Source organism: Augochlora pura, chromosome 5 (assembly GCF_028453695.1).
Source record: "Augochlora pura isolate Apur16 chromosome 5, APUR_v2.2.1, whole genome shotgun sequence".
NCBI classification, from domain to species: Eukaryota; Metazoa; Arthropoda; class Insecta; order Hymenoptera; family Halictidae; genus Augochlora; species Augochlora pura.
The window spans coordinates 19,090,255-19,232,992 of NC_135776.1; the positions used below are offsets into that span (position 1 = coordinate 19,090,255).

The 142,738-nt window shown below is 36.8% G+C and overlaps 12 protein-coding genes and 1 long non-coding RNA gene across 33 annotated transcripts in view; 6 read left to right on the forward strand and 7 right to left on the reverse strand.

Moving 5' to 3' along the window:
* Cysu (peroxidase homolog) overlaps window positions 1–3,758 on the forward strand; it is a 52,474-nt gene extending 48,716 nt beyond the window's left edge. Inside the window, exon 17 of the mRNA XM_078180882.1 lies at window positions 2,993–3,758. Within this exon, the coding sequence (XP_078037008.1) occupies window positions 2,993–3,139 (147 nt within the window). The 3' untranslated portion in view covers window positions 3,140–3,758. The remainder of the gene's footprint in view (window positions 1–2,992) is intronic.
* Window positions 3,759–12,108: 8,350 nt separating this feature from the next.
* Window positions 12,109–17,916, forward strand: Eh (Eclosion hormone). Of its 7 annotated transcripts, XM_078180372.1 has the most exons (4): window positions 12,338–14,097; window positions 14,712–14,869; window positions 15,783–15,881; window positions 16,515–17,916. In XM_078180372.1, exons 3-4 carry the CDS (start codon window positions 15,785–15,787, stop codon window positions 16,682–16,684), a joined length of 267 nt encoding a protein of 88 aa, XP_078036498.1. In that variant the 5' UTR covers window positions 12,338–14,097; window positions 14,712–14,869; window positions 15,783–15,784; the 3' UTR covers window positions 16,685–17,916. The 7 variants fall into 7 exon arrangements, with proteins under 7 accessions (XP_078036500.1, XP_078036499.1, XP_078036501.1 ...); XM_078180374.1 differs by lacking the exons at window positions 12,338–14,097; window positions 14,712–14,869 and adding an exon at window positions 12,109–12,222; XM_078180373.1 differs by having other exon boundaries at window positions 12,323–14,943.
* Window positions 17,153–27,205, reverse strand: Cep290 (Centrosomal protein 290kDa). 3 transcript variants are annotated; one of them, XM_078180370.1, is made up of 24 exons: window positions 26,936–27,205; window positions 26,719–26,803; window positions 26,508–26,554; window positions 26,357–26,431; window positions 26,159–26,294; window positions 25,954–26,090; window positions 25,636–25,874; window positions 25,438–25,570; window positions 25,179–25,369; window positions 24,940–25,081; window positions 24,617–24,857; window positions 24,133–24,298; window positions 22,714–24,054; window positions 22,282–22,579; window positions 20,886–22,078; window positions 20,507–20,705; window positions 20,238–20,431; window positions 19,951–20,098; window positions 19,480–19,875; window positions 19,204–19,370; window positions 18,922–19,123; window positions 17,856–18,113; window positions 17,676–17,760; window positions 17,153–17,459 (listed from the first exon to the last, which is right to left on the reverse strand). In XM_078180370.1, exons 1-23 carry the CDS (start codon window positions 27,113–27,115, stop codon window positions 17,686–17,688), a joined length of 6,243 nt encoding a protein of 2,080 aa, XP_078036496.1. In that variant the 5' UTR covers window positions 27,116–27,205; the 3' UTR covers window positions 17,153–17,459; window positions 17,676–17,685. The 3 variants fall into 3 exon arrangements, 2 of the variants coding, with proteins under 2 accessions (XP_078036496.1, XP_078036495.1); XM_078180369.1 differs by lacking the exons at window positions 17,153–17,459; window positions 17,676–17,760; window positions 17,856–18,113; window positions 18,922–19,123; window positions 19,204–19,370 and having other exon boundaries at window positions 19,569–19,654; window positions 19,715–19,875; XR_013494047.1 differs by lacking the exons at window positions 17,153–17,459; window positions 17,676–17,760; window positions 17,856–18,113; window positions 18,922–19,123; window positions 19,204–19,370 and having other exon boundaries at window positions 19,736–19,875; window positions 20,225–20,431.
* A 1,239-nt stretch (window positions 27,206–28,444) lies between these two features.
* On the forward strand, window positions 28,445–32,785 carry LOC144470075 (uncharacterized). Its single transcript, XM_078180883.1, has 6 exons — window positions 28,445–28,881; window positions 29,431–29,583; window positions 29,904–30,168; window positions 30,521–30,589; window positions 32,263–32,358; window positions 32,697–32,785. The coding sequence occupies exons 1-6, from the start codon at window positions 28,445–28,447 to the stop codon at window positions 32,736–32,738; spliced, it is 1,062 nt and encodes a 353-aa protein (XP_078037009.1). The 3' UTR covers window positions 32,739–32,785.
* Window positions 32,786–34,791: 2,006 nt separating this feature from the next.
* LOC144469722 (RYamide receptor-like) lies at window positions 34,792–51,698 on the forward strand. Of its 4 annotated transcripts, none has more exons than XM_078180291.1 (9): window positions 34,792–35,277; window positions 36,929–37,268; window positions 40,163–40,305; window positions 41,593–41,765; window positions 43,026–43,239; window positions 44,094–44,197; window positions 44,704–44,827; window positions 45,516–45,688; window positions 48,621–51,698. In XM_078180291.1, exons 2-9 carry the CDS (start codon window positions 37,066–37,068, stop codon window positions 48,993–48,995), a joined length of 1,509 nt encoding a protein of 502 aa, XP_078036417.1. In that variant the 5' UTR covers window positions 34,792–35,277; window positions 36,929–37,065; the 3' UTR covers window positions 48,996–51,698. The 4 variants fall into 4 exon arrangements, with proteins under 4 accessions (XP_078036417.1, XP_078036418.1, XP_078036419.1 ...); XM_078180292.1 differs by having other exon boundaries at window positions 34,792–35,245; XM_078180293.1 differs by lacking the exon at window positions 34,792–35,277 and adding an exon at window positions 35,795–35,807 and having other exon boundaries at window positions 36,925–37,268.
* Window positions 44,169–45,699, reverse strand: LOC144469723 (uncharacterized). The gene is made up of 3 exons (XR_013494042.1): window positions 45,551–45,699; window positions 45,287–45,454; window positions 44,169–44,907 (listed from the first exon to the last, which is right to left on the reverse strand). It is a non-coding gene; the product is annotated as an uncharacterized LOC144469723 (long non-coding RNA).
* A 901-nt stretch (window positions 51,699–52,599) lies between the features above and the next one.
* On the reverse strand, window positions 52,600–57,184 carry LOC144469721 (extracellular signal-regulated kinase 2). Of its 4 annotated transcripts, none has more exons than XM_078180288.1 (12): window positions 56,927–57,184; window positions 56,058–56,277; window positions 55,829–55,959; window positions 55,556–55,731; window positions 55,340–55,479; window positions 55,066–55,258; window positions 54,829–54,969; window positions 54,583–54,761; window positions 54,352–54,492; window positions 54,128–54,282; window positions 53,991–54,017; window positions 53,713–53,852 (listed from the first exon to the last, which is right to left on the reverse strand). In XM_078180288.1, exons 1-11 carry the CDS (start codon window positions 57,014–57,016, stop codon window positions 53,991–53,993), a joined length of 1,593 nt encoding a protein of 530 aa, XP_078036414.1. In that variant the 5' UTR covers window positions 57,017–57,184; the 3' UTR covers window positions 53,713–53,852. The 4 variants fall into 4 exon arrangements, 3 of the variants coding, with proteins under 3 accessions (XP_078036412.1, XP_078036413.1, XP_078036414.1); XR_013494041.1 differs by having other exon boundaries at window positions 53,731–53,852; window positions 53,991–54,046; XM_078180286.1 differs by lacking the exon at window positions 53,991–54,017 and having other exon boundaries at window positions 52,600–53,852.
* Window positions 57,185–58,233: 1,049 nt separating this feature from the next.
* LOC144470096 (death-associated protein 1) lies at window positions 58,234–59,477 on the reverse strand. Its single transcript, XM_078180917.1, has 3 exons — window positions 59,304–59,477; window positions 59,038–59,137; window positions 58,234–58,688 (listed from the first exon to the last, which is right to left on the reverse strand). Exons 1-3 carry the CDS (start codon window positions 59,350–59,352, stop codon window positions 58,529–58,531), a joined length of 309 nt encoding a protein of 102 aa, XP_078037043.1. The 5' UTR covers window positions 59,353–59,477; the 3' UTR covers window positions 58,234–58,528.
* A 378-nt stretch (window positions 59,478–59,855) lies between these two features.
* Window positions 59,856–61,301, reverse strand: Prosbeta5 (Proteasome beta5 subunit). Its single transcript, XM_078180916.1, has 5 exons — window positions 61,113–61,301; window positions 60,690–60,846; window positions 60,411–60,623; window positions 60,094–60,327; window positions 59,856–60,023 (listed from the first exon to the last, which is right to left on the reverse strand). The coding sequence occupies exons 1-5, from the start codon at window positions 61,254–61,256 to the stop codon at window positions 59,923–59,925; spliced, it is 849 nt and encodes a 282-aa protein (XP_078037042.1). The 5' UTR covers window positions 61,257–61,301; the 3' UTR covers window positions 59,856–59,922.
* Window positions 61,302–61,863: 562 nt separating this feature from the next.
* Window positions 61,864–119,885, forward strand: LOC144470079 (uncharacterized). Of its 7 annotated transcripts, none has more exons than XR_013494071.1 (14): window positions 61,864–62,116; window positions 68,425–68,547; window positions 82,505–84,185; window positions 84,953–85,115; window positions 85,247–85,450; window positions 110,831–110,948; window positions 111,236–111,367; window positions 111,568–111,591; window positions 111,708–111,743; window positions 112,058–112,222; window positions 112,540–112,659; window positions 113,132–113,205; window positions 113,694–114,688; window positions 116,841–116,980. XR_013494071.1 is itself a non-coding variant. In XM_078180888.1 (14 exons), the coding sequence occupies exons 3-14, from the start codon at window positions 68,455–68,457 to the stop codon at window positions 117,010–117,012; spliced, it is 2,982 nt and encodes a 993-aa protein (XP_078037014.1). In that variant the 5' UTR covers window positions 61,864–62,116; window positions 64,300–64,355; window positions 68,425–68,454; the 3' UTR covers window positions 117,013–119,885. The 7 variants fall into 7 exon arrangements, 6 of the variants coding, with proteins under 6 accessions (XP_078037014.1, XP_078037013.1, XP_078037015.1 ...); XM_078180888.1 differs by lacking the exon at window positions 113,694–114,688 and adding an exon at window positions 64,300–64,355 and having other exon boundaries at window positions 116,841–119,885; XM_078180887.1 differs by lacking the exon at window positions 113,694–114,688 and having other exon boundaries at window positions 116,841–119,885.
* Window positions 119,886–123,327: 3,442 nt separating this feature from the next.
* On the reverse strand, window positions 123,328–132,539 carry LOC144470078 (cell division cycle and apoptosis regulator protein 1). The gene is made up of 14 exons (XM_078180886.1): window positions 132,392–132,539; window positions 131,708–131,835; window positions 130,512–130,783; window positions 130,151–130,426; window positions 129,803–130,066; window positions 129,492–129,717; window positions 129,118–129,395; window positions 128,180–128,435; window positions 127,184–127,249; window positions 126,896–127,099; window positions 126,409–126,588; window positions 125,611–126,331; window positions 125,166–125,509; window positions 123,328–124,980 (listed from the first exon to the last, which is right to left on the reverse strand). Exons 1-14 carry the CDS (start codon window positions 132,447–132,449, stop codon window positions 124,696–124,698), a joined length of 3,558 nt encoding a protein of 1,185 aa, XP_078037012.1. The 5' UTR covers window positions 132,450–132,539; the 3' UTR covers window positions 123,328–124,695.
* Window positions 132,540–134,212: 1,673 nt separating this feature from the next.
* LOC144470010 (peptidyl-prolyl cis-trans isomerase) lies at window positions 134,213–137,053 on the forward strand. Its single transcript, XM_078180774.1, has 3 exons — window positions 134,213–134,527; window positions 135,614–135,967; window positions 136,047–137,053. Exons 1-3 carry the CDS (start codon window positions 134,324–134,326, stop codon window positions 136,116–136,118), a joined length of 630 nt encoding a protein of 209 aa, XP_078036900.1. The 5' UTR covers window positions 134,213–134,323; the 3' UTR covers window positions 136,119–137,053.
* Window positions 137,054–138,197: 1,144 nt separating this feature from the next.
* Window positions 138,198–142,738, reverse strand: part of LOC144470076 (basic helix-loop-helix ARNT-like protein 1) — a 12,796-nt gene continuing 8,255 nt past the window's right edge. Inside the window, exons 7-8 of the mRNA XM_078180884.1 lie at window positions 142,661–142,738; window positions 138,198–141,167 (exon numbers count right to left, since the gene is read on the reverse strand). The exon at window positions 142,661–142,738 is cut by the window's right edge and continues 70 nt beyond it. Coding sequence (XP_078037010.1) covers window positions 140,983–141,167; window positions 142,661–142,738 — 263 coding nt within the window. The 3' untranslated portion in view covers window positions 138,198–140,982. The remainder of the gene's footprint in view (window positions 141,168–142,660) is intronic.

A 142,738-nucleotide genomic window follows, 5' to 3' on the forward strand; every position in this document is an offset into this window, starting at 1 on the left:
AATTACAAAATAAGAAGTCCTGGCATCGATTTCGAAAAACCATTAAATTTTACGGTCGCAATCGCCGATCGATAATTCTCAACGCGGGCAGCGAGCGGTGTCTATAAAATTCGAAATGACTCGAATTTCACCGTGTGAATTTGCTATACAGCAACTATATCGCGGAAATAGGAGGGAAACGTGGTGTAGGTTGCAATCGTGTCCATTGCGTAACCAGAATGCATTTACGTAAAACCAACTTTCCGCGTCGACTGCTTTTAATAATCGCTCTCGTACGTACAGTGTCGGCCAAAAGTGTGAGAGACCACGTGCGTGTGACAATCACAAAAAGAAATACACTATGGTCCAATGTATCTGGAAAAATTCCAGCGAATTATGTGCGAGCAGAATTTTTGCATGCGCGTTGAGCGGCTTCCGTTCAATGTGGGCGACGGTGACGCGCGTGGCGAACTTTATATGGCCATATATGGAACGATTACAGATACCGAACGACAAACACATTCATCAACGCAATGATTAACACGGCTTATAGCTGTTTCCCTAGTTTTCGTGGAAGTCGTTGATTTGATTCAAAAACTTTGTCGAATACATGTTACAAGTATATATTAATACATCTTAAATGGTTTATTAAATACCTTGGAGGAGACAATGGTACATAAGTGAGAATATTTTAGTATATTGTTTAGCAATTTAATATAATAATTTAATCATCCTGGAAGAATATTCTGTGAACTAACTGGGAAACGAAAGAGTTAACTCGAGAATTTAAGAGAATTTTTTAGTAGCTTTTTATTAATATCTGTAATCCTTATTCTATAAATCCTTATTCTATGATCCTTATTCTATGATCCTTTATTCTATAAATCCTTATTTAAGTCCTTATTCCACAATCTGCTCCATTTTCGTTGCCAGTCTCAAAATAATACAAGATAAACGACACAAGCACACGACCACGAGTTGACAGTAGATGTAAAGGTTGCGGGAGATGCACCTAGCGCCTAGACTAACCATGCCAGCGATTACACCAATAAGAAATGCACGAGACAATGGAATATGCCTGATACTTTTGGCTGACAATGTATTTTAGTCTCGATACAGTAGAACAGTTTAGTTGCCCGCCCGTGTGTCGCGGCGCAAGTTGGAACGCTGCGAGCGTCCGCATGGATTTAACAGGTTGCGAAACGATCGATACTCTTGCATACAGGATCGCTCCGTTATTGCTAGTTAGCGTTTAGCTAGTAGATAGGTACGCGTAGGTAAATGTGTGCCTACACTCGATGATAGAACGTTCATGCGTTAAATATCGATTACCTGACAAATACTCGAATATTTATATCGTCGGATAAACACACGTCCCCTCTTTGCTTGCTTATATCCTCGTGTCGATTCCGTTCTGCGATTCCCAATCGGAGAATGGAAAGAGATCTCTCGATAGTCGGGGGAGGGGGGACTATTATTTAACAACCCTCGGATTCGTCGGTAGCCACGATTCGAATCGATACAATTGATTTGCAGTCGATGAACGTGGAATTTGATTCGTGTCGGAGCTTTTCACGTTTCGTTGCGATCGTTGTACGCAGTGGACGATTTGTAGCGGACTGGTTTAGCATGTGTAATAGGTAAATTGATTTATTAAGTAATTCGAATGATCGAATTCCTTTTTCGTCGATTTTCTTCGCATAAGAAGAAAAATATCTCAGATCGTAAAATTCTTAAAAAAACTCGCATTTGCATTAAGTATTGGAAATAAAGCTTCTAAAAATCGTCAATGATGACATAATTCTTCTGATTAATCAAAATGTTTGAAAAATTATTCTACCTGCGAGGATATTAAATTTGATCTGTTATTAAATTTTAAATTCAGATATCTCTTATGCATCGAGCTATTATTTGTTGGAAATAACTCTTCTACTCAGAAATCATTTCTAATTCGACGCTATTCTTTTTCGAAAAAATGTTTCTGTGAACGTTGTTGGATACGTCAGAAGCTTGTCCACCTCCTTGCACGCTTTTATCTATCGAGTTCTTAACTTATTACTTCTAACAATTGTTGCAAACACGCACACGATGTACATAGTAATATGTAGTTAATGATAATTCCCTTTCGCCAAGTTCTCCCTCGAAGCAAGTCTGACGTCTAGTCTTCTCCTCTGTCGCAGCAAGCATCAAATGAATTCGCTGACACGTGCCTAGCACGCTTTGGATGACAATAATAATGATGATCTTTCGTTAGAAAAGAATATTTCGTTAGAAAAAAATATTTTCGTCAGAAAAGAATATTTCCTTCCTACCTGTTCTATTATACATGGTATAAGTAGAACAGGTAGATGATGATCAGACGCGGTAGTTGATTTCTATTCAGTATTATCATTTTTCAAACTTCCTTTTCTCGAAAACGAAAACTCAAATGACAAAAATATTTTTCTACATTTTCGTCTTATTTTATGATATATAGAATCACGCTCCTCTCATTTATATTATTATCTACTGACAATTCAATATAAACCTTAAATAACTTTCCTTTTCCTTTAAAAAAATAATTTCAATTTTCTTCTTATTTTCAAATTGTTCAATTGCCCTCGTTAGAAAAAAAATTAGAATATGAAGTCAGACTTATGTTGAAGATGTCAAATAGAATCTTTTAATACTTTTCCATAAACTTTTCATTCAATCATATATATTATATTATAGCTTATTAACGAAGCCTCGAAGAAAATTTTAAAGAAAAAAAGTTGCTTGAAATGACCTCAACTATTTCTCATTTCCGTATTATTAAACAGTTTTTGGTACCATTTTAGCAATCGATAAATTCATAGAACAAAGGGTTAAGAACAAAGTAATTACGAAGGAGGCGACGTAAATATGTTTCACGGTTTAGCGTTCCATGATCACGCAGAGACCATCGCGGCCACGAAAAAAAAAGTATATAGGATCCCGACACGGTACCGTGCATAAATTGTTCTCGTAACCGAAGTAATATTGTATACCATAGCAATTGGTGGAGGAGCACTTGCACGACGCGCGGATGCGTCCAACGAGACCGAAGACGGTGCGGAACAACTACAACAGAGAGGAGATCTTGCGCCTCTTCTTTGAGAGTATTAACGGCATTGCCTCGTATCTGGGATTGAGAAAGTAATCGCGTTCACCACGAACGATTATTTTGGAGCATCGATGCAGGGTGGAACCATTCCAGAGATTTGTCCCCTTTTACGATAGAGACAAGAGAAACCATCGCTCGAGCTCGAACACGACTATACGATACACCATAAGTCATTTATATCCACCGTTGAATAAACAGCGCAACGTAGTTTATTTTCGTCATTCTTCGATGACGTGAACGATACGCGTCGATTGTTGCAATGAAGTTAACGCGGCGACACGTGTTTTAGCACGACGGCGGCGTGGCCGAGGCATTGTACATCGAACGTTCGTGAGATTTGTGAAAAAGTACATTATTATAGTATTTTTACTAAAGCAAAAGAAAGTTATTCAAAAAATATCCGACACATAGTATTTTTATCGACCCCTCGTTCGCTTCTAATAAATGGAAACAACCCTTAAGCTCGTGGCTCGAAACCACATTTGATCCAATATTTAGAAAACTATTGAAGTTATAAGAATAATAGAGATTGCAAAATATAGTAATTTGCAGATGTAGATATCCCAAAAAATTAGTAAAATATATTTAACTTATACGTTTTTATATTTATATATTTTTATCATGAAATTTCAAAAATTACGACTAACAAAAATCGACGAACTCTGGATACCTGTATATACACACATAACCAATACGTAAAATCCCTAATTTATCGAAAGCACATAAAGGAAATTTTTCGTCCCGAATAATAATGTATTTTTCTACAAGTCCACTTACAATAATCATAACTCAACTTAAGAGAGAGAGAGAGAGTACATAATAGGATACATGAACCAATTGTGTTGTTCATCGTATCGCAATTTATGTCACAACTATAGAGAAGAATAATTCTAAAAATAACAACGAACAATTGTTTATTATATTATAAATAGATATATTATTATAAAGAAATAATTGTTTATTCGGTAGAGGCAACTGTGACATTATTAAATGTATCGAATACTACTGATCCGATTCCATGCATTTCTAAGTCTACCAAGTAAACAATTACATTAGCTAAGTGTCGCGAAGGAACCACGTTTAATGCCGGGATGGCTAAATATGTCATTTATCATAATTGACAAGTGACAAATGTCATTTGTCACATCCCTGTCAACTCGAGCCACGATGCTCAATTTTGGTATTGTAAAAAGAAATAACACGTTCTAATATTGAGCTGACAGTGTTGAGAGATCATCCCCGAGCCATAAGCTACCCTTTCACGAGCCCCGAAATATCACCGTGCCGAGTAACAATTAAACATAGTAGTAAACACGTGTAGTAATTTATGCATCATATCCGCGTACTTGCGTAGGATCATGTGACTACTCTTTGCCCTGTTACGCGTATCGAAACGGCACGCCATTCCGTCGTTTACGTAGTAGACACCACAGTATCCTCCCTCTTGAATCGAGACTACTGATTTGAAAGACGGGCCTAAAGGTGTGGAGTGTGTGTGAGTCTGGCATGCAGGAACAGCACTTTAGATCGCTTCGAGTATTACTGTATTGTATTATGTATATATGCGTGCACGGTGGCTCCGATCTTAAAATGGTTTAAGTTTCTAAATTTCGACGGGCGACGCTGAAAATAATTGGAGGACCATTTCTTAACTTGACATTATGTAATTTTAAGACTAGAACTGTAAGTGAATTTTAATTAATTTTTTTACAAAACTTCTGACCCCTTTGTAATGTTTTCATTGTATATTTCTTGGTGGCTATAGTACCACGAGATCATTTTTTTACAGAATCATTGGATCTGACGATGCAAAAATGATTCTTAATATTATGAAAACTTTTATTGGTTAATATTTAATATTTATAGAGCTAGACTTCGTTGCACTTTATCAAATCGGTTATTTATAATTTTTTATTTGATATATAACTTTTTAATATTTAATACTCAAAATAAATGTTACTATCGTCGCGCGTTTTCTAAGAAGGAAAATGCGAGCATAGCTGTTTAGTGGCAGGTAAGCAATGGTCGTCCAATTAGTTTCAGTGGCCCCGTAATTCCTTATAGAAGTCGCTGATGGAGTATTTCCCGAGCCACTGTACACCCAGTCCCTGTTTATATGTATGTTGTATTTTGTATATAAGTACCGTCAACGAATAAAGTCACATTAACAAGAGTGCCATTTTATGGAACCTCTATAACTTTTTGTAAATTCACCTTACCCCGCACCGATTCACTCCTTGGCAGTCGTGGTTGGCCACGAAAACTCTTTGCACTCTTTGCACTCGAAGCTATTTCAACATCAAATTTCAAATAATTTCTCTAACTCGTAGCATTTTCGTTCTGTATAAGAAAGTACATTTTACATGAAATTGAGTCTCATAATTCATGCAACAGTTACATTTTTAGATTTTAGCTTTGTTGAGATCTATAAAAATAATTTTAAAAAGTGATAGAACCATTTTAATGGCGCCTCAGGGGCGTTGCTCGAGTGCAAAGAGTTCAATTCCGGTGATTATATATATTAAGAAATTATTTCATCGCTAATAACTATATAAATAATGCGATGTTTAATCGTATTTGAAAAATGATAGAAATAGATTAATTCGAGAAAGAAAATAGAGGAAAAGAAAGAGAAGGGTTAATAGTGACGCGATCACGGCTGCCGCATGATTATTAGACGCACAAGTCGACTGTCTGAGGGATGGTCCACGCTACGGAATGGTAACGATAAATATTTCACCGTGGTTAGATATCTAGCCCGCGTGAAATTTACCGGCAATGTCGGAAAGTATGATTTACGAGGCAGTTGCGAGCCGCGTGAGTATATTTCTCCTTTGCTAGATCGTTAAATCGATATCACGCAACATTATGCGAATCTGACTTCGATCTAACGATTTAAGAATCTTTGGTCGCACAGCTCGCAAGATCTAATAAAGTGTTCTTTAATTTAACACGAAATATATCATTATTAGATTGTGGATCTTTATGCAAAATTACCGTCGATTATTACAAAAAGGAGTCAAGTAGAAATGTCTTGCTTGCGTTAGTAATTTAAGTTAATTAAAAATAATACTCAGATAAAATTATTAGTTTTCGTTGTTTCAAAATTTAATTACCTATTTTTTTCATAAATGCATCAAATTCACAATTTAATAAATACATATGTATAGTTATATTATACATGGTTTTCTGTTGGATCAAGAAGACAGCAATTAACAATAGTAATGTGATATTCTATAAAACATTACTAACAAATAAACATGTACTTTCTATACTAACGATTAAAAATTAAATTCTTCATTGATTTTATCGTATAATAGATACTTTCAACATTTAAACAATAACGTTGTATATTTATATGTTTAAGAATATTATACTCCCTCCTTTCTAACAGATATGTTAATCATACTTATCTCTGTAATAACTTCTATGTTATACAAAACTTTAACAGCACAGTTGTCCCGAATAGTCGGTGCACCTACGTCACCAATTGAAACGCGACCTTACGTAACAGCCTAACACCATTACAAGAGAAATTGACGATTTCCAGAATACCGAACTCGGTCGATCGAAAGCCAAATCGACCACCGACTCAAGAAACGCCGAATCAATTTCCACTGCGAACTTCCCGAACGAAGTCAAGAGAAAGCCGAAAGGAACAATGGAGGTTGAAACAAACTTCTGGAGAAAGTACAAAGAATCGCTATCCAACGTATATCCCCAAAAAGTGTCGCCCGCAGAGAATAAAACAATTCACTGGAACGCCGACGATTTTGCCACTAACGTATCTATCACTGCTGTCAACTCTAACTGTACAAATAATAATTTACTCGTAAGATTCTTGTCGGAAGACATTAAAAGTGGTCAGAAGGCTCAAGGACGCGGCAAAATATTTCAGACGAAGAAGACAGTTACTAAACGCTCATTGGACAAAAACTCGGACTTTCCGAGCTCGAAGGAACGAGTTCCACCCACAAGACTCTATCGTCATCCGAAGTTGAGCTACGAGGACCAGAAGAATTTGCGGGACAGGTTACAGCAGGAAGTGTCGAATCTGAATCTTGGGAATACAATAAGCGGACGTGTACTGTCCACTTTCTATCCGTCCGAGGAATTCTACAAATTTCCATTCAGTAACACCACTATCATTGTCGACCATAATAAATCCACTCCAAAAGATCTAATAAATTATAATAACTCTAAGAGCAACGAACGCGACGAGTACACGCGATCCGAGACAACAGAAACTTCCAAAAAGCAGAAGAATCCTGAAAAAGCAAAAACTGGTCAACAACTAGACAAAAAGGAGCAACAAAAGGAGAAGATATACATTAACATACAGGATCATCAAAGGAACATAGAAGCGACTACAACATCCTCCGACATCCTGGAATACGATCCGGCGAAAATCCCGTACGTCGACGTGCCCGATTATTCGGACATCATCGAGGAAAGTTTGGACGACGAGGATCGTCGTCTGAGCAGAAAAAAGATGGCGAAGACGGTTACCGTTGATCCGGAGACACCAGAAGCGGAAGCAAATTCGGCGAAGACGAACGGCGAAGAGGAGGCGTCCGATGAGAATGGTAGGATCGACGAAAATAGTCCGGCGAATCATGGTTCCATGGGGGAATTAAAAAGCGGCGACGACGGTGGATCGGCGGATGAGTCGACAGAAAATGAGAAGGGAACGGAGCGATCCGAGTCGGGGATTTTCGATGTGAACGAGTACAGAAAACCGTTCAATTTAGACGAATTTCTTAAGGACGATCCGATAATGAAAAAGCTGCAGCTGCTCGAAAAGGCGACGACGGCCATGTACGGAGAGAGCAGGAAACGCGTCGCGGGTTTCTTTAACGAACCCGCGAGTGATAATGATTCCAGGGAACGGGCTGGTTCGACGGAAGACGTGGAACGAGGCGGTTTCGATTATTTGCCGAAATTCGACGATTTCGTAGAGTCTGCGAAAGTTCGGCGAATCGGAGGATAGGATGGCGGAGACGGAAATAAGAAAATGGAAGGTCGTATAAGTTCCGATAGAGACGGCAACGAGCATTTGTCGAGTTACGAGGATTGAAAATACAGTGTACAGTCCGCGACAGAAGGGAAGTCCTACTCTGTCGGTTTTTGTTTATTGAAATGCAGAATTTCGAACGCATATGTGTAGATACATGTACTTGGATAATTTTACATTTGATTTTTTTCTTTTGGTAGAAATTAGTATGTCATGAGAATTTGGTACGACTGCCGCGTTGTCTTAAATAATAATATTAATAATTAAATAATTATGATATTGAAAATGTCTGCTTCAAAGTTGATTTGATAAATTATACTTCACTCTGTCTTCACTAGTTTCGTTAAATCCTAATACGATAAAATTATTTTATTTATCTACATTGTTAAAATGTTTTAGCAGAAACAATTCCAGTAGAATATTTATAGCAGAAAAATCATCTAACATCGCCACATGTCACTAACAATCATTCAAATTACTATTTTTCTTTTCTTATTCCAATGCGTATTATTCTGCAAAACGCAGTGTTTTATACACATCGTCGTATAAAATCGAAATCGTTTGCTTCGAAAATTATATTCCTTCTGTAATTATTTTCAATGTGGCTTACTCATTTTCGTAAAAAAACCCGCAAAGTCACAAATCAATATTATGCGTACCTTACGATATTGGAAAATACCGGATAAGAGTCTGAAAACAGATAAGACTCTACCCATACACATAACCTTAACTTCCGCTATGAGTATTTTGACATCAGTATTTATCAATAAACATTACCAATATTATATAATAATAATCTAATATCACGAAGATAACGTAAGAAACTAATGAAAAATAAAAATTAAATTTCAATTAATTTGTTACCTTAGTTTCAAAAATCGCGCAGAGAAAATACTTGATTCAGTTAACTATTTCAGCTATTTAAAGCAAAATAAAATCATTTTCGGTGATTAATTCTATGCCATTATGAGTTAAAAAATTTTCAAAATTCCAATTTACCAAGATGTCACTTCCGTAAAAAGTATATCAATCGTACCACAAATAAATCCAAGCTTTCAAGAATATTAAAAAATTTCCGAAATGTGCTACTCTTTTGTCGAAGACTGTAGGAGATTGATACATTTTCTTGAGGTAAGAAACGAAGAAGTTTTATCGCAGTATTTCAGTGACAATGCTAGGAATTCGCAGGATACGAACGTCGAAGAAAATGTTGAAGCAAAGAAGACGTACATACTTGCATTGTCCGGCATCTTGGACAAGAAAAGACGCGGTCCGCGGTTGAATAAGATCGCGAATGAAAGGATCAAAGATGAAGTTAGAGACAGCAAACTCGATTGCAAAAAGTCGCTGGTCCCGGAACGGTGCCTTCCTCGCCGCGAGAATGTTAACAACATAGCGGAAATACGAGGAAACTAACGGATGTAATTGGTATACACAATGGACGGATAATTATTATTAGCCGCCAACAATTATGTGGTCTAACAGGAAAGATCAATATCTTCGGGCGTCACATTCAAGGAAGATGCTTCAAAAAGATCCACGCGAATTAGTCAACCTAATCGTTTAATTGTATAACTTTAGTATTAGTCATTGTGATTAAAACGAAAAAAATGTAAATTTCAATTCTCGTTCGAATTATTCAAATTACGATGGTTAACAGTTTTCTGCTTTGTAATCTAATTTACAATAGTAACAATCCGTGAAACTGATGTAACGCAACGTCACCAGGAAAATTACTGCCTATTAAAGAGTTGATCGTTTGCACGCGTTGGGTATTTCCTACCGTAATGCATCAAAGATGAAGTGTTTTAAGAATTTCTTGATTATCACATTGTCGTGGGTACTTCAACGATTTCTAATGCAACGGAAGAATTTAACAAGGTGGCCGCCGATTACATAAATATTCATTGTACGAGATCGCTTCGTCTGCGAATTTGTGGCATGACGAATCCTCGAACTTGTAGTAAATGTGTAATGAACTAAGTATGTAAATTACAGGTTATCAGAAGACGTCGAAATAACGAGCTGATACTGCATTGCGGCTACTTATGCAAACTTATAAATTCGTACTTAAACTAAGTTATATAAATTGAAATTAGAAGAACTTTCCTTGTTTATCAAAGTTTTTAATTAATAGAAAAAGGAAGTAAAACACAGCAATCTTTTACTTAATACTGTTCTGCACACGTGTCAGAAAATAAATTAAAAACAATGTGTTAATTATCTAACTCTACGATCTTTAAACCAAATATATTTTCCCTTTTTAATTAGGAAATCTTTTTGTATTTTTCCCATAATTATTTTCTCTTTTATGTCATTTAAAATTTTTTATAAGTATAGAGTTTTTTCACAAGTTGTTAAAAATAATTCATGACCCAATATATTTTATTCAGTACACGGTAAATACATATCGCAGTTTATTTATTAGAAATTAGGTTTATTCGATAGATCTTCATTGGATTTAATACATTATTGTTTAATTCTAATCTCTGTAATCTTTTATAATGTATTCGTTAGGTATTTAATCCTTGAGTATTTAAAGCAGGTGAATGTTTCTTGTAAATCCCCTATTACTGTTTAGCTTAACTAGTTTGTAATCCTTCAGTATACCGCATTTAAATTGTGCGATTAAACATATACAGCGACTAGGTATTTCTAACCCAATGTTTAAGTTCCTTGTGTATGCAGCACCATGCATAAGCAAACGCAACATGTATTCTCCGATATGAAATTATCTTCTCGCATTTGAGAAGCGATTGTATTTTTTGAATATTATTTTTATAAGTCACAGAAATAATATTCCAAGATGAAATTCTGGTCGCTTTGAGAGATCTTTTACAAGACACTGTCCAACAATAAACGGAGTAATTAACAGAATGTCTAAAATGGCGGAGAAAGCGAGAGAATGTAAATGGTGAGAATAAATGGCGAGTTGAAAGTGTTAAGTACCCATATTATTACTTTTCCCATACAAGACATCACTGAACAACTTTTCTAGAACTTTGAAGAATACTTGTGATTTAAAATTTGTGGTCCATTAAATCGTGTCTCCAAATTTTTCAGTCATCAATCTTCTAATTCCAGTGTCATTTTCATAATTTTCAATATCACAATTAAATTGCCAATATTTGTGAAAAATCTCATTTCCATTAATTCTTTTATGGAAATCTGAAGAAGCAGAAGATTTAATGCTAGAAAATCCCTTGCTGTGAACGCAGGATAAAATGCAATAAATTTTTGTCGATGCAGCTACTCGCGTTCCAAAAACTTGCAACATCAGATGTAACATAAATGACTGACAAAAAGTAGATTATATTTCTATTCGGTGAATCGATCCAGAATTTAAAAATGACATAACCTCAAAAGAATCTATGAAATTGCGAATTCTTTATTTCTCTTCAGAACATTAACTTTCAAACATTATTCTATACTAGCATCGCTGGAAGAAAGAATACTAAACCTAAGATTCATCATTCTAAGAAGAACATATCTATCTCCATATCCATCCTAACCTCCAAAGAAGTAAAACGTTGGCCGTAATTTCCGATGATGGTGTTGCTCGAAATCGAGCAAAAATTCCGGGTATCCTCCACCAAGCATCTGGAAAAAACAATAGCATTCGCTCGACGTCAGACGACGGGAAGCTGCGCGCAATGAGTTCGCGTAAACCAAAAGATCTAATCGGTTAACTGACTAATAAAACCGTAGCCGGAAGTGAATTAAATTTCCACTACCATCGGGGCCCTGCGTCAGCGTAGAGTAGCAATAATGCCGTTGGCAAACGAACCAGGACCGATTCCTCCGCCCGCGAAGAAGACGCCCGGCTCTCCCCTTCAAGTAATTACGCGCCGGCTGGTGCCCCCCACATTTCGATCGATCAAAAAATTTCCTCGGTGAATCCTATCGGAGCGCCGGGGTCTCCGAGTGCAGGAAATCGAAGAAATCGAATTACGGGCAAGATAGGCCAGCGGGGTTTCCCTCGGACGAGGGATGAATCTGGCTCGAACGGATATATAAGGCCCGGCGTCGTGCCGGTGCTCAGTGTCACTCCGTCTGGTTTTATCAATTCCAACAGCCTCGACTCGACCCGATCGCAAACGACCAGGTAAACACCGCGAAGCGCACGAGCCTAAAGCAAAAAGGAGAGAGAGAGAGAGAGTGAGAGAGAGAGACGGGTGTGATATCGGTGTGCGTGTGCGGCCGCTCTCGCCGATCGTCGGCGAGACTCGCCGATCAGTTCGAGATCGTGCACGCCTGGTCACCCTGGATCCGGTGCGGCACGATCTCTCTCGTGCGGATCGGATCCGGCGCGGTTCACCAGGTCCATTGATCCGTCGATCATCGTTTCCGCGGTCCGAGAGCGCGCGCGCGGGCGCGCCAGCATCGGTAACGCGCTCTCCCCGCGGACACAACGATCGATCCTTGGTCTTGAATCTTCAAGTGCTTCCTGGAGAGACGAGAGAAAGAGACGGCCGGAGGACAGGATAAAGAGACACCTACCAATCCATATTTATTATCTTTATGTGCTCACAATGCAGGCCGTTAAGGAGAACGCGGAAGCGCGCGTCGTCGCGCGGGGATTCCGGTTATAAATGACGGTGTATTTAAGAAAAGAGGTGGAAGAGGAAAAAAAGAAAACGAACAGGCACGTATACCGACGGGACACGCACACCGGTGCGTGGACCAGAAAAGTCTGCGTGCGACGGAACACGCTCGGAACCAATCGAACGTGATATACGCACAGCCGCCCGTGGCCGGATAAATATCGACGCACGCGGGAACGAAAGGATAATTTGGACTCTCATTAAAGAACGGCGCGCACCTTCGCGGGCCGCGCGTTTCCCTCGCTGTCGATCACGTATGTGCGGTTTGGGTGCTGCGCGACGACACAACCCCTAGGCAAAAAAGTCTTTTCACCGGGTAAAAGTAGAGACAGTGAGAGTGTCGCGAATCGGTGGCATCGATCGCATCGACGAGCAAAAGTGATGCTGCACGCGAATAGGAAACGTATAGTGTCTGTTTCGCCTTATGTGAAATTATCGTTTCAAGGAGATTCGGTTCGGTACAGTGACCCGGAGATACGCTCGCGTAGAGATTCTTGCCGCGGATCGATACTGTATTACCGGATCTAATGTTTTCGATGGAATTTCGCTCGAATCGCAGAATTTTTTGGTGATTTGTTACAAGTGGTATTTGTTAATACGGACGTTACGAAGCAGAGATTTGTTCACTGTTAATTTGTGACTAGTTAAGTTGGAAGCCTTATAAGGGGAACGGAAAATCGGTTAAAATTTTGTGCCGCTTTGTTGCGTCATTATCTAGGATGAACGATAGTACTTCGGTCATAAGAATAATATTATTTTGTTCAAATATATTTTCCATTGATCTAGCAATTTGAATTCTAGCTTTGATAATTATAACTTTGATTTTTCTAGCTTTGATAATTATAACTTTGATTTTTCTAGCTTCGATAATTCTAGCTTTGATAATTATAACTTTGATTTTTCTAGCTTCGATAATTATAACTTTGATAATTCTAGCTTTCGTTTCTTGACTTTATCCAGGTTTTAAAAATTATAGCATCGGTATAAACGATCGTGCAGGATATAAAAATTCAAGCGTAGTTTCTTCAGAATGAACATTGACGTCACGTGCTCGATTTCGTTATATTATTCATTATGTTAAATACGTAATCTCAATTTACTGGTTCTCCTTGCAGTTTTTGCTATGATCTTCGTCATAGGACTGGATAAAATTCCAAGCCTTCCTTTTTCCTCTTATTATGCGACGCTATTAAATACTACTATTACCAGGCAACAGTGAACAAGTACCTTTTTCGACTACAAAATTTTCATACTAATTTTATTATTTCGAAAATTACATCCAAAAATTTTGAAATACTATTTCGATCTATTCTGCGCTGATGATTGATAATGTTGAGTTTTCGCGTTGAATCGATACAAGAAGATATATAATACAGGTGAATAGCAGCATTAATTGATTAAAGAGGAAATAATATTTGTTTTTAGTTTAGCTTCACGAATTAGTTTGCGAATATATTAAATTTATCTTAATTTGGAATGAAAGAGATAATCTACATTTAGATTGAAAGAATAATTATATTTTTAAATATCTGGCATTTTGAAAAATTCTTCATTTAATCCTTGTAAATTTATCTAACTTCTAATTTTCTAATAATAAGTTCAAATCATTGTTCAACATTGATCTCGAAGAAGTAGATCCAAAAATCTGTACAAAAATAGTGAAACGAGTTTAGCAATGGCTACATAAACTAAAAAGCATCTTTTTAACACTCGCGTGAACAATCTTAGATTTTTCTACAATTTAAGGTATTAATGAAGTTTTTATACATGTCTATTTTATTTTCAATATAACAAACTCTTTAATAAAAAAAAAATCACTATTTCTTTCATTCTAGTTGCTATATAATTCAATACTATAATATATCATTGACATTGACACGTGATTCGTTTAAAGTTACACAATTACTGCTGCTAAGCATTTTCAAAGGCTTCTCATTAAATCTCGCGTATCGTAAACTGGTTAATCGGTTTGAAGAATATTTCTTGCCAGGGGTTGTAACCGACACGAGCAGAAAGTATAATTAAAACGCGTATCGGAATCCGCCGGCTCGACGACTTCGACATCCGAGTTATCCCTGAAAGTTCATGGATTTCTCTCGCCGTCTCTTTCTTCGCCTCTCCGCCTGTATTATCTCCCGCACGAGACCGGTAATTAACCGAGGAAAGTGAATATGATATCGATGCGGCACTGAACCGTATACATCCTGCCGGAGGCTAGCCAGGTACACTTGTATCCTGTTAACGTTACCTACGCCGGGATTCGCCTGGTACTGGAAACGTACGAGCACATTCTTCCGAAAAGCCGACGAATGTTACGCTAATCAAAAGTGACTGTGTCGTCGGTAATAAATCCCGTGAGATCTATCGATCAAACTGGCGACGACACTGCAGGTTCTGACTTTGAATAAAAATGTATCGATATCTATCTTCACTTCTTAATATTTAATTAGAAAACGATCTATTTAACGTGAACGATTCGCGTTGATAATTGCTTGAACTTATAACTAGGCTGCGGACTTCATACGTTTATGGCAGATAGGAGTGTACGAAATACTATACAGTAAAAATATTTAATCTGTTATTTTTAACTTATTAAAAAGGTTACAGGAAAATATTCTACGTCAAAAATATGTCCTCAAATTAATACAGAACATTTTTTATTCTGCGTAAAAGTCCGTAGTTTACTCATATTATTGATACTACTATACAAAGATTTAAACACATACTTAATTATTATACGTTTATTTATCTTTAACTAGAAGCAGAATTCTTTTTTAAATCAGCACTCAATATGAATATTTCTTATCATATCCTGTGGCCGAAATTAATCAACTCTTTTCATTTTGCTGACTTTACGATTTTTTAATAATAAGGATATTCTATGAAATATTATTAATAATAATTGCAAATCAATTCCATGAAAGATGAACGGAGTATTAATGAAGAATATCGACTGTAGATGATCGGCAACAGAAATTCCTCAGAAAAACGATTGCGACAGATTCGACCGCAGACTCGAGTTATAAAATAATTAATTATCTCTGAACTCTATTATTTGCAGCCATGAACGCGAACACTCGCATCCTCTTGGTTCTCTTCGTAGCTTCTGCTATGGTATTCGTACTGTCCGCTGGAAATTCACCCTTCGATAGAGCTATTGGTAAGTTTATACTTTCGATAAATTAAATACTCCGGAATATCGTAAAACTCGGACGTATCCTATTGCACTAAATTGTACTAAAATTATGGACTTACTTGTTTTCCGCTTTCGGTATGGTCGAACATAAAATACGACAAATTTAAAAACCTACAAAAATCGGCTTGATCCATGGAATCTTTAGATATCGTTTCAATATCGACCGGATCATGAGATATTGTGTCAGTTACATAAGAAAATACGATTCCGAGAAAAACACGGCTAACGTTGCGTACGCATAATTACCGCAAACTATGCAGCCACGCACTTTGTCAACCTGCGATCTGAAAACGATCGATTGCTTTCAAATTTTACAGTGGTATACTTCGAAGCTTCCAAAATTATCAAAAACTAAACAATCTAAAGTTGCTTGATTTCTATCTTTTCCTTTAATAAAAAGATCAATTTAACACGCGAGAGTAACGCAGGGCCAAAAACGTAAAAATAACATTAAGTAAAAATAACGCTTTTTATAAAGCGTGCCGAATTATGATCGTCAGCGAGGTAAAAGGAAACGAGAACAAGTGAAAGTCAGGTGCGCCAGTGAATTTGTCTCGCTCTTCCGTCTTGATTAATTTTTTTCGTCACGATTTCTAGGCGTGTGCATACGAAACTGCGCCCAGTGCAAGAAGATGTTCGGCCCGTACTTCCTGGGTCAGAAGTGCGCCGACTCCTGCGTGAAATTCAAAGGAAAGCTGATCCCCGATTGCGAGGACGAGCGTTCGATACAGCCCTTCCTGCAGGCGCTGGACGACAGCGACTATTAATTCATAGGATCGCCTGCGTAAAGTTCCTAGTAATCGTCGATGTTTCGCGTCGAAGATACGTAAACGTCCGCTAATTTGTGTGTATTACCGCCCGGTGAAAATCTGTAAATGGAAATCTTCAACGAGGATCGAAGATCTGACGCGATTCGCCCGCAACTCCACAGTATTCTTTTTTTTATACAAAAACCTAGAGGCATATACTTAGTAGACGAGATATCGAATGCGATCGAACACTGTGCGATCGATGCTTGTGACTGTGACAGATCGAAGTAGCTCGTAAAACGCGTGCTAAATGTATGTGCGTGTATTTGCCTGTGTGTGTGTGCGCGTGTGTCACTAGATTACCGATTTATAGTTTTGGATGTTTTCCAATTGAGGCCCCGAGAACGTTTCATAGAACGCCTTTGTCTCGCATTCTCATTTTCACGTATTTATAAAACATAATCGATGCACGAACTTTTCAAAACATTGTCATATAAAATGGACAGAGAAGGATGGAAACGCAACGCAGAGAGGATTGGTGGTATAGAAATCTTGTTGGATTCGCTTCGGCTGAATATCAAAAGCTTACATAATCATAATATCGTACACATTATTATCACTGAATAAATGCATAGAGAATATGCTCACTAGCGTATCGTCAGAGTCGATCCCAGGTATATAATCATCAATGTTTCGAAATTACAGAGGTCTTTATACCTGAAACGTAAAAGAACCTCGAGAAACCGCTCGCCACGAGCACAATTTAGCTTCCAATTATAGTCCACACGTGAATCTAAAGAATAAACGGATACTGAGTTTGAAATTCTTCGAATACGATCATTGTTATAATTATAATGGTCTACGTGCAAAATATTTAGTGAATAGTTCGATAATATTGTACTGTTAAGTTATAGAGAATTGAAAGCTAGCAGCGTTTGTACTTTTATTGCGCCTATGTGCATCTCGCGAGGAGCTATCGTATAGACAAATGTACAAGCCTTTTACTCACCGGAACAGGATTATTCGGGAGAAGGAGGCGTTAAGTAGCACTCCGGTATTGTCGATAATGTCTGCCTCGATTCCAATTGTTGTACCTGAAAGAAGAGAGTCGCATGAATTTTGCTACATTGTTCCTTGAACTGCGTTCGTGTTATGATCCGTTTTGTTTTTTTTTTTAGCACATATTTACACGTTGCCGAAGAGTTTTTTCGTTGATGGCTGCTCTCGATAATAAATGTTTCACTTTGTCTAAAAGCTCCGACTTGTGATTCAATTGCTCCTTCAACGCCGTCAGTTCACCGTTCTCGTCCTCCTTTTGCACAGTTTGCAGCGCGGCTAATCTTTGCTCGGCCAGCTGCAAATCCGTTTCCAGCGCAACCACGCGCTTCTGCGCTTCCTCGTATTGCTTTTGTAATATATTATCGGTCTGTCTACCGAATAATTTCCCCTAAAAACAAATGAAACTATCAGTTTTGTGAAAGCTAACGTTTTATGACACTGTCCAACATGTACTGGGTTTTTAAATACGTTTTAAGCTTTTGTATTGTATTTTAATATTCAAACGCTTGGAAGTAAAAGAGAAGGTATTGATAATTAATTATTTGAAAGTTGAATATAAGATTACTTTACATAGAAAATATTTGCAAAAAATTCAAGTCTGTTGGACGGTGCAGATTCTAGATAATGAATTACATAACGTAGTAGTGTCTCCCTATTAGTCTCGTTAATACCCATTAGTCACGCTTCTAAGTAAAGAAGCGTGAACGTAAGTAACTTACAGCCAGTGAAAAAACTAACAATCACAATTTCCAATTCTTGAGCAATCTAACACAGTAATCTGATTCAGCCAATTTTATACTCTATTACGAACATTAAAAAATCGTTCTATTAGTATCTTATTTCTTAATGTTATAAGTGAACTGAGAATCCTGGCAGAGTCTCCTTTCCTTAATTTACTGTTAAACTAAGCTAACAACAAATAATATTTAATGCAGCATTCACTTTATTTCCAATCCTTACGAAAAACTTAATACAAGAAACTAAGAAAACTAGATAAGAAACTTCAATTAGAATTAAAATGTATATCTTCAAAATCTTGGGCGACGACTAATGTGCTTCTTAATTTTACTCAAAAGCAAAGCTTCATCGATGGGACAAACAAAATTGTTAAAAATCCTGTGCCAATAAAAAATTATTAATAATTCCGAATCGCAAACTATTAGAGAGACATTACTAAAGTAATATTATCATCGTGCCTGAGATATCACGTGATTCTTTTTCGAACCCATCCTGAGACGTTTATTCTCCATCTGTAGCTTTTCGATAATTCTTTTCAAAGTAAAAATTGTTTTCTCCATTTCTATGTTCGACTTCTTTGTACTGTACTCTTGTAACTCTTTATCTGATAATCTGGGCGACGAATCCGACGATTTTTCTACTTTCAAAAGCTTTATATATCTAAAGAGAGGAAAAAGGATTTACAAACGAAATACGTAATTGATTATTCGTACATTGTACATATGATCTCCGAAACCTACTTCTCTAAATGTTCAATCTTTTCTCGCAACTTTGGCGCATCAGCGTTCATCTTTTCCATTTCAAGTCGGAGCTCGAAATTCTCACTCTCTAAAGCTAGGTTCATTTTCTCAAGAATCTCCTTAGTCATTTCTAGTTTTTCTAATTGCGCCGTGACACAATTACTACCCTGTGGTACATAGATAAATATGAATTGCTAACATAAATGTTCTTAATATTGTTGTAATATTTAAAAATGTTCTTAATAATTAGAAAATTACGTCGTCGTTCCAACAAACCTGAGAGATAATTTCTAAAGCAGCGATACGTCTCTTTTGTTCATCAATTTTCAATAACAACTTCTCGTTATCCTCGTTCTCTAATCTATCAGTCAATTCCTTGATCCGATCGCGAAGAACATGGCATTCTTTCTGAAGTTGCTCCATAATGTTCTGTTGCGACAGTGGCAGAGATCTAGCGGATAAACCACCGGCTATTACACCGTTTTCCATTTTCAGTTTACTCTTTAAGTACCATTTCTCCCTTTCCATACACGTCACCACCAATCGGAGTTTATCATAACTCGAAAGTAATTTCGTATACTCCTCGGTTTTCTCTTTCAGTTTCTGTTTCAACTTCTCGGCGGTTTGTTGCCATTTCTTCTGCTTCTCCCATAGCATAAGTTCTTCCGCGGTCTACACGAAGATGTATATCAGTTTTACCTTACGTAATCATTGTAAAAAATATGGGCACTAGAATTTTAAATATACCTTAGTCTTTTTCGCCTCCAGCGCCGAATACTCGCGATCCAATTGAGTTCGCGTTTTTTCCAAATCCGATTCCAAAAGCTTTACTTTATGTTCGAGCTGCGTTTCTCGTTGGGAAACTTTTCTTTCCTGTGCTTTTACCGCCATGTATCTGAGGTAAAAAATCACTAAACTTACTCAACACTTTATCTACTAGAATCTTATTAATACAATCCTCAGTGTATAATTATAATTTCGTGCGTAATTTTTTGAATTGGAAAATTATGTATTTGCTTACTAGAGTAGAATACCTGCGGCTAAGTTGATGCTTCAAATCGGATATTTCCTGCTTGTAAGTTTTCTCCTTTTCCAGTAACGACTGCAATTGTTTGCGTACAGCATCTACAGATTGATCTCGAGGCTGCGTAACTTCGAGCACCTTTGATTCCGTTTCTCGTTGCGTTACTGCTCGCTGCGATCTAGTCTCCATTAGCTCAACCTCATTCTGTATAGAATCATAATGAAGCATGTTCAAATATTTATTATCAGGTTTCACCAGCTTTTTACAACTTTATAATACCTGAAGCTGTTGACAAGTGAGGCCAAGCTCGTTAATTTTATCATCCTTCTCTTGCAACTCCTTCATCAAAGAAATATTCCCTTTCGTCACTAAAATGCGATTTTCAGACAATTGTTTGCGCAGCGCGCACGCCTCCAATTGCCACTTTTTCAGTTCCCCGCGATAACTTTCTAGTTCACTCTTATGCTGCTCTTCGAGTCTGGTGACATGTAGCTACACTTAAATATACATCGAGACGTCAAGGAATCAAGGAACTGAGTTGAGCAAAGTAACATTTCCACTCGAATGTTAAAAGAAGCTATTGCACTTGGTAGAAATGTGACTTCACTTGTCTCGATACTCGACGCCAGTCAGCACATTCTACAAAGTGGCAACTTACCTTTCCCTCATCGAATCCATGTGCTTCAGTCTCTCCTCAGCCAACAAATGCCATCGATCGCTTAACTCCCTCGTAATATTTAGATCCGCTTCGAGAGTCGATATTGTCTCATTCAACCGTGCAATCTCGTCCGTCTGTTTGACGCTGTTCTTAACATCAACTCTTGTCACAACTTCCTTCACTTTATCTTTTACATTTTCTGGCTCCGCGATTGCGTTTCCTTGCTGTGTTGTAACCTTCTGAGCCTCTGCCTGCAAGGACTGAACACGACAATGTAAGCTTCTAATTTCCTCTTGCAAGCGGGCAGCAGCTTTGCTATGCTCGTCTCTGTCCTCCTTCAAAAGACTTTGGTATCTGGCTATAGTTTCCTCTTTCTGTTCTACCAATTGCTGTAAGCTAGTTATGGTCGACTTTAAAGCTAGCTTGTTCATGCTGCTCTCAGTACTCAACAACTGCGACTGAGGAGCTAACTTGTATTCTTCCAGAAGCTTCTCTTTCTGTTTCAATTGCAAATCCTTATTTTCTATTGTCGCATTCAACGCTTCTACCTTAGCACGAGACTCAGCTATCTGTAATTCATACTTAACCAACGTCGCAGACCGCTCAGAGGCCAACTTCAAAGCGTGGTTTAATTGATCACGGAGCAAAGATATTTCTTGATCATTTCCTTTTCTTTTCTCTTCTTCTTTTCCCAGTTTCAAAGAAACTGATATTTCTTCTTCTATCATTTGTTCTTTCTGTTTGCTTTCTTTTTTAAAAGACTCTAACTTTTCTTCTTTGTTTTTTTCTACGTCTTTGCAAGTAGTTTCCTCCATCTGATCCGACTTCTTCTCCGTCAACTGTGAATCTTCTTTTAAACTAATGTTGTTTAATGTTGAAGTAGTTTGTACCTCCACTTCACTGGTATTCTTTTTATCCAAGCAACAAGTGTACGGATCCGTTTGTATTTCCACTGATTTTGTAGGCACCATTGCTTGCACAGTTTCATGTTTCATTGTTGACGATTCAGTATTCGTTCCTGTATTTCTCGTATCGATCTTCGATTGCTGATCTGGACTCTTACCCCACGCTTTCTGGCACTGCATCATCTCGTGCTCCATAGTAGTAATAAGCGACTCGTATTCCATAAATTTGCTGTTCGCGATTTTCAGCTCATTCTCCAGTTGCGTCATTTTCCGTTGGTATTTGAAATCCTAATAAGTCGCGTTTAAAATAATTAATACTATATATTTGTACTGTTCCGTTTTTAAATAATATTCATTCTTCAATCTTCTACATATATTTTATTATTCGTCAATTTATTAGTATAAATATAAGAGTTTTAAGAATATGTGAAACCGGTCGAAGATTGTAGAATGCACTTAAAACAGTGTATAAATTCAAGAAATAAACGTACATTTAAGGTATACTGTGAATATTCTGAGAAACGTTGCATAATGTCTTGAACGCTGTTACTTCCAATTTGTTGTTCTAGAATATCTTTCAATCTCTCAACGATTTGTAAACGATTTGTAAGCGTTTCTTGTTGTATCTTAGCAGCCAAATGATTCTCTTTCGCGCTGACTAATTCAGAATCTATACTTTGACGCTCATCCTTCAATTTAGTAGATAACAAAGTTATTCTATCAAGAGCACTGATTGATGTGCAACCTGCGTATTGATTCTGTAGGAACCCTATAACATCTACGTAAGTTCTGTAAATAAATTGTAATTATTATCCTGTGAATTTTATTTAGAAATTTTATTGCAAGAATAAATTCTCCTAAATGATTAAAAAGCAAATCTATGATCGATTGGGGGAATTTAAAATTTGTAAAACTAACGTCACCTGCATCGATTTTCACATTGTTTACGACAGTCTTGAACGTAACCGCGTAATCCTTCGCACGTTGTTTTAGACTTATCCAATTCCTCCATTAAGCACAAAACTTCTTTCTCAAGTTGTAGTTTTCGTTCGTTCAGTTCCATCTCTGATATATTTTTACTCGACAATTCAAAGTTCAATCTCGATATCGTAGCTTTGTCTTCGCTGATAGCTTGCAAGTCGAGAATCTGATGCCGTAGATTATCCAACTCCAACGTTTTCATTGAGTTCAGCGAGTATTGCTTCTCAGCTTCATCCTGAGAAATTTGTAACAACTTCTTCAGATTCTCGATCTCTAGCTTCATTTCTTCATTATTGTCCTTCAATTCCTTAATTTTATTATCGTCGAATGTATCACACTTCTCAAAAGATATTTCTTTTGCGAGCCTCTTGTGGAGAACAATTAACTCCTCTTGCAATTCAGCCTTTGCTGCTAGCACGTCTTTGATATTTTCCTCGCACTTCGAGAATTGAACTTGCAATATTTCATGCAGACTAGTTATATGATCAGCGCGTTGCTTTTCCAACAGTTCATTCGCGTTAGCTTCCTTCAATCGACGTACCAAATCCTCTTCGTTTTCATAAACAATCTCTTTCTTCATAAGATCGACGATCTGATTCTTCTGCTGTTTCACCAGTTCCAACTCATTTTTCAACGCCTGCACTTCCTTGTCGTTTTGTAATACAATATTGTTCTCTAATAAATTTCGAATTCGTATACTCAGCTCCTGGTGTTTTTCCTTCAGCTCATTGTAGGTAGCTTTGCTCACAGAGTTGAACAAATTGCTTCGCAAAGTTGAAATCTCACGCTCCAATGTCTTATTGTATTTATTCGTATCGGCGAGGGATTTTCTTAAGTTGGTCTCGTTCTTTATCGCTTCCTTTTGCTCCTGATAGCCTTTCATGGTCTCTTTGTTCAACAACTGCTGAAGAACGTCATTCTTCCTATTCGAGATAAGCATCTCGCCAGCAACTTCCACGTACTCCTTCGTTTTAGTTGCAAAACCTTTGCGAACTTCATCGTCGCCCTCTTCCAAAATTTTCATGCTGCGCTCGTAAACATCGAGCTGCATTTTCAACTTATCGATCTCGTTCGTCAATTTGTCGTTTTCTTGCACTAATGAATTCTTTTGTCTATCCCACTCGTCCGTCTCGTTTTCATAAGCTTCCTGCAATTTCTTCATCTCGTTTAAATATATTGCTATCTTGTCGTTATCCGATTCTTCTGCGTATATTGTTTCTATGTTCGCGCCTTTGTTCGAGGCTAATGTTTGGAGTATATGATCCTTTCTTTGCAATTCTTTTCTGGAATTAGGGCAATCCTTTGATTCTAACCATTCCTTTAAAGTATTTACTAAAGAAGGATGTTTTATATATATGTACCTTAATAGTTTTAGTTGTCCTCTCAACTCGGTATTCGTACCTTGTACAACATTTAAATGTTCCTGTAATCTCATTGCTGGATGATACCAGCCAGCCAAATGTCTCACGTCTAATGCTTCTAATAGTCTTTCTAACGTACCAGAATGTATTTCAACCATGCTTTTACCTGAGCCATTAAATTATTAAGTATTACTAGAAGCAAACTATAAGGATCCGTTTTATTCTAATGTATCATTCATGATCTGAAAGAAAATCCTGCCGCGTGTATTGCAATTAGCATTAGTATAAAAGTTTGACAATAATATCAGAAGAAAATGGACAGAATTTCCCAGCAGAATCGGTTTACAAATGTGGTTAATATACGAGTGTCGGGTAGCGATTGTGAGAGTTAAGGATAGTAGAAAATTAGAGAGTGAAATTTTAGAGTGAAAAAGTAGAAAAACAGTGCATCATTAAAGTACCATTAAAATTAGTGTAAATTCACCGTCTTGGGTACGGATACAGTCCAAAATTTCGTGCATGCCTGTCCTCAACGCTTCATTCTCTTCTATAACCAACTGCAAATTCTGTTGCAATGTCGACATCTTTGTTTTATTATACGGCAACTTCGAATCGGATTCGTATAATTTAGTAGAATGTAGAAAGTCTTCACTGTCGTCTATTACACCGCTCGAAAAATCTAACTCTTTGGCAGTTTTACTTAATTTATACTTTAGTACCCTTATCTAGAATATATTTGTTTTAAATAAAAATATTTTCCAATAATAAAAAATAGAGATTCACTGTTTACAAATGTATTGATCGTACATCAGACTTCATTTCCAAATTTTCTTGAACAAGCATTTTATTTTGTTGTAGAAGTTCTTCTAGTCGTTTGGCCTCTCGTTTACGTTTCTCTAAAATATTCTGTATTGACACTGATTCATCTTCTGGGATTCCTAACTTTTCCCTGAATGTCCGCATTATTAATATTACAATTGATTTATAATAATAGGTGAAATATAATAAATTTTAGTTATAATAGAAACTAATATACATATAGTTACCTAAGAGTTATAATTTCCATTTCCTGATAGGAATTTAGCATTTCTAATTTATTAACGACATTAATTAATTCTCTCATACGTTCGTTTCTAGTTTCCAAAATATTTTTTAATTCCTTTATTTCATTTAATGCGTCTGTTAATCCTTCGTTACCGTCTTCATATTTTTTTAATGTTGCTAACACATCACAAAGCTAAATACAAATATTAGTAAAAGTTTCATTGTTAAATTTTGAGTACCAGGTACATATAGAAAACTAACTTTACTACTTCTTAAAGTCGCATCTTCCTCTGCCTCTACCATCTTCAATTGCAATTGGGATATCTGCTCGTTCGCATTGTGTAGCTTTTTCAATAAATCTTTAACATCCTTCTTTCTACTATTTTTTCCAACTCTGTATGAAATATGTGTAAATCAAACTTTATTACAAATATTATTCACTAAAATTTATGTACATACTTCTGGGCGTCTGCTTTTAATTTTTCTATCAATGTAGCACCGTTGTTAATTTCAGTGACAGCTTCCTGAAGTTGTGTTTTTAATTCAATGATAATTTTATCACGACATTCTATCTCTTTGTTTAAGTGAACTATTTCAGATTTGTTCTGTTCCTGAACCATAACTGTCGACTGCATAAGTGATTGTGATAAATTTTCTTGTAATTGTTGAATTGTTGAATCTTTTTCATCTAGTACAGCCTAATTAAACATGTGTTACAGTAGTTGCAATAAGAATACAATTAACTAAAATTAAGCGATTAGTGATAAAACATTATACCTTCCATTCATTAATTCTAGTATCAATTGCTGCACCAAATTCATCTATCGCTTTATCTCTATCTACCTGTTGTGCTGCTATTTCTTCAATTTGAGCAACTAACGCAGCATTTTCACGTTCCAAGTAACATACTTTTTCTAAACAAGATCTCTTTCAGTTTGTACACTTATTTTCATTACCATTAAACGAAATAATGTTCAGGTACCTTTGTATTCTATAGACTTAATTTGCGTAGAACGCAATTCTTCTGTCATTTCATTCATTTTATCCGTAGCAACTTCCATTTCTTGTGTTAATGTCGTTAATTGTTCTTTTAAAATAACATTGTCATTTTCTAAACTCTAGGAACACAAATAAAGAGTACTAAATCATATCAATGACATTTCCTTTCACTTAAACTTACCTCTAACTCTGACATCAAAAGTTTCATTTTAGAATTCATGTCTGGCAATTCATTGTTTTCTGTTTCACCCAAATGCTTAAAATAATGACAAATTTTTTTATAAAGATTACTATAAAAGTATATCTATTACACAGTTTGTAGAATATCTTACTTTAGGTAAATCATGGGTTTCATGTTGTGTTATATTTGCATCCCGTTCTATAAATGTTGAATAATTTTTTAGAACATTTTACTTATAATTTAAAGTGAACTAAAAAGCATAATTAATTCTGACTATAGAATATTCGAGAATATTATCATTTATATATGTAGACTTCAAGGAATTAAGTAATAAATCTCATTTCAATTGTGACACACGTTACCTTTCTTTTTTCGCTTGGCAGGTTCAGGTTTCATGGAAGAAATATTCTGCTTCAATTCGCTGCATTCTAACAGCAACGATTCTACCTAAGAAAAGAAACAGACATTACAATACTACCACAAAACGACCCCCGTTATTGAATGACAATAACGCGTAGGAAAAACTGCATTCTATCGAAAGAATTTTAATCAAGAAAAACATGAAATATTTATTCTTACTTGATTGTCTTTATACTGTAGGACTTCTTGAGACAGCTTCATTACTGTGCGTAGGTTATGAATATCACTAATCTCATCGACATCACAGCTGATTAGAGTAGGATAAAGATCTTCCATATCGTCATCTGTTAACGACGACGGATCCGAAGCTAATATACGTTCCCAATCTGTTCGTCCCATTTCATCAACTTAATTTACCACTTATTTTCACTATAATCCTACTATTCGTAACCTAATAAGTTTTTTGACGTCTCGACGTTTACAAACAGCTTGCCCACTCCCGATTGCCATAGCAACGACACTAATCACAATAATGACAGGTGCAGCTTGTCTCATTTTACCAACTTTGCAGTCTTACTCTTTTTACGCCATCCATTCGATTGGTACGCCATCAAATACACGCGGCGCGAAATTCGATTTTTAAAGGAGCTTTAAACGAATACATGTGTAATTAATGTATTTGTGTTTTAATTCGTGCAGAAAGTATAACAATAAGAATTTCTTAATTTCTAAATATTTGGGAATATAATCTGTTGAAAGTCTATTAAACTGCAATTAAAATTGAGAAGAATAAAATTTGATTTTAGGATAAAGTAGAGTAGTTTAAAATTAAGAAAATAGTATTCGTTTAAATTGGCAGAAGGTTACATGAATTTAGATCGAAATTATGACTGAGAAAACACTGTCATATAAAAATTTTTAATAAAAGGGAAACATACATTTGAAAGACCTCCAGAAACAGGTCTTCGAGACGAGGGGCACCCCAATCATTTCGAGTGATGTCTCTTCGTCTCAAAAGCCTGTCCAGTGTTAGCTACCCTGAAGGTCCACCTTTGGTCAGACCACTTGTACGCGAGAGTACCGCCTTGAATACGACTGCTCCCTTCAGCGATCGCGCAGCAACTGATAAAGCCATAGCGCTAAGCCAACTAAATAACCGAGGGTGGGGGTTACCTGCACAGACTTCAATGAGCGTTGATCGCCGTAATCGATGACTGATAATTTTTATTATTCGTAATTATCTAATGTTTACAACAATTTATTTTTATACAGAGCAATTTTTAGTGGTTTTTATTCGTCATGGTGTATCTCAATAATTTACCTTGAAAGCATTGATTCGGGATTAATTTTAACGACTTCCGCCACTGCGCGACGCCATTGTTTCCGAATCGTTAATACTGACAGCTTCCTCTGTTCGGCGAAGTAGTCGAATGACTTTGAATCTTGATAACCGCCAAGGACGGTACATATTTAAACCCTCGAATATGGACAGCAAATTTGTTTGCATTTACATTATTTAATCCACTGATCAAAAGAAACCTCTGTCAGCCGCTATTTCAACGTTCAGTCGGCTCACCTTTTCGCTCATATTGAAACGTACTTTTAGTGCAGTCACCGTAGTGTCGCAGTCGAATTTGGATTATGAAAAAGATATCGATAAGGCTTCTGAAAATTTCCTTTCAATCGGAAGATTAAATCCTTGGAAAAAAAAATTAGTTCGACGAGACAATGACGATAGTTGACGATATGAGTTCAATTTTTATTACTGCTAAGATTTTGGGCTGCGCTGCTCACAGTTCTACCGAGAACGACATCAAAGCTAGAACTGGCCGCAACGTGGTCTTCGTTGTCTTCTCGATTATCGTATATTTCAGCAGTCTTGTGTTACTAATTATTCACGTGATACAATTCGAAACTGTGAGTCTGATGTCCGCGTTCTTCGTCCTCGCGAGAATATCCCTTATCTACGGCAGCATATTCACGGACGTGTGTTTGACCACGCTGTGGAACAAGAAGATCCGCGCCGTTCTTTCTCATCTGCGAAGTTTCGATCGTATCACGAACTTCGATAATGCCCCGAGACGAGCCACCGTGCGACATATATGTCGCGCACTATCGTTCATTACATTAACGTACTGGGCGTTAACTGGATACTTGAGTTACAGGTATGGCTTTCAATAAAGGTCCATAGCCATCGAGATCGTTTAAGGGATTATCAAATTGTTATGGCTTCGAACTGACGTTGACACGGTGAAACAGGTGCCCTTGAGCTTTTTGGAAAAGTTTCAACACAGTTCGAAAGTTTTGTGACTCGAGTTACCCCCTGAATGGACCATAAAACTCTACTGTAGACAAGAATTGCATAATATCGTCGTTCGAGGATTAACACGAGTGCCGGCATGGAATGAATTTACATTGGCTGTTTCTAGTATCGGGGCTGTTGACGTTGAAACTGTACAAATTTGTAGAAACCTCACTTTTTCTAGTAGAAACCTCAAACCAAGCATGTCGGTTAAGCTTTTTATAATCGCATATTAACAGAATGCTTGTTAACAAGCGTTAAGGTTATGTCATGGTTATGTTACAAATTATGTACAAATCGTGGTCAAAAATCAAAGTGTTACATCGCCTCTGATCTACTTTATAAAACAAATACGTTCTGTTCAATTTGACGAGAAATGATTTATACGTCACACGATTTTATAATTTTCTAGGATCGAAACTATAGTACCTATACTTCGCGGGACAGTATACGCAATGCTCGATGCATCGGTATTTACGCAGATGTTGATATTCGTTTGTTTCTCGTTTCTCATTGCCGAAAGGTTCCATCAACTTTGCAATATACTGACACTTCCAGCAGGTGAGTGATGCGTAAATTTTGGGGACACAGGTACCACGTGAAATGTCTCCGTCACGCATATGGCATGTTCTTTTATGGCTACAATCGGTTCCGACTTTGTATTTATAGTTCACAGTTAGATTTGTTTACCTTCCTTTCCGCTGCGCGAACACATTTCCCGGGATCATATTTGCTTATTATCTATACTGCTTTCCTCGAACTTACGCAAGCTTGGAACTGCGCATCTTAATGCCATATCTATGATTTAGTCGATGTACTCGTTTAACATAAGGTTATTTCATATTATTTCTACTTGCCAGACCAACAAATACTGTTCGTATCCAGTCGACTGAGCACACGCTTCACGTTACAACAAATATGGCGACTGCACTGCTGTTTGGTAAACGCAACGGAGATGCTGAATTCCGTGTACGCGGTGCAACTGCTATTGTGGATTTCCTTTTTGTCTTTCAATTCAATGTCCAGAATCTATACGATGAACGTTTTTAAACTGTCCGAAGACGCGGTGATAAGAGACTCGTTGATGGTGTTCGTTTGTGGATGGCACCTATTCCTGATCACAGCTGTTTGCCACACGACAGCCCGCCAGGTAAATTTCACACACGTTCTGTTGCAAAAACTGTAAAATCTTTTACTTCATCCTGATTTTATTGCAATGTCAAACACACTGCTGGGGAAAATTATGAAGTAATTTATTTTTTGATTCGTTCGCTGCTGAAGTTAGAAATATTGTATTTTTCCTTTCGCGAAATTACGTACACATGCGAGAAGGTTATTTAAAGTATAACCTGCTAAAAGTGTAAAAGACTTGTAGCAACTTGAAGGAATTATGCAGATGAAAATTTATCAATTAACTTAATATCGATTATCAGCCACTGATTTTTAGTTTTTTAGTTTTCACTAATTCTTTCAGACAGTAATAGTTACTAAAATCTGTTTAGGCTAATCGAGTCGGGGAGATTATCTTTTCGCCGTCCTCATCTGTTTCCACAAAGGGTGTTTCTCTTCAGGTAGGACAATTGCATTCCATTAAATGCATCGCTTTGTCCGCGTCTATTTATCAAAGTTCATAATACTAAATCACTATCAGCGTATTCGGGCACCGTAGCCGCAGCTATAATGTTATTATATACCGGGTGGGTCTCGGAATGCGTAGCACAACTAAGCTACGAAACTAATCTATGATAAAAATAAAAACAGAATTTGATGTAACAATTTTTTATACGAGGCTTCGCTTTCGAGGATGTCGACTTTAAAGTTTGTTCATTTTTGTAAAGGATTTATTTATCGTCTATTCTTCTACCGTGGCTGTTTCCATTCGAGATAGTTTCTACAAATATTGACAATGATGGAAAAATTCCGTTTACCACATAAATCACATAATTAATGTTCGTAAACAGAATCTTGGACGGAGGCAACTGCGGTAGAAGAATATACGATAAATAAATCCTTTACAGAGATGAACAAGCTTTAAAGTCGATTCTCTCGAAAACGGAGTTTCGAATAAAATAATATGATACGAAATCTTTCTCTTATATTTTCCCGTAGAACCACCGCTCGCTACGTTATACCACAAATTCCGGACCACCCTATCCAGTCTACTTCATCAGAGCGCGGACGCGAATCTGCGTTTAATTGGAGATTGTATTATTTTGAACATACAATGATTCTAATTAATATTCGTACAGTTTTTAATACAAAATAACATTCTAAAATTTCGTTCACCAATTCCAAATTTCTTGGAAAGTCAAATGATTTGATTTCCTAGAAGATGCAGAAACAAAATTTCGAAACAAATTGCAATTCATCGGAATGGCGGGAAAAAAATACTTACCATACGAATACGTGAATTCGGATTGGATGTACGCAACGCCAATTCGATATGAAAATGTTTACAGAAAGAAAGAATTTTTGCCAGTGATATCTCGTGTCCCACACTTTCGTGAAACATGCTCCACACGACACTACACTCTCCTACCTACATGATACGTTGAACGAAATAAAAACCGGTCGCGCTGAATACGCGATGCGTTTCGATCGTTCAATAACGCTGGCGCGTGGAAATAATTTTCCCCAACGCAAAACACGAAATCGTGATTGTTACGGTTATTCAATGCCGTACAGCGAACGTGCGAAGTATCTCAGCGGCGCGCCGATGCCGCTGATCACATTTCCCTCGAAATTCCCCGGTCGCGTTTTCACGAGTCGTTTTAGTCTTCATTACAAGTGCTGACGCGTCTTCGTTGTTCACCGACCTCAATTAATTATGTCCACTTAATTTTCCCCGCTTCGCAGTTTCTGTCCTTAATAAATTGGACATATATTGCTCTTTGTTCAATTATTCCTTAACGACCTTAATGATTAATAAGCAGTGAGCGAGACCCGTAATTGCGTAACTTTTTTTTATTGAAAATAGAACACGTCTAACGCGATACTCTTTAGAGCAGTTTCCTTGGCAAGCAATACAGGCCCACAAATTTCCTTTCTATTCAGAAAAAATTAAATATTATAAAACTGAGAATGCTGGAGAAAATTTGACTCATTCGACTCACTAAAACTAAGAAAAATTGTCTTGTTTTATTTATTGAAACACGCAAGAAAATTGCAAATTTAGTAGACAGTCTCATTACTTTTTCTTCACACCTGATTACAATCGCTGGCCAACTCTTTTGATGTCTGACAGGAAAATCTGGAGGCGATGGCATACTTCCAGCTGAGGAAGGTGCACTTCTTCACTGTGGCAGGCTTTATACGCGTCGATTTGCCGCTTTTACTCTCGGTAAGACTTCGGTTGAATTCGTTCTTCGAGCGATGTGCATTTCTTTGAAAATCCAGAAACACCTCGGTCATCCGAACCAATCGGAGGACACATTGTTCAGATAATAGAGGAGTTGTATAGTTACAAGGCTAGATTAAATTCTGACCAATTTGTATAATTAACAGACTGCATCGTTCAGCTGTGAAACTTGTTCAGATAATAAAGAATTCGGATAATCGAGATTCTGCTGTAAACCTGGAAATTCATGGCACGTGCGACGAATTTTAAGAGCGATGCATTTGCTCTCTTCGTTTACCATGCGGCGAATTATCGAATAATATTGAATGGTGTATTTGCAGATCATTTCCGGCATGACAACGTATTTGGTGATTGTTTGTTGAGCATCGCGCTGTTGGAGGGCTGAAAAAAGACAACGCGAAAAACATGATAAAATACGAGGGACGGGAAACGGGAGACTTCATTGGCTTTTATTCTGTATCGATTGATCTTTGGCATCGTACACACAACACCGGCGCACCACACCGATAGAACCTATCGGGTTTGCCGTAACAGAATACGCGTGACATTTGCCCCATCCTTTGCGAGAATATTCACGCGTTGCTAAACCATACCACGACGGATAACTACCCTCCCGTGATATAATCGATGAGGTTCTCGGTCCCTCGTTTCTTATTTGACCGGGGGAATCTAGGCGGCGGACGGAGTCCGACCGATAAAAGACACCGGGGCGAGAGTAATTTGAAATTTACTTTCGGCGAATCGCGTTTGTCGCTTTGTGGAAACGACAACCGATTGGACCGGGAAAGTTTGGTAATGGATTTTGAAGGACGCGATAATCCGCAGACGCGAAATGGATTTCTGAGGGAAGTGAGAGGGATTCATGTAAACACGTCGCAGTTGCTAATAGGTATTAGACACTTGGAACTTCGGGGGGTGTTCCGGATACTGTCTGCGGTTCCCTTCTGTAAAGAGAGAATTAAATGGTGCTCTTCTAGGCCAAGAAAATGGCATGACTCAAAGTAACTGTAAAATGAAAAATAAGTCTTATTTGGAGAAAGACGTAATTCAACCTCTTCTTAAATTATTTTCACGTTTTTAGCAAGGAGAAATATTTCATTTTTAATCGATCGACATTCATTTTATAATCGGCAAACATGGAGCAGAGACTATTTCGCGCACGTGACGATTGGCACATGCTGGACGCATTTAGCTTTGCTGTGTTTAGTTACGACTTTAGGTCACATAAAACTTTGCACCGGCGCGACGCGATGATAGCACAAGATGATACTACAATAGGTTGAAAAGGTCTATGGAGATGTACACCTTAATATTTAAAGGCCTTCATTCTTTTTGTTTTTAGAGACAGAAAGTATTGTTTTTAGAGACAGAAAGTATTGCTCTTGATGTATACTTGACTTTCCGCTTGACGATTTTCTTCTTTGGCAGAGTTATTTACACATTGTTGAAAAATTTTCCATATTTTTAATGAACCTTGCCCTTTGAGAACTGCAGAATTTACTTACCTAATTCCATTTGCATGTTGACCTTTTTCTAATTAGAGTGCTGAATTTTATGCAGAAGAAAAATGCATATTTGTAGTACGAAATTTTACCTTACGTTATAAATTCACTGTAGAACGAAGATGAGCTATTAAATACATAAATTACACACCATTTTGTCTTCCCTTATAAGCGTGTATTTGTTGTGTTAAGAGTATGTTTATTTTACTTTACATATTTGTTGCATATTAAACTTGCAATAAGTAAATATCGTATAAAATATATAAAACAGATAACTTGTACATATAAAGAATAAACAAATTAAACGAACTGTAATACCAAAAATCATCTGTTAATTTTGAAGCAAATAATTCAGCTGTATAGAGTCTGCGATATATTAGTTTGTATGTCACGCTGCATTGGTAATACTCGTAATGACATCCTCCTTGCCTTAGACCATATATTGAAACATCCTCCTACCACAAAGAGACACCGAAAACGCTTATTAACAATTCTATCTGCTTCCAGCGCAGCATCTGCAACCTGTATGCACCAGAATAACCAGCTTATAAAGCCAAACTGAATTTTGGTAAAAACATGCTACAGAACCACAAGCCGGTTGGCATCAAATCGTTCGAAGGAGACAGCCGAGTTCATCGCGCGTCATCCACTTTTCCGACCGCGGCGACAATGTCCGGTCAACCGTTATAGATCGAGGGATCAAGTTGGATCGGCGCGTTGACAGACCACCTTCGAGATATCGTGCGGGAAGAGCCGAAGAACAACGCGAAGCGGAAGGAAGAGGATAATATAGAAGCGAAGAGAAAGGGAGGAAGGACGCGCGGGATGTAGAACGCAGGCGCGTTCGAAGGATCGTGCGCAAGCGGAGACCGTATCTGTGATGCTTTGAAGACCTCCGGCGGGAGTCGCGATTCTTCCTTTCAGTTTATCGTCGCCCGCTTTCGAATATTCTCGCTGTCAGGAATCCTAGTTTAATCGCTCGATCTTCATTAAAAAAAACTATCGCGAATGTCGAAATATCGTAGCCAGACGATTATCCTTAAGAAACCGCGGATTTGACACGAGACAGAGAAACGGAATTTATATGCGACGGAAACAAAAGCGAGATCCTTAACGATGGCGTTTCGATGTCTTCAACAAATCGGCAACACGTTCGCGGCATAATGTGCTCGGCAACATTCCTGATATTTGCCGGCGAGTAACAGATCATTCTTACCATCGGGGAGAGTAAATATTTGGTTTGAGTAACGCGCGAATCGTAGCTATAGCTTTGTGATGCTGTTTTAAACCAATCTCTCCGCGGAACGGATACGGTATATAAACGATGTGTGGGTGAACATAACACGTGGAGAGCATTCGGGGCAGCGGTAAATACCTGTTTAGTGGATATTTGCACAAGGTTACCACTTATAAATACCTGAATTTTGAAATTTCCGTCGTTCGCGTTGCTAGTTCCGTCTCGGCTACGGGGAAGTTTTGCACGCCGCGCATTTGGTGCGACATTTCCAGTTCAAATATCGCTGGCACAAAGTAGAGAGAAAGCAAATATAAAATGGTCTTTTTGTAATGCCTCCGACGACGGAGACACACCGTCCACGCCGTGACACATTCATTTTCGTGAAATTTTTTCAAATTTTCTCGCGTCCGTTTACCTGTCGCGACGAATACCGGAAAATTGTTTCGACATTGATGACGCGTGTACCTCTACAGTTTGCATTATTGCTAATGTCCGTTCGCCCTGTTACTGACAGTGACAGCCGTGCACGGTGCATGAAAACGGGCGCGTAAGAGAGAAAAATATGATACGACGGCCGAAAGGGTTGTTCTCTTTTATCGCCGGAAAGTTCATCGCATTCACGCCAATCGCCAACCTGTAGATCGATCCGGTATTATGTCCATTCTATTAACTCAAGCCATCCGTGATTAATTGTAAGTTAATTCAACGGTTCTAACGTGAGAACGCGACTGTCCCTACTTAATCTGTTAATCGATTTTACATTGTGATGCAAATCTGATGCAAAATTGTCCGCTTCGTCGATATATCGTGTACGCGTTGACAATATTTTCGACAGTCGTATGTGGATCGATAACGCGGAACAGTTGATCCACCGTGAGTTATCAATCATCCTGTTGATTCTAAAGCGGATCGAAAATTATTAGCACATTTAATAAGAACGCTACCTGGTAACGATCTAATTTTAATGAAAATATAATATGTAGGTTTTTTTTTTACTTATATTTTACGTCGCATCAATTACATTTGCGGTTATAATATGTAGATTGTTGAGAAGTATTTGGCACGTATTTCTTTTTTATTTGGGACGATCTAGATCTAGTGGTTAAGACCACTCGCACAGTTTAGGGTAAAACAAATTTTAAGATAGCTCAGAAATTAGAAATTTAATTAGGTGAGACAATTTTTACTTTTAAATGTAAGAAATGCTGTATAAGTTTTCAAAGTGTTTTTGCCACTTTAGAATGTCAATGATTTATCATTAGACAATAATGTAGCAAAAGACGTGAATCTTATAATGACGAAAATATTGGCACACCGCTGAATTTATACAGTGTCAGTACATTTAGAAGCCTCGTCCCAAGTAAATAAGTAAATAAAACATCCATCTTACATTCTCAAAATTTTTGAAGAGATCTAAAATTTCATTTAATTTTTGACTTACCGAATGTCTCTTATAAACTGCGTCAACGCGCCAGCTCCGTTGCATTGTTGCACAAACTCGCAAATACCAAGTTTTCCCGTGTATCGCGAACGAAGATTGATTTTCTGATCAACGGATCGATTGTAGCTAGAAAAATGAAGATTCGATTACGGTGATTCCGTCGAAATGTATTTCGCCGTTGATTCCGCCCCCGCGCGTATTTGCAATCGGATTCGTTCGTCGGTGAACGAATAAAAGGAATCGCCGACGGCGCGAGCTTTTTTCGTCCACGACCGAAAACGACGAACGTGACCGGGCCGAACCATTTTCCCCGCCCCGAGTAACAATTACGCGATTGATTAACGGCCGCCCACCACGATTGATTCAAGACAGAACCGGAAGGTGGTGTTTTTCATGCCCGTCGGCGACGAAAGTCGTTTCCGTTTCCTACGACGCGCGTGAGACCGTTCCGGCGAGGGTTCCGCGTTCCTGGCGGAAGGACGTCGATCAGTGCGAACAACACGACGACGATGTCGACAACCACGGCGGAGTACAACGATACGGGCAACGGTACGATACCTGATCTGAACAAGATATTATGGTACATCTACTACAATCTCCACGGCAAACCCAATTATTTGTTGATCATGCTCTACGTACCCGTGATGGTCGTCGCCGTCACGGCCAATGTCCTCGTCATCGCGGTCGTTTTCAAGTACCACTGCATGAGAAGGTATGTACACACACGGTTTTTACGACAGAACGCCGATTTCCATCGGAGATCGAGGAGTTTGCCGCTCTTGACCCTTCTTTTTATTTTTATAATTCCCCGCAGGAATAACTTAGCGTGGAACTGTTAACAATAAATCAACTCACGATTTTATGAACTGTTATTAAAAGCGGTACCAAGGTGTCTTTAAAAGTCGTCTCTGTCTCAGACGTATTAAAATTGTCGGAATAATAGGATACCGAAAATGAATTCTACTGCGGAGAGGAGGAGAGTCCTTTAACACGTTTAAACGAAGTCTTGTGAAGCATTCGTTAAGGTCGTTCATTATGCAGTGACAATTTTAGTACTGCTGTAAGTGGGTGACACAAATGATCCAGAGTGTCTCGCGATTCTTTGGAAGGACAAAAAATTAACATGTTTCTTAGGTTAGAAGGAAAGCAGTCGCTATGGTTTTTGTCCTCCATGGTAATTGGAAAAATAAAAATATTAGAATAGGAAGTGAATGAGAGAGAGAGAAAGAAAGAGAGTAAGCACCCTTTAGTATAAAAGACCTTTCAATTAAATACTGAAAACTATATTATACTAAATGTATAGTAACAAATTTTTTCCAAAACTTAAAAGCACAGTTTTTATTAATTAAATCATGATTTATTAAATAAATCATCAAAGAATATCAGTACGCTATTTTCGATTAAACTCAACAACTCCTTAACTGCCGAATCGCCAATATTAATAGATGATGCAATTATCGCTTCAGATTTAAAAATAACTATATTAACACAGTCAGCGCGCAGAGATTAGGATCCGAGAAATTCTCATTAGCAATGTCATCAATCAAATTACGTTTCATTTTACGAAACTTTTAAATTATTAGATCAATAACTAATTATCCATTTGACTGGTGAAACTGCAGCTCTGTATTTCGCACAATGATTCTAATAATAACAAATCAAAATTCACGGGATATAATTTGTGTATCGATTCCATGTGTTCGGCAACTTTACTCCCGGATCGATTCATATCTTCGTTAAACTATCAGAACAATTAAAAGTAGTTCCATTGTTACGCAGATCGATTCCCACGGACTACCCTACGCGCTTCTGTATTTCTAGACTCTGTACACAGCGCGCGCGATTTCCTCGGAAACGTCCTAGCAAATCAACGCAGGCGCTCGCGCAATTGATAAGGCACGGGATTAACTTGGACGTAATTTAAACTTCAGTCCGCCGACGATGCTGCCGACGATGCTTCAGATCAAGAGAGATTTAGCCGAATTACTGGGGGTAACGAGACGACGTAGAGAGAACCGTATCGAGTGTATAGGCTGTTGATTAGGGAAGCCGGCGCGCCGCCCCTGTCAAGACAGTCGCGGCTCACCATCGGGAATATTGCTTCCGGAACAATAAGATCGTCTCCAATCGAGTTAATTGTAGCTGCGAGCGACACTCTTCACGAGGCCGTTCCAAATTAATCTCGTCGCAAATTGATACGTCACAAAGTCGTTATACGCCTATGCTCGACCATTCTTCGAATTTTCAATGGAGAATCGCCGAGTGCCGACATCCATCGTGGTCCGTCGGATCTCGAAAAGTTAAACGTTAAGGACGCTCTCTCGCGCGGATTTCATCCTCCATTGTCGTCTGTTCGCCGTCCGTCGCGACGGATGCTCGACGCGGCGCGCATTCCTCGCGATTCTTTCGCGCGTTTCCTCGACCCAGTTTCGCGGGGCAGAGGATCGTGCAGAAGACGGGAAGAGGCTCCTTCTCAGAGGAACGTTTAATCAGGCTCGCTCGGATCGCTGATTAACCGTAGATAGGCAAACGCACAATCGAAGATCCTCGGATGGTAATAACACGTGGGCGTGTCACGTGGGGGGGGCACCTCGCAAATTGCAAACGCACGCACGGATCTTCGTGTAAACAAATGGGACCTGCGAATTGGATTCGCGAATAGAAAGTACCAGTTCAAATATAGAAGGGTTACGCGGGACGATATTGTTCGTAAATAAATGAAACCGCCGGTCGATCGCCGAACGCGCGGTTTAGGGAAGCGAATTGAAATAAATGGACGAGTTGCCGCGACGGATTCTATCGCGTTCGCGTGACCATGATCGCCGGCGACAAGGAATCCGCCTCGAACGGTTCCCAGGGATTGAGAAATGCATAGGCGTGCGCGCTTATTTCCGATATGTGCGAACCGTCATGCAAATAAGCGATGCACGGCCGGACGGTGTTGGCCGGCCGCGTCGACGTTTATTTCTGAAGTGGAAATTATTGTTACGCCCCCACTCGCTCGATCCGAGGAAATTTCGGTCACGCTGCCGTGTAATTTTTAAACAAGTCTTGTCGTAAACTGCAACAATGCCTACAATGTACGATTGCAAATTGGACCGGATCCATAGTTTTGACTGTTGGCTGCATTCTGAGAAACCGATAGCCTCTAGCCGTGAATATATAGCCGATAACCATGAATGTTTATCGACTGCATTGCTCCGTCGATGGAGTACACACAGATAGCACACATTTTAAAACGGTATAATTACTTTAATATGGGATTAAATTTTTAAAATCATTTTAAAATTTAGATAATTCAATTTCTTATATTTTGACGAATCTGACTCGCGTGATCAGGATTTTTAGTAAGGTAGGCAACTACAGGTTCACTTATAAAACATTGTTGCAATCAAAAAGCTTTCAATTGTTTGAATTATGAAGGGAATGGTACGGCAAGGGTTTAAAATGTGTGCGATTATTTTTCATCATATATCTCATATTTTTCATCATTGATATTTCATACGATACGAATAAAAAATATTGTGCACCCACGTAGAAAATTGTTGAAACAACAAACAGTAAAAGAAGTTCCAAAAAAGCAACATAAAACGTTTTTGTTCGCAGTATTACGAATTACTTCGTGGTGAACCTGTCTGTAGCAGATCTTCTAGTCACTACGATCTGCATGCCCATGGCTGTCAGTCAAGCAATCTCGATCGACTGGACCCATGGAGAACTCATGTGCAAACTGTCCTCTTATCTTCAGGGTAATTACTTATGAATAGTTCCTTTATTTCTGTGTGCTCGATTATTTTATTTCATTAATAGCTATTTGCGTCACGGTCTTCATTAAATAAATATTATTAATGAAGTATTTCGAAAAATCAATATACTATTAAATATTAATATTTATTAAATATACCATTTTACAAAAAGTAAATGTAATAGTTTATTGATGCATAAATTGTTTGTAGTAAAACCAGTTTCGAGCACAACGGCAGCTCGTGAGCAAACAGCAATCACAGCTCCACCAGTATTTATTAATAAATTGCGGCCATTTATGCAAACCGAGTATTAAAATATTGTACAAAATATATGCAAAGTCGCTGCAATATTTATGCAAAATATGTACGCAGGATACGTGAAATATCGAATCGTGTAGCTACAATTTCTTCTATCCTTGTTGATTCGTATCTTTCGTCGGACACAATTAATTTCTGTCTCGAAAATACACTTTTAAAATGCACTAAAATAAGAATCATATATGCTAAGAATATGGAACCTCCTCCTTGTAAATATGGATATTATTAATATTATTAATATTAGTATTATTAAAACAGACAAGAAACGAAAAGTATCTGGTTGTATTTGTAAAATTATTAAGAACGATGAGATCATATTGTAAATAGTTAGAAATATTGTAGAAATCGGCTGGCGCGTCTGATCATGGTAGGCCAGTTCTACTTTCTCTAAATATTAGAGCACGAAATCGAAACGAATGTTCAATCTGATTCTTTTTTTAAATGTATCCTTATATAAAGAAAATATTATACTTCCTTTTCGATGTATTTCTGCATATAGAATTGTATAAGACATATTACATTTCTTTATTGAAAAATACGCGAAACAAAAGAATAAAAATATCGAACCATCCCCTACATACAAAATGTACTTCTATATCAAAGAGAATTTAAAACTCATGGTTTTTCGACGGGTCGTTATTCATTTAGAATACGATAAAAAGATTAAAAAAGCTCGTACATAATTTAAATTTTAAAGACCTTAACGAAACATGTGAAAATCGAAATTAATTGTGAGAAAGTAGAAATAATAAGAATATATTCTGAGTCCAAATGAACCGAAGCCTCGCGGACTGATTGTTAAGCAGTAGAAAATTCTGCCATCATAAGTTTAAATAATCGAGGTTCCGCCGTATTTCCTATCTCTCTAATTAACTTGCGAGGTTGCATGGGGAAAGTTTGCCGAATGGCACAAGTCCGGTGGAAAAAAAAGTGAAATCTCGTCGAGCAATTTACCCAACAAAGCATTTGCAGGGGTCGCAGTCGCAGCCTCGGTTTTCACCATTACCGCGATGAGCATCGACAGATACCTAGCGATAAGAAGTCCTATAGCGTTCCGACGGGTTTTCAATCGCAAGAGCACCGTCCTCGTTATCGTGGCCCTTTGGCTGGTCGCTTTAATCATCTTTGCTCCGCTCTTGAAGGTGGTTAGTATAAAATCCAACTCCAACGTAATATCGCGACCGAGCGCGCCACGGCGACTTTCTTTTCTGATAGAAGCTCTTAAAACATGCGGCCGCCGTATATAAATATTCCAACGATTCCCCCGGGAGTCAAGAGAGAGGTGGCATTGAATTCATGATAAACTCTATTTACCAGCTAATCTGGATTATATATTTTTCTCGGGGGATAAGAGTCGCGTTTTCATATTTCTCTTGGCGGCAAGCGGTGGATAGGTTGGAATTAAGGTCAAACTGCATCATTCTTCCGAGGAATACCACCTGTCTGATACGCCCGGAATAAATTAGTTTCGCGCGGGGCATCATTGGATCGCGGAAAAGTAAATATTTCGACGATTCGTTCTTCACCGCGAGATTTCGCCGTGGTTTGCTGAAACAGTAAATCGTTCCAATCATTTCTTCTATTTCCTCGAATCGTAACCGACTGTGCGCGTAGTACCACCACAGAATTACAGACAGTTTGGCAAACAAGCTACCCCCATAGTTATCGGCCCATAAGAACGTTCCGTTGTTTTCTCGGTTACGGAAATCGTTTCCGTTTATTAGTCCCGTGCAAATACAGGGTCTGAGCAAAATAGTGCAAACTCTGTAAGTTGTGTGTAGTCTTTATAAAATGAATTATGGAATTGTAAATAGTTCGTACGATACCTGAAAAATATAAAAGTGAATATTACTATTGTAATTGTTTATTATAGAACCACAGATTAAAATTATATCATTTAATACTGTTGATGAGGAAGGTACAAAATGTAGATTCGCTTACAAATGTACTTCCTGTAATTCCAGCGTACTACTTAAAGGATAATAAAACCTTACTTATTTCAAATAATGGAATGTTTCTGTATGTTAAGATAATTTAGAGTCCCATAGCGTTTCCATCATTTTGTCCGACCCTATATTCTCCAAGCCGCTGCGCCTTCTGAAAACAAGATTACGTGTCTATCATTGTAACAACGAACGGTACCGTGGTAATAAAAGAACGAGTTTCGCGATTTTTGCTGAACATCGCACGGAATAATTTCGTTCAGCGACGCGTCACCGCCGTCGCCCATATTCCCGGCTGCAAATGACGGGACAGTAATTCCAGCATTTTATATCCTCGCGAAGCGTGCGGCGGAGATAAGAAAATCTTATCTCGCGGGAAGGAAGTTCGTCGCGAGTACATCTCCTCTCGTAGATTTGTGTTTATCGGAAGCGGATCGACCGGACGAACTTTTTTTCTGCTAGATGACCTTGCAGAGTCCGAAGCTGGATTTACAACTGGACTTACAGCTGGACCTGAAGCTGGACAACATGACTTTCCGGGGATCCTGGGCGATGACGGAAAATTCCTCGGAAAAACCGCCGGCTTTCTACTCATGTAAAGAGGACTTCAGGCCTCTCGGCATTCAGGCGCATCTTTTCGGGGCTGTGTGCTTCGTGTTGGTATACGCGATTCCTGGTAAGCAGAAACATGCCCGATTAAATTAACCCTTTGCATTCGGAGCGATTTTATATCACAAAATGTATTTTATTCATATTTCAATAATTTTCGAAATCTAATCTTTCATAATATAAAAATTATTTTGGAACTTTCTGTAACAATATAGTGGTGCCTCAGAGTCGCCATTCGATCGGAAAGGATTAAACGTCGAAGGGTACAACAACGTTTCTCCTATTAATTTTTAACGCGACAAATTCGACGGAATTTTCTATCGAAAGTTTCCATCAGAAAAATATACCTGAATCGTTTTTCTACACATTTCTAAAGACTCGAAATTGGTAAATTGTTGCTCTTTTACCATTTAGTAACTTCGTGCCGGCATAAAATCGATTGAATCTATAAAATGATCTACGCAAATGGATTTCTATATTCCTTTGACAGTTTCGGATCAACTCGGAACACTTCTCGATTTTGAACGTTGTATTTCGTTATCGACATCGATCAGAAGCACCTCTATACAGATACTAGATTGACCGTTTTGTGCTATTCGATTTTTCTGTTCCACAAAATGTCACTTTCAGCGAACAGTGAACCAACAAACGCGATATATTTTATCCAAATAAAAGTATCCAAAAAATTACTACGTAAATTATATCTTCGAAGGATCGCTTGAAAGTTTAGTAAATTATAGGTTAAAAGTTTAACCAATAGTATACATCCGCCGTCACGATATTTCTGTCTTACAGCAGTTCTACTTGCAACAATAATTGAACTAAAAAAATATTCCCGTAACCTATAAATATTCTTATCCCCAATTCCTATCCTCTATTTCTTGATGGTGCTTTTCGGTTTCGCCACTTGGTTTCCTACAGGTTTCGTCGTGATACTGTCCTATTCCATGATGGGGCGAACGCTGTGCTCCCGGAGGCCGCCGTTCGACTGCGACAGCGTCAGAGGAAATGCTAGCTCACAACAGGTTGGTCCGGTAACGTTAACCTAAACTGTTCGATGATAATCGATCGATCGCATTATTTAATCTCGCGAAATGATTTCGCGTGTTTTACCGAATTGCATTAAGAAGAATCTGCCGGTTTCGGTGTGCAAATCGATCCTCGAACTCTCGGGTTCGTTAAAGCCCATTCACCGGTAATCTGGACAACGTCTAGAAATAGCTAGTATTTGCCTAGGGATCGTCCCTCGTTCAGAGACTTCATAATTTGCCATCGGGAACGGGCTTCTCTTCGACGTTTCTTTCAACTCCGCCCTTCGTGCGCGTGACACTCCGTAGCAGCCTCAGTTTTTCTCGACGACAGTCGACGCCGAAGAAGACTGTCTCAAACTGACATAACCTAACATAACCCTGACACTCGTGGAACATAACCGCCGTTTAGTCAGACAGTAATTAGACGAGCTCCCACGGTCTCGCAGAACGTCCAAGTTCCGTCACATTTGCAACCGCGTGCAACCGCGTTTTGTTCGCAGACGTTCCGGCTTGTACGTGAGAGAAGGCGAATTGCTTGGATATTGCTGCTGCTGGCAGTGCTGTTCGCCTTGTGCTGGCTGCCGTACAACGTTTTAAGGCTCTTGATCGATCTGGGCGCAGTTGGTGAGTGGCTGTGGCCCATTGATGGTACCGCAACAATCGTCACGCGCCTTTTAATTGAAATCCCGTGTACTTACGGAAGCCTGAACACATACAAAAACACTTGCGTACGTAAACGATCGTCACGGACAATAATATAATGTTAGCCTGATGCGTAAGTCCTGTCGCTTGTTTTTTGAGCGCGATTTTATCTCGAGGGTGAACCTTTTCTTACGCATGCTTTGTATGTCGTCTGAAAGTGCTCCACTTTTCAAACACGTCCTGAATCTTTTAACAAAGGAAACGTGGATTAGGTATATTTTTGAGATTTCCCATCGGATGAAAACTAAGAACTATAAATTGTGAAATTGTTTTAATCTATGCTTTTAAAGGAAACTTGCGATTTTAGACAAAATAGCTAAAGACTTCGACAACGGTAATGACTATTCTCTCCCTTTCTTTATTTCCTTTTCGCATACTCACATTCTATCTTTCGGCCATGCAGGACTTGGAGGAGCCGAAGCAATAAACTCAGGTCACTCAAAGCTGCCCGAATGCTCTGTAAACATCCGTCCCGTTCATTCAGTATTTTACGATATTCGCACCCGATCTATTCCGCCTCTCGCATTCGGAGAAACTCCACGCTACAAACTATTTTAATATATTTTAATTCTTGCAAATTAGAAGATGGAATACCAAACATTGTTCGCAGGTGAAAAAAACGCGACTGAGTACGCCCACGCTTACTCCTTGTTCTTGGGCCATGCGAACAGCGCACTGAATCCTGTGGTGTATTGCATCATGACTCGTACTTTCCGGCGCAGCGTAGTTGAAATTCTTGGCTGCGGTACCGACGGGCTCGTTCACCGAAGATCTCGCCGCAGAGTAAGTGTCGGCAGTTCGAGTCCGTGTGTGCGTGTGTGTATGTGCGGATCCTATGCATGTATAATAATTCGAGGAAGGCTCTATTTTCCGACTGAGACGCCACGGAAATCGAAGACAAGGTAAAAACGAAGCCTTCCCAGTTAGCACCGGATGGAGTATTGATGATGCTCGGCAACGTATTCCATCCGGTATCAACTGCCATATCCTTTTCCTTCATTTCGCAGCGACCAATCCATTTTTCACGGGCTAAATGGCATTTACTCGATCTGAAAGTACAATCTCGTTCAAAACTGATAGCCTCCGTATGTAATTCTCGAATTCTCAGTGATTAATTCGTAATTATTAAAACCTGTGAATGACGTATGAACGTTGCATGTTCATGGCAAAATATTAATAATGTGCTTACTCTAACACTATTAGTTTGGTTTAGAAATTTTAAGTCGTAAAGTTCTAGAATTTCTGTTGAAGTTCCCACTCGTAGCTGGTGAAGTAAAGTTCTACGTATCCCAAACAACCATCATTACCCAAAGATATCGCTTTGTCGAATTATTCGAGAGTTCTGTTACATCTAAACAAGGTATCTTTTAACCACGCGTGCCGTCCATCGTTATAAGTTTGTCACGTTAATATATAGTTACATTACGCTTTGAAATAAATATAAGAAACATGGAGTCCATTTTTTATATTTACAATTTGAAATATAAAATTACACGCATGTGAAATTCATGACTAATATTGTTCGCAGAGTTCCATCTGCGTTTCTTTATAAGAAAAAGTAGTAAATCTCCACTAAACGTTCAACGGTCAAAGTAGACTCGTCGAGGAATTTAAAGGATCAAATCGATAAATCATTCGTTCAAACATCTACGCTGCGCGAATACGACCGCAAAACAGATACCGGCGCACGGTATCCAGCGATTGCAAATGACAAGGCACGTTTCGCTAGCTCATGAAAGACAGGAAGATATTAAAAACGACGAAGAGTACGCGGACGTATCTTTTCTCTCTTGGGTTTTCGCCGTTCGGTATCCTCTAAAATATCGGAATTATCAACCGTCTCGTGTTCAATCCGGGGGGTGAGAATTCATGAGATTCTTTGATGTGCCGCGGAATCGTGAATAATATATCTGTCGACGCAACCGACGGCATCGTATTTTGAACAGGCGACGGTCCGGCTACGAGATACTATATTTCAATTTAAAACCGCTTCTATAATTGAAAGTAAGTTTAGATCAGTTTTCATCAGTTCACGTTAATTGGAACTGTTATACCCTCGGACTTTATGCGTTCATAACAAAACTGAGTTGGTGCAATATCAAAGGATAGAACGAGTAAAAGGACGACTATAATCGACTCTGAAATTTGTTGAACTTTATAAAGGACTTAGTTGTCATTTATTCTTCTACCAAAGTTTCCTCTATCCAAAATGGTGTTTAGTACATAGTTCGCACAACTAATGTTTGTAAACATATACGACAACTAAATCCTTCACAAACTTTAAAACCGATATTCTCGAAAACGGAGCTCCGAATAAAAAATGTTATTTTATTCCGACCCACCCTGTACGGCCACTGACTTTTCCAAATATCGCAAACAATTTTCGCAGAAAATACCACAGCGTAGATGTTAATAATAATTAGAAGCCGTCTCCTTAAATGAACCGTGACATATAATGCACAAACGTAGAAATTCTATATCATAACACAAGTTTTTACGGTTAAATATTATAGCGTCTTACAATGTTGTCGCAAAGTGTATGTCGGAACACATATTCCCTTTTAGCGACCAGCCACGGTTTTAGGGTTCGTCAGACTTCCTGAATTTCTCGGCTAGGGTCGTAAACTTGCGTCTTCTTATAGCCAAACCACGCAATGATTACCGCAGGCGATTTTCCGACACGAAGCGATGCAAGTATCACCGTCCTCCGGTCGTATTCTCAGCTGACGACTGACCATTTCCCACTACCTAGTTCACTGATCGATGGATCCTGTAGCGAATGGCTTCGACGACGGTTGCTCCGTTCATCTTTTCCGTAATTATCCACCAATCATAACCAAAAACATATTGTGGCGCGCTAGAAAAATTGGAAGTTTCGAGGAGCGGAAAAAGGGAGGGGAGGCTGTTTCGTCCCGGGCCCGCTAGGGGAATCGTCAGTAAGGCGTTCTAGCGGGCCCTGCCATAGACAGGAATAAGGCTAGGAACGGTTTTACTGTATACATAAATATATAAAATATGTATATACAAATCAGGACGGTTTTAGGTAGTTGCGGGAAAGGAATCCATCCGCTAGCGAATGGAGGACGTAGTCGCCACAATATACATTAACGACCATGTGGACATAAATAAAGAATAAAGGAAATGAGACATTCTGCGAACGTTCTTAGAATTCGCATAACAGAGCCACAGCAGCAATTTACGAACAATTCTCAGGGTTGAGATTATCGCGGTTTCATCAAGCTCCTAATATGAACTCCACGAGTTCGTCCATGAAATTATATCGAGTGCGTGGTAAAAGTTATACAGCCGATTTCACGGTCATAAAATGGTACCAAACGTTGTTCCTATAGTATCCGAGTACCTAAAATAAAGTTGTTGATAACGTTTTAAGAATTGACCAAAAATAACGCTAACATAAATCGTGTAACAATGAGTTTTAAATTATTAAGATAGTATTATTAATTATTAAGTAATACCAAAATGTTTAATTGATTGACGTCATCGAGTTGAAATTTACAATACACCAGGACTACTACTGCATGTACATAATTATAAGATCTCTCCTGAATCAAAAGTTAGAAGAGTGGGTAACATAATGACTTGAATCATTTTCCTCTAAATACATCTTTGCTTTCGAAATTCAGCAGAAGACGACAATAAGTTGAAGGGTTGTTCGACATCCTACACCTGTACTGGTTCTGGCGTACTGTTCCAGGGTGGTCAAGGAACCGCCGTGATGGACGACGTGTGCGCGGGATGCAGCACCGGTGACGGCTCGATGAGGGGATTGCTGCGCAGGCGAAGAATGCTGGCCGGATGCAGATGCGGGCTGCCGATAGGCGGTCATCTCGCGGTTTTGGCTCTGCGACGCACGGCCACGACGAGCAGCGGATACGACAGCTTTTACAGCAGACACAGTACTCACAAGCGCTGCTACATGCTGCGCAGCCTTCGCGAGAGGGCTCAGATCTCAATCGACCAGGTCGCGAACGCGGACAAATGTCAGGAGAACTGTAACGAGAAGAACGACCCCGAGACCAGCCAACCACAAATCAGCACGCTTATCACCATGAACGAACAATGTCTTTAACTCTTAACCAGGACTTATATTTTTTGTCTGCCTACTGACATTTTCTGGCAGCAGCATATAGGCTTTTGCCTTTTCTAGGCAGCTGCTAGTGGAAATTCTATAAGGTGCCTCAAAAGTCGCGATCGGGAAATAATAGGTTCCTGAAGCCATTTGTAGAAACTTTTTCTTTTATAAAAATGTTCTCCGAGGCATCGTTAACCAGTTATTCGCGAAAAGTAATGACCAATGAGAGGTGCGAGTGCCTAGCGGCAGCCGATCTGGTACCTCTCATTGGTCACTGTTTTTCGTTAATAACTCGTTAACCATGCATCAGAGAAAATTTGTATACAGGAAAAAGTTGCTTGAAATGTCCTCAGGTATCCCCAATTTTCGGGCTGTTAGATATTTTTGGGACACCCTATATGGCTCTGCCTGGTTGAGTATCAAATAATGTTGTACATTAACAAAGAATGTCTCAAAGTTGACTGTGACTGTCCTAGCGAAACTTGATTTTGTAACTAATGTGACTAAGAGGCACAGGTGTTAAACGCATCACTACAAGTGGTATCATATTTTCAAATTGCTTACAGATACGATTATTTTCGAACGTCTAATTGTACACCGAATTGTACACTATACATGTCTGCCAAGTTTCGTTATAATCGGTTACTTCGAATAGGATGGTGTCCGTTGTAAGTATAATCGCCCCGCAGTGATCGACGTTCCTTATAGACTTGTTGTGAAATTAGTGTTCTTATGTACGCGAAAATGTTCGATGTAAATACCATGCGAATTAAAGATTCAAGGTAGTTCATTAATACAGCCCAGAATCCCAAGGGTAATCGGAGCGAACGATTTATCTAAGTCTATGGTTTCCCGGGAATCATTACCACCGATGTATCCGCGACGAAGAGTAATGAGATTCGATGGAACGTCTCTTCCGGTTTCTTACTTTATTTGAAGTTCGCAGGGAACAGTGCGTCCAATGTTTCGTTTTAATTAATGCAAAACGGAGTCAAACGATCGGTTTAATTAATTATGTCTGCCAAGGAAAATACATCGTTTTAATTTCAGCATGTAACATTTGAGTTTCGATATCTGAAATATATTTGCAGTCGCTAACGTTTATAAAGATCTTCTAACAGGTCAGTTCGTGATTTATGAAACATGAAGTGCCACACCTTTTTATCTATTATAATATTATACACACTTTTGATGCCATCTCGAAGACTTAAAATTGCTTAACATAACCTGACACAACGGTTTACATTGAATTCCACGTGTTTCGTATAATTAGTAATTTTACTAAAAACTACGACATGAGTATTCTCCTAAATTCTGCACTTTAAGGAGTTGGAACATAATGACTGCAATGTTTGCTCGCGAGACGGAAACAATGGCATACGTAGAGGCAGTTAACAGGGGTTGGAGTGAGTTTACAAACTAAAGTGAAAGACCTAAGTGACATGGAGTGTGACAAAACGCTAGACTATTGTTGAGACAGTGTTTACTATTACTCTCATGCGTTTCCTCTTTCTCTCTCTCTCTCTCTTTCTCTTCTTTTCTCTATCCGTTTCAGTTCCCATTAAAAGAATGCTTAGTATAAAGGTGGAAAGAAAGGCATGTCACATGACACGGCGTAACAGGAACGAGAATGGACATGCGTTTCACAAACATTTGCTCGTGACAAGCAAACATTCTTGCCCGCTGGCTAACGTCGGCAGTATTATTAAACTCAATTAAATGCAAATTGAATTGATCTCTACTAAAATGATCGCAAATTAAATTACTAGGAGTTCTTCGTTTAATGCAAAGTGTACGTGCACGTTATATCGTACGGTTAGCTGCACGGAATAGTAAGGACTAAGTGGAACGACTTATCGTATAAAGACTTATAAATACACGTCTCAATCGTAAAATTTTTACGACGATGTACAGATAGCAAATCTAATACGATAATGCTGAGATACAAATGTAACAAAAGGTAAATATCGACCGAAGATGAAGTATTTATAAGTTTGTACTTTTCTTAAGTTGTTTCATTTGAGAAAAATGTTCATTCGCTTAACCTCTTAGACACGGCTGGATTTTGCGCAAATAAGGTTTTTCATAAGTAAATTACCATTTTTTCTTAATATATATTTTTTGTGTGATATATAAAAATTGCCTTTCATTGAATTCAGAAACGAGAGTTGAAGCGACAGAAATAGACAAAATATTTCTGATTTCAACGACGGCACAGTTTTATTTCATATTCAGGTCCATTTAATACTTTAGTCTCGGAGCTAAAATTGCGAAGAGTTATCGTCTTCTCATGGTTATAATTACCATTCATAGGGGCCACGATTAAAAGTCATTTTCAAACTGTTTCGAACAAAGTTGTAGCATTATAATAACGAATAATGACAGAATTATTTTATGGCAATTGAATCCCATTGAGCATTCCGAATCCAATCTTAAAGATACACCGACTTTCTATTTTCATAGACGGATTTATCCATCATCGTATCGATGCCAATCTCCGCTCCGAGGATTCATTCAACAGCTTTATCTCGAATCGAAACGCTGGTCGAGACTCCCGAAGGATTTCGAATCGGATTTCGATTAATCCCCTGCTTAGCATGCATATCGAACAACGAGAACGCGAACAATTGTCGAGAATGCAGGTCGAGAATAGTTTTCAAGGCATAGCGATACTTTCGCCACGTTGAGAAGCACGAACAACTTCACAAGAACGACGTTTAATGCGTCGATGGCATCCCATATAGGTGATAGATACCAGGTAATACATCATGGCACGAGTATTCGGAACAAATCGTTTCCGACGTGCCTTGGTTGGGAATGGGACTACGATATTTTTATGAAAGCGTTCATATCGATCCGTGCATTCCAGGCAAATAAAGTCCGGCGCTATAAAAAGCCTGTTCCGGAAAATGACGTGATCGATGGTGATCCGAGGCAACGCTTCAAGCTACAGGCATGTCACTTCTTGAGACCAAGGAATCGTGTTTGTACTTCTATTATTTTTTATTCGCGAATTTTAGAAGAAAAAAGTATTCAATGTAATATTTCTATCAATAATTTCCTCAGCGTGTGAACTCTCTGTTTGGCATCAGGAAGGAGCAACGCGGACTCCATCGCGGAAAATGGAAAACGTAAGAGACTCGTTCCATGGCGCAAAAGGCGCAGCGTGGCCGGCTCCCGGTGAAAGGCAATCTCTTTATGATGTTTTTGATCAAAACGACGCGAACCTGTGTTCCTTTAGTAGAAATTTATTCCGCGACAGGTAATGCATAGGAATTAGATATTATCACGTACTCGCGTATATGTATCACAAAAAGATATATTACAAAAAAAGTGTACACGCTACGTCGTCTACGAGTAAACGAGGATCAATTTCTTGGTCCCAGCGAGATACACAGGGTCGGAATACATTAAAATTGATAAGTGAACCCACCTCGCGGATCGTTTAGTCAGGTTCATATTCTTAAAGTTCCCGACCATGTGCCCCCTTGCCTTCGTCGAATCCTAGAGCGATAATTATCGGTCATCTCTAATCGAGATTACACTCCACCGTGTTCCAACGACAACGAAGATAACAGAGGAAGTCAGTTCAACAAAAGAGTTGAGATTCGATCTTTATTGATTATTTCTTTCCTTTCGTTTCATTGCTCCTTATCCTACGGTTATAAAAAGATCGTAGCTCTTGCAAGATTCTTCTTACCTAAGCGCTTAAAATATCGTTCGCCACAGGGGTTTCGGTGGACTGTTCCCCGCGGAAAAACACGATTACCACCCCGTGGGAACACCTCGGGTGTCGATTCACATGACACGCCGATGATTGGGATTGCTTACAGATTTTAGGAACTTTGAACGACCAGCACACGCGCGGCGCGGCTCGTAGCTCGCGAGAAAAAGAACGGCTGTATATCGCCGGCCCCTGAATTGCGTTCGTGCGTCCGACTTCCGTGAAGAAGTCCTATCGGCAGTTGCGGGTGTAGAGAAAAATCGACGATGCTTCACGACATTTATAATACTGGCCTCGAGAACATTTGTAAATTTCAAGTGACGACGATTTTAAAAAAAAAAGAAGAAGAAAACTCCTCTAAAACTACCTAGGTGAAGGGATTCGTATAAAAATATTTGTCTGTGACTTCTCTGTGCGGTGTTGGCGCCGTTCAGATTTTTCGAAAGCCCCGACCCCCGCCGGTGTTTCTACCATTTTATGTTACCGCTTCGCAGATCTTTGTACGCGGACGCCGTTATCACGCCGTGGCTTTGGCGATAATTGTTAAGGTAAACCGAGTTGTTCACCGGCACGGACCACTTGGTACCTTCGCTGGCGTGCCGCGATTGCTCCCTCGCCATGTGGCTGTGAGCAGGGGCAGAATTTTTCGTTCGTCGCGCGCCGTTCGCAGGACTATCGGAGGACTGCAATCTGTCGGAGTTGCTTCGCGCAACGATTCCGAGATCCGGTGTTTTCTTCGTTCGACAAGGCACCGGCTTTTGCTGTTCGGCCCGCATCGGCGTCACTTGGGTCAGATAATTCCGGATCACTTGGTTCTTCGAGGCGGACGCCGTGCGGGAGGCGCACAACGAATCCGCGCTGTTCGCGTTGCTGCTGCTGCTAACGTTCTTGCTGTTCTGGCTGTCGTTGGATCGGAGATAATAGCAGATCGTGTTGTCCGATGTCTTCGCGAAGTACTTCGTCTGAAAGCTCTGGGGTGTGTCGTGGGCGAACGAGATCCTCTGTCGGTCATCCCCGCGCCAGTTCGTGTCCGACGTGAAACGAGCAGGTTGCCGAGTCTGTTTGCTGTTCTTTCGCGGTTTCGCGCGCGCGACTTGCGCTAGCTGGCCCGACTTCTCATCGGGAGAACACTGAAATAAGTTCGCGCCGATGAGCGGTTGGGGAACAAAAATTCTATAAAGGACATGGTAAATACAGAGGAGGAGAGAGTACGATATTCTGAGTGCGAGAAGCGTAAAAACGGTGGGTCGTACGAATGGTTACAGTACCTAAAGGAGTCCCACGTGACAAGTAGCCTGTAACGATAGAATCGTCCGTGTTACTCCTAGGCGAAGAGCACGACGAGATATAAGTACCGTGCCGACAGAAAAGATTAAAAGAGATTCATTCGATTAAGTGACTTTACCATAGGCACTTGGTCGGACTGTATAGATCGCTGGGACTTAGACAACTGACGGTGCTGTTGGTTAATGTACAGGCAACTCTTGGTCCCGCTAGGCGTGAAGTTGTTCGCGTTGCCGTTCATCAAGTTGTAAGTGTACTGCGTGGCCACGCTCCTCGCTGCCGGATGTTAATGAAGTCATAGTAGCGTAATTATACAAAAGTGTATAAATAGCGCTCGATAGTTACCAGTCGGTCGATAATTCTTTAAAGACAAGTTTTGTGTTTGGGATTCCATGGAGGTGCTTATAGTTCTCGTCTTCCTAATTCTCTCGCCGCTATCAATCTGTGGTTGCCGCGTCGTCTTCCTACTAGCTAACTGCGCGCGTGCTGCGAAAACGGATGCGGTCGTGTAAAATCGTTTTGTCGACCGGTCGAGTTTTTTTTCTGTTTCCTTAAACAAACGGATACCGGATTTACCATCTAAGCAGGAAGGCTCGTAGACGTCGTTTCTGCCTTTTTCCTTGCGTAAATCTTGGTACGAATGCCCGGGATTCTTAGCAACCGTTCCATCACCCTGTCCGATCACGGGGTTGGAATGATTAACAGCCGTTTCCTTCCTGATGTGCTCCGAGAGCCGTCTAATCCTAGACTTGGACCTGTCGACGATTCGGTCGGTTTATATCTATCCAAAAATCGGATCGAGAACCGAAACAGTTCGCTTACATATTCTTGTGTTTCCGATGTTTCTCGTCCATCATCGAGTACAGCTTGTTCCTGTAATCGTCAACGGAAAGCTGTACGTCATCTCTGAGTAGCGGCACCACGCTCGATCCCCTTTCCGGTTCTTTGCTTCGTTTATGAAAACTGTAAATAAAACGTTTTATAAAATCGGTGGGCTCCACTTTTAGGAATGTAATTTTAGCATCCGGTTTGATCAGTGATTTGAAAAATTGCACGCACTTAGCTACGTAGGCGTGTTCCAGAGCCTCCACGGCGGTTAATCTGCGGTTAGGGTTGAACACTATTAGATTACTGATGAGGTGCAACGCCTTCTCAGACACGTCCGGCAACAAATCCCTCAATGACCGCCTCGGTCCGTTCGGCGTTTTCTCTAGCAAGTTGCTTCCGTAACCGGCGCAGACTGACAGCAGATCTACAATGAAACATCGCCAAAGAGGACCGAAAGATAACGTCTTTATCTTCTACCCTCGAATACATCGTCGTGAATAATTACCTTCTTTAGTGGGGGGTGCTAGAGTAGCCATTATTCTTTCGACTTGGTTGATCGTCGACGAGCCAGGGAACAGCGGTTTACCAAGAAGCATCTCGCCGAGAATGCACCCCAGGGACCACATGTCGATGCCCTTCGTGTACCTAAATTTCGCCGGTAGACAGAGCACCATCAAACATTGTCTGAAATGAAGCCGCGTTCGAGAAACAGCAGGAGTACCTTTTCGAAGCGACGAGTATCTCCGGCGCTCGATACCACCTGGTCGCGACGTAATCCGTGAGGGTCGGATCGCTTCCGGTCTCGCCGTCGCCCTCGCCGATTTGAGTGACCGACCGTGCCAGACCGAAGTCGGCGATTTTACATTGACACTGTGTGTTAAGCAGAACGTTCGACGGCTGAAATGATAGAAAAAAGAAGAGGCCAGGATCACCAAGATATTTCTAATTTTTTAGATTGCGATTTAGATCGCGAGGTGGTAGCCTGAAGTTTTACCTTCAGGTCCCTGTGTATCACGTTCCCCGAGTGTATGTATTTGATCGCCTTAAACAGCTGATACATGATGAAGACCTTATGGATGTCCTTGAGGAGGTTGCCCTTCTTAATGACGTTGTGAAGATCGATTTCTGGGGAAACGGGCCGAAACGTGTTTCAGGCCAAAAGTCTGAGAATCGTCGTGGCACGTGACCTTCGTGAATTCTTCTTCGGACCGGGTTAAACTCACCCATGTACTCGAACACGAGATAAATATCCCGGTCGTTGTTCGCCTTGTGCAGACCAATCAGTCGTATGATGTTCTCGTGATTGGCGAACGACAGTAGGAACATTATCTCGCGGAACGTGCGCTGCGCGTCCGTCTGGTTTTGGAAGGCGTCGAAGATCTTCTTCACCGCGACCGTCTCCTTGTTTTTCTTGTCTATCGCCTTCCATACTATGCCGTAGGCCTGAACAAACACCGTCGGAAGAACACGGTAAACGCGAGCTTGAACGTCGCGCGGGGCCCGTTGTTAGGGTACGCGACAGCGCAGAAGTTTTGTCGTTGTTTGTTTCCGGTATATTCGTTGTCACGATTCTAACTGTTAACTACTCAAGTATCGATTGACTCTAGTTATACTTTCCCACGAATGTACCGTATATACCCGCGTAACGAATGTAATTTTCCAGAATGTTTCACCGGATCGATCGACGTTTAATTCTGCATGTTCGTTTCCAGTCATGTTTTCTATTATTCGAATGTAATTTAGAATTATATAAAATAGCGCGAAGAGCATAATTTTTAAGTTTACACCGGCGCCTGAACTTTGGAAAAAGAATAGTTCTATCGAATGAACGAGAGAAAATATTCTAATGCGAACTGTAGAACAACGAAAAACGTTTCAAGAGTTTATATAAATGTATATCGTAAACACTGTATGTAAGAACGTAAATGTGAAATTATTTCATATTTTAATAAGTTTAGATTATTTTAACACGTCCGAAGTGAAAATAGATTGCAAGGTTGCAGAAATTTCGAAAAAACATTGTTCACAGTAAACTCGATTAACACAAGGAGAGCAATTGTTTAAAATACCGTGAAAAAATTCAGATAATTACCCCCTTGCCGAGACGTCGAACTATGTCATAATGTTTGCTGACGTGCGAGTCGATTTCCAAAACCTTTTCGGTGGTGTTTTTCCCTGACATTGCGGCGAGGCCTTGAAGAGGGGCGAACTTCGCTGACCGAAAAGTTCCGGTGACCCCGAAACTTTATGGACGTACGAAAATTTTCAGACGGGAGCGATGTTCACAAACCGTAACACATTCACATCTTTACACATCAGGAAGGAAGCTCCGCACGGACAGTCTTTTCATTCAGCCTTTGACACATCAATGCGGCTATGTTTATAGAATTCATACCGATCACCATGACGACAATATTCAATGGTACTCACGGTTACCAACGACGTCGCGGTGCCGGCCTCACCTTGCACGAATTCCTGAAACTTCTTTTCCGAAATTTTGTAAAAAGATCATTACCAAAGTATTTTTCTCGGATTCTAATAAATGGACGTTCACGAGAGATCCAAAGTGAAGTACGCCCCGTAAAAGTTTCTACCGACGTGGCTATTCCACAAACTGTAGAAAAAAAACAAGTTATTACGTATAACAAAATGATAAGGATCTTCCAGTAAACATCAGTCAACTGACCCTCAATTTTTAACATTTCTTAATTTTTTAGAGAAGCCATACAAATGTGCAAGATAGAATTATATTAGTGAGACGTTTTATCCTTTTTCATCTTCGCCACAAATTATAGAAATAAAATGTTATTGTACAAATTTGCAAAGGGAGACGGTTGTGTAATATTCTTTGTTGAGTCACAGAAATTTTTTATTATAAGGATTGCATCAGGATAAAGTTTTGGGAGTAGTACGAAGTAATTGAAGAACGTAGCATTAATTACGTACAAAGACGTATATTTCTTTCTTTTAAGTCTCGTATAAACTGTGGCCAACATGACGATAGTCGTTCCGACGTTCACATGCTTGACGATTTATATTCGCATAGTATTGCAATATGTTCTCGTAGCGATTTGATCGCGAATTTTACATAGATTTTGTAGATTGGCTACATTTCTAGAATTTCTACGCTCGACTATAATGTCAGGACACATATACTTACAAGCAAAACATAGTGTGGAGTAGTTTAGTACCTCGAACACTACATCTTGAAACGAACCTGGTCCCGAAGGCGGTTACATATACTCTATAGTATAATACGACTAATAAAGTGCATAGATTATAAGATTGATATAACAGCGAGCTATCGCTATAATAGTAGTCGTATTATCGAGGACGACAATCATCTGACAAGGCGGAATTGATCGATCGCCTAAATGCAAATACTTGGATTGCACAGCATTGCAATAAAAAATAAATTCTTTATTCTCTTAATAACAGTGACAAACTCTCGCGAGGTATTTCATTTCGTCTTACAGATAACCACAGTTTCTTGGGAAAACAAGCTATATGTTTACATCAGAAAATTGTGTACGCATAATCGATCATTGCATCCCAAAGAAACTTTTTAGTATGTACATACATACATACATACAAATCTACTATTCTTTTCTCCCTTTTTTTTGTTCTTTTAACTTAACGCATATGGGCTATGGATAGTAATTGCAGCCCAGTTAATAGTTCAAGTATGTGTTGCTCATTTCCTAGGCTGTTGGATAATAATGGAGCGCGAACTGTGACTTTGACGTGTGTCATGCGTTGGCATAGGTTTCTCATGGAAGACTTGGACGGCTTCTGGTGGAAAATCTGCATTCCCTTTTCCAGGAAATCCACTGATCATCACAGTTTTAGGAGGACTGAAACATAATCACAATTTATTTATTTATTTATTTATTTAAAATTAAAAGATAAATACAACAATAGAAAAAATAAAATAATAGCGCTACTAATTGCATCAGTGGTGTCGTAATATAAAAAGTGTTATTGAATAATGTTTACTTTATCAGTACCATATTGTACATTTGTGGTACGTATTACGAATGATGTTGCAAGAACGCAGTAGATAATGTAAACACAGTGAATCACACTACGCATATGTATACACAAGATGCTTTCATTGTATCTTATTTTTCGATGATCGTTTTTAATTAAATTACGCGTTCAAATTATCTTCGCTGTAGAAAAAAATAATATATTTGCGCTTACCTACTCGATGGTTTACTTTCGTCCACATCCTTAATCAGCTTTATTTCGCGATCGTCTTTTGGTGATTTATGTTGAGTAATTCTCATACCGCCCGCTTTCACTGCATCATAAATACAAATCAATACATTTTACAACAAAAGAATGTTTGTTTGATTACGTGGCCTTGAAATTTTTAGCAGGTGTGTGCTACGTCATTCCATAAATGATGTGTAAACACATTAACCTTTTCTCCCTCTTTTAAAAGAAATTGCGATCTCATTTGTTACCTGCTGGAGGGTGTCCACCCTTGAGTTTGCATTCGTCGGGACTCGACATTTGTTCGTGGATCGTTTTTTAAAAATTAGGATTTCACTCAACGTACTGCGAAGAATAACGTTTCGCTCGTTGCACTGCGACACCAATCACACTAATTCGATGGCGGCCGGCGCAGGAATATGTATGTATACATACCGCACACATGTACATATAGATCGTAGATGACAGTAGGTGGGGGTACCGTCAGGGTCGTTCCTTTCTCTTTATCTCCTACATGTTGCAATTTGTTGATGTCAGTGTACAAGATGTGCAACAATAGCTGGAAGAAGATTTAAGGAATTGTTCTTCAAAACAATATATATAAGACAAAAATTTCTATCTTATATTATCATGAAGAATTGCCCTCTTTTTTGTTTGCGTTGTTTAATACTGCGTATCAATATATATCGAATTGGGTATTAATTAAACAAATGTGTTTAAAGCGTGGTAAGAGAATGTCACTGATATTGTTCGAAATATTACGGAATTGAACAAAAACATAAATATTTTTATAAATCGGATACTTCTGCTTTTAGGAATCGAATTTATTAAAGAAAACATTCGTAAGAATACAATAATTTATAGTTTCCATTATTTAGTTCCCTTTTCTTTTTGCTCTTGGTACATGTAATGAAGATCTTTGCAATCTTCGTCAGAAATGTGTACCCAACCTGTTGATTTCACGTGATAAACTGCAAGAAAGATTTTTTATATTATATACTGTGTAGATATGCGATATTACTGTTAAAAATGTTTATGCACCTCTCACAATTCCACCAGAGTATGCATCTCTGTGAGTAGCATGATAAATAGACCTTCTGCCAAGTTCATAAGCTTCTTCATCAGTTAGGTCCCAATGGTATCCAGAGTCAAGTGCACCAAATGCATAAATCGATCCTGATCCTACACTGAAAACTTTTCCTGGCGTACGGGTACCTTCTGAATCAACATAATATAGACCAGGTCCTCTTTTGTCCCAGCCAGCAAGCATCATACCTATTAGCGAGCGTATTATAATATATATAATACATAAAATATATAATATCATAAATGTTCTACATTTTAGAAACTAAACTTACCAATACTTAATCCCATGCCTTTATAGTTGTATACTATGTTTGACAAAAGCTTGCTAGCAGCTGCAATGGAAATACGTTCTCTGTTCCGTAATTCATACATACGACATTCCTTCGCCAACACACGGTCCCAATAGACACAATCAGCAGCACCGCCGGCTAATGTTCCAAGAAGATAATCATTGATCTCTACTATCTTCTTCATGCTGGACGATCCTGTAAGAAAAGATTTTGTAAAAAAATATTTCCATAACATTCAAGTACATATTTTACAAAATATACCAATGAATTGTCCTCCTGTTGCACGTGAATCAACAGCAAGAACAATGCCTCCTTGATATTGGAAACCCAACGTGGTAGTTCCATGATCAAATTTGATTTTTATTTGATTTCCAGTTTCATCTGTTCCTGCTGCAAGGCGATTTAATGTTTCGGCCGGCTATATATAAAAAGATATACTTAGAAATTAATAAAACTCTTATACATTAAGTTCTAACCTATATATAAAATTTTATATAAATATATGTAACAGTGATAAATATTTTTAATAAACAAAACGTACTTATAGATTGAAAAACTATTCTGAAATATATTCTGAAATGTATGATGCAGGATACTATTGCCAAATAATAATCAGATGATGTTGCAAATTTAAATGCTGTTCCGGGAGAAGCAAAATATTAAAGTTTTAGATAAAGTACTCACTTCTATGTATGGTGGTATAGCCAAGTGCGCATTGTTAATGAAATTTCCAGTATAAGCTTCGATCTCCCGAGAGAAATTATCTTTTTCTCGTGTTGCATTAGAATCAACAAACGATTTCAGACCGCAAACTTCAGCGAGCGCCATTTTTGTGATAGTCCCTATCCTCAGCGCTGAATGCTTGTCATCTTCCTACGGTAATGGGTTCTACTCCTGTGCCACTCTAGGCCGTGGCTCGATCCACTAGAGGGGGTTAACGTAGAAATTTTCTTTGCTCTGATTGGTTGGAAATTTAATAGTAAGACAATGCTGTCTGTACAGCTAAAGAAAAAGAGAAAAAAACAGCGAGTGAGCAAAACAGTATGAAATTTAATTAAATATTTAATTTCTTAATTTGATTGATGTAGCAATGCTTATTCTTTATTTGTTTAGTTTAATTATTATGATCATTCGTCAATTGTCGTTGTAAGAAAATTGATTCTTGATCTTCAACGATTTTTGCAATATTGCGATCAATATTTATTCATTGACTACCGACAGATTCGGCAGCTAACGTGAGATCAATTTTCTACTGGATAGTTATAATTCTAACAAACAACGATAGAGGGCGCTGATAGGCTAAATGGTGTAGAGACCCTCTCTCTGAAGCGGTGTCGGCTCGGCGCGTGTTCATTGGTGTTTGATGCTTGGTGGGGGGGAACTATACTGTTTCGTACTATCGAATATGACGACAAGTGATAGCTGGTGTATTTAGTAGTGTGTTCCACGCTGTGAACCGAGGATATAGACGGTATTTAAGTATCGCGCGATAGGCGGTTGTCGGCACGTTGTTATTTGTTACAATAGTTGTCCACCCCACTCCATTCACTCGAGACTCATAACATTTGTGAAGTCGGAGTGGGGTGGACAGGTATTCTGATCGTCGGTGTAGGTGTCGGTCTTTAATTTTCTAATTTTTAATACGATACACACGACTTCCTGAGAGATTCGACAATACCAGGGGAAAGGTGAGTGAAACAATGGAAATTCTTTGGTCATCCGTTTCCTGTATACAAATTTCTGCATGTTTCCATAGAAACGTTTTCCTGTGCCGTGGTTCGCGAAAATTTGACAGGTGTTGTTCATTTAATATAATACTCTTAGGCTGTTTCATCCTAAAAACTGTTATTATTGTGACAGTTAAAACAATTGGACAGGCATTGCGAGCATATCGCAATGTATAGGATGTATAGTAACGTAATATAAATATAAAATATGAACGTTTGATAGTTGTACAATTTGTGTTGGGGTAGAGTGGCAGATTTTCGTGCCGTTGACGCGGGTTATCGCATATGATAATTGGGGTAGGTCATTAACTCTGTAAAAGATAATTCGTTGACGGTATAACAATAAGGATGACAGGTGCAGTGAAATAAATTCGTACAGAAAACGTGCTAAATCGATAAAATTGTCAAAGCCCTTAGTGTGTTCGAGTGATTTGTGAAAGGTTGGGCATTCTCGAAAAAACTTGACACAAATAGAATTTTTGTTTTATTTGCTGTTCGCTCTGTTACTTTATTTTAGTTAGAGTTACTTAAGAACGGCAGGGTTTGATTAATAAATTACTTACTCTTTCTTAGTTTACTTACTCTTTTAAATCTACTACTAATTATTGTAATGGTACTTCTCTGCATAAGTATTGCATTAAAAAACCGAGAAAATCAAAATAAATATAGTTTTACCATTTTTGTAAGGCACGTTAGGTTAGTCACTTTTTGTGCTCATCAGGCTTGGGTTAAAAAACATCTCTACTGTTACGACAGAAGATTTATGATATTTCCACAGGCTTAAAGAATTTCAGTAAAAGCTGTAAAATAATATGTTCACATTACTTATTATGAAAATATTGTCGCGAATATTATTATTTCATAAGTGGAACCATTCAAATAATTTATTTGAAAAATACCCATGCCTGACATATGCACAAGTGGACAATAGATTTGTAAGCATCGCTTTCAAGAAAAAGAAGGGAAATTAAATGAATTCATTGAATTTTCCTACTATTTTAAGTATCACATAATCAATTTCATTCTTAAAACGTATCTAACTATATTTTCGTTCCAAATGCATACGATCTACAGTTTATGCATAAGATAGAAACCGCAACATTGTCTCTTGAAGTGTATTAGGCAAAGATCGTTCAGCGCTAATTGAAGTTTCACTGGAATATTGGCGATAGTACAGGGATATCCGTTTAATTCAGAACCCGCGCACGTGAGAAAAGCGCGACAAGCAAGTAAGCGGCACGTATAGGTGCATTACCACATTCATGCAACGTCATCTCTTTCACGCGCACCTAGTCACGGAGGTAAGGTTCATTGGCGAGGTCCGAGAGAAATTGTTTAATATCGATTCAAGTCCTAGTTGTAAATCTATTCATAGCAGTGTCTAGATTTTTATCAGCCGAACGGAATTGTTTCCAGCTGAACGCCGGTCAGTTCCATTGTATAGTTTATGGATAGGTAATAAAAATTTGATTTTCATTAGTCCAGCCGGTGCTGGACGGACATTGTTTTGTTATCTTTGAATGCCGCTCGCGTGCGTCATCGGGTTCGATCCACGTAGGGTTACGGTCGTTGGACGGATGTCAAAGGACACCGGTCTATCAAAGAACTACACCGGGAAACCAATGGAAACAAAATGAAATTTCGTTTAATCCTTTCCGAATCAAATCCACGATATTACTACTAATAATGTAAGATTACAAAGATACAGAAAACTATACTTAACTTTATAAAAATATATACATACGTGCATTCTTTTTGCACAAATTCCAATTGGTTGGAATGATAGAAAAATGTTTCTTTTTCAACATCTAAGCTTGTAATAAAAATAGAAAAGCGTTGAAATCTTTCACGACTTGGATATAATATAATTAAACTTCCGCCAAAGGTTTGCTTGCATTAACGAAATAAGTCTCCGTGACTCGGCGATTCCGACAGACTCTAATCAAACGAATGTGGTAATTAATGCACGAAGTCTTCATATACGTGACGCCTTGTCGATGCCTGCGCTTGTTCGCGCACGCAAGGCTTCCGAATAAAGTGGATAATCCCGTATCGGTTCTGATTGAACGAAAGAAAATATACTCGACGCCTGCCTAGAAGGTGCATCGGAGATTTCGCGATGAAATTTGATACTTTTTTTCCAGCGTTTTTGGGACGCCAGCACAACAGGCCAGGCATAGAGCCAGGATATTTTTTTTCTGTGAGTAAATAAACGTGCATACCGCATTTTGGAGGTTAAGGTTCATAACAAAATCTTCTTCAATTTCGCCCTATTTACTAGGCTTAATATCTGTCTCTATAATTCTTCGCTTTCTCTTGTTCGTAATTGGTGCAGGGTGATTGAAGGTGGCACAAACTCGATGTATACTAACGGTTTAGTGATTAGGGTCGGAATAGTTAACCCGCATCACTCCTCCGTGTTAATTTGACATCGTTTTATTAGTTATCGATTGGTCTTGGGCATCGTTCAACTAAACACATTGCTTCGAAATATCTTTTTGCTTCATGTTTTGTTTGATTAAATAAATACATAAATACTCTATTTGATTTGCTGTAATGATAGATTTGAAAATTGATACTTATCCAACGAACCTTTCGAAGAAAAAACTTTTTCAGGAATAAATTATCTATTAATATTTCCAATTAATTTATTCAGTTCTACATTTTCTATCTAAATTCAAATCAAGTGAGATAATTTGAACGAGGTCAAAGATAAAAATGCTTTCCATGTTAGTCGTAAAATTAAAACAATGGTATTTGAAAGGAGGACGGACGAGGATCTAACCTAGCTCTTTCAATTAGTTTTTAACGAAGGTGGAGGATTCGCGAAGCATTTCAAAACGGGGCTGCTGATTTCTCGGTGATGTAAGATCGTGCAGCACTCGATACAGCGAGAGATTTCTTTTCGTTTCAATTGACTCGCGACGAAAAGAATGTATTGTTCCGACACACGCCGGTTTCTCCTGCTTGTGGCCCACGGAACTCCCAATATTTCGGTCAGTATCGATTGTGCAGAATGTGAAACTATACATATGTATTATGTATACATATGTATGCACGTGCATATGTAGGGCCCTCCATCTGAAGCATTTCGCTGCGCATTCTGGCTTCGGATCCGCGAAACTCTTTCCTCGAATCAAACGCTCTATCGATTAAAGGGTACTGTAAACGCTAACTCAGAAAAATTAGACCAAAGTCATTCACTAAATTCGCAATTTAGTATTGTATTCCATTTACAATCATATCGATCTCGATATTTTTCATTCTCGTGTTTTTCATTTTGCTCGTACGTATGCAATTAGTATTGCTGCGTTACTTTTGTCAGCCAACATTCGTCTGCCTCAACAGTCAGATATCTATAGTTACAATATTTATTCAGCCATTTACAAGGTTTCTGTAGAGACTATTAAATCATCTGAGTAAACTTGTAAGATAAAAAAGTTGAAATATCAGATAAAATATGTAGCTAATAGACCTATTATTATTCGCTCCTTGTTTAATGGGATGGATAACATGTTTTTGGTGATGTATTATAACGAGTTATAAAATATAGCATTATACTTACGTAAACCTAGATGGTGAAAGTTAGCTGAACAAATTGCTGGAGGAACGTAATAAAGCATAGCAAATGATAGAATGTTGAACGTAAAAGACATATTTTCCATTTTTCTGAAGCTTGGAAATATTTCTTCTATACCTCGAACTGAACTATACATTGCTTAATTACCCTTTTCTTCTTCGTTTTGTGATGGAAGAGCAATTATTTTATTTTCAAAATGATATTACCGTACATCACAGACTGCACATACTCAATGGGAATAACAATATATTTCACAAAACTAACAACTTCAATATATTAATATTTATGGTTGAGAAGTTCAAGTTTCTGCGACGATTCGCTGAATTTGTCTAAGAGTCCTTTTTTTAGAAACGACCCCAACTGTTTCTTGTCTACTCTGATGAATAACAGTTGTCCGAGATTTTCGGTGTTCCGAGAACTACGAACGGTTCGGTCGCACTGTTTACGAGTGCTACGAGATTGTCATGCGCGAAGGATGATTTCGACGTGTAAGAAATCGAAAACATCCTAAACACAGGACTCGGGAACCGTGCACATATTCGAATGGAACGAATCGGGCCAATGCCATTTATCGTCCCACATCGCGGAATCACGGTACTATACCGCTACCTTTCACCGTTGATTTCATGTGTTTAAGGTTGAATTCCTCGCTAAGGTTCTACCTCTCACCTGTATCGTTCCGATCGCTTGCGAAGCCGGGACGCGATGGTTATCGTACGCCGCTTTCGACTGAATTGTCCCCGCGGAAACATCCCGCGCAAACGGTTGCACGAATTAGAACGCCGGGTGCACGTCGTTCGAATATTCGATTCCTCGTTTTCTAATGCGAAAGCGTTCAATCTCTTTCTGCAAATAGTTTCCACACTATCGCTATGTCATTTTCGGTAATTAAATTTAAATTTAAGAAATGTATGTTAGTTATTATCTAGTAGGCGAGGCCTATTATTTAAAAAAAATACATTTAAGTTATTTAGTTCGTTCTGAGAAACATAATCACGTTTTAAAAGGCATTTGAATAATTTTTGCAGTAGGTAATCCTTTAAAGAAAATATAAAACGATGGGACGTTGAAAACAATTAGGTTCTTATTCGATTAGCGTTGCTACTTCAAATTATAGGAAAATTCGCTTCAATTAATCGCAGCCTAATTGCATAAATTCCGTTGTGTTATGTGGCCAGCTTACGCTGCGACAGATTTCATATCAGGACCGCACTGCAGTCAAAGATGATCGTAGCAGAGGACCAGTGGCGGCAGTTGCACTCCGCATTTGATGGTTCTGTTGCTTTCAACAGTATGAAAGACGCTCGCCGTGCCAACATTGAACTGTGTCGGCTTCGGCCAAGTCATTTCGTTTCCTTATTAAAAACAACGCGATTTACTCTGTCATACGCTGCAGTTAAACTCTAATATTTTTAATCACGCACCACGTGATTTCTCTTAAAATTCTATAAATTTAAGCTCTATTTTTATCAATAATTTTTTCGAACACGGAAAATAAATATTTGTTGTATAAATCTTAATTTTATGGAAATTTGGAAGTTCCTAGGTGGTCGATCAACATGCTAATAGTTATAATAAACAATATAACAAATCATAAATGCAGCAATAACAGTATCAGATACAAAAACGAAAAGTTCCACGACAACTGCTGCATTCGAGTTTTAAAAAGCAATAAAAGCATTCGTTCAAAAACTGTTAAAAGTTGGTTGGATAGGTGCTTCAGGTCTCGTGGATGCAAAGCATCGTGGTCAAGTACTAATTCGCGAACTTCGAAACGCGTGCACGGTCGCGTACTCGCGACTCCAGTTCTCGCTGGCACGTGAACAATCGTCCGCAATCAATTTTAAACTATCGTTACGTCAAATTCACGGATCATTTTAACACGCGACCGCAGCTCCGCCATTCGATCCAATTGACGATTATTAATTCGACGGGCGGCAATTTCAGCAGTCAGTCGCGTTTCACCACGTCCGAACCTGAGATTTACGTGGCGTGGCGAACGCGAAAGAAAAATAGCACGCTGCTCGCGAATCTAACGCATCGCGGTCATCAAATGTATTCATTGAAATCACTGCGACTAGTTTTATTGCACGGTTCGTCGCGAAAATTACATTAAATCGTTGTTTAGTGAAAGGGAAAAGGAAATTATTGAAAATAACTTCTCTTATATCTATTATCTAAAAATAATTATACATGCATTTATATAATATTTAATATAATATATATTATATATGATTATAAAAATAATTTTAACTAATATAATATAATTTTAACACATCAAAGACTATTTAACCAAGTATTAAGCTTACGTTTAATTTATATATTAACCACTTATTCGTTAATTACGAATAAAACTGTATGGATTCCTTTGGTCGGAACTGGTAATGGGATCACATTTTTACTTTTTAACCCTTTGCACTCGAAGACACTTCAACTGCAAATTTAAAATAATTTTTCTGGTTTCTATTTTATATAACAAAATTTATTGTATGAAATTGAGTCTCGTGACTCATAACAATTAGACTTTCAACACATTTTTCAATCTAAGCTTTCGCGATGATTATAAAAATCATTTTGGAAGATGCTGTAGTAATTTTAATGACGTCGCAGAGTCGCCACTCGAGTGCAAAGGGTTAATTGATTATGTGCGATTGGTTTGTTGCTAATATCGATATTTTCTGGTATTTAGTGTGTGCTGGGACAAAGTTGGCGCATCTATATGGGGCAATGCGTGTCGTGTAAGTCGGGCGCCGTCATCGCATCCGGTCATCACGCGTCGCTACCTGGCCGCATCATGGATAAGCCTGGCAAGGTAAATTTGATAATGATAATACATGTCTCTTGCTATCTTCAACTGATATGCCGTAATCCTTTTGTACAGATAATTTTAAATAGAATGCGGATTTTATGAATTTAGGGTTAATCAATAAGGCGACATTCGCGATAGGTAAAGCACCAGACAAATTTGGAATTATTGGTGTATTAAAAATAAAATAAAATCATCAAGGCAGAGGACAACTTTCTTTCATTTTTTGCCAATGATTCAGAAACTTATTTATTTTATTTTTACATAAACATCCGCAATCTGTCGTTAACCGTATATCAGTAATAAATATTTCAGTATAAATATTTATCAGTAATAAATTTCGACGAGAAATACTGAATCAGTGACGATTCTTCGGCTCACAGCGCAAAGGGTAGATGTTGAAAAGTCACGCGTTCGCAATAACGAATAGTTCTATCCAGAGGCTGGTGCACAAATACGAATCATTGATTCTCGCAGTATCAAGCGCCTCTTCAATTTTCTCGCACTACATTGATTACTTGCACGGGAATCAGTGTGAATGAATCGGTGAAAGCGAGGGAATTTTCCAAGCAAAATAGAATGAACGGTTGTAGGCATGTCGGCGCTGGTTATGTAGAAATCGCAATACGTTTCAGTTGAATTGAGAAAGTCGATGCAATCTTCGATGCTTCGATTCCCCGTGTTATTGGACACCGAACGTGGTCAAACCATTAACCCATTCGCGGATTTCGGCAAACAGTTGTTCGAATACCTGTGGTCTAGTCACGCGGCGATATATTGTCACACGAAACTTCCTAATACTAGAATTTAGGGTTACTGGACATTACTGAAGTTGCCTAACTTTGTGTTCAAGCATGTCGTTTCTGCGCATGTCAATATTCGTTACTCATTTGTTAGGTTATTATTTATTTCGAAGGCGCGCTGAAGACAGTTTAAGGTTAGAGTGACTTGTGTTCTCGTAAATAGTAACATCTTAAAAGCGGGGATTTAATTTCAATTAATTAGTTTTAATTTACGTTAATCGTGTTGAGAAAGAAAATCTTACATTAATCATGTTATCGAGTAAGGTTAGTTGTTTCCAGGATATCGAGAAACTCTCCGGCATCGTTGATTGTTCGAAATTTCTATTCGTAGGTGGGTATCATAAATCATTAACACATGTAAGATCACTGCATTGTGCAGTATCCGATGCAGTCGTATGCAAGATCTTCTAACGTTGCCTATGGGAAAATTGTACGTTGATAGCCCCGGTCAACGACCCTAAATGACTTCATATTACAGGTTGCTGTATAGTACATTCGAATCTAGCTGCTTCACCTGGCTCGAAAATATCATTGCTGTACGATAAACGATTTCACGTTATTAAACTTTTATCGGGTGATTTACTTTCTTATTCTCGCTGTTACGATGATTCCTACCGGGCGACAAAAATATATATTTGCAGTATCACTTCATAATTATTTTATTTCAAAACACGGAGTACTATTAACATGTATTTAACATTTTTTAGTGCCGATATTTAAGCTGTGACACTTCATACAATATAAAAATGTGCATTGATGGTAAAATGCATCGAAAATTTCGTCGCCCAATTTTAAGCAGCCATAAACAAGCTACTTAATTATACAAGTTAATTATCAAGTACTTTAACTTAATAAACAAGTTTATTGTCTTACCTCTTATAGCGACAAATCGACGAATTGGGACGATAGCTATAATGTAACATATTGTTCGTTAAGCTCAGGATATTTACTTTTTGTTCGCACGTTTGCTCTATCTATCCGGTTCTACCATGCTTCTATGGTATGGGCGGAATTTGTGTCGATGAAATATCCTGCGAATACCACTCCTACTAATACCACTTTCTCGTTCGAGTTGTAAAGTACCCGTATGTAGAACAGAGGACACTGCGACGGGAATGCTATTTACAGTTCCATCGTGTCTTAGAGCCCAAAATGAATTATTATGTAATCATATAAATCTCAATAAAATATATCATCGTAAACATACGCTGCAATAGAAAGATCCTCAAGTATGACTATTTCTTATATAGGGTAATCCAAAATATTAAAACTTCGAAAGAGAAGAAACAAAACAATTTTAGTTTCTCCGTTTATTTATTTTCTTGTATTTCTAATTCGTGAACACGTTGTCCAAAAAATCACCTGCAGGAACGCAAGCATCGCGACTAGCAGTAGATCTAAAAGTGCAGTTAGACGCCGCTGTGTTGTTGCCCGATGCGCAGCTACTATTCGAGTTTCCCAGCTGCTGTATTGTTCGCTGCAAGAATAAGCAAACTGAACGAAGTGGCGACTGTGAACAGTAAATTAAATAACTTATTATTTTTCTACTTTTTAAGTATTTGATAAAAGAATAAAATAATAAAAATTAATACTCAAAAATGAATTTTCATGGTTATGTCAAGTTATGTCATGTACTTGCTTTTGTTAGATAATTTCATCCTCATTCGATATACTTGTACACTTGTAATGGACATGCGGACACGTATATCAGTAACATTTGATCTCGCTTCTTCTTTTATCTATAATGCAATTTTAATAGAGGAAATGAAATGGTTCGCGCTCCTGTATCGTTGAATGAGTTTCAAGGAACACTTCCCTAGTGTAAATTGTTCGGCGTACGCTTGTTAGGTTATATACAAGATCGAATATATTTCATTAGTCGGGTGTTACAAATGAATGCACTCCAATTACTTAGAAATTGCTACGGCACATTGGTTACTGCTAGCGATGGGTATAACGGTTGCTTTCCACTCGCGAGTATCAAACAAATGTATATATTTAATATATTCGTTTCACAATAAATTCTCTTCAATTGTCCACCTTCTTGTAAACGAAAATGGACAATTTGAGAAGAAAAGTTTACAATAAAAATAAGGAACACTTTCAACAACGAGGAACAACAAAAGAACATAAAATAGATTTTTTCAAATATGTAACTTTTCGGACGATATAAAATTCTTTTAGTTGAAAATAATTTTTTTACTATGTAGTTATTATTAGAAAACCATAAGTGTCATTATTATTTTATGAAATATTTTTAGAAGAGGAAAGTAATATGACCTTTTCGAAAACTAGATTGTAGCAACTCCAAAGTCAAGTATCGAAAATTGCCTGTGAAAACATCGAGTCGAGTGGCATAGTATTCTTGTCCCATCATCGAAGACATCGATATACTCCTCGCAGAGTACTTTATCCCATCACTCGCTACCAGAAGGTAACACTACACGCGTATCTTGAACTCTATGCATATAGCGGAAAAGCTAGTCGATTGTACGTACGAGATACCACTCGAAGGTCATGCGCATCAAGTTCAACGATCTTGGATTTCCGTAAATTATATCGAAGCTACATCATAATTTTTCAAACTGTATAAAATAGGAGTTCGTCACGTAAGAAAGATGACCAAATCGAAACCGCAATTTCCGTCAACCATTGTAGAGTGCTATTTCCATCTCGTGGTATTCGTAATTACGTAACAATTCCTGTTGAAGACGACAAGATAGCAAATGCAGGTGACTATTATGCTGCGCGTAATTGCTGCTTGCAAGATGATGATTCATAACAGCAGTATTCGAGTTTCTTAAATAAAACTGACATAATCGTAACAGTCGATGACAACGATGATGATGGAAAATTTTAAAGTTCATCGTTATGCAAAAAGTTTTGGTAATGAGTGTATTGTCCTGTTAAAATTTTTCAAAGTCAAATATTTTAGTTTGCAAAATCCAAAGTCAAATATCTTAGTCTGGAGATTAAACTTTAAGGAAGACGTAGGTGTATGATGTGCATGGTTCAATGAATAGGAATCCGTCCGTGACAACGTTGGTAGAGTATACGTTATGGTAGTTCAGACGCTATAGGATAGTTTTTTATATTCTTATCGTGTTTTGTAAAACAGATGGAAAAATAAATGAAATGGAAATGTGATATTTGATTTTATATAAAACAGAAAACAATGTGAGAAAAAAAACTGTATCTTCTAAAAATATAGGAAAAAATCCTATATTTAGGATCTTTTTTATTAAAAATATAGGATCTTTTCCTATATTTTTAGAAGATACAGTTTATTTTTTTCTCACGTTGTTTTCGAAGAATATTACCTTTTTGAAATGTATTTCGATTTTCTAATTTAACTCAACGCATTCTTCGTGCATAAAAATTTCCACTAATTGTTTTCCACACCTCTCTATTGTTTCCTATCACATGTTCGATCATTTATTTCGTTACCAATTGCCACGAAATAAGACGTCGTTAACAAAAATAACGTTTCCGGTGCTGCTTGAAAACTGTACACGATCACCTGCGCACCTAAGCTTGCGGAACCTGATTGAATCGTTCGCAATCAGTATAAAACATGTATATGGGGCTCTCCTACAAGCTGTTCCTAACCGTACAGCAGGTACTGTAACGCGAGACCCGAGATTATGAGAATTTGAAAATGAGCCAGGTGTTCCACATCCCACATTACACTTGTCGCGCTAACAACTTATACTTAGAACCACTAACACGTTTTAACCATAGAGTTCATCAATCTCTAATTACCAATGCTTTAGTTACTTTACCATGTTATTAGTACACATGTAAATAATAGTAATAATTTCAATAATTAAATAGCAAATTACCTTGAGTAATGTCAGCTAATAACTTCCTTTATAATCATTACTTAATAATGTAATGTATAATAGATTTAGAAATGCCGTGTTAGCACAGTCGTTTACAAATAGCTTTCCTTCGGTAAATTGTTAATACATTTCCAAGATAGATTTTTTACTCGATTCACACCTTATTCTACATATAATCTTCACGATTGCTTGACTGTTTCCAAGCGCCGCGTGTGATACACGAAAGTAATTAATTATTAACTTCCATCAGCATTGCTGATTCACTCGAGCGTGGTCGCAGCTCGTTTGCTTTCATTATATTCGCTTTCCATTGTTCTCCGTTATGCCGGTTGGTTCCGTGCCGGGTAACCGGAAACACGCTGGAAATCGCGAAACCTGCAAAATCGACATTTATGCTTGATATCCACCGCCGGAGAAGTTACTCTGCTTTTTTTTATCTACCGTTCTTACCTGGATTCTTTTCTTCTGCCGCGGACCTCCTTCCTCACCTTCGCTTTTCCCTCGATAGGCCACGCACCCGTAATTCGCTTACTCAGAAGTTACACAAAACTTGCCCATCGCTGCGAGGTTATAGTTTGTAGAGACTCGGTAAACACATATCCGAGGAGTCGGTTTCGGCGCGTAGTTTTTTCGTATCTGTTGTCTGCGACGCAAAATAAATACGCAGGATCAGAAAATAATTGCTACGCCTTTTACCAGTTTGCTATTTTTGACGAGTCATAATACAAAATTTTGCTATTTATTTATGACGAATATATTGGTTAAAATAATTAAGGAGAATGTATACCTTGATATTTTTTTATTAAATTATGCAGGGCGCGGAGAAAATTTTGTGTGCCTTATATATTTATATCTAACTGGAAATGAAGTATCCTATATATTTTATCAGTTTTAGACACTTTAATTTAATATTTTATATTTACAATACATATTTTATGAAGCTGAACTAATTTTAATTATTCTTAAAATGTTTCTTTTAGTTTGAAATGTGTATTTTTTACTTTTTATTGTCTGTATAACTTAGTTTTGCAATATGTACATTTTTACAATACAAATTTTGCAAAATGTATCTTTACATATATAAATTTGTATAGAAATTGAAAATATTTTATTGGCAAATTTAAAATGTTTCCAATAAGTTGGAAGGTAACAATATATTTGAAACTTGTTTCTAGAATTTGAAAAAATTTTGTAAGCACTGTCGATACGTTTTAACAAGTTACCGACGGTGTAGGTATAACGTAACGCGCGCCTAGCATATACTACTGCTGCACCGCTGCTGTCTGACTGTTCTCGCGGTTGCCTACTGCCAGGCACTTCAGTAGTTTGTACTAGCCAGACACGGCCTCGCGTGGAAGTTGGGCAATTTCATTACAAGTGTAACAATATTTGCGATACACCTTTTGCTGAGTCGACATTTATCGAATTTACAAACTTTTTTACAAATAATAGAGTTACATTATAATAATAGAGTTACAAATAATTTTCAATAAAATTAGAAACAAATTAGAAGCAAATTTGAAAATAAAATTTTGGTAACAAGTTGACGTTTATTGTACAGTATAATTGTAGTTAATTGATGGATTCGTAATCTATAATCGTATCAAAAATGTTGTTACAAATTGAGGTAACATTAAAATTAGAGAATATTTGACTTACTACTCATTATTCGAAGTCTTTTTAATTTAATTACTTGCTATGTAAATATCTTTCTACTTAAAACTTTATTTTGATATAATCGATTTTTATATTTATACGACACTACGTCGTCTATGCCTGCATAATTTGTTAGTTAAGTAGATAATTTGCACAGACATGAAATTTGATTAAAGAATCAAATCATTCGTTTACGGTGTTTAACCCTGCGTGAGACGCGTGGGTGACAAATGTCACTGAGTCTCGCTTACACGAACACCTATTTAATAAATAATTAAATGAAGCAGGCGTGGACTGCCCCCGCAAGTATCTTTCAAGGTTACTATCATGAGTATTAGTATATTAATAATGTATTTCTATTTCTATAATTAGTACTATATATAATTTTTTTCTACTATATTTCTCAATTGAATATATAAATATTGATTATGCCAAAATTATTAACGGTACAAATTGGTTTTTTGCAAATTTAATAACTTTTGTCGATATGTAAATTAAAGCTATAATGTACACGAATGATAAACAAATTTTCCAGATACTGAGATTTTATTGGAAAAATATAGCGAACAATTGTACGTAATAGCGAAAGATCAAAGATTGTTAAAACAAAGAAGCTCGATAAGATAGGATCGAGAAACGGAACAGATCAAGTAGCTTTTGTCGAGATAAAACAATCGTCGATAAGATGTCGACAATAACGTTTCTTTAACTTCTTATAGTTCGCGTTATCGAAACCATTTTTATTGATCTCGAGTTACCTTTTACCATGATATTTTTAAATATGCAAAATGCATATTTAATTTGTCAACCTTTAAAATTAAAAATACAGCTCGTTTAATTTAATTGCCATAAAGAATGATAAAATCATTTACTGTTGTTTGTGCAACTCAATTTTATTAAATTTGGTAATATGGATGTCAAACTAGCTTATATAAAAAAGATATTTATTTTTTTATAAAACTGAATAGTCCTTTTCAGATATCAATCTAAATAATAAAGAATTGATATGGTTTTATCAAAAGACGTAAAATTGGATAAACACGTTTGCTTCATTTTCGCCATTCAGCATTACTCTAAATCGAACAAAGCATTTCACCATTTCTGGCAAGCTTCTAGAACCTGGCGTTCTGTGTCACCTATATTTCAAAACGAAAAAAGGCAATGCCGACTACTAGCGTGTTAACACTTTTGGCTAGCGGACCGATCACCATGCAACACTGTTTTTTCTTGGATAATACGTAACCAATCAATTTTATTGATTTCATCGTGTACGTCATAAAACGTTGTTTCTATTTTGCAATTATAAATACGTACAAATATAGATATATAGGAATGTACAAATATATCCTAAAAGTATCGAAGCAGTAGGACTACTATTCTTCAAGAACACTCCTATTTTTTAACCCTTGCACTAAGACTCCTTTTACTGCTGCGTTAATTAGCACTTATCGTTCCTTAATATTTTCTTTAACCCTTTGCAGTCGGAGCCATTTTAACTGGAAATACAAAATACTTTTCCAGACTAATAGCGTTTCCATTTGATATAATCTTTTGAATTTTATGACTCGTGCAACAGTTAACAACTCTTAACAATTTTTTAAAGTAAATTTAATAAAAAATATTTAGAAACATGACAATTTTTAGCATTAGAGTCGCCACTCGACCGCAAAGGGTTAACAGACCAGATAATTATTAGCAGATGTTGCACGTAATCTTTATCACGAGTCTGACGAGTCAAAGGGTTAAGATAGCTGACGGTGTCGAGTTGTCTGTTACGTTTCAATCTTCTCAACTTTCTAAACACGGTGTCAACGAATGTATCACACATCCGACGTCTGCACAGCCTCGAGTCGTCCGGCCACCGTCTGGGGTTTGTTCGCTGAAGAGACGACATCTTAAGAGGCTACTCAACCCTCGTCCCTATCATAAATTAACCGAAAGCGAAATAGCGTCTGGCTATCTGTCTCCTGTTCCCCTGAAAAATAACCCTGAAATATAACAACGCGACGTTGAGAATAAACAACACCGTCTAGCAAGTATAGCATTGGCTGCCAGGTTATGTCCTTCCACAACTCTCACAGTTTTAGAGTAATTTAGTTGAGAACACTGAAAGTTAAAATTACTTCTTTGATTTTTATACTTGCTGTATTTTTTAATGATACCTGGTTTACTATAATTTTTAATATTTCGCAAACAAAAATTTTAATAAAACTAGTCTAATCATTCTAATAAAACAGCACACGTCTGTTAATTTTATTACTTAACAGTGAATGTTAATGCGTTTGTTATTAACGTTAGTATCTTCCACAGTTTCATTTATTTTATCCAACGTATTTACTTATGGAATGCAATAACGCCGTCGTCAAAGAAAACCAGTATATTCGCGACCTAACCTGTTCGCGGAAGAACTTCGTTTGCTGAGGGTGAATCTAATCCGCGAGAGGGTGAATTTAATTCGCGAAAGGACGAATTTAATTCGCGAAAGGGTGAATTTAATTCGCGGACAATTGAATTCTGTTCGACGGTCGAGTTTGTTAACAGAAGAAGGTGGCTTTGCTTCGAAATAGAATAAATAGGATCTATGAAATTTATATGGTGGCAAAGCAGTGCGGCGAAAGTCAGTCGGAAAAATCATTCGACGGTCCTCCCCTGGCCATTCGGCAGCGGAGATATAGCACGTAGAAGGAGGAAAGTCAGGGGGCGAGAGAGCGCCCGCGCGCACGAGCGGAATCAGTATACGCAGCGAAGGCGAGTGCGACGGTGGCGTCGGGACGCCGCGGCGGCGCAGTCGGCTCGATCGATTCCACGTTTCGGTGTGCTCGCCGTGAGGCACCAGCGGGTCTGACAGCGGCGAGGAAGACAGCGAGAGCTGTGGGGCTAGAGGGACGGCGAGGCGAAACGGCCTGCGACGAAAGTGCGACGGAGACCGAGCGAAGCGCGATAGAACCGGGGACGATAGGAGAGACGAGGACCGAGTGGGGGAGGCGGAGATAGAGAGAGAGAGAGAGAGAGAGAGAGAGAGAGAGAGTCCGAAGAGAGCCGAAGAGAGTCGGGTTTATCGGGTGCGCGTGTGTCCTCCGTCGACGACGCGAACGACAACGACGACGACGGGAACCGTGCGAGATCACCGGATCCGACGAGCTGACAGATCCACGGGGAAGGTTTGCCTGCGAAACAATCGTCTTCCCCCCGTTGTGCGTTTCCCCTGGTTTAAAAATATTCGCGCGACGGGCAGCAACGGCGCGGCAGAGCACAGGATGACGGCGTTGCGGACCTAGAAGAGGGAAACGTAAGCTGAGAACCAAACTGTGAACACACACCGTCTCTCTCTCGTTCGAGCCGGGATCGATCGCGCCGAACGTCTCGTAAAACCGCGCTCGCTTGTTCCATGACCCACATGTGGACGCGGTGCTCCGAAATCCATGGACCACGTTATTGGTCATGGACACGTCTCGCTCGTTTTAGGTGCTGTACCGCGGGGCCCGACCCGACCCGACCCGAACCGACAGTGAACTTATACGGAGCCCGACACTGACCCCATGGATGGACACCGGTGCGACGATGAGAACGCGGTCGAGAGAGGTGTTGCGGTAAGGGTGCATCTTCTATGTTTCACGCCGCGCTTACACCGATCTGTGTTCCTCTTCTTGTTTAACTACGCGATCGCGAGGATCGCCGTTTTCCGAGCATGTCTCTACCCTGGCATCGCCAATGTCCATCCTCGGACGCGATCGGACGTCGTCGGTTTGGACTAGGTTGCTGTCGCGTGCTTCTTTCACTCGGCGGTACGGCTCTAATATCGATTTACGGTCTTGAAATAGTCACGAAGAACCGGTACAGGTAGATACACCACCTACGTCAAAACAGGCGCCGAGGTTCTCTTCAATCGGGCTCTGTGTTTTGTTTTCTGTGTGTGTGTGTGTGTGTGTTCGAACACACCGTCACGAATTCGGGCAGCATTGATAGCGAGGAGAAGCGTGTACGGTGTAATAGACGATCATCGTCCGGCAATGTCAAAGGTTATCCGATAGTGACGCATGCTTTCCGTGGCAAGTATACTATTCGGTAGGAAACGATGGTTGATAATCGCGTAGATTGCAACTTATCGGTGGCGAATGATTCATCGGTATAATCGTTGCGATGGCACAAACAATTGCGAGATAAACTCGATTATCCGTTCGATCTTTTGATTTATGATATAGGATGTGTTGAGGAACAGAAGACGATATTAGCAATTGAGAAAACTATGTTCGGTATGGTTGAGCTGTAGAACAGTTTAACATATGGTGGCGCGTGAAAGTGTTGCAGAATTGATCTGAAAACAATTGGATTGTCGCGATGAACGGGGGATAGTGTAATTAATGCTGCGGTGACGCGACTCGTCGTTAATTTTGTATATTAATTTTCTGATTTAGTTATGTCATACGATACAAATTCTTTCATTGTGTTTTCCGATGCCTTTTAGAAATTCCTGTTCTTAGTTCTCGGTTTCTATTAGCGCACAATAGCAATAATATTACAAATCATCGACGCATTTAAATTAGACTATTTCGACTGAAAGAAACCACGCTGTCATGTGATTACATGCAAGTTCTGCTCTTCCAGGGTCCGTGATCCTGCGCAAAAGCCGGCTTGATAAACGTTCTCGCTCCGTAATTTCTGTTGCTTCATCGACTTTATTCCGAGTTGGCGTATCTATCGAAATCCCTGTACAATTTACAGCAATTACCGACAACAATATTTCTCATTTATTTCTAAAAACATATGCATAAAAGAATCTTCGTTTCTATTCGTTATATTTATTTTAATTTATATTTATTATATTGCGAAATGACGCAATACTAAAAACTCACAGAAGATAATATTTCCGCTTAATAGCATAGTTATGGGAAATTTAATTACTGTATGCAGATAAAGATCGTAACATTTTGTTATAAATTTTCCACTTTCGGTTTAAACACTGAGTGACGCTTCTAATGTTGATAAAATTGTTTACATACAGTAAACTCGTGAGTCATCTCATCGTGCACTATGCGGCTTGTGAAGCATTGATAGAACATTTAATGTGAAACTATAAAACAAACTAATTTTTTGTTAGCATATCGTGACATTTTTACAAAAATCACAACCACCATGTAAGAGTGTATATATTGAGATGACCTTCGACATCGATCGCTATGTCGCTGGCAGATGTTGTTCTCTGCTCAATTTGGCATTCATGAATTTATATTAAATAATTTAAGGAAAAGGTTCTAATGAAATTTAAAAAAAAATGTAACTGTCTTCCTATATGTATGTGTAATCAATTAGCTATTCAATATAGTATAGTACTACTCATATGAAATTAGTTGTGGCCTAATGGTCTCATGGAAATTAAATATTAAACAAAATAAATTTGATTAACATATAAGAGGTTCTAAAAAATTTGATAAATCAAGCTTATCGTAAAATCTTAATACGAACGGTTTTCTCTTGATTCGCGCGTTGATTACAAGACCGGCACAAAAATTTCACCAAAACAGTCATACTTTTCCTTCTAGAAAACGAGAACATTGGTTCGAAGCATTTGCTATAGCAGTTACGCTTTCAACCTTCCCACCTTTCGTAAACTCTAATTCGCTCGTTATCTGTTCTAAATTGTTCATTATTATAGAACGCGAACTTTTTGCAAATTCAAGCCCAGAGTATAAATATTGCTCTTCGACTTTCTAGTTTCTAATAATTAATTTCAATGTTCACACATAGACAAACTGATACGTCTTAAAAAATTTATTGAACAAAATTGGTAAAATAAATTATAAATCATCTTAATTACACTCTGTTATATTTTTCTTAAACAATGGAATGGGTAAAGAAAATGTTTAATAAAGTTTTTAGGATTATAGGATTAATAAAGTAAATTGTGCCTAATTTTTTAGATAATAATCAATAGAAATGAAAGCAGAAATTTTTAAAGTATTTGATTATGTTATCTTGTATTTGTGGAGCGAGAATGTTGGGTCACGAACTCGTCCTATTAATTTGAGTTTCCCCAATATCGGGCGACCGACGGATATAATTGAGCATCGGCCCCTTATTAGGAACGTGTTACAAGAAGCCTCGAAGACGCTCTCGTCTTGTCTCGGCTAGAACGAGTGTCTGAAAAGCGCAGAGTTGGTTGATTTGGGAACGCGGTTGCTCTATTTCTGGAGTTTGAATCGGGTTACTTAATGTTTTTGAACCTTCTACTTTTCCTGCTACGTTATCGCCGGTCGCAAAGCTATCAGCGATATCATACGTCCGCATTTCTCGCTATTTTAACGTGGTTTTTGTTGTCGATGTCCGATTCTACTTAGCTTATGAATCACTCTTTCTCGTCATATATTATCGACTGCAAACAAATAATAAATACTGGCGTGGGCTTCGCGGTGTCGCCATGCCTGCAAGAATGATAGTTGCCTATTACCGAATCTATTATTATAGCAACAATTTTACCGATTTATCTACATTGTTGTACACATTGCTATCTGCGATGGACAGTGATTCGTGTCACTGTGGGAAAGTATTAATAATAAATGTTTCCAAATGATATTACACAACAAGTGAAATTCGAAGTATTGAAAATATATTTTAAAAATCGATTCTTTCGATTTGTTGAATTTCCTTTTGTCGCAGAATATTTGGATTCGAATGATTGTGAAATATTTCAATTTTCTTCAGGTGATAGAACTTTTGCAAATTATTCACTATAGCACGTAACAGTACAAATTGGTTAGGGCTACTTGGGAGGAATAAACTACAATAATTCGTCGAACGATTTATAAAATTCAAGCCTTATGTCAATGCAATAATACAAGTTAATTGATAAAGTTGGACTATTGTATTTTAATAGGTGACCAAATAATTACGTGACAGACTATATCCCGTCCAAAGACCTATGCTACGAGATATCAACAACAGCAAGGATAAACGTATTTACATTTACCAGTCTCACGATGTTCTAGAAATACTATTTGTACATTCTGACGACGTGGGATGAACCGAACGCAAACTTAAGACGCCTAAGTCGACGCTTAATGTATCTCAGAGGACTAAACCAGTTCTGAGTATCGAAGCAAGGATATTTAAAATATTAAAAATAAAATACTCGTTTGAACCGTTATCGAAAAAAGATTAGAAATATTTCGCAAAATGATGCAAATATTTCTCCGCCATAAAAAAAAAACAAGAAGCAACAGACTGTCGTAAAAGAACATTTAAGTGGAATATGTTGAAGTGGTACAAAACTGATTCAAAAATAAAGTATTAATCATTTCCTGAATTCAAATATAAAATTTGACGATTTTTGATGAAAAGTTGATGCTAATATACATAAGGTATTCTAAACAAATTTTTAGATCAAGAAAGGAGACTTGGTCTCACATTGGTTATTAATGATTTCAATTAATAATTTTTTGAAACTGTAGTCTGGTTGAATTGTTCCGACGACTGCAAGTTGAAACATAGCTAGAGCTAATTAATGTGCAATTTTGGCTAAAACTAGGTGCGGCTTCCCGCAAGCACGGCCACTAAAAATACCGGCGACGCACGATGGGTATCGATCGCGAGATACAGCGACAAGAAGACGTCCGGGTATCAGCATTGATTGCCGCGATCCCTGAATGCCGTGTTTCTTTCTTCTAGAACTGCAACAAGGGCTCGAGGCGGGGTGCGGCCACGTCGTTCGGTTTCCGGCGAAGACAGGCCACCACCGGGATCCCCATGGCGATATCGACCTACACGGCGGAGTCGAGCCTGATCCAGCCGCGATCGAAATCGGCCGGTCCCGAGCAGAATCGACGGCGCGACGAGGACAACGCGAGCGCCGTACGCAACCTGTCGTCCGGTCGATCCACGCCGCGTCTAGCACCGCCGAAGAAGGACGCCACCGGGATCGCGGTGAGAACGAATCGTTTCGGGTACAAGCAGCCGCAGGTGAAGTTCACGAACAAGGTCGGAGACATCTGCAGCAGCCACACGGTCAGCCACTACAACCAGGAGTCCCTGCAGCAACACCAGCAAGATAGCGTCCCGAAGCAGACGCAGAGGGTGGCGCCGGTGGTGTGCAGTTCGTTGCCGGCGTCGAAGATCAGATCACCGGCGCGCAGCGTGACCATTTACAACAACGTTGGGAACGCCACCACCCACGTGGACGGGAACCGGAGGCCGTCGGGTATACCGGAGCCGGTCGGCAGGTACACTTTGCACACCAGTCATCTGCCGTTACCGCAGTTCGCCGTGAGGATGACCAACGCGAACTCGAAAACCGCGAAAACAGCGGCCAATCAGAACAGAAAGGTGTCGGCCGCGTCGAAGGGTTCCACGAGCTCGAAAGAAGGCTCGAGCACCGAGGACTCTGGCGTGGGAAGCCAACAAGGATGCATGGTGGACGATACCGCCACCCGAGGGTACGAGTACACCGGCGGCTCTCCGAGCAGGAGGCGAGGAATAGGGCGACCCAGGAACTTGAGGATGGTGGTGAACGGGAAGAGCTTCGACGTCAGGGATGTCAGGGATGAGGACAGCACGGTCACCGAGATATCGGTGATCCCGCTGCCGAAAACGTTCAGCGCTGCCAACACGGGCTTGGTCAGGGAACGAACGACGCAGTATCAGAGAATCGTGAACAAAGATAACAGACACGCGGAGTCGACGACCTCTATGTCCACGACATCGTCGGAGGGATACGACGAGGGTCTCGGAGAGGAGAAGGTTTACAAGGACAGGTCTCGATCGGAAAAGATTCCCTCCATCAAGTCGGACTTCAGTCCGCCCAGCTCCGACGATCCTGAATACGGACACGGCGAAGCCATGGCCGACGAGTATTCGCTGAGTTCCAGCGACGAATGCCATCGTTCCTCTTCCGTTGCTCACCACGCGCAACCTGTCGCGAACCCGGCCAAGAATGCAACGATGCCGAGGTCGTCACTGCGCTCGGTGTTGCTCACCATCGAGGACCCTGCGTTCGCCGCTGCCGCGGCCACGTCTACCTCGCTGATTGATGACGAGACCTCGCCCGTCGACAGTCTATTCGACAGTCTTACAGCCAGTATTACGCAATCGGACGCCAAAGCTCCTAGGAAGGAGCAACCCATGGAACAGTCCGGCAACACCTTGGACGACGATAGCCCTGGAACGCCTACTAATGCCTCGAATTCGTTGAGCTTGTCGGAAGGCAGGGAGTTCTTCGACGACGAGATCGCCGATCAGCCGGGGCTCATTTTAAACGAGAACATTAGGATCGGTGCTGAGGCGCAGTCCATCGTGGCCAGCCAGCTTGTTACCGAAAACAGTCATACGTTAGTTGAATCCAGTCCTAAAGCAGGTAAAGAGAATTGAATATTTTTCAAAGACTTTCTATTTTGTATACATACAGGGTGTCTCAGCTAAATGGGCTGAGCAATTTTATCTTCAAAGTTATTTCTTGCAGTTCTTAAAGTCATTGATATATTTTATCGTGTGGCTAATTAAAAAATATATTCAGAAGTGTAATTGGCTAACCCATACTCTTTAGATTTAGCCGATTAAATTGGATGAGAATGTAGGAAAAAGGGAACTACCCCACTTGTAGGTCAACATACTATAGATAGCTGAATTTGTCTTTTTATCAGCTATAACATTGCGCTAATCGAAATATGCTATTTAAACATCAACCGTGGCTTGAAATATTGGAAAATGTAACCTTGAGAAAAAGTTTTCTCTATCACCATAATTGCCCCACTAAGCACACATTTTTATCCTTATATATTTTTTAGATTATTACGATGTTTAGTAGGAAATGTCTAGTATTAAATATAAAACCATTTTCATACATATAATTGAACGGAAATTTTATTGCTCCACAAAACGTCGAATTTTTTGGGGATTACGCCATATTACACAATATCTACTAACGTTGAAATATATAGTTATAACCCACTTAATTGCAATTATAATACACGGTAGTGGATACTGTATAAATTACTTCGACAGTGTTATAGCGTATCATTTAAAAAATAATGTTCGACAATAATGGCCCAGTTACCAGATTCACCCTGTATACTGAAGATAGGACATTTTCTGGTAATACTCACCAATTGCTCCATTTTCCAGCCGCAGGCTACAGTAAAGACGCCACGAACAGCCCGCACCATGGCAAACGAATGAGCCGAGCAGGCAGCGTCGATACTTTGTCTCCTTGCGAGTCAATCGCGTCCGACGATTTGATATTGGATTACGAACAAAGCGATGCGAGCTCCTTTGACGAACAACGCCGGTGAGTATTGTTAAGTGACAAACTTCAACACTTTTCCTAAAAGTTCTTAAAGCTATATACATTAATCACTATATCTTCAAATTCACCTAATCTTCGCATGATCTAAAACGTGAAATCTCTTTGAATTTTAGGGTGGACTCTACCATGGCAATGCCGGATATGGGCGAACTCGAACCCTCGCAACGTGACATTGTGATGAGAGACTGGCACAATCTTTTCTCTCGGATGGGCGCGCGTCAAACGGTCCAGCAAACTAATAACACGAACACGATTAATAACAATGTGAACGGCGGTGAATCGACCAATAACAATAACCAAGCAGCCAACGAAATGGGGTGTGTATATGTCAAGTTTTTACAATTTCTGTCGCTCCCCGCGGCCCATAATTTCGGATACTGCATGTGCTTATGCTAGACGAAACATGGAACATTACCTGGTAAAACTATCGAAAGTCCTTAAACGTTATCGTGTATACTCACCGCCATTGTTAACATGTTCAGACATTTTACAGCTTGGAAAACGCTTCTTTTGTGTTTCGTTTCTGACACAGGGTGCTTCTTGACGAAATTCTGACGATCGTTTCGTGACGAAATGAATTAAAAATGTAGGGTAATGGGAGAAAGTCACCTTTCGATGCTCTTATTCTATTTTAATTGGTATTCTTAGAAACATAGATATTCACTATTTCTCTTCGTGGAATACAGAAAGAACAAAGCGAAGAAAACTCAGTTAAATTTAATTATTTTGTGCGAGGTTTTCGCAAACCCTTCATCATTGGATTTCCGAGTTAAAACGCTAATCCATTGTACAAAATTTTACAAAATGCAAGATAAGCAAGCGTGATTATTTTATTATTTGACACAGTTTTAATTTATTTTAATTTTAAATAACTCCATTCCCAGTTTTTTTTATTCATTTTTGCATCGTCGTCTGCAATTTTATACCCTGTACAATTAATATCGTGTACTGCTTTGCTGCGAATTTACAGTTTACGTGTTAACATACTAATTAATTATAAACAAGGCAAACTGCTAACTGTCTCTGAAATTCACTGAAAGGTAACTTAATTGCGTTCAATTTTTTCCGTGATTTATGGGAGAATTGTTAGTTAGTGTACAACAAGCCTGACATATTATTATATGATATTATATGTTAATATAATATCTATTACATCTATTAATATTTATTAATATAATACTATATATTAATTGAATTTCAAGACTTTCGTCGGGGCTGCAAATTTCTGAATTCTTCTACTACTGGCTATAATGACTATATGTATATACTGTATCGACTATACTGACTATAACATTCTAAAAGAGTGTTATAGATACTACACATTTATGTCACTTTTTTTTGCACATTGGAAGTATGCGGTTATTACGGCTGAAACGTGAATCAGCCTGTCTTTCGTAACGTAAATGAATTTATTACTGAATTTTCACTGTTGGTAAAACTTTCACTTGTAGTTGATAAGGATCAATAAGGTAAGTAGTGGAAGCATTGTTACAAAAGAAATACAGCAATTCATCTATCATAAGAAATGATTCGACAGAATCGTAGCAATGCTTCTATCAATAAACAGCATTTTTATTTCCATATTATTTGCTCTTTCTTGATGAACAGCTAAAAATCAACTGCATGAAATATTCGTATGCAGTTTATTGGCTATAAATCAGTGTAATTATATCTATTTCAATGTCTTAATTATTACAAAATATTTGTTGGTCGGGTGGGCATACAATATTTAAAAAACTTACGATAATTTGATTATCCTTCATTGTTATAATTTACTGTAACATTAGAAATATTAAAAGAAAAAATGATACTATTTTATTTCGCATTAATTCTAGCCTTGATAACTAACACAAGCAAAAATTAATTAAAACCCAAGAATTGTAATAATACTAAAAAGTTTCAGAATTTTTTAAAGAAAGGTTTAGTAACACTTTATATTATAAAACTACGAATGATTGAGAATCACAGTTTTCTCATATCATTTCATAGTTCTAAGATATTGTTCTTGAAAAACGTTTGCGATAATTTGATATCTGATATCTTTGCATTATGCAACAGAAAATAAGTGGCACATGGACATGTGTACAGACATTACAAATGGGCAAGCAATAAATGAAAATACTCGATACGTGAAGTTTACTTGGAAATTTTAATTTAAAGTATTAAAAATAGGAATACTTCTAAAAGATGGGGAGGATGAAAAATATTTTTTGACATTCTACAAATAGATATTTTATTGCTTCTACTGCAATCATCATACTACTTAAACATAAGTTATTACTTAAACATAAATTATTACTTAAACATAATCATAACATCCCATGACTTATACAACGGTTTACACACTTCCTGATCATTCAGTTGCTTCACAAGAATTCCAACGAACAATTTGAAATCCTATATACAACTTATTTTTTTGCATACAAAAAGTGATTTGCATTTAAGAAAAATCGTTTCGACAACTTTACCGAACGCGTAGAATATTTTCCTGATAAAACTGAATAAGATAAAGGTAAGATAAGATTGCAGAATTTACGCGGAACCGAAGCTTCGTTGCTTCTTCACAACGACAACAATGTTACGTAGTTTTTCGATTGTTTCGCGTATCGCATGTTCGCTGCGATCAAAGCCTTGGTTGTGAAATAACGCGATCGTACACGCGATCAGACACGAAGATACGTCGAATGTGTCCATAAACATACTATACACGCGAGAGATAGACACTTGCGCGTTCGCATGCATGGTGTGTAGTCATTCGTGCAGAAACACCGAGTCTGGGTTCTGAATTGTGCAGACGTCTGTTCATCGGAGATATCACTGTTCTCAGAACGTTCGCCCCGAAATCAATAACTCTATAGAAATTGTTTTCCTATGTGTCCGTGCAGTCTCGCGGATTCGGAACAAAAGCAGAAAATTCAGGAAAAAGGATGGTGAAAAAGGAAAGGTTTTCGTTCCAAAGTCGAGTTTAGATATTTGTCTGATAATCGTGTTATAATAATTTTATTGAGTTATAACAGTGTTTACTCACGTTAGGGTAAAACGTCACGTTTGCTATTCTGTAATAAGAATATTGATTTAGCATAAAATTCTCCGTGTAGTTGAGGCTATTGTCGAAACAAACGCTGATAGCGAACGTTCTAAAAAAGAATCTGCTTACGTGTCTGTTCATGACCTATCGATTCTACTTCATGCAGGCGCTAACGTGAAATCTCGTGAAATTATTAACGCGTCTGTTCATGACTTACCGATTCTACTTCGTATTAATATTAATATATTAATATTAATATATATTATTATTAATATATTATATATAATATTTCGGCATGATTTTCACTTTAGATTACACAGGGAGAACTATTGTCATAGTAATAGTTACAGGATATCTTTCAACAATTGTCCAATATATATATATATAACACTATAACAGAAAAATTTCGCTTGCGTTGCTTCTTACGGCACCCCTTTTCTATAGATTTGTAGATAATCTTTTGTGCTCATTGTAAATATTCATGAAACTAAAGAAACACTTTATATTACAGTAAACAAAAAATAACAACGTTTTATAAGTTTTCTACGTAAGTAACAATTCGATTGAGTTCCAGCTGATGCCTTGTACAAGAATTTGCGGTAAGTGGCGACGGCAGGCGTTATGTTTTTCTGCCAAAAGTCTCGCAACTGTTAATTCATCAAGATTATTAAAATTGATCGAATGAAAAATTTAGTACGCGCTATTTTTGAATGTACCAGCTCGGTACGGGTTAACAAATCGTCGGAATTCTGTCTTTGGTTTTAATTAAAACGTTTGTTTATTGATTATTCGTCTATGCATAAGTGTTTACTCTTGCATACCAATATTTAATATTAAATTGATATACTCGATAAGAAATACTCTAGTATTTTATACTTATGGGTTTCGATATTTAATTTAGTTATTAACGTTTCAATGTCAGGGGTTACCACCCCTCCCCCCCTCCATACCATTCTTTTATTAACTTCGAATACTGGTGCTATTCGATCTAACTATAATAATAGGAATTACCTATACATTAGTCTTATAATAATGATATATAAATAGTGGGAGCAAAGTTACTCAGGTCGTTGACCTTTATACATATACTATAGGTATATGCTGGTCGTTGCTAGGATCTTTGTTGTTTCAGGTATGGTTAGGTATTAGGGAATCCTATTGTATTTCTTCTAGGGTGTCGGAAGAAAATTCAACGAACAGAATAAACCCTTTTATCTAATAAACATATACAAACATTTTTATATACAGTGTATTCACGCTACAACCCCCCCCCCCCCCCCTAGTGTTCGTCTGTTAAACAATGAGTATTAACACAAAATTAAACAGAAACAATTAATATTTCAATATTTCAAAACGTAATTTATACTTAGAATTCTTACGAAATATACCGTTAGAATTTAGTTCTAATTTTTTCTACCACCTCGAAGGAAAAATGCTGTACAGTTACTGCGCGAACGTCTCGAATGTACATCGCAAGGTGGTCAGGATCGGCGAGCTGTACCTTTTTCGCAAAAATAATGACGGTACCTTTGACTTCGTCTTTAACAGATCACGGTTTTTATTGCGATACAGTTTCAACATTATTACACGCTTTCGAGCATGCTGCGCGATTCACTTTCTAACCCCTACCTAGTAACCAGCTTCTCTCCCACTCGGTGAGTCACTGTCAGATCGGTATCATGGCGTAGAGCCGGCAACTCGAGCTTGAAACGCGTCGCGTTTGTTAGTAACGCGTGTGCACTCCTGCCGTTTGCGCTTCCCCTTTTCTTTTCCCGGTACGGTGTTGTCTCTCGTCCTGGCAACGTGACAGTGCGGTTCGTTTCCCATCGAATTTTGTGTCTCGAGAATATCGCGAGGTGTTCGGGGAAAAAGCGACGGGCCGATGGCACTTCGCCGATAGTTCAGCTTTAGCCGAACTAAGCCGTGTTTTTAATGTTTAATGTCGGGACGTCGGTGTTATTTTCGACGATATTTAGATATAAAATAAAAAGGCAATAATTTGCTGCTTTAAGGTAGATTGCTGTAGAATTATTTAAACCGATTGACAGTGGCACTTTTATCAACTTTTGGATTATAGTGTCCAGTTCGACTTAGGGTTGTAGAGCTAGGTTTATGCGTTTATCAGCGTGGAAATAAACCTCGCGGGCTCGTAAAAGTAACGCGAGTTAAATGACGACCAGTGTTTGATTAATATGTTTAATTAATACCTGATGGTAAAATATACAAGTCCAAGAAATTTAGAGAATACCACGACTACTGGATAGACAATTGTAGACTCGTAGACAGACAATCGGGTAAATGGTAGGGGTGCTGTTTTATGCGAGCTGTGTCCGACATGAGAAATAGGAAAACTATGAAAAGAAAGATAAACAATCACATCGCTTCTTTTCTTTTCCGCTTCACGCAATCTTAAGTTCTTTGAATTCCGTTCCTTCGCCGACGGTATCCTCGTCAGAATCCAATGAATCTAAGCCAGGGTCAGCATTTCGTATACTTTTCGATGCCAATGAAACACTATAAAATGATCCAACTTCAATTATTAATACAGTAATATAGTAATTTATTTAATAAAAATAATTCAAGTAATAATTTTTCTTGGGCTCATAGATTTAATTTTCTGTGATCTCATTTCTTCGAGTATAAACGCAATATAACAATTTGAAATATATAATATGATTAAGTATTAAAAAAATACAAAATTACAATAAATTTGTCTTTATATAATTTTGTTTAGAATCATTTAGGAAAAATGTCTGAAAATTAGGGAAAATTCATTCTCGTAAAATGAAACGAATTTCTTTTAGATTTCCGTGCATGCTAGCGTTATTTACCTGTTCTAAAGACACTGTTAGCTTCTTATCTTACATCGGAGGTTACCTAATGTTTTAATAATTCTACGCCGGTCTACTTACGAATAGAAAGCATTCCACGTTGTTGGATGCAACGATTTTTTTCCTATTCCAAAGAGAAAAGAGGAAATATTTTCTTTTTTAAGTCGTGAACACGAGTTAGAAATTAAGATTGCAGTACAAAACAATTTTGAAAATAATTATTATTAGAAAATAAAAAGTTCTGCAATGTTAACCCTTTGCACTCGAGTCCGGGGCACCACTAAAATTATTCTGTCGCGTTCCAAAATCATTTTTATACTAACAGAGTTTATTTGTAAATTTTTAACAATAAAACTGTTGGCACGAGTCACAATATAAATAGAATAATACATATATGTGTATATAATAGACTTTGTTACGTAGAATGGAAATATTGTAAGCTAGCAAAATTATTTCAGATTTATTGTTGAAACGGCTTCAAGTGCAAAGGGTTAAAACTGTATCTATACGAGAGAGTCTCATTATTTAGGGATAGGATGGTGAGGAAATTAGCCCTTGACTTCATGACCCTGTCTCACTGACATCCATATTGTTATATTAGTTTAATTAAGTAGTCCATTGACCTTAGTGTCCCTTGACAATAGGGCCCTTATTATATTTCAACATTTTAGATCTCAAAAAAGGACTATTCTTTTGACTGAGAGCCTTGAAAATTTTAACTTTTATTCAAAGAAAATAACACAGCTTTTTGTTAAAATTTTTTACCATTAACAAATAGAATATATCAACATAGGGTTAACATTAACTTAGATTAACAACAATTTTGCAAAGAAGCTTTCCGCAAGTTGTTATCCAATATCGTGTCAATCATCAAAATTAAGCTACATAACCTAACATGTTAAATCATGTGTCCAAATAATTGCGAAATAAAGAGCAGAAAAGTACCGAACAAGAAATTGTAGTATCATAGAACGTTATCGATGCATCGGGCTGAAATTTGTGCATATTATGGAACATCGACTTACGATTAAAGAGGTTATCACACCTAAAGGCGAACCGAATCTAAACACGAGGTAACGTATGCAAAATAATTAACAGTGCACGTGTTCGAATATGTTCATTGGCATATATCGATGATGCATGTTTGTACCTTTACTGCAAATACACGATTGGACAAATATCTAATTTCTCTATAGATCTTATATAGTCTGAATCGAATATAATATAAATATTCGATATAATATAAACATTTCGCTTGCTGAATGTTGCAAACGTGAACACCTCTGTGAAATATAGCTTCACACTGATTTCTAAAATTCTGCTCTGGTTTTTATCTGCACCCGGATATATTGTAGTTATTTTAGAACAATTTCTATTAGTTAACTAAGACCCTAACCCTTTAAACATTACCATAAAAATTCCGTAAAGCTCCAATAAAGCAGCATAACTTGTATTTCGAAAATTTCGATCTTTAACATAATTAAATATTAACATACAAAAATAACATTTAAAAATATTTTCGTCGTCTAGTGAGAAGTTTTCCGACTGTATTTTAAATCAGCGTCAAAGTTAAGTTAGTTCAGTTACTCAAAAGTTAAGGACGTTATGAATTATATAAATAATTATGGAACGCCCTAATCAATTATTTATTGTAATAATAAAGTTCCACGGGGTATTTGGAGTCACGGTAAAGAGGAATAAATTAGAGTAGCCGTCGAAATTGAGAAATCGAGGGGAGAACCTCTGCCGACATCTATATATTCCGGATATAGCGATGCTCGAGAAGGTGCTGATTCAATGTTTATAATCGTGCAGTCACGTTTCTGTGCATCAGTGCTTCGAGTAAAATTGCTCGAGAGGAACCAAGCAGCGGGAAATCTCTCTCAACTCTGAACGCGGAGTGCGAGAACATGCGGCGAAAATGTAGCACTATTTAAATCGAATTTGATAAAAAAATGTGGTATTGATATAAAGATTAATGAGGAATCATGAAATAAAAATTTCTTATCTCGACAGAACTATAATTCGCAGCAGCGTTTGTTCCACTGGCGTAGGAAGTCCGAGTTGCAAGTAGTACAAACGTAATCTCAGCGGTGAATAATAACGTGAACAATCGCGGGGCGTCAATGCTAAAAATCGCGTCGAGCATCGGCGACGTATTATTGCGTGCTGTTTGTTAAGAAACGTTATACGATATTCGATAAAATCCGATACAGGTAATATTTTCATCCGCCACCAGATACCGCAAGTTTTTCCGTAGCTTGGATTACACCTGGTTATTATCCTGCCGCTCGATTTCTTTTTACAATTATCTCCCATAGACAGCCACGTATCTTCCCGTCGTTCGATTGCGCTTTTCTTTATTGTGTATGCTGCATGATAAACCGACGATGACAATTCGACCGAATGTCGATCGATCTATTTCCTTTGGTTATTCACAAGTTTTCCGTCAGTTTTGCAATGTATTTGAGATTTGGACTCGTAGATAGTACTTTTGAACAATAATAATATTCCTTAGCAATCGTAGAACCGTGAATAATTTCCGATCGATTATGGCTTGTGTTCGCTTATGGAGTATCGCGACGCTAATTCGAATCGACGTTCTGTCGATTTGGCCTTTTTTTCAGAAAATTATTTTATTCATCCCTAGAATTATCCCCATAAATTTATACACTTCTTTCTACCTTTTACGCTCTCGCGCGATATACGTTGCGAGTCGATTGTTTTAGAAACGATTGTACAGACGAGACAGTGTTCCTCTCGCTGTCTCTCTTTCTCTCTTTCTCTCTCTTCGTTCTATAGTAAATTTCATGAATTTATATTTTCAAATTATTTGTTTTTGCAGCAGATTAATCGAATTATAATTAACATCGTCCATGGAATATACGACATTATTTTGTTCTTTGAATATTTGAAAATAATCGTAATTTGTTACTTACCGACTATGAATTAACATGATAGCAAACGTTATTAAATGAATAGGTCCTATAAACGTCCTATAGATATCCTGCAATAGACCGAGAATTTTGTGCCTCGCAGAAAGAAACAATTCCTTACCTATCTTGTTTTAATCGAGAATAAGAAAAGTATTGAAAATTAACTCTTTGCACTCTGAAGCGCAAATGAAAATTGTTGTATAATTAAGAAAATAATGTTGACATTATTAAAGACCCTTCTGTTAACAGAGCAACAGTTTCACGAGTCACAAGACTCAATTTCACATGCATAGATTATACTATAGTACTATACTATAGCTGGTCGAAATAGCAATTTTGGGATCTAAGCTTAAAATGGGTTCGAGTGCAAAGGGTTAATTCTAATGACCATTAATCCTCGTTGAACAATTTATGGGTTTCTACAGACTTTGTTACAGAAGATGTTATAGAGATAATTTATAGAGTATAATTTTTAATTACTTATAAAATAAATGAAGTAATATTATAAAGTCTAGCATAGAGGTTGGGATCCATTTTGATCCATCTAAACGCTCTACCTAAATTTTCTAGTAACACCATTAAAAATCATTAAATCATTGTTTTGTAACATTGATCATCACAGAAACGTTGAAACAAATTAAACAGTTAACATTGATCTCAAAGAAATGATTTCAAAAATATGTGAAGGAAAATTGATGCTTTACATATTTTTTAAATCACATCTCCGAGATCAACAACGATTTTTAATTAACAAAAATTATTGCTAAAGAATTTGAATGGATTTAGTCAAGGCTTGAAATGAAGGTTAACATTATTTAACACATAAAAATTGTTAAAAACATATATAAAGAATATACAAAAAAATAACTCTTTTTTAACAATTTTTGCTTTTACTATAGCAGATCCTGATTTTAATACTAAATAAATAAAATATCACAGCTAGCAGACATAAATACATACAATATTACAGCTAATAAATTACATGCGAGAAAATGAAAATATTAACCGTTTGGTGAGCGGTAATTTATGTAAGGTATTTGTGATTTTTATAAACAACGATTTTCCAAAGAAATGTTTGCAATTGGTACACGTTTGCTGTTCACACTGTACGCAAAAAAAAAAAATGGTGGTTGCCGCGGGAAACACTGTCGGTCTGTACGATCCGCACGGTCTGTCACGGAAACACGAGTGTTGTGCGAGGGTTAAAGGTTAATCGTACCCACCTGCCAGCCTCACCTGTCCTAAACCTAACGCTCTTTTATCCTGTGTGCTTTAATCGTTTAACGACATATTTTACTGTGTTACTTTGAATACGCGAACATCGATGGTAAAAGGAGACATCTGTCGACATAGAAAACGACGAACATTCTGTCCCCGGCTTGCTAAAACGAGAAAATACGCCTGAAAATGACAAAGACCAATCGTCGGGCAGCAGCTACTAGTATAACAATTCGTCGCATATTAATAAGTGTACTCAGTAGCTTCGCGCGGCTCTTTGTTAACCGTGTGTCTTTGTTTTGCCTTGTCGTTCGATTCTGCGAGAGAGTCACAGCGGCGTTGACTGCGCGGATGGGATCAAGTTCAACGCGCGTGCTCGGTAACCAAGCCGGTTTTAACCCTTTGCACTCGAATGAATTTTATTTTTAAATATGAAACAATTTTCCTGATTCGTAATATTTTTAATCTATATAACGAAGCGCAGTTTTATGTGCGCAAAATTAATTTTTTCCACGAATACCAACAGTTTCACTACTCGACAATCTTTCAAACCTAAATCTAGTTGGCATAAGTAATAATTCGTTGGTATAATATAATCTTGGGACGTGATAGAATAATTTCAGTGGTGCCTCAGGGTCGCCACTCGAGCGCAAAGGGTTAATAACCAGGTTTAATTTCATCGGTTTTATTAGCAGTCAGAATGAAGAAGATTTCAATAAGCATGTTTGCAATCTAATTATAACGTTCTGTATAAGTGCAGCACATTTTGTCCAAATTATTCTCGAACCTTGAAACAAGTGCCTGTACATTGGAGAACTTCAGAAAAATTCAGCCTTTTATCTTCTTCAATTTTTGTTTCTCTACTTTTTATATTTCTTTTTGTAACGTATAGAAATTCAAAGCCATTTAAATTTCATGATCTGTGAATTATAATGTCGGAAGTAGTCGACCGAATTTCTTGTAACACAAATCAGTCGGATACAAGAAAGAAAGAATAATAAATAAATAAACAAATAAAATAAGAAAGCAGACCCGAAGGACGGTGAATTCAGCGATAGTATTTTGTGTTCTAGCGCGCTAATAAAGCGAGTGAAGCAATTGCAAAGCCCCGATGAGGACTCCGCGGGTGGGGACTACTACCAGCTGACATACCCTAACTAGCGAGCACAACCTCTTGGCCCTTCTCTGTCGGCTAGCGAACCGCCACACTAATCGCAGCGACAATGTCGGCATACTCGTTGTGAACACGGACGTTGTAACACACTTAGGGACAAAGATCAGGCATACCCGGGATCGGTGACGTACAGGAGCAGAGACGTGTGAACAGAAACAGAGAATGAGAGAACCGGGGAGAGAAAGAGAGTGAATAAAAAAAGAATATAATAAAACGGAAAACAAAAAAGTTACGATATCGACGATAACGCGAGCCGTGGGCTCCGGCTCCGAAAGCTTTTATACACACGTTTCAAGTCGGAAATGGTAAATACAGATGATACGATACCTCTAGGCTACGTAATAAAACAACTTTGTTATCGTCTGCGAAATCATCTGAAACAATAGTAAAAATCGATCGCGGAATTTCGAGACGGAGCGTGCATTCACCTAGTATACGCAACGGTATCTTTCGATTTAGTGTAACAGTATGCCCTCGCTGTCTGTCCCCTTGGTCAATTTCATTCGCGGGAAACGCGCGTATATTTTCGGGAATATTTATTTTGTTGAATCATGAAAATGATTACTGTTCTATTAAATTTATGCTATTATAGTGCAAGCTGAATGATGTCACGCAACATCTTATGGTAAATCGTTGTCCATAAATGGTAAGAGATAATATATCATCTACATTCCTTTGACACGAGCTTATTTTTATGTTTAGCAGTCAAATTGTTAAGCCTTGAAGCGACACTTTAGATTATTAAAATTACGTTCAATGTTAAATTTGATTACGCTTAGCAGTTAAATTTTTAAACCTTCAAGCTTCATTTTCATAAACATTAAATTGTTAAAATTATGTTCATTATTGAATTTAATTACTTGACTAATTTCTAAAAGCTCAAAAATTTAAGAAGCGTCTTATTAAATAATAAGCGAATAATTAAATAATTTGCATTTGAAGTAAATAATTAAAAATAGTTGCGTCGAAATACTTTGGGGACAGAAACGAGGAGTTAGCTTAGGATGAGTATGTAATCTTTTGGATAGCGTAAGCTAGCACAAGATGGCGACAATGATGATAAAAATCACGATAATGAAGAAACAAAAGAAGATGATGATAACGATAACAATAATGATACGTAGCATGGATGATAGAGATTATTTTTCCAATTTCATACGAGTCTCCGTCACGTCCAAATAAACTTTCGTCCTTTGTCAAAGTTCCCAAGCCGAGCGTTTGTCCGATCGGTTTGATTGTCCTTTCTCGCAGTGGATTATATATTCTAGTCTCCTAACGAAACCAATTTGTAATCGGATAAATATGCTTTCTCTCGATAATATAAGACATCGTAGATGATGTTCGTGGTAGAAGGATCTCCATTATCATTATTATCCGTAACGAGCATGCTAATCGTTAGCGCTATTGGAAACGATCGATAGTATTCTAATTCCGGTTAGTGATCCACTACAGCTTGTTCCAGCTTTCTTCGTCTCCGAAAAAGTAAGAGCCGTATGGAGACCATTGGTCGCTTGCTTCTTTCATTTCTTGCTTGTTCGTTTCACTGTGATTCCGTTAGAGCTATGGATACCGATCTTTTAAGGCCGATGTTTCAAGGATCGATCTTTTATTGAGCATACTTAGATAGAGCTACGATACTTCCATTAGAGGTACAATACACACGTATGTACGATGCCAAATACTTTATTTTTCCATTAGAGGTTTAGAGATGGTTACGTAGAATAGCTTCCATAAAGAGTCCGTAGCGTATCTTCGGCAATTAGGTTAACGTGCCACCACGGTTAGACGTAATCGCATAATTATTTCGTAATAAATTTCCATAGCAGTTTATATTTTGTTACGTGTACATAATAGTCTTCTTCTACGTGTATTTAATAGATCCAGGCACACGATATGTTTCCTCGTAGAACGTAACTGGCAGTAACTATAGCTAACTGCACAGATAAGACGCGCGCCCTGCATTTGGGGCGCGTTAGGATCATTCTGGTGTGACTGTCGAGGTATTAACTTTACGGATTTTAATCAGTGTCGATAACGTTTTAATATTTATACTATTAATAATTATTGTTTCAACATTGTTCCATTTTATTTTCAACAAATTCCTGAAAGGAATGGTATAGTGCGTGTCTACCTTTGTTTTACATTTTAAAATTTATGACGTGGTATTTATAAGAAGTTCCAACATTTATTCGTGATTTATATATACATAAAAGTATATAAAAGTTTCAGAAAAATCGTTTGCATAATTTTTTTAATGCATAATATATGAAATGTATACATACGTATGGTAGGTACTCGTAATTAAATCGCAGACTTTTATGCATTTATGACGTATACGAACTTGTAAAATAGAACATATTCATAATAGGATATTCATAGTATGTCTTATTCTTATCACACGCTAAAAAAGAGACTAACATAACCTCATACTATATTCTATAAAATGTTACAGAAATGACGATTTGCATAAAAATCCGCAGTCTACTTGTAAAATGCAAGGTGCCTTCAATTTCTCTATACTTTGTATTCTTTTGAGAAACAGCCTCTTTATTTTTAACAACTTCCACTATTTTTTAAGAAAATCCAATCATTCCTCAAATGTACAAATTGGCCATTAAGTGGCAATTTATAACACCTTATTGTCTCAAAACGTATCGACGCAGGATGTTATGACCATCTTTCCATTATAATAAATAACTAAGAGCTAAATACCTAGATGTTATCTTAACAATGCTAACCAAAAATAATCCAAGGATTAATTTTTCATAGTACACTCAACACTCATCATACATCCAGAATTTCTATAGAATCATAAATAACTAAAATTGTTCGAACATTTACAAGAAATTAGTATAAAGATAAGATTCAGTTGTTTTACTTATTTTATTAATTTATTAACACTTTATCGACCGGTAGCCTACTAATCGGCTTTTTCCCCCGATCGGTAGCCTATGAATCGGTTACCATAGTAACCATTAATTTGTTATCTACTATTGAGATAAACGTGTTAGATTTTACTACGAGCTTCAATATTATTATATACATTTTTAAATATTAAGTATCTTTCGCGATTAATAAGATAAATAAAATCAAAATAGAAACGAAAATTTTTATGATCGACCAGTCGATAAAGTGTTAAAAAGTAAATATCTTTGAATTATTTTCTTATGAAAATGTAACAAAATGTCTCTTTATATATTGACCGACTTTTGACAAATGAGAGGCGATCACACCAGAATGGCCTACCAAAATGGCACTTCAGAATGGAAAGTGGAGGGTTCTTTTCGCTTATTCAAAATAACGAGGCATTCAAAACTATTCCATCGCCCCGCAGCTATCGCTTACTATGCTAGATGATATAGTTGCACACGAATATTAAATACAACGCCTTACCGAGCAAAAACCTAGTGTATGGTCGTATCATAATAGCGATGATAGCGTTTAAGGAGCACGTTCCCCCACCTCCGGGAAAATTCCCACTACCTTCAGTCACCTGGTAGCTTGGTCGTTCCTTCTTCCGATTAGATTGCGAATAAAGAGACCTTCGATTCTGCCTGAGCAGCAGTGAACGGTGTTGTTGTACCGACAGAACTACGTGAAAAAGGGTGCTTAATCTTCGAACCTTACATAAGGAACCCTATTATTATTAACGTCTCCATTTTCAATTGTTTAGCAATTATTCTCTGCGTTACAAAAATCCCCAGAGCCAATTTACTGAACATTTCTTTACCAATTAGAAAATCAACATTCGAATCTATAATTTTAGATTTGTTCACTACTAGGCATAGTTGTCGTAGAGGAGTAAGTTATGATAGCTTTAACTTAAAAGAATTATTTTATCAATTGAGAATAACTGTTTTCATTCGCGATAATTTTTAATTGCAAAGTAAGTGAAATGAATATTTTAGAAAATCAACATTCGATTCTATAATTTCGCATTTGTTCACTACTAAGTATAGTTGTCGTAGAGGAGTAAGTTATGGTAGCTTTAACTTAAAATAATTATTTTATCAATTGAGAATAACTTTTTTCATTCGCGATAATTTTTCATCGTAAAATAAGTAAGACGAATATTTTAATATATTTCTGTATGATTAATTGATTGTAGATTATAAAAAGCAATTCTCGTTTAAAGAAGCTGCGATTTAACTATATTTATTATATTCAAAGTCACAGAGGAAAGAAGGTATATAAAATATAGTTTCATCTTGAGAGATTGGAAAGGGTGAAAAATATTATCTGTAAAGTCTCCTCGTTAGCTTAAATGTCCCTCGCAAGTACAATGGCGAACATTGCAAGTTCCATATCAATTTTTGTCCAACGATGGCTGCTTATTCCAGTGAGTATAATTTTCCAGATAGCCTCTCCTAGGATACTTAATTAATAGTGATTTTTAATGCCGTCTTCGAGATTCCTCTGTCAGCCATAACCTGCTGACTTAATATTAAATTATATTAATATTAAAAGGGAAATTCATTCGACGAACTAGTCTCTTCGATTACCGCCATTTAAACATTATTATGAGTATTGTTAGGGAATAACTTTCCGAGATCTTCGAGTACTTGATTTACAAAAAAGGGGGCAAGCAATTGTTCTTGATTCTGCTGGCAAGATTTCTTCGTGTTCGCCCGAAAGTATACGCGGAGATTCTTGTTCATCGTCGCATCTCGAAGGGAAGGTGGTGGACGTATGTGTATTACTACTACTAGTATTCAGGTATATTTAATAATAGTTTATATTCGGTAATTGGTTTACACTCGGTAGGAATATAGGTATATCTTAGATAGTGGCTTGATATATCGTATCATTACTCCTACGCATTTGTCTTCTACGTACATAATCGTTGGTAGGCTACCAAGATTCGATTAGGTGTGTCGACGGTATAGGCATGAATTTATTCCGATTTTAAGTCGACGTTTTATTAACAAATAATTGCAAGAGCTCAAGAATTGTAACCAAAAATTGGTAACCAAAAATTGTGGTTACCATTTCTATTAATAAATTCACAACAGTTTTGTTGCGATCCGCAATAAAACATACACTATACAATTATAAATTTTGCTATATTCTAATAGTCAAAACGATTAACCAATAAAATAATTGGGGAATTCGTGACGACCAATAATTATGACAAATAGAGTATTCTCGTCCATTATTTGAACGAATTTTAAGTTACACAGTGCGTAAATTGTTTACCGATAATTTTTGTATATAAATCCTTTATTAAATTATCGAATGCACTTTTTAAATTGTTATCGCGAGGTTCGAAAATTGTAACAAAGTGGTACAATATTCCTCTTCCGATACTTTTATATTTATTGTGCGAAACTTGTCGAAAATAATTCATCTCTATACCTAAATGATTTCGAAGAATTTCATTGTTAACGGTCCTAATTGTTGTAGCGCGATGCTCGCGTCAGGTTATGTCAAATATAGCTTTTCAATTGATTGAATTGCAAGGTCGACAAAATGAAATAAGTGGATCAAGGTATAGTTATAGATCAAGGGATTTGAAGTTTTGCATAGAAGTTTGCTGATATTTCAAGACAATACAGAACAATCTCAATTGTGCTTGTTATTTTAGTTTGTTGTATACCATTTCAAGAAAATCAAAAATAAAATACGAATGTGGCTATTTCGTGACATAGCATGATCAAAATGAAGTCTTACCACCAGCTATGGTTATGAACTATTTATTGATATACGTAGACATATTTCTAGTTTAAAAAATGAAAAGATGTCTGCTTTATATGTGTGTAAAATTTGAACATGATCAATTCATTGTCGAGGTATTATAGTAACCAATTCAAGAATCATAGATTATATTCACCTAAATTTTACTTATCTGAAAACCGTCGCAATTTTATTTCAATGAATTCAGGTATAACATTCCTTATTTATTATTGAAAAACCAATATACACATTCCATTCCAATCGCATTATAAAAATTGTTGGATCATTTTCGTTCATGTTTCGAAATTTTTAATTTTGCAATATGTTAAAGACGCGGCGAAAATGATCTAAATTAAAAATCTTCGAATCGACTGCAATTTGCTAAAAAAATAATATTATTAAAAAATACTTACATTGTCATTGATACTGATTGAAAAATTATTATTGTAATGTAACCGTGAACAGTAAGCCAACGAGTATAATGATTAATAAAGTAGGATGAAAAGCAGTGCTATGCCATTCGCTTACCTCGCAGCCATAATCTTGTCAATATCTGTTTGTTCGCAGGACAATCGTGCGCTAAACGGATGTCCTATAAATTGCACACTATTTACAATTGCAGTTGTATTACGTCATAATGCTACACGATTTAATAAATTGTAACTGATCACGCAGCGAACGTACCGTTAGCGTCAATTGTCATAAATTTTACCTTAAAGAAAATTGATTTCAACTTAGGTTACTGAGATAGACTTGCGGACAATTTGTGCACGTTAAGCATACGATAATTACACGACGTTTATGTACGTAAAATATGCTAATATGTACGAAACAAATATGTCAACAATATGTACGATATAGGTTCACCATATGCAATACAACATTTAACAATATACATATATGTATATATACATAAATTATTACACTATTAATATACAAATGTGTATATGTATGTATATATACATATATACGTATATATGTATCCAACAATACTTTATCAATTATTCTGATAGGTCCTAGTTTCTATTGCAATAAAATATAAGCGTATTCTCTGAACTTGCAGTTGTTAATTGATCACGTTTATCTACGGTATAATGTAATCGATAAAATACTTAAGATTTTTTCAGAACGAACTGATCAGATTTTTAAACGGAATGAAAATAAAACTGAGAAATATAAAGGTTTTGTCGTAGACAAATAAACATCGGAGGTTTTGCCTAATAATTTCGATGTGAAAGTTAAAACATAACCATCGACGTTCACTAGATATCAAGTTACGCGACTAAATAGAGCTTGGCTCGCGGCAGTAATTCGTCCTCGCGAGCATAATTGCTATTTAAGCAGGAACTACGAGATGTTCGGCCTCGGCAGACGTTGTTCTCGTTTTTCCTCTTTCACGGCTCTTAGAGCAATACGCCGAGGGAAAGATAAAAAAAAAAGAGGAGGGAAGCGAAGAGGGAGGTAAAGAGGAAGAGGAAATCACTAGAACGGAAGGGAGCATCGTAAATAGGCGGCACTAACGGTGAGAAAGCGAGAGGAAAGCGAGGTAAACTCGGGAATTGCTGCGCGAGGTACTAACAGCCGACCAAAGAACATCGGAAACTTTTCGACATTGGCGCTACTAAAATTAACATAAATTACAAAATACAAATCTATGACCTGTTCGTTAAAAATATAAAAAATTCGTTACCATACTTGCACTGCAGTAATAATTACGAAATTTGAATTTTCATGCATCTGTAAAACGTGAAAAATTGTTCTATAAAAAATCCTATTATTTTATACATATTTCAAAGTTTGAAAATCTGATAATCAAACTCTAAGCCTGTTAAAGTTTAAAGTTAAAGTTTTGCTTGATGCATTATTTCTTAGGAAGTACAAAGTTTATAACAAGAAATTAGGAAGACAACGTAATTGGTGCTATTTTTAATAAAGCCGATCAATGGAACTTTCTAATAAACATTAAAGAAATTGCAGAGTCGGTTTCCTGGATTTCGAGTTACGTTACAATTTTTACGTAACAGCGAAGTATATTTTTGTTGTGGATATCTTTGTTTAATTGCTACTACATACCAGAAAATTAACCACCATTACGACGTGCAATGGGGAATAAGAGAAAACAGTTATGAATGAAATGTTAGCCTGCAATCTGTTATAGCATTGTTCTGTTATTTGTCCGTCTTGATCTTTCATTTGCAACATGTGGTTACATTCTATATGTAGTAATTCAAGATGGCAGACTTTCGTAGACATTGTTAGCATAATTGGAATGTCTACAATTTATATTTATTATATTACATGTATACAATTTATAGTCATCATAGTTAAATAATTTCCGTGAACGAGATTAGTCGCTATTTCCATAAATTGCTATAGTATGTAACGATGTTAACGATCGATAGTTCCACTTTACTACACTAATCGATTAAAAAAGAAACTGTCGTTCAATATAAACATTTTTTATCAAATAACTCAATAATTTTTTTACAAAATACCTCAATAAATAACTTGATAAAATAGCTCAATAAATAACTAGTTAAAATAGCTCAATAAATAACGTGATAAAATAACTCAATAAATATTTTGATAAAGAAAGAAACATTAATTAATGTATCTAATACAATACAAGTGACGGATCAGTAATATAAAAAAGCAGAATTGTTAGTATTGTGGTGGAACAAAAATTTTAATCTGAAATGGACTGTAATACTTCCTAAGTAGTGCACATTTCCAGACACTTCTGATTAAAAACTGGTTTCAAACTGAAAGATAGAAGCTCGCCCGTTGCTGCGCATTCACGAATACTCTTCCGATGAAATGTATTATGCAAGCCCGTGAAATAACTATTGTCTGCTTCTCGCAGACGAAAACGTATTCGAAGCTGCTTCCATCTATTATCGCCTACATTGTCCTACGTAATAATAATAACAATAATAATAATAATAGTGATATTTAAAGATTATTAGATAATATATTAACGCGATTTATTTAATCGAATTCTATTAAAAAATTGATTGTTCAGAGTTTGTAAATCAGACTCGTCGTTTAATTTCGTAAAAGTCGGGGAAATATTTCACAAGAGCTGCGAATCGTACAACCATTCCAATCTGTGCTACGTTGACCGAAGCGAAATCGGAATACCGATCGTGAGTAATTATCACGAAACCGAGAATTTATGTTAAGCGGAACAATTTCGAACGGCAATCAGAGCGTTACTAGTTAACCGAGTTCCTTTTTTTCTTTTCGCTGCGTTTTTCTTTCCTTTTTCTCCGGTTTCAATACTTCGCTCGTCTTGCTTTCTTCTTACGACAGTCGCTTCTTTTCCCATAAAAATTGTATCGATCTGTGTATATACCATATCGAAAATTTTTGCAAATTTAGATCTAAAAATTCTCAGAGCTTTAGTTTTTAAAATTTCAAATCAACAAAATTCACATTTTGTAAATTGAAACACGTTTTGCAATAATAAAAATCAAGCGTACTTTATCTTAATATTCTCTTATTATTCTATTTATTATTTTTTTATTATTCGTATTTTAAACGCGATATAAAAATATCTCAGAAGCCGAGTAACTTAAGGTTAGACGTTCAATAGCAGGATCTTATAAATCAAGGTTACTGCACTCGTTTATTGCGGCGAGGATATTCGATTGGAGCTGGAAGGTGGAACCCAGACGACATAAATTCCTGAAGCTGGCAACAAAATCACTGTTGGGTTTGCCAAATACTACCTAGAGCAGACGCGTAATGTAGAGCCTTAAATAACTGAATGAAAAGCATATTTAACCGGAAGACAAAATAATTAAGATAGAAGAATATTAAAGAAAGTAAAAATTGATCAGCCAAAAATAAGGGAAACCAATAACCATTTAATTTAAAAAGGTGATTAAAAAAGGAGTGTTTGGTGATGTTAATATTATTTAGTAATATTTAAAAGTAATATTAATAATTAATATAATTGAATTGCTCCGATTTTATAAATTGTTTGATTAGCAGCCGCTGGATCAACCCCTTGCTGTACTATCTTTTTTATAGTCACAAGGATGAGCACTTTTTCTAGTGTAATAATTTCTTGGAAGGAAAAGGAAAAATATTTATCGCATTTGTCTACATTTTTTTAAATAGTTAATAGAAATCTCTACGACGAGCCGGACTCGTCAAAATACGGGAAGGGGTTAACAGTTCACGTGTTAATAATCCGACAGGATAATCCTGGTTCATAAACACAGAAGAATTCTTTAGACTGATTTCCACCCCCGTTCGTTTACCGTCAGCCCCTCTCCCGCGACTTATTTGGCGCAATCCTCGTGATATCGAGCGAAACACTGTAATCCTGTTGCGCAGGTGCGAGAAACGCGTCCAGAGAGGAGAGAGGAAAGACGGAGAAAAAGGGAGAGAGAGAGAGGGAGGATAGGACCAAGATGAAACGAGACACGATGCGACTCGGAGGATCTTGCTCATTCCACAGATCGCTTCGCGCCGGTTACATGGCGATCCCGATAGTGATCATCGCGAAACTGTATACCTGTCGAGTAGCCGCGTTATCACGTGTCACTTTCGAACGCATCGGACACCCGGTTTCCCGCCCGGCGATGTGGTGCCCGTACAAAAGTCGCGGGGGTGTAACGCACCCTCCGGACACCGCATTGCGCAAATCATTGTGAAGTTGAATAATATTAGCCTAATCAGTGCCGTAAGTTCGCGGTCTTGCGACGAATTGCGTGTTTCTGTGGACCGAGATTCCACGTTTGTTTACAATCCACCGATTTGTTGTTTAATATCCTCGAACGTAACTACGCATAAGATCCTTTCAATTTACTTAAAAAATAATTATAGTGATGTATTTAGTTATAATATAGTTCCATGTCGTGAAGTTATTTAAACACTATGTTTCTGATCGTTGATATATTAGACTAAAATTAGTTAAATCATTTTACGGTTTAGTTGCAGCAGCTTCGTGAAGTTGTTTGGACATTTTCTTGAGTTTTAAGAATTGCTGGTATTTTACGCCAAAACTGGCTAAGACACTGGTTTTATTTATTGTATGTCACAATTTAAAAAATGTTAGTGCTTGGTGGGTTCAATATTAAATTGTTATAATTTAATAAAATTAACTTGCGGAACAATAAATCTAGATTGATTTAGAAGACAAGTACAGATATTATTTCTATGATATTAATTTCAAAAAATTCTAATTAGGATTAAAAATTATGTCAAGGAAATGTTTATATTTATTTCAAGGGCACATCTTTTTTCTAACAAAAGTATTTATTCTTAGTGGTTTTACACTCCAACATACCTTCTAAAAAGACTTCTAAAAGAAGTAAAAAAAGGTACGCCAAATGCATCAAGAAATCCGATAAGAGAAAATTGCTATAACTAATTTCAGCAAGTACATTCCACATGTCTTCCTTATTATTGAAATTTTTCCTTTTTAAAATTTTGCGCAATTAAAATGAGATACTATAAGTACATTTAACGCTAAAACATTAATATAACTAGTACCACCATGCAAACTAATAAATTAAACTTTAAACATACCCGACGAGCCCTTTTATAAAGAACTTTGTAGACTTTCGACGGACCTGTATTTTATCGAATTAAACTGTCGACGGACCTGTAAATACCTCAACTATGCTATTTACTGCTTCATAATCCGGCTTACTTCTCTCCATATGGTCCTAATAACCCCTTGCTGTGGCGAGAGCAGAGGATAAACCCTACGACGGTACAGGCGCGAGATGACTTTTCACATTTTAACCTTGTATCATGGTAGGACACATTAATATTTTAGGACCAATCTACTCTAGCAATTACTTCCTTCACACACTTTATCGACTCTCTTTGTCGCACAGTTTTGACAAGAATGAACAATAAAAACATGCTGAATAGTATTGGATTTTACTGGTAATGAAAATAGTATACAAAATGAAATTAATTTTGAAACTATTTAAAATCTTTTTAATAAAATTAATTTTAAAACCTTTTTAATAAAATTATATTTTAATAAAATTAATTATATTACCTTGACATACCTCTAAACTTTGAACAATACAAACAAGCTGGATAGTATGAACTTTCAACTGTTATATTTGTTTTAAATACTTTGCACCGTACTCGAAACGTTTCATACGTTCTGAGTTCTAAAAAATTCTAGATTCAAAGAAGTAACCTCCTGAAAAGAATTTAGGTATACATTCATCCCCTGAAACCAGAATATGTCACGAACGAAGAATAAGCTCGCGTTATGAATGACTTCCTTCGTTTGCACGCGAGGTTTTCAAGTCCTTTTAATTTCCTCAACTACCTCGTTTGCATAGATTTGTTCGCTGCGAAAGAAGATCGTGTCATAGATAAAATACTTCTATGTATTTGTCCAACTATTACTGCTATTCCAGATGCTGTTTCTTACTTTGCCATGTACTATAAAAAGTAAGTCATTCATTTATCCACAGTAATATGTCATTAATTTTCAGTCTTACTACACGCTGATTTAATTTTATCTTGACTTAATCAAGTAAATTACAATTTATCAGGATCTGTAAAATAAAAAAGGGTATTCTATATAAAAGGTATAGAATAATAGAGGGTTCCTCATTTAACCCTTTCACTACTGGGGAAACATTATTCTCCATTTTAATTACCATATTAAGCCAGTCAACGAATGTTCACCAAAATGGCGTACAAAAATTCCATTCGACTTACAATTAATTGTAGCTATTACAAACATAATTCTAATCAAATTAGTCTTACTCCAGTTAGTCTTCTAAAAAGTATATCACCCAACGATGAAGAAGTAACAATCTGGAACAGTCTTAAATATAACAAACTGATAGAACAATCTTAATAATAAAAAAACTGATAGAAAAGTCTTAATCCAGTTAGACACAAAAACCTGAGTCATCGAATAACCAACTAATATTTAATCGGATCGCGAACCACATAAATGAAATTGCGGACTAACTGACTGATAACAGTGAGTGTGCGTCGAAGAACAGTACTTTGGCGGTGCACCCGATGCAGTTAATTAAATATAATGGCATCGTCGATGTCGTCGGTGTCCGCGTCGGGACTATCGAAGGGCGCGAAAAGACGAACGGTTTTATCAGCGCGCACCGCGGTTGTTAGTGCAAATAGTGCGAGCGCGGCGAACGAAAACGGAGTCGCCACGAACTTGAACGGTCGAGAGACCCGCGACTCCGGCCTGTCCTCGGACAGTTCGACGCCGACGGCTGGTTCGCCGGTGCCCAGGCAACGAAAAACCACCGGCAATCCAATTAACGCTACTCACCCGTCTTCCATACCGCGAGCCATCGGTCACTCTGCAAGGTATTTTCACCCCTTCAAACGATACTCGATTGTTTTACAATTTTTAGAGCGATTACGGGAGCTGTTATAAATATTCTTTGGTTTTCTTTTTAATAGTTACATGATGATAGTTTAATGTAAGATATTTAACATAACTGCACAATTTTTGTGTCAAACCTGAAAAATTATTTGCAAGATGAAATGATTTTCTATATTACTCTTTCCTACTTGCAATTGATGCAGACAGATTTTATTTCGCATAAAACATGCTGTATATTATTTAATTTATTTAAGTACATTGTAAATCCTTGCATCTTGCCCCAATGGAAAAAAACAAGATGCATTTTATATGCAAAGAATTATTTTTATGTGTTAACGCTTAAATTTTGTTCATTTAGTATTTCGCGTTTTATAGTGCATGATTTATATAACAGTGAAAGTACACGTTGATTTGATAGTAGCACATGTGTTAAATTTTGTGTTCAATAATTAACTTTTATAAGCATCTTTCCTCAAACTATTTTCTATTTCACATTTAACACTTTGTACTCGGTTTGCTGCCGCTGCAGTGACACGCATAATCTGCTATTCAATAGCAATACGATAGAACATCCGTTATAGGAATGAGCACCCGTTATGTGAACGTTCCATTACATGGACACTTGGTATTTGAACGTACTATTATGTGAACAGTATGTTTCCCCACAGTTATTAAATTAAATGTTTTCATGTTTGCAAATGTAGGATGAAAGCTGCTCACAATGATTCAGTTTATATAGTACTTAGAACGCTATACCATGGTAATATTTTAATATATATAATTTCAATAATCCAAGGAAGGCATGATATAATTCAAGAACTGAAGCGTAGCGAGTGTGCAATAAATATAACAAACGTACGTTAATATTAATATAAATATTATAGAATATAAATCTGGAGTAGAATATTGCCATAAGTTAAGGAAAACGAATTGAACGATATTATCCTTTTACACTGCACATAAATAAGTTATCTAAAGAGAAATCGTGCTCATTTTATCGAATTTAATTTATTTTAATGAATGTATGTAGACGTAGAATCTTAGAACGGTTCTCTTTTGTGAACAATTTTATCTCTCAGACAATTCATGTAACGGAGATTCTACCGTAATAGCAGTATTAATTTTATATATTACATTAACATTAATTAAATAAAAACGAATTCTTAGACTGAAATTTTCGATTTCATAGAGCTTTATTTTAATGATTTATGGGGTAGAATTATTGTAATGATTTAAGCGCAGAGTTAAATCAGGAAAAATATTATATTTCCTGAATAATTAGGCAAAAAGCTCAGGTACCTACTTAAATATTAACTCGAATGCTCAAGTGCTCGTGAAACTGGAGTTCATGGTCAATACTCTAAGTATTCGGATTGGTAAGAGCTCAATTAATCGGTCAAATACATTTTGTCGTTTCCAGGTAAGAGAAAATAAACGGCAGAAGTTTTGCAGACGAAGTAACAAGTGTTTCGACTCGTTTGTGTTTCAGAAACGAATCTGACAAGACGAGCAAAACATGGCGAAGTAGGTCCGTCACTGATTCACCACGTTTCCTAGATAACACACGGAATCGGCAATTCTCCAGTCCCTTAAGAACATCAAGGAATGTAAGTCAATTTTCCATTCTGTACAGCAAATACAGTCGTCCCATAAATTCCAGTCACTAAAACACGAATCAACAATTCTTATTTTACTATTAAAATAATTCTAAATAAAGAATTAATTCTAAATAAATAATTAATAAAAATTATCGATTAAAAATATAGTAATCATTCAAAAGAAATAAGACATTTACTTTAGTTAAATTTGATCACGCAAAATAATTTCTGCACTTGACAGGCAATGTTTAAAATAAAGGTATCACGTCAACGATATTGCAATTGTCATAATACAGGTTCAGTCACCAAGCATCGACAGAGTAAACGATTTGGATATACGGATCGACAGAGACGCGTATGCAGATATGTTTCTAGACATTGTTTCCATAAAAACAACAGTCCTGAAGCTGAAGCAGTTACTACAAAAGGTATTACTACATACACTATACATACATTTTCGAATCAGCTCGATGTATAGTCAGCTTACAATTTAATGTTTTATTTAATAAAAAGAAAACACACATTATATTTTATTTGTACTGCACAATGTTGTTGCGCTTTCTGTATTAACACACGATTTTTTATATTATTTTTCATCATTATCACCAACCATGATTTATCCTTCAAGTCAGAAGAGAACGGGTTGAAGAGGGTACGTTGTACTTTTGTTTCTTTGTTGCGCACATTTTTGTATATCGTATCTAATTGCTCGTATTTTCTTTCATAAAAATGCCGACTAATGTGTAATATATCTCTTTGAATCCGCAGGCAGACACTCTCACCCCATTCGATAATACTGTAAAGGTATATACATTTTAAAAACTTTTATAACATTTATTTAAAATCATATTAAGACGTTCGCTAACCAGTTGTTACGCACACACGTGTGAGATTCGTGAGAAAAATAATATTTTATGTATAGTATAGTGATATTTGGGAAATATACAATTTTGTCGAGATAATATTTATTTAGAATAATTTAGAACAAAATAAGATAACTAAAGCATAACTATGATTACGAGAATTGTTAAAATAAATATTGGTATCGAACGTGTTGGATATGGAACAGTTAACGAAAATTATTAAATTCGCTATTTATATATACACTTAAATTGTAGAATGGCCTCTTCTACAACCTGAACGAAGGAGATAACGTGGATGTTAATACTTCTCCCGAAAGCGAAGGTAGCAGCATTGTCGATGAACTGGCAGATTTACGAAGACAGGTAGTCTTTTTGCAAGGCCAAGTGGAAGACAAAGAACGAACCATACAGGTACTACAGGTAAGTTAATTCATTCAAATACGTCGAAAAATACAGTAATATTGGAATTTAAAAAAATCTATTTAACCAAAGTTCAATATTTACTAAATTAAATTAATAATAAATTATTCGAAATTGAACATACAGTTTTTGAAAATTTAGAATTAAAAAATGAGAACTCATCAAGATAAGAACTCCTTTTCGCTGGAAAATAAATTTAACAATTTATAAAAATTTATAATTATAAAATCTAAATAGAAAAAAATCTAAAATAGAAATTTTAAAAATATCTCCTTACCATAATATTTATCAGAAAAGGAAAATTTTGTTTGCCGTAGTTCCAAATGTCGAAGCTCCAAGGACCTAACAACAACGAAAGGCAAAACAGTGCTATAACCAAGAATCGTAACACTATCCTATCCATGGACACCTGCAACGCAGCAACACAAACGGACAAGGTATATTTCCGCCTTAATATCTCGCGATTATTCCAGTCCACCGATTAGCAAGAGGATATTTAATAATCGGAGAGTTACTCGTTGAATGTTTTCCTTTCATCTTGCTGATTATGTTTGTTCCGACTATAATATGGTTTTGAATAATGGACCACGAGATTATACCTTGTTTTCGCTTCCTGGCAAATATACAGACGTAAAACGACACCAGTTTTATCACCGGCACTAGCGACTAGATTGACAATGGAAAGCAATAATTACTATAGTTGCATTCACACCGATATACTCCATAATTTGTTTGTCTCCACCTCACGATCTTTATCCACACAGAATGTGTTTCGATTACGTGTTTACACTTTTCGATTTCCACGAGACACACATCGCAGACCAACCTCTTCTCCATCTTTTCTTTCATATTACCTCCGTTAATTTCTCTCACGTTGTTTATTTATAATATGTTTAATTATGGGCACAGACACGCCCAGGATCCGCAGGTACATCACTCCTACAAACACTACCTAGGGACGGTGTTATGGGGCCTGTAGTTAGGTGAGACTTTTTTTATTTGATCTCACTCGTAACACTCTACTTAATCATAATTTGATTTTTTTTTAAATACTTGTCAACGAACAAAACAGCGTCGCTAATTTCGCAGGAAAATCTTAGAAAATATTCTTGCATTTTTTATCCGCGTGGTCCGACGATTTTTGTAACGTGGGAAACAAGCAGTGCGCCTCCACCACGTTGTTAACCGAGTTCCTAAGATTTTTCTTCAACGGATTGGTATTGTTCGGTCGGTAAAACAGTATTTTTATAACGATGAAACGAACTAACATGTATTCGCTGTCTCGAAACCGCAATAATAGGAGTAAAACGATAGTTAAGTCGGTTGTCATTGATCTGCTGAAATATAATTCACGACACATCACAAATTATATAATCTAAGGTTTTCGTTCCAAAAAAGTTTTGTCATAAATAACCTGTTGTTTTTGCTGGTCCGGTCATTTACCTAACTTTGGTGATTCCATGCGAGACAGCTTCAGGATCGGGAAGGTAGAGTCCGTCAGTGTGTGTGATTTAATATTGGGATACCTACTTCTTTCTGCATTCAATGCTCTTATATTCATGCATCTTTTCTACATCAAGATCACTTATTTGATTATTTGATAGGAGAGCTTTTAGTTCCTTTTTTTGCATGTTAGAACAGTGTAATAATCTTTTTTTATTTATTTCCATTTTTTTTTTGCTGATTCATCTAACCGTTTCTACCGCTTCTAAATGTATGTACATAGTACACTAATTCTAACCATAAGTGCGGATGTAACGATCTTCTGTTCCATTTTTGGGGTTTGTGAGCGAATCTTGCAAATATCAGCTATTGTTCTAGTCAATGTTGCGCGGAGTGCGAGGAAATTACGTGACGCATCATTCTCATCTGTGTTTGGTTATTATAACCTACAATAGTATATTTTAAATATGTGTATAATAAACAACCATCGCCGATGTATTTACACATTTTTTCATACGCTTACTATTGTGATTACGCAATACAAATGTATCTATGAAAATAAATACGAAGTGTTATTCGCCAATTTAAAAAACAGTAATCATTTTTTAAATGTCATTTTTCAATTGATTTCTTCAATCTCAAATTAACTTTTCTCTTATTATCTTATCTTGCTAATGCAAAGTTTCGTTGTTCGAAGTTTCTGATTCGATTGCAAGCCCTAATAAAAATATATGAATAAATAAAATTTAAGATCTCAACAGTTCGCATTAAAACCATAACATCGAACTTAACAATATAGATTGTATATAGATTGGAAAGTATAAAATCCACTCCGAATGTGTCTTCGTGAATTTCTAACGTTATTAACATACTGATTCTCCTAGCATGTAGTATGAATAGTAAAATCTGTATGGTCAGTAAAAAAACAATTGAAAGTAAATAGTTTTTCCTGAACCATTGTTTAGAGATTGTAATAGATTTACAATTAACAATATTTCATGCTGCCTCTGATAGCCGTGTACGGTAAGTTGATTGTAAAAATACTTCTTTTAGTTTGGTATAGTTTGTTGTGCCACAGTTTGCGAAAAAGAATGTTCTCGAATGATGATATATACAGGGGGTCCCAAAACTCACTCGTAATTTGGAATTGAGGGATTTCTGAGATCATTTGAAGTAACTTTTTTCTTTTACAAAATTTTCTCCAAGGCATCGTTAACGAGTTATTAACGAAAAACAGTGACCAATGAGAGGCGAGCTCGCCTGACGCTGAGCCCACGAGCAAGCGACGCCCAGTTCCACTTATTGGTTCCGCCGTCTCGCGTTAGAGGAGCTCGCCTCTCATTGGTCAACGTTTTTCGTTAATAACTCTTTAAAGACGTATCGGAGATCATTTTTGCAAAGGAAAAAGTTGCTTGAAATGACCGATTGTTAGACACTTTTGGGACACCCTGCACTTACATAAATTTTTTTAAATTTACAAAACTGCTTTTGCAAAAATTACTGAAATTAATTATGTTCGTTCGCAAACTGTTAGCTATAGAAACCCTGCAAAATTATATACACCATCGATTCATTCATTGTAACTTGATTCCTATTTGTCTAATCTTCCCACCAAACTTTTTAGCTATAGATTGGAAGATCATGATATCTCGATTATAACCCACTACTTCATTATTTCCAAAAATCATACAACAAAGTAAGCAGCAGAATATTATGAACAAAATAAAATAAAATCTTTATGTTGTTGTTAAATTTCTGTCGTATTGACAAAACTGTTTATTAATAAAAACTTTATTTGAAGCTGATTTTAGTATCATTAGATTATAACAAAACCCTTGCAATTTATTTTAACAAAAAAGGCTTTTTTAAGTAATAAAAAAGAGCTGTTTTTAATAAGAAAAAAAAGATGTAACGAGTAACAAAATTTATTTTTAGCAAATAGTAACTTTTTCTACATACTCACGTTGTTGTATGAATAATTGGTTGCTTGTTGTTATTCTTACTCATTTAGTACCCCTGTTCGTTTGCTTTGTCGGTCGGTTCACTAGTAATAGTCAATATCCATAAATACGTTCTCTAAACCTTCTTCGATGGTCAGCATATCTTTTGCATATAATTTCTACATAAACAAATAATTCATTCATAAACACAACGAATCATGTTGAACTTCTCACTCACACTTTTGTAGATGGTTGACACATTTGCAAAATATCATATCACACACATGTACAGTGCGTTGCAAAATTGTTTAATAATTCACAAAAGGGGGATTATCAAGGTCACTTCAAGCAACTTTTTCCTTTGCAACAATTTTCTCCGATAATCCCCCTTTTGCGAATTATTAAACATTTTTGCAACACACTGTATATTATAACAGAAAATAGGTGGCAAGGAATACAGAACTTCAAGTTCTTTATGATTTCTAGTACCATTATTTTAGTTCATAACTTTGGTGTTTCTTTATCGTGTTCCCTATGTCCTCAGACAACAAGCACACTCATACAAATTCAAAATTCTTTAAAATTTGTTGCACTGAGAAAGTCTATGATGTATTTTAAAGAAACATAATGGCTATCGATGAAAGTAGGGCAAACGTAGCAAGCTTATGATATGGCACGAACAATACGCAGATAGTTTTATATAATAAAATGAATCTTTTAAAACGTAATGAATTTTCCACAATTGAAACAATCGATTTGATTTTTTTTTAAATAGTATATGAAATAATTGATTAGACAACGTCTAAATAAAATGCAAATACCGCAGTTGTTTGAAATGACAGAAAAATATGAAATTCTTTAATTTTTTTATCTAAGTATGACTAAGTATGAAAATTTAAACAATACGTTTGTTAGTTTTATACTAACTAAAAAGGCTGTCTTGTCCACGCTAAAAATATACTTTCCATTCCGACTCCACGACTTTGAGGGAGCAAACTTTCTATAGTCCTTATCTGGTCAAATATTTTTACAATAACAATTATAGTCTCCTAACACTTCTGTTTTTACAAACTGCAAAACTACGATGACTTCTAACAAGTGCCATACCCTAGGTCTGTAAAATAGCTTCACCCCGATCGACGACGGCAGCGACGAAACTCGTCCATAGCACATCCACCGAGTTACTTTAATAACAAATTTCTGATCGACGCAAACATCTACGATTTCGTTTGCAGCTGGAGTGACTCCTGGGATCGACAACGCTCGACATTACCCGCTGAACCGAATAGTGCCAGAAGTCCTCGTAGCATGAGCGAGGTGCAGGATAGACTGGACCCTTTCAAAACTACTCTAACAGCACTAACAGCATGCAAGGAAGCACGGGTAGGGATTGGGACCGCCACCTGAACACGGAGGAGCGCTCCGTTCGCAAACGCAAGGCTCGCGGAAATTGTCGAAAGACGAGCGAGGACAACGCGCGACTAATAACGAGTGAGGTCCGGTCGTCGAGAGTTGGTGTACAGTTTCACCACCTTCGAATAACTTGTCCGATCGACGGTGATCGATCAAATCTTGCCGGTGAATTCTGCACGAGTTCTGCATCAGTCCTCTAGAATTAGCCTATTTGTATATTCCGTAAATTCTGACCTTGTAACCGTCGACCATAAAAATCAATGTAACTGAATATTTATACAACTTACAGAACAGTTCTCGCAGCGAATAATGTCGGATGATATATCATGTATATACACGTGCATATACACAACGTCTACGATTTATAGCAGATCGGTTTGAAAAAAAAGAAGAGCAAGGACAAAGATACACGTTCAGTGTCGTGGAAGGGAGATAAAGTCATTTATCCGGTGATGTGCAGACCAACGATTACACGCAGCATTGTTTAGGGCTGTCAGGCGTCGACCGATCACCCGCGCATCCCATGCACCATCTCTTCACGACCGGACTTGTGTAGTTCTCGTAACGATTGCCGAGTTCACCTGCTCGACAACGATTTATAAATAAAACAGAGTGATTTCTATATTCGACAGAGTTGGTCATTTCGGCATTAGTTGGATACCGTTTTTACGTGCAGCAATGCTTAGGCTAAACTCTTTGTTCTCGAAACGCTCGGACCACAGAATATTTTACAGACGTGATGGTGTAACTTTTGGAATTGGAGATCATTCGGCAAACATAAACGCAACTCAACATAAACGCAATTCAACGTGTACTAATGTAATATGTAGATTATATATATTATATACATTTATATACATTATATATTATAACTAAAATATACATATTATATGTATAATATATATATTATATGTATAATATATATATTATATTTATAATATGCATATTATTGTATACATATATTTATAATATATATATATAATGCTTCAACAGCTTGTCACCAAATGGTAATGTACTTAAAAATTCAGTTAGAAAGATTGTACTTAAAGAACGTGTATTATTTCATTTAAAAAAAAAGTATCTCCATCATTGTACTTTATACATAACGATTTAATATTGCAGCACATTTACCTAGAATTGCTGTGCAGTAGATTTATACATACTGAATAGAAAGTCACGTACAAAAGTTATTTTTATACTAAGCTTTGTAAAATATTCCAGATCGTACAAACTCTTAACCCCTTTGATTTTATACGTTTCAATCTTAAGGATACAACAATACAAATTTAACTAAATCGATTCACCTCTGTAAAATGCTGTGCGAGCATTTAGGAACGTCTGAAAAAGAAGCATGGAACCAAACTAGTTATACACGATCTTTTCAACTCGCGTACTTTTGTACGCGTCCAATTAGAGTGATTTTTACGTCATACTTTTGACTTGTCACACGTGACAAGTTGTAGGAATTTCAAGGTTATGTATAATCGTAATACTGTAAATGATTCGATCAGAAATATTTTATATCGGCAAGTGTTTTATCAAAAAGACTATACAATGTACTTTAAATTCGTGCTTCAGGAGAAGTATGTATCCAACTAAAGTTAGAGTCGCTAACTCTGGTCGCGAGGCTCCGGAATTTGCAGCTGCCTTTTCCCGAAATGAAATACTTGAAATGCGTCCAGTCTTGTGGACTTCCAAGTGTGGCGGAACGTGTTTTGGAACATGAGCGGATCGAACCCAAGTACACATTGGACAAGAAAATCACGATGTCAGTGTCAGGCCATTGAAAGACAGAGAGTGAGATACGAAACGGATCGATTTAAAGTTTGAGATTAAGTAATAATATAAATTATATTTTAAACTTACTTTGAAGAGCGAAGTACAACATTTATCGTACAAGCTATGCATTCCACTGCATAGAGATAGAGTGGTTTGTCAATGAATCTCAGATCTCTTTTTTTGAGAAAAAAGAAACAATAAGGCATATATTGTAGATCCTGTTGCGTTACTAGAAACTAAAATGTTATTAGGAATTCGTAGAAATTTGTTTAAGATAGTTACGGCATTTTAGTAGGCGGGGTGTAATATTACTTTATGGGCAGTGAAAAATAAATACATTATGAAATCCAATTTATGGTATCGGGAAAGGCTAGAAATATTTGTTAGAATTCACGGCTGTGATAACAGGGGAATATTGTTAATAAAAAAGAAAAGGAGAAAGGAAAGAGAGAAATCTACTCGCTGACTCTCGATGGCACGATTTAAGAGACAGTTTACAAATATATCTCGACATAAATTCGGCGTTTCGCGGCGCGTGCAGTTTCGGGTAATGATTTCTGTGGGACAAGGCAGTCGAGACACGCCTAAATCGACGTTTACGTGGAGCTCTCTTGTTTATACACTTGACTGCATTGTAAATTTCATACGTGTATATTTTTTTTATACTTATCTTAATTGTAATTTATCCCATTGTTTATTAGTAAAATCATATTTGGTGCTATTAAATTCCTTTCAGTTCACGATGCTTCGAATCTCTTGAATATATTGTGCTCACGATCGGCATTCGAACGACGCGAATTAGTTTTTCTTTTTCTGTTGCTATTGTTTCGAGTCTGTTAATACAGAATTATGTCGGAGACATCGGCTAGAAAGACAGATACACGCGAGACAACGGAAAGCGCACAAAAATTGCCGTACAACAGACATTGCGTTGGTACGAATAGGTTGTAACACGATTTTTCTGTTCTCGCATTTCTTTTTTTATTTCAGCACGCACGAGATAAAAAGAAATATTGTCGTGGCTTTTACGAATGAATTTGCAATTTAAAATCGGCACGGATAAAGATTTGTTGCTTCTTTCAATGTCATCTTTGTATTCTGAAATTAATTTAAAAAATGTCTAACAAGTTGTAAAATATAGTTAACGTAACTTTTACGTGGAATTAAAATTTTTAGACAGCAGTGTCAATTCAGGATCATGTTTTTATTTATGTATATTTTTATCAACAACGCAATGCAATTACAAATAAAATATAAAATCATTTGAAGTACGGAAAAGGTATATCTTTTCATCACAACGACGCGTAGAGATATTTAATTTTTATGTTCAATACTATTTTACAACAACCATATGTTACACTTTCAATATTTTTTGCCAGATGTAATAGAATTATCTAGAAAAGCCATAAGGCAATATTTCTTTAAATCTTGTGCCCTGTCATTCCAGCTAAAGATATCAAATATATTGATATAGTAATATCAGAGGAAGTATAAAATAGATGCTCTTCTCGTAAAGTCCGGGTCAAAAGAAATCCTCGAATATAAAACCGTCCTAAGAACCCGCGTAGAAAAATCAATTCAGAAGGGAGCTAATTTATACTATCTTATTGAGAAAATCGTTTCTATTGGTCGTTGGATCTCTATACTTCTTACAATCCCGCTGATCTTACTATCTCAATGTATCGGTGTTTTCAATTGTGTCAACGTGACAGTGTCACATAACCTTGAAAGTGCGCACCATCGGCAGCGCTAATTAAATCAACCATTGTTCCCTTTGGTTTCTTTGGTATCATCGAACGTAATTTGACTTTATAGCTTAGCACGTTGACTATCGACCCACCGCCAGGAAGTATCTCATAAAATCGAGCGTTTTAGTTAATAAAACCGGAACTGAAAAATTGCAATTCGTCACCGTGATTACTACTCTTTCAACCTTTTTTTAGATCCTATAAACTCTGAACGGAGCCCAGGTTACCCGCACATATCATAAAAATTACCCATTTTTTGTACTTGGATATAAAGAAACTGTGTGTCACTCAGGTATGAGCGATCTGATAGTTAACGTGTCAAGCAACCGCATAAACACTATCTTGGTCTCCTCCAAATCTCTGAAGTGGCTAATTTTCTATAATGCGAAGGTCGTAATTGTTTTCTAATTCGACTTTATTGTGGGTGTAGATAAGAATCGTTGATAATGTATAAGGTATATCATGGTGTACAGTGTCCTCTGTGACTACAAATGGGTACATAAGTGTTTGTTTACATTTTTTTGGACGATATATCGAGTATATGCTAAATTATTCTAAAGTCTTCAAGAATAATGATTTCTCATAATCTCTTATAAAAACATTTTGCGATTACCTTATTTTTGAAGATTTAAACTTAAGGTAGGTAAAATTTATGGAATGTGATATTTATTGGGTGTGTATTCAGAGAAAGTTTGAAATATAATTTTTATCGTACTTTAGTCTAGGTTAAAGAAGAAACACCTTTGAATAAATTTAATTTTCCATGAAAAAGTTAATTATGAAAACGACTGTGACCAAAGAAGATCGGGCAAAAATTTAAGGTGACATTTACTTACAGAATAACTTTAAAATGAATAAGAAAAAAACGATTAGTGTTTCTTATCCGAATGGTAAACCTCTTTATGATCACAGAGGATATTTCTGGACGCCCTGTACAATGTTATCACCATTTTACTTTACGATGGCAACAAGAGTAAGTGAAATGATCATTGGAATTTGATCAACTCCAAACATGTATCCACAGATACATCATCAACATCAATGCGGCTACCGTTAACGCACAATAACGTTGTTCGACAGATTTTTCATGATGCGTATATTGTGTGCCATTATCCTACAACCGATTCATGTTAGATAAGACCATAGTGAAAACACTTCGACTGAGGTCGTATTTGGACTGATTTTGGATGAAGAAAGTCTCGGGACTCTATCGATGAAGCTTTCTTAAAAGTACAATGAGAAGTATAAAAAGATTCTAATTTTCATTGGCGCGTCGACGCCGTTCTAAATGTTTACCGAAAAAATCGCTCTGATCCCTATAAACGATCCGCTGATATAAAAAAAAATAGTTGAAAGAGCTAAGTGACTGTTAAATAAAGTTATTGAAACTAATCGTACGTGCTGTTAAAGTGCCCTTTAATATTTATCATTTGGTACTAGACTACTTGGTCATTCGAACGATCGTAGTTTCTAAACTTCATAGAAAATCGACACGTGTCCTATAATGAAAAAATGACAAAAACGTGCAGAGGGAACTGTTGATGTCGCGAGAGGAACAGACTCGACAAGAGTCGACGGAGAACAAATTAAGAGATGGTAGCAAGTTCCTTTCAGCTTCCCTTTTTTGATAATGATTACGACTGACAGTCCTTTTGCGATCTCTTCCTCTTTTTTTTTTAATATTCATAGACTCGTGGAAATTGTGTAGAACGGTTTCGTTACTCGAAGTGCTTCGCGAAGGTAAAAACCGGCTTACTTTTGAGGAACGACGCTGTTACGAATAACAAAATCGAGCGATCGTAGATTAACTATACTGTTAGAGAAGAACTATCACAGAACGAACGCTTTTTGATACGCTCGCATTTTTCGGCTACACGTTGGCTTTCGATCTCAGTCGTCTGTATATAGTTAATGGGTACCTGCAACGCTCTTAACGATCTCGGTCGCTTGTCACTAAAAGTAGCCATTGTTTAAATGACATTTTAAACAAATCTTTTAACGTTGTAACTGAACAAATATTTAGTGGAATAAAATTATCACGCAAATGAACATAGTCTGATGCATGATCTTTAGCCTAAGCGACGGTGTTGCGTTAATCGAAGCTAGATTATATTTTATAATCCATATGGTAGTAAAAAATGTGTTTATTCTTACTCCATAGATTTTATTGAAACGTTTTATGTAGAACTGAGATTTACAAAACTTTTGTTTACACACAGCAGTATTTTTTCCATTCAAAATCAAAAATAACCCAGAGGTCGATTTCAATGACTTTTAATTAGATAATGTATTTTGTCACCGTCGCATCTCCGTCGTCATGAATACTCACTTTACAAGGCATAATCTCACACCACCCGTTCAGCATAAGGAACATCCTACAACGCTCTGCAAGGTTTGTTTAAAGCTCGGAATGTGAACGTTATTTGATGGCTGAATACGGTCCAATGTGTTTGGAATAATAGACTATTATTAAATTATAAATTACTAGTATTAAATACATACTTAGAAATTAAAGTGAAACTAAATCAGATCTTTCAATATGCATACTAATACTTTGTTTCCTAATTTAATTTTTTTTTCAAACTAATTAAAAAATATTAATACGTTATATTTTTCATCTCCCCCTTAATATTATATCTTCTAATCAGCATTTAAACGTTTCTTGTATAATTTCTTTCAATTTCATGCGAAAAAATTAATAAATCGATGATTGAGTAAATAAAATAAAAATATGTAAATATGATTTTAATGTTGCATACGCGAAGAAAATAAAAACAAGAACAAATATATATGCATATTTACTTCTAAATATATACGTACAAGGGTGATCAAAATTATTCCATGGTGTTTAAAATTTATTTGTTTGTGTGTATCGTCATATTTCAAGGAACTGATCGCCAAGAAAAAATGTTACAATTTATTCTTAACGTACTAGTGACTTTTCGACAAGAATGCAATGTTCTAATAATAAACACAAAAAACTATTCGTAATTATTCATAGATCGTTATGTACAAAACAGTGTGGAATCGTGTGCTATTTTACAATAGAACACATACGCGTGAAAACAACTAATATTTAAAGAACGGATTTTTTTTTGTGTCGCATATTCGGGGTATTTTCTATTCGCATACTAAGTAACATGAATTCTAAACTAGGGACATCGTGAGCATTCATCTTTCTATATTTTTCCTCAGCTGTCAACAATCTTTGTTCGAACATGAATCAACGAAAACCCCATGTTACAGTTTTGTCATAAAATTATTGTGCCTCGTACAGATCAAACTAAACCCCGTTCGAAGATCTTTTGGTGTCAGAACTAACCTTAAGGTATTGTTTCAAGCTATTTACAGTGATTATAGATAAACAAGGCTGACGATATCCCATTAATCAATTGTCACTGTTTTAATTTGTTTGCTGTTATACATATTGCGTAACTTTTTATTTTGTTATTTTGTTTTCTGTGTACAAAACAATAAATACGCTTACAACATAATACAAACACATTGCTAGCATCAAATGTACGAATGACCGTGATAAATTAAATTAATTTAAGGTCACTTTAGAATTGTAAGAACGACGGTTCTAACTCTACTCGAAAAGTAAAATCAGACTCGTAATTTTAAATGAAAATCATTCCCAGGAAAAAAAAACAAATATCTCCCAATGCATCACAGCTGATCATTATACGGTACAGAAATAAATCAAATGCTAAGTGTCCTCGGGTACATCTATAATTAAGTGTTTCTAGAAATTTGGTAGAAATTTAAAAATTTAATTAGCGAAATGACAATATCCAATGTGATCCTTATTCGCTCTCTATCGGCAGATCTGAGTTACGTGTTAGTTAATTTTATGAAGTTCGTTTTATCTACGAAAAAGGTTGACATACTCGCGTGAAAAACTGCAATATAATGATTCTAATAGCTACATTCGAGTAATATCACTCAGTTTTCTCATAACGCGTCACATTGCTCCTAATACAATACGCACAAGAGACAGTGTCACGGAGTGAAAAAAGTTATAAAACAGAATCTTCGGAGCTCATTCTACTTTCATAATAAAATTCTTCCCCGTCTATCTTTCACTGTTATAACAATTCGAATTTTGTACCAGTGCGTTTACATCTTCAATCAAAAACTGTGATCTCCTTTACTTTTTCTCTTTATCGGATTCTGTAACTTCTTTTTTAATTGAGACTTTATTGTCACATTTCTTGTCCTTATCTATGTCTGCAATTTCTTTTTTTACTATTGTTTTAGTGTCCCCCCATCTTGTATCTGCCTTATACTTATTTTCGACTTCTGATCCATTTATTTCACTTATCTTTTCGTCTTGTATCTCTACAATTTCTACTTTCTTTGCATCTGGCTGCATCATTTTCGCAGCTATATGATACATATTTTTTACGGCGGTGAGGTACGAATGGCATTCGGTCTGAAAAAGAAAATATACAATCAAAATCTTTTCGCATATAGCTTTCGAAAAAATGATTAATTATTACAAGTGCTGCGTACTCGTAAATATAATTAATTAATCTCTGTCTTTTTATTTTTGGTAATTATCAGTTATGGTTTATTATTAAACAAAATTTCACTATGTTGGAAGGCTCAGATACTTACCGATGATTTCTTCAGTTTTTCATCCGTACTCTTCAGTTTGTCTTTATACATTTTCAAATCTTCAGACAGAATCTTAATATTACTTGACTGTTTCGTAGATTTATCATTCACCACTGTTAACTCATGCTGCAATTCCATCATGCGTTCTTCAGTGTCCAAACGAGCCTTTTCCGATCTCTTCAATTGACTGACAAGCTTTTCTACATCTAGCAAAGAACCTTTGTACATGACGTAACCTTCGGGTATGGTTGATTCTTCCAAATGCTCTGCAAGCGCGTTTTCTCGTCGTGCTCTCTTTGACGGTGGTCCGCTTCCGACAAATACAGGTAATAACTTTTTATTTCCTATGACAAATGATAAAATATTAATATCGTGGTTAAATATCAAATAAATCGCCAAAAGGCATTACGCAATTATATACAGACTAAAAGAAATGTGAACATACCGAGCGCTAACGAACGTAGTATCTCTTCTTCATTTTCGGACTTAGCGGATTCACTCTTATCAGTTTCTTTCTCATCTTTCTTTTCTTCTTTAGGATCGTCTTCCTTTGATCTGTCAGTTAATTTGCGATAATGCAACGAATCCCTTGTCACAACTTTTTGTACTAACTTACGAACTTGAGCTCTGGATAAATTTAATCCTAAGGTATAAATAAGTTCCTCTATGTCTTTATCGAATATGTAACCACAGTGGGTCTGATCGAAATAGACGAACGACAGTAAAAGATAAGGATCGTGTGTATGCAACTTTGTCTTCCTCTTTCTTCCATCCTTGTCTCTATCTTTTTTACCATCTTTAATCGAATCATCGTCATCAGACTCATCTTCATCATCGTCGTCGTCGTCATCATTCTTGTCTTTTTCACGATCCCTATCGTCCGCCTTACTTCTCGCATCCTTCTCATCTTTTTTATCCTTACTTCCCTCTCTTCTTTTATCATCCTTGCGCTCGTCTTTTCTGCCACACCTTTTCTCTTCGTCTTTCCTTTTGTCGTCCTTCTTCTCATCTCTCTTATCATCTTTCTTATCTTTTTTCTTATCGTCGTCCTTTTCTTTCGGCTTTTCAGGAAGGCTACACAACGCCCGATAAATACGAAAACCAAAATCTCTCATCAACATCTCGTTGAAGAGTTCCGCGAATAACGATACTTCGAAGGAGTGCTCCTGAAGGCAAATAACAGCAATTGTTTTTTCACGTGAACATGAAATGTCAAGTGGAATGAAAGTGTTGTACACAGTACCTTTGTATCTTCCGGTCTGTAATCCAATAACACACTTAAAGACATTACAGTGCAATCGAATTTGCCACTTTTAGCCATTCTTGAAGGATGCACGATAATGTGAGACGATTCTGGTAAAGTATATCGCTTTTCTAGGGCAATGCGTTCACGTTCGCACAGTTTCTTACGATCTTCATCGTGCTGTGATTACATCAATGTATCGAATTAATTTAATACATAAGACAGATTAAAGTGCAAGAGGCATCGAGAAATAAATAGAATATTCAATTTTAATTAGAACATAATAATTTATCAGAGAGAAGAGAAATTATCATGTATTATCTTACATACTTGCTATTCATTGTAGTTTATAAGAAGTAATCAAATTTTAAGTAACTTGTCTTTCATTTTTTTTTTTAAATGCAGTTATTTCTCTAGACCGCCAAGTTGATCCACACTCCTTGTGTATGGTTTTTAATTACTACTGCGAATTCAAGAAGAATCTTACATCTTTACTATCTCTGAACTTTTTGTCATCCTCTTCTTTCGGCGGTGGCGAAACATCTTTCTCAGTTTCTTCCATATCGTCTTGCCTGCCTTCTTCTTTAGCCTGTTCCGATACTATCGTCTTCGTTAGTCTTGCGAGTAACTGCGACTTCAAGCCTTTGCAATTCAAATTACGGGCAGCTAATTCTTGTCTTAAATCGTTCACCTGCTTAAAAAAAGAAATATATATATATATTTAAAGATGAATATAAATATATCTAGGTACGCTTATAGTAAAATAAAAACTGACGTTCATGCATTTTGGGTCCAGCTCTGAGTAATGAGTGGGGTCTTTTTTCTCGGGCAACGGGTCGTCCTGAAAAGAAAAAACCACCCATTACGTTACAGAAGTAAAGAAAACGATAGGAAACTACAAAACAGAAGCAGCCCCTATAACGAAACGAAACCACTCCCTCTTCATTCTTTCATCACTCTCTATTTTACCACCACTCTCTCACATTGTAATGATATACACGAATCTTCATTCACGATGACCTTCAAGTATGACTCAAGTAACTGCTAGATTCTCATAGTGTCCTGGCTCTGGTGTCTGTATGGTTGGTAGGTTATGGATAATATCAATAATGTTGTATACAACGATTATCAAATGAAAATTTTTGAATGATTTAATCAATGACGGTGAAGGTTTCAGGAAAGGGAATGGCTCAGCTGCGCTCTTCTCCGAGCTAGGCTTGCTTGCTTCTCTTGTTAATGCAATGTGACTGCCAGTGGCTAAGGAAATACTTGCAATACATTACTCATTGATCTTTCCGAGCAAACACTTTTAAATATTATGATCTGAACCGACAGATTAATTTTGCATTATTAGATACGCGATACCATTTTCGTAAAAAGGGAATAAATCCTTAAATTTTAGTATGCTTAATATAAAGATCATATAGTACGAATAAATCACATTGAAAAATTATGTAGTTGTACATGAATATATCAAGTAATACACGAATTATAATGATAGTGTTTTCTAAAGAGAATCTAATTGAGAACTGTGAACGTATTCAAATACTAGGAATCAGTAATGTACTAAGTATATCATAGAAATGATCAAAACCTATTTTTTAAAGTTATTTTGAACAACGAAAGCCACAAGGAAGAACAGACTATTTTTCTATAGAATCAATGAGCAAGTAGAGCCTATTGAAAATCCAGTTTAGTAATGGGAAAACAATTGCACGATTATATAATGTAATAAAAAGGTAAAAGTAATATGGGATGATGTTGGCAGTGCCTTTTGATCAGCGACGGCAGCCTCATCAGTGTCATTGGTAGCATCCGAATCGTCGGGGTTAGAGGCGGCACGTAGCAATTTTCGCTCCAGTTGTTTCTTATAGCTGAGTTGCAGGCCGTCCCATTCCAATCTGGTAGGTACACAGCTCCAAACATCTGGGAGAAATAGTATGACGGTTTCAACGCGAGAGGGCACCACCCGCCCTGACTTGTGGGTAGTTTCTGCACGTCTGTAGTAGAGTTCCAGGAAGCGATACCTGTGCCGCAAGGAAAAACAATACCCAAACGTCAACTCAGGTTAATCCCGCGCTTAGCTTTGCCTTATATGCTAAGTGTTCGTTCGCTCGCTTGTTCGTAAAGCCCACACACTGCATACAAAGCCACACACAGCGTACATAGTAGAGACCATTTGATAAAGCACGACTGAGTGGGTCATAACGATAACAGAACAACAGCGATGATCCGTCTCCGCCACAACTGCATAGTATAATATCGTCTGGGTGCTCGGTACAGGGGTCCGGTTCAGCAATCTCCATCGGTCGGTCGTGTATAAAAACACCATACATACCTCCTCTGTAGAGTTTGAGCTACAACCTTAGTTTATCAAGTCAGTACTCGTATTAGAAGTTACTTTCTGTTACGGTCGATACACCTGCTGGATTTTCTCTTAATGCTACAACACTCTATCCCATGTTTTTAATAGAAACATGTGCGTTATACATGCGCGCGCGGTACTCTGTATCGACGAGTCGAAAGATTTAAAAATTTTATAAGATGGAAATTTAAATTCTACTAATTTATATAACTCGACAATGTGCCAACGAACAATGAAAGAATAACGGACACAGATGCTAGATAAGCTCACGTTGCTCTTTCCTTTAAGTATTTCTCAAATTAGATTGGAAATAAAAGGAATTGTCAATATTTGAAGAGTCGTACCACTGAGTGCAGCTGGACAGATCTATCCCCGTAAGTGCTTTACAAGTCCTCACTGCTGTCCTGATCAGAACTGACGGATCTTTCTCAGGATTAGGACCATCCAATGAAGGACTCCATGGCCCACCAATGGCCATTGTCTCATTTTTGCCACGCAGGCCTACCAAGAAGTTTATTAAACGTGTTGGGTGCACGTAATCACGATCGGGATCTCTGTCCTCAGATACGCCACAACACCGTTTATATATCTCTTCCATCGCTGGCATGGATATCAACATAACCTATAAAACAGTTTGTTATTTTTTATAAAATTATCTTGTATGAAATTGAATATGTACACAAATACGTCAAATTGCTTACGATATGGTATAACAAACCTTTGCAGAAAAAATGTAATCAGCGTCAGAAGGTTCTAGCACTGCTGTGTTCTCAGTACAAGGATCAACGTCCTTGTGCATAACATGAAAAGAACACGGTTTATTGAGAGCGAATGGCATATGCGGTGGAAAAGCGTCAACCCATCGAAAGTTGGTAGAAAAGAAATCACTGGGAATATACATATTTTGATAACGTCTTCTTATCTCAAGTACATCAGCTTCAGGCCTAAAATTATTGTACCAGGCATATGTTAAACAAAATCATCTAGAAATATAACATGAGTTTTATAATATATAAAAATTGTACTCACAAGTCAAGTGCTATTTTTGGTATTTGGACCATATAACGAGGTACAACTCTGGTACGTCTTCTTGGTCTGGGAGATTTACTCCTTCTTGTCCTCGATGGACTACGTTCCTCTTTTTTCTCACGCTCTCTAATTCTTTCCTCGCGACGTCTTTTCCTCTCAATCTCGTCCTCCTCATTTTTCCGCTCTCGAGGAGATCTTTCCCTCACTCTACCAACTTTGTTGCGATTACTAACTGTGCTCGCACTGGCCGCACTAGTTGTAAATCTACAATATCGATACATTTAGTTATTCCAAACATGTTACGTTATAAATAAAAAGAATAGTTTCACAGAAGATTTCATTATTAACCTATTATTCGGATTTTCTGAAGGAGGAGGTACTGCATTGTATGTTCCAGAATTTCGATTTTGTTGCGATTGTTGTTGTTGCTGTTGCTGCTGCTGTTGTTGTTGTTGTTGTCGAGTAGTTTGATTATTCTGCGGTGTATTAGAATTATTATTATTATTCCCCATAGGAAGTACTTGTATTCTTGTAGCGCTCCATTTAAATGGCATGGATGGATTATATGATGCTTCCACAAGTACACGATCTCCCACAACCGGATTAGATCCTTTGACACACGCGCTAAAATCAAATACTTGCATATAGTATACGTTTTTTAATAAATAAAGCCGTTAATTAAACATATTTATATTTTTAATTTCATTACTTTGTTTGAAAGAACACATCTTCATCAACAAAACCAAAATTATCATATACTTGGGTAACTGTGCCAGTAAAAACTCTCTGTTTGGTGGATGACGAAGGTACATTTTGTTGTACCTGCTGCGGAACACCAGCTACAGAAGGTTGAAATGCATTTGTATTTAATGCTCTTGGCGTCGGATATGAGACAGTAGCAACTTGTGGATATAACTGGCCAGCTATACCCGATGGCAAATTAGATCCAAGCGTTGCCATTGATGCCATTGTTATATTGGGCTATTTTACAAAATGTGTGTATTACTTAAAATGTATACGTGAACAATGCCATTCAACAAATCTTGTTTTTTTTTTGTTATTAAAATCACGTCAATAGCAAATACATGGATAATCTCAATAAGACAAAAAAAAATGAAAGAAATTCGGTAATTAGTAGAAATTAAGCAAATACATTTTTACTCCTACAAATTCATAGCAACTATGCGAAAATATATTCTACCATAATTTATTGTGTTTTTATAATAAGATGTATTGTTGATTACAATAGTTATTTACCTAACTGCAAATACAGTACTAGCTCTAACTGCTGTACATTTTCATTCCTTGCAAGCGAATGCTTATATTAACACTAATTTACCATTGATTCAACTGTTAGAGGGCATTATGTCTCGGCAATGGATTGTCAGCATATCAGAGCAAAGCAACATCTACCCTATACTCAATTGCTTAACAATAAATAGCCGAAAGCATTGTGAAGTTGAAGCTAGTACTATATTGTCATTCTTTGGTAATTTGAACAGAATGAATACTACTATAACCAATAAAATTAACACTTTGCACTCGAAAATATTTTCGTTTTAAATCCAAAATCGTTTTTTTGATTCATAGCATCCCCATTTTACATGATATATATCATTTTGTACATATGTAATTGTGTCTAATAACTCGTATTAATGTTATCTTGTTAATAGTCTTCTAAAATATAAACATGATTGATAACGTAAAAGTGATTTTATAAAAATGTGATACAAGAATGTTTAGTGGTGCCCCAGAGTCTTCATTCAAGTGCAAAGGGTTAAATTTTTTCTTTTAAAAACAAAGCTGTAGTAGTATTCAACTAAAAATAAGCACTGTTCATAAAAATTGTAATCAGATCAATATTATTTCTGATGGTATTAATAATAACATACTTTTATTACTAACCTGTTGTAATCCTAAACTTTGTTGATAAACCTGCTGTGTCTGTTGTTGATATTGAACCATGGGCTGTCCACCCATACCACCCATCGCCTGACCTAACATTTGTTGTTGTATATTTTGTATTCCCTGACCTATGTATAAATAAAAATATAATATATACTACATGTATAACACAACGTTAACCTTTTGTTTGTTTAAATGTTAGGCACTATATCACAATCACTAATTTATTACATATTAAATAACATTCTTCGAGCATTCGATTAACAGACAAAATGAATGCATAGTCTTCTTCAAAAATAATAATATGATAATAAAATACGAAAAATATAACAATACACGTAAATCTGTATCGTTGATGTAGAGGTGTCTGCTAAACATTTTATAATGTGAAATTTGTTGTGAACATAAATAATAAATTGAATAATAAAAACTTATTTTTTTCGTCGACTATAATCATGATCGAGTGTTATAGTAAAGTTTATAGTTTCCATATTCGTGATAAATTTTTAGGGGGCGAAGGAAACGGATTATTTTATAATGCATCAACAATGTTAAAAAGCGTTGTTACAAAAGGCTTCACAAAATACGTTCACCAAAATTTATATAAATTATAGAGGTAGAAAACTTGGCAACGTTGTTTTCTTGCACACGGGACGACAATAAAACATATTAATTGTAATTTACCTGCATTGCGAACCCACGGTGGGTTTTTACCACCCCCAAACGGTGATAGATTACTCATTTCCTAACGAATATACGATATTATTTAAGGATATAAATTTAAAAACGTATTGCAAGCACTTAACTGAGCGTCCTTCATTCAGGCGCCATCTTTTTAGTTGTAACTACTAAAATCAAATATAATCCTTCGCGAGGACTGGATTAAATTTCGAAATTTTAAATAAAATCGTTTTCCTTGATAGTTTAACTTTTCAAATCTCTCAACCGAATAATTATATCAGTTTATTTTAAACGCATCCCCGATTCTATTTAAACAATCGTATGAAATATTTAATGCCCATATATGTACAACGTACAATATTTGACTGCTGTAACTATACGTACACATGCATATGCATGTATATACATAATACTTAACACACATATATAATTGTACATACGTGTACATACATAATGTAGAAGTCAAAGCGAGTTTATAACGTGTGTGTGCGATGAACATTCATTCTAGATCAACCACAAGTAAATAATTTGTTTCCATATCGTTTAATTTTATAGAAATTTTTAATTATACTATTAATTAGCGAAAACTGCTAAATAATATATGTAATACCAATTGAAGCCGGATTATTTTAAATTTCTTTCAATTCTCCCTATCTACGCAATAATAGAAACGATTGTTATTTACGTATTTTCAAAAATGAGTTTCTATATTTTGATGTTTGTTTTAATATCTAATACTCGTGTCGGGATTAGACTTTAAGCATAGAATGTTTCGTAATTGTGTGAATATTATTTCACTTGCAGTTACATCATAGGTAAAAAATTGACTAATTTGCATTTTATTGAATCATTTTATTCCAAGCGCCATCGCGACTGGCACGTCACATCCGGCGTAAAGTAAAATTGAACAGAGCGGTGATTGGTCCACGATCATTACTGACAAGCTCTCAGCCCAAGGCAATGCATGACATAACATCCTTTGTTCATGTCAAATCAGTTGTTCTAATATAATTGCAGGTTTATGCGAGACACGGTTTAAAACATTTATATAGATAACCTATGTATTCACAGAAACCATAAAATAATAAACGTCTTCATATGATTTCAGTTTTTTCTTTATAAAGTAACATTATTTCTATTGGCTAAAATAATAGCTAATAATAATTGCTTCCACATTCATAAGTATAGAAATCGAGCTGAGAATTTAATAGGAAGCATGTTTATCTAGTTATATATATATTTAGTGATTATTTAGGGACATATTTGCCGTGGTTTAGCGTCTAAATAAAAAAAAAATAGTCAAAGAGCATCGAAATTGAAAAAACTGCTAGGTAAGCTGTAAAGTGTTTATTTTTCTTTTTTTATTTGAAGGGAATACCTATGTAGATAATCTCCAAAGAAATATTGAAGGTTATATTTTACGTTTCATATATATAAGCGATTTTTAATTTCTCTTCCAATTTTAAATTTCTCTTCAAATTTTATTATCGATATCACTAGATATAAATACATATGACAACTGAATTTCTGCAAGACTCTGCGGCCATAGCGCGCTACGTTATCGAGACTAGGAAAAGAAATTGCTTTGCTTCGATTGGCTGACGGTTCAACCTTAAGACAGAATTCACAGCGGATTGGGTGTGCGATAAAATGGTGGGGATACTTGCGATAGCTAAGGGAGGTAGAAAAATCGTACGAAACACAAGGTATTACTGCATATACATAACACATACATGAAAGTAAGTTCACACGATAGCGTAACAGTACGTTCGATAATACTCGATACGGAACTGAAAATTACTATACATTTATATTATATAATAATTATACAAAATAGCGTTTAACTATTTGAATTACAGAATATTTACGTTATTGTCGCCACGGAAAGTAAGATTGAACAGATTTAAATCGATTTCGTAGGTAAGTGCGGTTGACATGGCGTTGAAATTGATCAGCCGGTTGTCAATTGATTCGACCTTCAGTCATTTGAGCCATTTGAGAGCCACCGCCCGGCCGAGACGATCGTCTTTTACGTTATTCGTGAGAACGTTAGCCGCCGCAGCCGACAAAATGTCTTTGCCAATGGTTTTCTTTGATATGACGGCTAACGACCAGCCCGTCGGCCGAATTGTGATGGAGGTGAGCGAAACATTTCGTCAATTAAGTTATTTTTCACTTCTTCATCACGTTGCCGCTAGAATCCCGGCATGACTGGCCATTTTGAATTTCCTTGGAAGCCACTTACGTATTTCCGTCGTATATTCATCGAAAATGCGTTATTATATATATCTTCTGTTCAATCGGAAACATTTAGCTTTTAATAAGCAGAGAATAATTATTTGATTCCATCGATTATTACGATTTTATCGAAATATGCCACGATTTACGTCATGTGTGTATCATTTTACCGACATGTTTGATTTTTTCATGCTTTGCAAAATTTTCCATTGCAGCTCGCACGTTTTATTGTACATACGTCTGAAATAGAAATTTTTGTTACACTACAATTTTATATTTGTTCCGCTTTTGTTTGCATTAATCAGCGTGCCCTGGTAAACAAGTAGCACGCCGATATATTCTAATTTATAATTAGATTGGAAAAATAGGTATAACCGAATGTTGAAAAGCCTGAATAAAACCATAACGAAAAATTTATAACAACATATTTAATAGCATTTTCGGTTTAATTTTTGATAATGTATGCATAAATGTAAGAATGCTACATGCATATGTATCCACGTATATGTATATATATTTTTTATATATATATATATCTGCATATATGCATGTTTGTATGTATAAATATTACATATATATGAGTACCGTTATATAAATAGTATACTTTTTTCCTCCGCAAATGCATTATTAACGGATGATTTACCTTACAAGGTCATAAGATTTTATGAAAGGCATTATGACTTACTATTGTTGCGAATAATAAGAAATTTTTATTTAAAACTTTAACATTTTATCTATTGCTACCTACTAATAAGATAAACAACCAATGTACTCATAAAAAAGAACTTAAAACTCTTTTAAATAATTCCAAAAGAAAAATTAAATTATTTCATTGAGAGTAGTTTAGTTTTTTTCTTTAATAAAACTGCTGATATCATAGAGAATGATTATTGACTTAAATGATTGCTAGCTGATAATATTAAAAAGATTGAATTTTGTAAATATAACAGAGGATGGTTATTCAAGATTTATTAATTTTAATTTTAGCTGAGAAGCGATGTGGTCCCAAGGACTGCAGAGAACTTCCGAGCTCTGTGCACTGGCGAATTTGGATTTGGATACAAGGGAAGCACTTTCCACAGGGTTATTCCTAACTTCATGTGCCAGGGCGGTGATTTCACCAATCATAACGGCACTGGTGGAAAGTCCATCTATGGCTCCAGATTTGACGACGAGAACTTCATTCTGAAGCATAAGGAACCTGGTGTTCTGTCCATGGCAAATGCTGGCAGAAACACCAATGGTAGCCAGTTCTTCATTACCAGTAATAAGACAACCTGGCTCGATGGCAAACACGTTGTATTTGGAAAAGTTTCTGAAGGAATGGATGTTGTTAGAAAGGTATGCAATATTTGTTTTTAATTTTTATTTTACCTCGTGGCGCTCTTCTTAGTATAAGTGTTACAATTTTTTTTTTTAGCTAGAGGCACTGGGATCTGAGAGTGGAAAGACCTCGAAGAGAATTGTCGTAGCTCATTGTGGAGAACTGTAGATCGTTTGAATAGACACTATAATATCTCCATTTTTATTTAGCTGTTGCCGTCTTTATTGTATAACTCGTCCATTCCAATCATCACCTTTTTTTCTCTCTCCAATATCATTTTAACACATTATGAAAAGAAAAATATACATCTTTGAAGTGGAAACAACAAGTCTTCACCTGCATTGTAATTGTCTCTGACTAAAAATAATAGAACTTCAAATACACCGTAAACTATATAACTCATTGTTATTATCATCTATCATTGACACACTTCGAATTATTTTCCATTACTACTTATCTGTAATTAGCAACACTCATCTCACATGCAAAAAAATGGAATATAAAATAGTTCAAGAAATGTTAAGCCTCGATTCTTCCATGTAATAATCCTATTTTTAAATTGCATTTGTTATGTTGTTACATATCAAGATATGCGTGCTGCGATTCCCATTTAACTGTGGCTCTGTATCTCGTTTATACTTAATGTATCTATGTAACTCTAATACCTAAAAATCCATATCTTGCCGTAAATTGCAGTGATATAAGATGTTTAGATTTACCATGGCTACATACACTGCTAGGTAATATAATATGAATTTCATAAAATAATTGTTTACGTTAACATCTAAATATTTCTTTGTGTTATCGAGTCTAACATCTAAATTACTGTACAACACACTTATTTGCAAGATCAACGCGTATTAACTTTTCTATTGTGCTTTTATACTTAGACCTATAATAATAATTAATGCCTGTGCACATATTGTTTTCTTAGTGCAAAATAATACGTAAAGTGGATGTTCAATTGTTCGCAATTTTATGAGCAAATAATGTCTTTCAAATCACAATCTGTCGTATAATGTAATACTGGGAGATGGAATATGTAATTACAAAGATTTTTATTATTGTTTGGGGTTCAATCAAATAAAATTGTTTCCACAAAATATCTCTGTATATTACTTCTCAGGTTCAGTAATTGATAGATAATAAATGTATCAATCTATTAAACAGATAGTAAATGTGTTAGTAATGTTGAACTATCAATTAGATTGTTGGAATCTAAGCAAAAGAAGAAATAAACTCTTTATAATTAAACAAATTTAATTATATCAATGATCTTGTAAGCATCGATCGTAATTTCGAGATCTTACAAGTATTTTCCTAATTAATTACTGTTATCATATTGTTTTACCAACTATATTTCTATAAGTCTATTATAATAATTGATATGTGTATTAAATAGCGAGGAAATGTATATTGATATTGGCCATTGCAAATTTCTGGTCTGTTCGAAAATAATTTAATTGAAGTAAAAGTTTTTTAAATATTGCGGATCGTAATTTTGCTCCAAGAAATAGAAGAGTTTTCTGAATTCGTACAGCAATAGGTCATACGTTAGCGAGGGTTAACGTAGAAATGATCTTTACTCTGATTGGTTGGAAATTTAACGAGACAGTGCTGCCTCGGTAGTCAAAGAAAACAGCGAGTAAGTAAGACAGCATGGAATCAGTCTGCGATCTTACTTTTTGCGCGCATTCAATCGGTTGGCGCGAAATTTGATTTTCAAAGAAGCTTATTAAAGTAGTTCTTAATGTACTTTATCATTAATTAAAATTAAAATCATGGAATTTAATATATTTATTACATATTTTATAATAGCAGTAATTTATTTACTTCGAGTAGCATACAATGAAAAATTCTATATAAAAACCGTTATGACTATCAAGAATTTTCCTACAATCGTTAGTGTTGTGATAATATATATGTATTATGATAATATATATTTATTTACATATACACGCTTTATGTACATTACTTGTATGTAACATATATATATAAAATTACTTTTCCAAATTATTAAACTGCATGATCAAGTGGCTCTCATCATCTTTCAAAAGAATCGGCATTTTACAATAGTGAAATTGGTAAAGAAATAGCGATAGAAACAGTTCCATTGGAATGTTTATGCATACAAATTTACGTAGATTTAAAATACGAGTTTTCTTTATGATCGGTAATAACAATCAATTTTACAAGGCTTATTTTGTAGGTTGTGGACTTTATGCATTCCTTGCATACGCAGACGTGTAAATGACAAGAAAACATGAGTTAAATTTTATTTGGAACTTTCAGAATCTTTCGGTTTAATACATCGTTTCCGCAGTCTATGTACACAGTAGCATCTATAAATAAACATGGTGACCAAATAACAATGTTAAGCTGTATAGGACATTTTTAATTTTTTTTTTAATCTGTTAGTAATCTGTATAGATGTACATAGTAAAGCTCATCAACGTAAAATAAAATATATAAATCCTTTATCTATGTTTTCAATTTTTTGGGTGAAGGGTCAAATGTTTTAATGGCACTATACTACTAAGTATATTACGAAGTATGAGATGACCATGTTGTGTAAAGTTGCAAAGAGTAAAGGCTACAGCTTCGAGAGGCTATAGCATGGCAGAAAACGTATATGGCAACTTGTGTCTTCATCCAACCGTGTGAATGTAGTAAGACCAATTTCAACAATTATGTGTTCTCATAATAATCCAGTTGAGAACCTTCCAGATTCTATGTTTCTTCATAAAGCTTCTAAACTCTAGCTAAGTTGCATTTTGGAAACCAATTTCAATCTGCCTATTGGTAAAAAATGGCACTATTTATCTTATCACCTCCATCCCTCAAAAAAGCATCCTCTACGCTTATAGAAATTCAAATTGAGTTCTGTTGTCGCTTTCCTTGGTGTCCTATAAGTCTTGACATTGTTCTGTGACCAGTTTTATCACAAGATATCCTGTTATCATAGCATCCTGTCGCTTAACAATCCATCACAGTATGCCGATGGCATCAATTGTGCTCTACTCGCTAAGGTCGACAATAAGATTATGTCACGTGATTGTTGACACCATCTTGAGCTCTTAAAATAATGTATGGCATTCTTACTGTCAATCCTTATGATATAATTAGGTACGCGCAGCATTTTATCACGCATCCTATGAAATACATATGTACACATACTTAAATCTGTCACCGATCGGCGCGAAACTATGTCAGCCGGCATGTCGCCAGCCGGTCCTTTACAATACAACACATATACATTTATAATTAATAAAATATGTTTAAGATACATATATACAGAATTAACTTAGATCTTCGTTTCAGGAAGCCATTGATGTACAACAATTATACATATAGCTGCTCACAGAATTATTATAATGCATCTAATCTTTTATAAATCGTTCTTCAATAAATTCTACATTTTAATTTAAAGTTTCCCAAATTTTTAAAAAATGTTGAAAAGACATTGTTTTTTAATTCTTTCATCATCCTAACCGATTGTAACCAAAATAATATTTTGTTTACTTATCCTCTAACAAACTAGTCGAACCAACATCTCACAAAAATTCAAGTTATTTCAATTAATTTAAAAAACAAGTTATTCCTTCTTAATAGCCGACAACATACTTTTTACGGCGAGCGGATACTAAGTTTTTTTAGGTGCTTAGAAATTTGTTTGCAATGCGATAGTTTTCTGATGTACATATATGAAGTAATTGTTGACATCACTGTGCACATCGTTCGTACGGGAAACTTAATTAAGGTTTATGGGTTACAATGAAACACAGATTGAGGTAGGAGACCTGCCGTGTTCATAGAAAGGTCTTGAGCGAAACGTTGAAATTGACACCTCCGAGCAAACGATTCAACTATCTAATGAAATCAGCTAGAATTAAGATAGAAATATGTTTAAGGAAGCAAACTTTTTGTAACAGCTCGCCAAGGAAGCCTTATAGTAATTTTTGTACACAACATTTAACAGGTACTAGCCCTGGCAAACAGTATACAATCAATCGTTTTATCATGATCCCTGTTGCTTACGGTACTAAATAAAATAGAAATTAATATTAGGAGAGGAGAATATAATTCTATGATCATTAAAACAATATAGCAGAAGAATAAAACGTATCCGAATAAAATGTTAGCACGGTAAAGAATATTTTGTTTCTTGCTTGGACCAATCAATTGTAAAAAATTATAGAAAATTGTATAAGATTTTCACTTCGTGGATAAACATAAATATTCATATTTATAATAATATTTTATTCGAATTCGGTTTAGATAGTTGTCTTCTTCTTTCATTATAGGTGAAGATGTGGGAACAATTTTTAATACTGATATCTTCTTTGTTCGATCAAATACTTTTTACCAGGGATAGCTTCCTTTCCATATTCGAAACAAATGCAAACATTCGTCAACTGTCTGCATCTGTTTAACACTGGAACAACTACACGGAATAAAATAATCAATTTTAAATTTCTTATTTCACCCTGTGAATTTATGCAGTTATAACAAAAATGAGTAGATGAAATTTAAAACAATAGAACCAAAAGAAAGCAAAGAAAAATGTATCTAACACTTGCCTCTTGTAATAAAAAAATTGTTGTCTCAAGTAAAGGTATCCTTGTTGGAGTTTATTAAATTACAGGTTCCGAATTTTCTGTAAATTTTGGCGTAAAAATTACAGATCAGGCATTAGGGTGCTGTTGGTTCCAGTGTTAATATTCCTTTGTCTTCACAGAAACGATATTCGTTCATGAAACAAAACATTTCACTGCAAACGTAATTTTAAAAAACAGCACCATCATAGCACCAAGTACACTCGAAGAAACAAGGTTAAAGGAAGCCATTTGGTCGCACACCAGTTTTCAGGATGTGTGAACACATCACCGCAACGAATGCTCACACTTAATTTGGTCCTAACTCGATCCTATGTATATGTACATATGGCTTTAGCTCTTAATTAAATGGTTCATGTGAGGTACACACTTCAGGCACAGAAAAGTTCACTATTCATGCCCGGAATGGGAATGTACTATGGTAACGGCCAAGGTAAACCAGAAAAATCCACTGGGCCACCTAAACCGGCATCAGCTTCTAGGAGGCTCATAATCACTGCCATCGCCGCCTCATCATTGCCATCCGAAGGAACCGGATTTGGCGATTCGTTTATGGTAGTGCCACCAATTATGTCCATCATGTCTTCATCCGGTGAGGCTCCTGCAAGGAAGGAGATGTTACGTTATGCGATACAGTCATTAACTTGACAGTGTAATATAGCATGACAAAGCAGAGTAGATGCTTTTAGCGTAGAATGTTTGGAATGAGAAAGGATAAACCAATTATAAGGTAAGAGGAGATCGTGTGAGTAACTGTTTTAAAATCATTTACTCTGATATGCCGAATAATATTGTCTGTAATCCTTGGACAAAATATAGCTCTCAGAATTCTAGTATTTAAATCATTGTTAGAATTAGTTTATTGTAACATTGTCAAACGTATAATTAATTGAGGATTTTGTTAGCAAGGTACATACTACTGCTGGCAATAAATATTTGATTTTGCATATGAAACAGTTTTTTTTAGAATTAGTAAATTCAAAAAGTTTCAATAAAAAGTAAGGTGTTAGTTTGACAATGCTTGCTCGCTTTCTAATTTATTTTCTTATTAGTTGTATACTGAAAGCTAATTCCAGAATATGTCAGACCTTGTCCAAGGTCCATAACAAGATTACTTTAAATGTTAGTGCTCTAACAAACCAGATTGTGGACTTGATTACTAAATGTTCGATCCTTTGGACGATCAGTTTAGGTTCCAAAGGTTCACTATCTATGTCGTGCCAAAAACAAAGTGTGTAACACTGCATTATTTGTAAAAAAATAGTGTAGCCTATGTAGAAATGAACATAATAGGAGACTAAAACAACCTATTATTGTCTTGGTTGTGTAATGAATGTGAACTTTCTAAAGGAATCATGTACATTATTATGACAGAATATTCTGATCTATATATTTATAAATAAACAAAAATACTGATTTTCATATTAGTATTTTATTTAGAACATTATTTTATCTCCGTGTTCTTTATTATTAGAGAGAACATTTCTTTAAATCATTATATATGAACAATTTTCTCAATAGAAGAGACGCTTAGTTCATTGGAGCAAAATACTTGTTGCCAGAATAATATTAACAATAGCAAGATACGGAGAGAAAGAGTTTGATAATTTTCCGGACATTGGAGCATAATTCATTCGCCTTTGCAAGCTCATAGAGAGAAAGAAAAAGTGCGTCGGGTTTAGGAAAGTCTAATGTCAGGTCCACACTGGAGAAAACAGTTCGAGACTAGCTCGCAAGCTATTCGTAGACAGTTCCCGAGCTGGTCAATATCAGGGTGTTCGCATTGGAGCTCGCGAGCAGTTGCAAGGTTGTTCACTTTGACTTCATAGTCAGTTTACAAACAAGCTCGCGAGCAATCCCTTTAAGGTATTGCTTCCCAAGCAAACAGTGCTCGCGATTCGCCGAGGAGCTCGTTGCACACTGTTCACCGTTCGCGAGTATCCACGCTGGCTGGCGAACTGTTCGCGAACATCAGTATGAACCGGGCATAAAATTTCCTTCGAGCAACCTAATCGTTTCTTTTTGTTTTTCATAAATCCGACGATCGCACTACACACCAAGAAACGACTCCTTAGAGACAGTAATAGCTATGACCTTGGTCGTTCGCGATGCTGTTCAGCTGCAAGTTGTTTGCCATGTGGTTGTATGTTGGTGTTGGATTGCTGCTGCTGT

What these genes read in the sequence shown, in the direction of transcription:
- Eh (XM_078180374.1), top strand. Translation starts at nt 15,785, where the DNA reads ATGAACGCGAACACTCGCATCCTCTTGGTTCTCTTCGTAGCTTCTGCT. An exon ending in ACCCTTCGATAGAGCTATTG is followed by an intron (nt 15,882 to 16,514) that starts GTAAGTTTATAC and finishes CACGATTTCTAG; the next exon opens with GCGTGTGCATACGAAACTGC.
- Cep290 (XM_078180370.1), bottom strand. Translation starts at nt 27,115, where the DNA reads ATGGGACGAACAGATTGGGAACGTATATTAGCTTCGGATCCGTCGTCG. An exon ending in TTAAAAGCAGACGCCCAGAA is followed by an intron (nt 25,571 to 25,635) that starts GTATGTACATAA and finishes TATTTCATACAG; the next exon opens with AGTTGGAAAAAATAGTAGAA. An exon ending in CTGTATCCGTACCCAAGACG is followed by an intron (nt 24,299 to 24,616) that starts GTGAATTTACAC and finishes TTAATGGCTCAG; the next exon opens with GTAAAAGCATGGTTGAAATA.
- LOC144470075 (XM_078180883.1), top strand. Translation starts at nt 28,445, where the DNA reads ATGACGATAGTTGACGATATGAGTTCAATTTTTATTACTGCTAAGATT. An exon ending in CTGACACTTCCAGCAGGTGA is followed by an intron (nt 29,584 to 29,903) that starts GTGATGCGTAAA and finishes GTTCGTATCCAG; the next exon opens with TCGACTGAGCACACGCTTCA. An exon ending in GCCACACGACAGCCCGCCAG is followed by an intron (nt 30,169 to 30,520) that starts GTAAATTTCACA and finishes AAATCTGTTTAG; the next exon opens with GCTAATCGAGTCGGGGAGAT.
- LOC144469722 (XM_078180291.1), top strand. Translation starts at nt 37,066, where the DNA reads ATGTCGACAACCACGGCGGAGTACAACGATACGGGCAACGGTACGATA. An exon ending in AAGTACCACTGCATGAGAAG is followed by an intron (nt 37,269 to 40,162) that starts GTATGTACACAC and finishes TTTTGTTCGCAG; the next exon opens with TATTACGAATTACTTCGTGG. An exon ending in GAAATGCTAGCTCACAACAG is followed by an intron (nt 44,198 to 44,703) that starts GTTGGTCCGGTA and finishes TTTTGTTCGCAG; the next exon opens with ACGTTCCGGCTTGTACGTGA.
- LOC144469721 (XM_078180286.1), bottom strand. Translation starts at nt 57,016, where the DNA reads ATGTCAGGGAAAAACACCACCGAAAAGGTTTTGGAAATCGACTCGCAC. An exon ending in TGATACACAGGGACCTGAAG is followed by an intron (nt 55,732 to 55,828) that starts GTAAAACTTCAG and finishes CTATCATTTCAG; the next exon opens with CCGTCGAACGTTCTGCTTAA. An exon ending in ATACTCGTCGCTTCGAAAAG is followed by an intron (nt 55,480 to 55,555) that starts GTACTCCTGCTG and finishes GGCGAAATTTAG; the next exon opens with GTACACGAAGGGCATCGACA.
- LOC144470096 (XM_078180917.1), bottom strand. Translation starts at nt 59,352, where the DNA reads ATGTCGAGTCCCGACGAATGCAAACTCAAGGGTGGACACCCTCCAGCA. An exon ending in GGGTGGACACCCTCCAGCAG is followed by an intron (nt 59,138 to 59,303) that starts GTAACAAATGAG and finishes TTTATGATGCAG; the next exon opens with TGAAAGCGGGCGGTATGAGA. An exon ending in GAAAGTAAACCATCGAGTAG is followed by an intron (nt 58,689 to 59,037) that starts GTAAGCGCAAAT and finishes ATTATGTTTCAG; the next exon opens with TCCTCCTAAAACTGTGATGA.
- Prosbeta5 (XM_078180916.1), bottom strand. Translation starts at nt 61,256, where the DNA reads ATGGCGCTCGCTGAAGTTTGCGGTCTGAAATCGTTTGTTGATTCTAAT. An exon ending in AACAGGAGGACAATTCATTG is followed by an intron (nt 60,624 to 60,689) that starts GTATATTTTGTA and finishes CTTTTCTTACAG; the next exon opens with GATCGTCCAGCATGAAGAAG. An exon ending in CTCTGGTGGAATTGTGAGAG is followed by an intron (nt 60,024 to 60,093) that starts GTGCATAAACAT and finishes TCTTTCTTGCAG; the next exon opens with TTTATCACGTGAAATCAACA.
- LOC144470079 (XM_078180888.1), top strand. Translation starts at nt 68,455, where the DNA reads ATGGGGCAATGCGTGTCGTGTAAGTCGGGCGCCGTCATCGCATCCGGT. An exon ending in CAAGCAGCCAACGAAATGGG is followed by an intron (nt 85,451 to 110,830) that starts GTGTGTATATGT and finishes TTTGTGTTTCAG; the next exon opens with AAACGAATCTGACAAGACGA. An exon ending in GAACCATACAGGTACTACAG is followed by an intron (nt 112,223 to 112,539) that starts GTAAGTTAATTC and finishes TGTTTGCCGTAG; the next exon opens with TTCCAAATGTCGAAGCTCCA.
- LOC144470078 (XM_078180886.1), bottom strand. Translation starts at nt 132,449, where the DNA reads ATGAGTAATCTATCACCGTTTGGGGGTGGTAAAAACCCACCGTGGGTT. An exon ending in CTGCCGTCGCTGATCAAAAG is followed by an intron (nt 127,250 to 128,179) that starts GCACTGCCAACA and finishes TTTTCTTTTCAG; the next exon opens with GACGACCCGTTGCCCGAGAA. An exon ending in AGTTCAGAGATAGTAAAGAT is followed by an intron (nt 126,589 to 126,895) that starts GTAAGATTCTTC and finishes ATGTAATCACAG; the next exon opens with CACGATGAAGATCGTAAGAA.
- LOC144470010 (XM_078180774.1), top strand. Translation starts at nt 134,324, where the DNA reads ATGGCGTTGAAATTGATCAGCCGGTTGTCAATTGATTCGACCTTCAGT. An exon ending in TCGGCCGAATTGTGATGGAG is followed by an intron (nt 134,528 to 135,613) that starts GTGAGCGAAACA and finishes TTTTAATTTTAG; the next exon opens with CTGAGAAGCGATGTGGTCCC. An exon ending in GAATGGATGTTGTTAGAAAG is followed by an intron (nt 135,968 to 136,046) that starts GTATGCAATATT and finishes TTTTTTTTTTAG; the next exon opens with CTAGAGGCACTGGGATCTGA.